Source organism: Wyeomyia smithii, chromosome 3 (genome assembly GCF_029784165.1).
Source record: "Wyeomyia smithii strain HCP4-BCI-WySm-NY-G18 chromosome 3, ASM2978416v1, whole genome shotgun sequence".
In the NCBI taxonomy this organism is placed as follows: domain Eukaryota; kingdom Metazoa; phylum Arthropoda; class Insecta; order Diptera; family Culicidae; genus Wyeomyia; species Wyeomyia smithii.
In genome coordinates, this window is record NC_073696.1 from 38,045,325 (window position 1) to 38,189,503 (window position 144,179).

The 144,179-nt window shown below is 39.1% G+C and overlaps 2 protein-coding genes across 25 annotated transcripts; one reads left to right on the forward strand and one right to left on the reverse strand.

The window, feature by feature from the left end:
- The first annotated feature begins 4,011 nt into the window (after nucleotides 1–4,011).
- Nucleotides 4,012–88,365, forward strand: LOC129732845 (phosphatidylinositol 4-phosphate 5-kinase type-1 beta). Of its 19 annotated transcripts, XM_055694187.1 has the most exons (20): nucleotides 4,022–4,181; nucleotides 5,694–6,209; nucleotides 13,615–13,661; nucleotides 64,010–64,369; nucleotides 64,435–64,577; nucleotides 64,642–64,816; nucleotides 64,958–65,289; nucleotides 68,484–68,513; nucleotides 71,690–71,782; nucleotides 71,863–71,995; nucleotides 72,059–72,146; nucleotides 72,621–72,683; nucleotides 74,459–74,545; nucleotides 74,953–75,084; nucleotides 78,109–78,453; nucleotides 80,227–80,482; nucleotides 80,930–81,105; nucleotides 82,689–82,789; nucleotides 83,917–84,045; nucleotides 87,425–88,365. In XM_055694187.1, the coding sequence occupies exons 2-19, from the start codon at nucleotides 6,077–6,079 to the stop codon at nucleotides 84,043–84,045; spliced, it is 2,823 nt and encodes a 940-aa protein (XP_055550162.1). In that variant the 5' UTR covers nucleotides 4,022–4,181; nucleotides 5,694–6,076; the 3' UTR covers nucleotides 87,425–88,365. The 19 variants fall into 19 exon arrangements, with proteins under 19 accessions (XP_055550155.1, XP_055550148.1, XP_055550149.1 ...); XM_055694190.1 differs by lacking the exon at nucleotides 83,917–84,045 and having other exon boundaries at nucleotides 84,682–88,365; XM_055694191.1 differs by lacking the exon at nucleotides 83,917–84,045.
- Nucleotides 88,366–97,978: 9,613 nt separating this feature from the next.
- LOC129732847 (anoctamin-10) lies at nucleotides 97,979–108,690 on the reverse strand. 6 transcript variants are annotated; one of them, XR_008729363.1, is made up of 7 exons: nucleotides 107,574–108,690; nucleotides 100,710–101,136; nucleotides 99,594–100,653; nucleotides 99,014–99,531; nucleotides 98,776–98,950; nucleotides 98,326–98,673; nucleotides 97,979–98,242 (listed from the first exon to the last, which is right to left on the reverse strand). XR_008729363.1 is itself a non-coding variant. In XM_055694192.1 (7 exons), the coding sequence occupies exons 2-7, from the start codon at nucleotides 107,587–107,589 to the stop codon at nucleotides 98,168–98,170; spliced, it is 2,271 nt and encodes a 756-aa protein (XP_055550167.1). In that variant the 5' UTR covers nucleotides 107,590–107,969; nucleotides 108,551–108,688; the 3' UTR covers nucleotides 97,979–98,167. The 6 variants fall into 6 exon arrangements, 4 of the variants coding, with proteins under 4 accessions (XP_055550167.1, XP_055550169.1, XP_055550168.1 ...); XR_008729364.1 differs by having other exon boundaries at nucleotides 98,322–98,673; XM_055694192.1 differs by lacking the exon at nucleotides 98,326–98,673 and having other exon boundaries at nucleotides 107,574–107,969; nucleotides 108,551–108,688.
- Nucleotides 108,691–144,179: the final 35,489 nt, after the last annotated feature.

Sequence of the window (144,179 nt, forward strand, 5' to 3'; positions counted from 1 at the left end):
TCTTTCTCTTACGTTACCTTGATGGCTATAGCGTGTCCTCCCGCCAATACCGGGCGTATCGTAGTTCCATCTTGGCGGTCTTGGGCGATACTCCACCAGTTCCCCCGAACGTTCAGGGTTCCCAGGTCCTCTTCCACTGCATACAGCCAGGGTGTTCGTGGCCTTTCACGAAGCCGCCGACCTCTACCTGGTTCCCTAGTGAACACTATTTTAGTTATTCTTTCTTTAGACATTCGCACCAAGTGACCAGCCCACTGAAGTCTGCCGTGTTCAATATGGTCTATAATGTTCACTTCACTACACACTTGGTAAAACTCGTGATTCATACGTCTGCGCCACATACCATTCTCCAGATTACCATCGAGAATTGTACGCAGCACTTTTCACTCGAAAACTCCGAAAGCTTTCCGGTCTACCTCCTTCAACGTCCACGCTTCGTGTGCGTTTTATACAAAGCAAGTTATATTGACGTTTGCAAGTTGCGGGACCTGAGCTGATAACGCAATCCGCAAAAGGTCATATTTGCTGCTGCAATCCGCCTTTTCACTTTACGGGAAACATCGTTGTCACATACCACAAGTGTTCCAAGATAAACACAATCTTCAACAGCTTCAAACACTTTCCCATCACCTCAGCACCAATACCACTAGACCTGCCTCTGTCTCTACCTGCAACCATGTACTTCGTCTTGGTAGAGTTAATGGTCAAGTCTATCCTCGCCGTCTCCCTCTTCAGAGGCACAGAAGCCTCCTCCAATGCCCCGCGATTGTTTTCTATTATATCTACATCGTCCGCAGAGCCAAGGAGCATATGCGACCGTGTGATGATAGTGCCGTTCCTCTGTACGCCAGAACTCCTAATCGCACCTTCGAGTGCAATGTTGATCAGTAAATTCGACAGTGCATCACCTTGCTTCAATCCATCTAAGGTCACAAACGAAGTTGACACTTCGTCTGCAATCTGAACACTTGATTTCAAGCCATCAAGCGTTGCACGCATCAGCGTAATCAGTTCCGCCTCATTTCTTTTTACCGAATCGTACACTGCTTTGAAATCAATGAATAGGTGGTTAGTCTGCAAGTTCTACTCCAGGCATTTATCCAGGATCGTCCACAGGGTAAACATCTGATCCGTCGTTGATCGGCCCCCACGAAAACCAGTCTGTTATACGCCGATGAAGGATTCCTCATACGGTCTCAGTCTGTTGAACAGGACACGCGACAGTATTTTGCACGCCGAGTTCGAAAGGGTGATCCCTCTGTAGTTGGCGCACTCTAGTCTGTGCCCTTTTTTGTAGACTGGACATATGAGGCCATCCAACCAACAGGTAGGCAATTCTTCCTCCTGCCATATCCTTAGAACAACATGATGTATCAATTGATGTAGCTGCTCACTTCCGTGTTTGGAAAATTCGACCGGGATCTCGTCCTTCCTAGTAGCTTTACTATTCTTCAGCTCTCGCAGAGCCTTCCTGACATCATCCAGTGTTGGTGGTTCTACAGCTTTACCGTCGTCATCTACGTTCATCCTGCTTCTCGATACGCTTTCATTATCACAGGCTCTCATAGAATTCGTTCTTAGTGTCTTCAGGTTTATTATTCGTTGGCGCATAGAAGCTGATCAAGCTTTGCCCTAAATTCTCAACACACAAAGTCATAGCGAATTTCTTTATTCCACCGTGTGCGGGCAAAACTACCGAGGAATAATGAAACGTCATCGCCATTTAAGACGTAAGTAAGAAAGAGATGCCAGATAATTGTTTACGAACTTAGCACGTGCGGTGGTGGGTTGAAGCTGACAAATTTTACAGTGCGCTTCGGGCAGCACGGCAGATCAAAACTTGGTCAAAATCGAGCGAATAAAGAAGGGTTTTGACAGCAGTTAGTGCGCTTCCAGGTCAAAACGAGGTGCGCTGGTAGAATAAAGAAATTCGCTATCAGTCAGCTTCTCGATCACTATAAAACAAACTCCGCGTTCTGTAGGTGGTATTCAACAATTGGGTTGTTTAGCTTTTCATGGATTTCCGGTTTTTATATATCATCTGAAAGAGTGTAATTTTCTGAGCAAAACGTGATTTTTTAAAACGTCATATCATTATCCTTCGATTTTTAAATGAAGAATAAGAATTCACTCTAAATCGCTACAATGACAGTTGGTATATGGGCGAGCTGTCATTGTAGCGATTTCGAGCAGATCTCGTGCAGTTTTAAACCGTGATTTGAAAAGTGAAGGACAACGATAGAAAAATTTTTTTAATCACGTTTTACTTAGAAAATGCAGATCTTTTAGATGAAATAAAAAACTGATATAGCTAAACAACCCAATTCAGACCAAGTGAAGTCATCTGTTCCAATTTATCTTCCGGTCAAAAAGTTTGTTTTTAGGGTGAAATTCGTTATCAAGTCCTTGTCGGTCCGTTACTGTTACATATTTGAAAAATTGTCGCATCGAATAGTTTGAATTTTTCCAATTTCACGAACGTATTAGGATTAATTAAAGCTGCCGGTTTTACAACAGGATCGGTAAAGTCGAACCGCTTTGCAATTTTTTCCCGAATTAACGTCAGTTTTTGCGCTTCGTCCAAACCATATTCCGCTTCTTCTGCATCAATACCAACATAAACAGCATCAGTTTTTCTCACAAAAGTTTTAAAATCGTTTGATCGAATTCAACATTTGGAATTGATTTCGGTTCGACGGAATAGCAGAAAATTTGTACTTTTGGCAATATTCTGTAATTCTGAAATACAGTTTCAGTATTGTTTTTTTAGTTGAAAAATTTGTTAAATTCAGAAATATCTGTATAGTGGCGTTGATATGCACGCTCACCTCATCAATTTAAGCTTGTGTTTTTTCAGGTGTCGCGACAAATATGATTTTGAAATAGGCTTTAGCATGTTGTGGCAGAATTGAATAAAGAACCTAATTAAAACTAGTTGGTTGGGCAGTTAGCCTTTAATACGAAGGGTTGAATTAAAACCCTGTAAAATCGAAACTTCACCAAAATAATTATAAAATTTGAAATTACACTTTTATATCACACTTTTACACTTATATAAAGTTAGAGTAATAGTTTAAATTAGGAAATCGTGTGTAAGTTTTTTGCAGCCAATTAGCTTGATGTTCTCAGTAAAAGTGAGCACACAATACAATCAATAAATTGGTATTTAATTCCTAATAGATTTTTAGTTAAAAGTAAAACTTGGACATTATTTGAACAATTTCATTTCAGTATGAACGAGTCAATTTATTTTTCATGTGTATTTAATCATTTGAACTCCCGTGTTGTTTACATACGTTGCTTGATGACGGTCCCTCGTATGCAATTTCTTTCAATGAAGAGCAATAAGCACACTCCTTTTTAAAATGCGATTATATTAGGAGGTGAGGACATTTTATGTTTTGCTTGTTACAAATTTTCAGAGGAATGATTCATAAAATACAATAGCATTTCACGATTGACACAGATACGTTTTTAAATTCTAATTTACTACATTGACGTTTTTAATTCTCGTTTGACAATTCCATCAAAATAAAATCATAACAGAAACACTCTGCTACCGAATATGTGTTCACCTCTCGCTATACGACGGCTGTCAGCCGCATGAATGACGTTTTCGCTCGACGAAAAGAACAGCACACATACACTCGTACTCCAATTACCGTTTTTCTCCGTGTTTTCCCATCGGTATTCCATGACTCAATGCATGAATGAAGCGATTTTTCCCCGTTACGGTGTTCGTGCCCAGGGAGTGATAGCTTGTCAGTGCAACACACCAACACCAAGACAGGCAGGTTGTTGCCACTATTATTTGAGTTTGGAATTTTTCAATCCATCGATGATAATGACATTTTCAAAAGCTAAAGCGATGTGTAATTTTAAAAATGTTTTTAAAGTCGTTTTATTGGCCAAACTTCAAATTGGATAATCTATGATTGTGAGTTTGAGAATTTTGTGGTGATCCGCAAATCTAATATAACGCTATCTGGCAGCGCGGTCTGTGTGCAAAGAAATGTGACTCGATCCGACTTATGCAGTAGTGTAGTGGCTAGCAGAATAAGTTATTGATTTGCCTGTGCTGGCCGGAGGAGCTGTGGTACGGATATTGGCAAAACGGGAGAAAATATTTTTCGCTCGAAACTGTAGCTACAATGATTAAGCATTCGGTGCATAAGTTAAAGGTAACCCTCGTGAAAAGAAAAGTACGGTAAGCCAGGTGCGTAACAGAACGGGTACGGACAGAAACTTTCTCGCTAATCGACTCAGCAGGAATTTTCCGATTCCACGGGCGGATACGTGTTCCGACGATTCATGCTCATCGCCTGACAGTCGCAGCGGTTGCCAAATGTAACTATCGAGTCGGAATCGACTGTCGGAGAAAAATTGCGAATGAAAATCGACCTTTCTGTGCTTCGTAATTCGACGGATTCCACTCGAACCATTATGTCTGCAAGGGCAAGTGCTGGAAGCAAACGGTAGCAGCGGTGCTCACCTATGGCGAAAATCGCCTTTCGCTTAGCAGTTTTCGATCCGATAAGAGATTGAAATTAAGCCTGATAATTTTCGCTATCGCTTGGAATGTGCAGCCAGCGGTTCGAGGGGGTTCGTGCAAGTAGCAGAACAGCGGAGGAATAGTGGTGCGTTGTGTATATGATAAATACAATTCTCTGTCGTGAGGCTATCCTCCACTGGCAGGCTGCATCTAATGTGAAAAGTGTAAGCTACGTTCGCGATTCAAGTGATTCAAGAATGTAAACCTGTGTCTCGATAAAATGAATGCTGTATTATAGTAGCTGCAATATATGCGATCACTGGGTCCAGCGAAGAGAACGAAAAAACTGTCCTGTTCATAAGGCTGATTCACCTAGATGAAGTGTATAAGCGGTCATCAAAGCCATTGTGTGGATTGCGAATTTTAAAGTTTCAAAATGATTATTTCCTATTTAGGCCAAGAAGATTTATTAGTTTGTTTTGGGCTTGTTTGTGATACTGTCTTAATTATTATTATTACCGCGTTACATCACCAGGGTAACTCAAGTTGAAAGGCAGCAGAGAAGTATTGAGAGTTCTGATAACATATTGAAAATATATTCAATTAAACATTTTCTGTAATCTAAATAAAAATTCTGAAATGAAATTTCACTTTGTAGCAACCCTTACTTTTCCTTCGCATTTTCTTAAATTTTCACAGTGCAAAGCTCAAATTCTGTCAATCAATTCCGCTAATATTTAATCTAAACTAGTTATGTTGTTCTATTTCTCAGACGAATGTGGAAGAATGGCCTTCTGAATAACGTCATATTAAAACGCAAATTAGTCCGTTAATTAGGTAGTTGAGGAAAGTTTCTAATTTTTTAAAGAATACAAATTCCTCAATTATAAAATTATATAATCATCAATACTTTGAGTTTACCGCACATAGTAGGCACCGCTGCTATCACTTAAACTTGGTTCTCCAGTGATTGAGCGCAGCTGGACCGTAATTTGATTACTGTAAGTTCTGTTGACATATCCTATCTTCGGACATGTTTGGGGAACATCGAGCTAAACAAACTAACGACGAAAAAAACTAATTAGCAACGTTTCAGAGAACGCCGTGTGTCATGTAAATCTCATCGATATATTGGCATATTTTTTTGGAAGGCGAAATCGGATCTGTGGATAGTTATATTTTTCGGTGATATTTCTTGCAGCCAAAGCAGCTCAGCAGCAAACAGGCTAACCACGGTGTTGATGCATAGGGTAATCGAATGAACGAAAAGCTCAATCTGTAGTTTAACGTGGTGAGAAGAAAGTGTGAAAGAAGAAAGCAACATAATCGCAAAAAAGGTGTTTTTAGTTTTGATCCGCTTCGCCGGAGAGGCAAGCTGAGGGAGAGGAAGAATAGTTACAACAGTGCAAGTTGGTGTTAGCGTTCGGGCCATACCCGGAGAGCGACGAAAATTGTGGGGAACTGGGTTCCCCGCCAGAACAAGGTTATCATATCCTTTCTCATCTCCGGAAGCGCATTTAAAGGAAGTGCAGATAAGGCCAACCGAGCGGAGGTGGTTCCGCCGCATCGCTGTTGCACAGGAAGATGGCCTCCGGTGACACGGCGGCGATCGACACGATTGACGTGGAATCGGCCCTGTCCACAAAGAATTCCGAGTACACCACCAGCAGCAGCATCTACAACCGGGGGGAGCAGATCCTAGAGCCGGACGAATATGGTAAGTGGAACACTTTTTCGAATGGTTGTGGATGTTTGCTTTGTGTCCGTCCTTCTATGGCGCAAATATTTATCCGATAGAATGCTTAGGTTAAAACCTTTCCGCTGGTAATTTGAGATTGGGAGGATCAACTGTTTGATTGTTAGATTGGTTTGCAAAAAGGATGGGCGTTTTATGGTGATTCGTAAATGTTTAGCCATAGTTTCTAAATGGAACTGGAATAATGTAAAAATATTCAGCAATAAATTAGTAAGCGCAAAAGGCGCTCTACAACACTCAATATATGGTTTTAAATAAAATACTCTGTTTGATTAAAAATAAAAATTAGGTTAGATAGAACACATTTTTGAAGCAAGGCTGATTCCGTTGTTGGTTCCAAATTAAACCTAAAAATAATCGGCACCGGGCGAATGGGGCAAAAGACAGCTTCACGTTATCGCGTGGAAGTCGACAAAAATCTACAAACGTTTCTTGACGTCAAATAAAGGAAAAAGAAGAGCGAAGATAACAAAGATAAATCTTTGACAAACTGATTTCTATAGTAATATCAAATCAAATGAAAAAAATCCGAAGATAAAGACACGTTTACGAAGGTCAATAGAACTAAAAACAAGAAAATGAATGCCAAGAGAACTTAAAATCGCTTTTACAGCCCAAAAGAAGAGAAGAAAATGATTGATCTTAAATTTGAATCACTTTTAACTATTAGTGTTGAGCAGTTAAATTTAAATTTCATTTTAACTCAGAAGGATGATAAGAATATGATATTAATTAGCAGAAAACTTCCCGGTAAGAATGCTTCCAAAAAAAAAAAAAAACAAAAATAATTTAAAATATAAAAATAAAAGAAATAAAATTTTATAAAAACTGATGATTAAGCTTCTGAAAAAACTTCTTGTTCTTGTGGGATTTAGCTTAAAAATTTTTCTTCAAAACTACAATGAAAAGACTTTGTGGCTAAATGATCTTAAAAAGTCGAAAAAGAAAATAGCCTATTTAACTTGAAATCGCTGCTACAAAATACACACAAGAAAGAATAAGAATTTTTTTTCTATTAAACTCAAAGTCGTTAAAAACAATTTCAATGCCAAGATAGAGAAGGAGTCAAACAACTAAATAAAATGCTAAATCTGCTCGTTAGATTTAAAAAAAGACCAAAGAAAGGTTAAATTGAAGCAATCTAAAATTGAACTCAACGTCGCTGTTTCACGAGCTTAGATGCTAAAAAATAAAGGGCCGTCCACATTCCGTGATTCGTTTCCACGTGGACGCACCAAAAGGTTTGAAAAGGGCAAAGCAGAAGTTGATTCCAAATTTTGCTGTAATTCGTTTCGAAGTTGGAAGAGATTGAAAACAAAGAAGATTGTGAACGTTGAAGGAATTTTTTTTTGTTAATTGAGCGTCAGGAAGCTGCTATTAAAAATAAATACCAAATTACCCTAAAAATAACTAACTAACATTTCTTAAAGGTAGAAAGAAAGCATACAAAGTTTAAACTGAAAATATCCCTAAGATCCAGAAGAAGCCGAAGATTATTTTTTGTCTTGAATAAAACTTCAAGTGAGTAAAACCATGTTAAGGGAAAAAGCTAAAAATCTAAAAATGAAGATGAGAAAAGGTTGAAAAAAAGGAGGATTCTGAACAAAAAGAAAGATCTAATTACAGTTGAGAGTCCAGCCTCCTGAAAAGTACTGTCTTTCCGTTACAGCAAATTTTAAACTAATTCGGTTCTCATCGTATGGCACAGCTCTCCCTGCTTCCGAAACGTTTGGTACACAGCCTGACAGCTACTGACAGCGCACAAATGCAATGCTAAACGGGCTGTTATTTTTCATCTCATTATGCCTGTTGGTATTTCCAAGCTGTCGCTAATGGCCTTTACGGCACGACATCCTTTGGAACAAACCCTAGCGGGCTGTCAAGTGATTATGATTCACGAGAGTAGGACCAATGCTGAAAGCGAGGTGGTGCAAAACACGTTTTTTCTCACGTGGGAAATAATATCGAAAGTGGGAAAATATATGAAACGGTTTGCTAAATATTCATTATCGCATCAACCAATATCATCGATGACAGCCGCAGCCGATCAGCAGGCACTGTAAACAGCGCAGGCCAAACAAAATACATGCGCAAGAATGAGCTGTCATGTTCAACATAAGACAGTTTCGTTGCCTGTGTAAGCTTCAGCTGTATGTGAGCTCTCATAAATAGCTTATCCACGAGACTGTTATAGTAAAAAGAGAGCCCAGTCGTTAGTATAGTGCAGTACTTTTCCGAGGCTTGGTTGAGACCAAAAATGAAAATAATAACAGAGCAATAAAATTTACATATCTTTCACAAATGGAAGCCGATTGTCATTTCCAAAATTTTTTTACAAACGCATTTCAAGCTTAAACTCAAGAAACTAAAATAACTCCGAATTCAGCTGAAACCATTCTGAAGCATTAACGAAAAATATTAGTGGCTGTTTTCAAGTTTTGCTGATAATAATCAAAAACGTTCAAAAGAACAGAACAATTTTAATTTATATTAACGCTTCTATAAGCTATAAAATCCAGGAATCAAATTAATCAAAAATGTTACCTGAAATGACTAGAAGAAACAGCGAAAAGGGCACAACTGAAATTAGTTTCGAATTAAAGAAAAATGGAAGTAGCAGGGAAACTCTTAAACCAAACCAAAAAGGCTTCAAGGAATGAAAGGAATGAATCCCGAATTTAGTTTAAAATAACTGCAAAATGTCCCTGTAGGCTAGAAAACGCCAACAATAGAAATGAAAGTTTGAAACGTTTCAATTGAACAGAAGAATATAAAAATTCTTCCTTAAATATATAAGTAAAAAATAATCTGAAAAAAAACAATATGAAGCAAACTAGGTATTCCGAATAAACTAAGAATGCTTGAGAACGCTACTGGAATCCACAAAAAAATAAATAAATAGGGGAACTGCTCCATTATTCATCTCAGCCCGTATATTCATCTCATTCAACATGTAAACACAATTGAAAACAGGAAAAAATGCATATTTTCTTTTTAAACTAATCTGCTAATCAATGAAATGGATTCTTCTTAGGTCACTTTAGATTCCTCATTAGGTATAATGCTCAAAAACTCACTTAAATGCACTAAATTTGATATTATAGTCGGGCATCAGCACTCGAAAACTCATTTAATTCAATCACCTACCTCAGAAAACAAAATCCGCGCATCGATCTATACGGCTACAACGGAACTCGTTCAGCGGCCAACCAAAGATTGTTTCATCACTGGCGGACCACTTTTTATTTCAATCACTAAACAAAATCACTCACTACACTAAGAATACTTTAATCTTTGAAATGTTCACCTCAAATTTCCTAAAACAAGCTTGAAATAGCAGAAATATATGAGATGAATTTCTGCAATTTCTAAATTTCAACTGTATGTATTTTCATCTGTTTTCACTGCGTTGAAGAAAATCAAGAGTTGCCAAATCAGTTTCTGTTAATACGAAAAAATCATACTGAAAATGTTGAATAATTCCGACATAATTGATATAAATCGAGAGCACTGCAGTAGTTACCTAGGTTACCATTTGTGCACGTAAACAACTACAGCGGATATCTAGGTAACCTACTACGACGGGCTGCGGCTACGTTCATTCATGATAATGTGATTCATTCATGATTAACAGTGAGATGAGTATGGGGGCATCGTGAGATGAATAATTGAACAGTGATTCAAGTTTTGAGATGGATATGGAAGCGTTGTGAAAAATGGTTTGTTTTACAAAACTCAAGATAAATCTAGCTAATTTTACTAAATATACAATGCAAAACGATTCCATAAGAGTACGTAAGCATATTTAGCTTATTTGTTCAATGATTTCGTGAAAATTTTGTGTTTAATCCGTGCATTCTTCGTGAATATCGGCTTAATGAGATGAATAATGGAGCAGTTCCCCTAAATACTGCCACAAATTGGATGTAAATGATCCTCCTATATAAAATCTTCTTGTGTTTAATAAACGTATGTGCACACCTTCTTTGTTGTTTTCTGGACCCAAACTCACTTCGGAGTCAAAATATTCACAGTATTCCTTAGTCTCATGTTTTGATTCCAGTTCACAAACGTCCAAATCATACCCATACGCAACGCATACTTATTTAATCTAATAAACATAACAAATTCGTCTAGATATTCAGATTCGACATATTTTCAATTATTTTGTTTGCAACGATATAGTGGGGGGTCTCCTACGAAAGGCAGGAAATCAAAAAGCAGAATCACGAAAGGCAGAATCACGAAAAGCAGAATCACGAAAGGCAGAATATTTCATAAGGCAGAATAACGAATGACAGAATCACAAAGAGCACGAATGGCAGAATCAAAAAATTGTCTATTTTCTTTTTAACAACACACACTAGCGGCCTTTGGCCGACTCTATTGTTCAAGTGTATGCTGTCCTTACTCGCTACCGCTCGTTCGGACTTAACTAAGGGAAAGAAAACCTGTTTGAATCATCCTAGAAAACCAGTAGATCAGTCGTTTGTATACGGGAGGCCGCCGCTTCCGACGGTGAGTCGGCGGCCGGTTCGGACCGCGGTAACCACGGCGACTTTGTGCCGCCTCGGTTCCTTGCCCTCGATTATGCGTCTTAGCCGCATGAATTGTTTTATGTTAATTATAACCAACAATCCGTTGAGACTACTGTAAGTTATACCTAAAATCGAAAAATTACTCTCCGCGATGCTGTGAGAATCTTGAGGACCTGTGCCAAACCAGTCTGCGCGGTCCAAAATAGAAAATAGTCAGTTATAATTCATACTGCACAATGAATTCCGGCGAGGGCCAAAGATAAAACAATTATTTAACATAGATATTAAAAAATATAAGAACTAGATTCAGCTCACATTATTCCTGAAACCACTGAACACAAGTATCAAAAAATTATTCTTGTAGGACTAAGATAATTAATTAAAAAAACTTATGAGTTAAATCAGTGGTATATAAAATTCATCAAATACAATGAAATGCTTTTTGGTTTGCAACAGCTGGTTGTGAATAAGCTCTTGAAAATATTCAATTTTGATTTAAAATATCAAATATCCAATATCAAAGGTTGTGAAGGGAGTATGATAACACAATTGCTGAAAAATCTTATTAAATACATAAATCTGATACTTTAAAGGCTAGGGTTTCAAAAAGCTTTTACCGAATCTCTCTAGTTAACAGCCCGTTCTGCTAGAATTATCTGTTGTATTTAAGAAAAGGTTCCTGCTGTTGTGTACCTTTTGATATGTTTCACGTGAATCATCTTCAAATCACATCATGTGATGTGAAAGTGTAGTTAATGAAACCCCGAAAAAGTTTCGAAACAAACATTTTGTTTTGAGACAAATTAAACAACGACAACGACTTGTTGAAAAGGTTTATTAATCCAACTCCCTGAAGTGAAAAAGAATTAAATATTTTGTTCCGTAGTTAGTTGAATCATTGTTATATATTTAGTATTGCGATGGGCCCCTTTTTTTGAAGTTCACTCGTACGTAAATGTTTTTGAAAGCGTGTGATTGGAGAAATCAAAAATTTAACTGAGAATGCTACTTGTTTGGAACTACTGATGATGATCCAAAAAAGTTTATCACTCGTAATATACATCCTTGTTACTGAATACAAAAACCCTAAATGAGATCCGGAAACTGCAAAATCACGCTTTAATATTGTCAAAACATGTTCCAGCAAAAGTAATTCCTAATTAATTTCCATTAAGCTAAACTGCCTATGATCGCATAACTGTAACAATCGACATTTTATGGATTTCGTTTTTTTTTTTGGGAAATGCTTGAAATCCCAACTGGTCTCGAGGTACGATGCTGCCCTAACAAACCAGTTGTCGTAGGATCGAGTTCCGGCTTGGGAGAGACTGTTAGTTTTAGTAGGATCGCAGCGCTAGCCTCGCAATTGTCATGTACATTTAACAGTTAGAGCGGGGGCCTAGTGTGGTTGATAACGTCTCTGCCAACCACGCTCTACGCCTGGGTTCGAATCCCACCGCCGACATAGGTGTCGATGGTTGTGAGGTGGCGTGATCCACTCACAACCAACCCAACTGGTCTAGATTCAATCCTAGCCGACACCGGGAGATTTTCTTAGGCGAAAAATCTCTGGGATCACGCCTTCCATCGCATGAGGAAGTAAAGCCGTTGGCGCCGGTCCGTTAATAAACGGGTCGTGAGTTAGGGTCCTGGGTGTGGAGTCGCTTCCCTGGGCGTCGGTGATTGGCCACAACAGTGGCGGAACTAAACCGACGGAAAATAAGCGAGAATAAAAAAAAAATACATTTAACAGTTGACTGCGAAGTTTGTGTATAAATAACAGAAGGTTTAGAAGGAGTTCCGAATCGGAATGTCGCACCAAGGTTTTACTTTGCTTTTTGCTTGAAATAGTATGTACTTTTCTGCAAAAATATGCTTATGTTTGTTTGAAAAAAATTATAAAAATACCAAGTTGTTTTGTCACACAGCGTAAATAATCGGATAATTGTCACACTACTCGCTCGTTCCAACTTTTTTGTCAGAAAATCTGTGATCTAAATCTACATCAGCATCAACTGGTATTCGGTCGGGTTATTCTGGTCTCGTAATCTAGCACCGGTGATCCTTTTCTGGTGTTCAACTCGTACTCATTGAATCTAAGAAAAACTGTATTTCCAATGTGGTAGATTCCAAAATCAGCTTGAGAGTGACGGCATAAAAGTATCGTTGTAAAAATTTCATCAAATTTACCTTCAAAGGTGATGTTCAACGCATACATATTAGAAAGCGGTGCATTCTTCATAACACTAAGTTTAGTTGAACTGTTGAACTTTAAGGTCAACATATAAAAGTGTCATTTGCTCGAACAACCAATTCTACAAATGTAACAATTATGCGATCATAGGCAGTAAAGAAAATTAGAGAATTAGAAAATAGTTTCCAATCTTAGAAATAAAATACTATTTGAACTTTTCTTAGGTTGACCCTGATTACTTATTAAAATGATCACTGCAGCTTCAATTTTCAACACAGAAAGTTTATAATTTCTCGTTTTCGCAAGAGTTTTTGCTAATATTGAATTTCATTTCGTTTTTGGTAGAAAAAGTATACTATTGCCAGTAGAGAAAAGAGGTATTGGAGTAATACTTCGAATATCGCTCTTTATTTAATTCAGCGTTTTTGCATTCAATTAACGTTCAATAAGTACTATCGTAAACCGATTGACTGACTAATTAAATCAAACTGCACTAGAACGACCGCCTCTATAATAACATTTCGTGATATATTGTTGACAGTAAATTTCAATTGTTTTATTCTTGGAATGTAATTTATAATTATTATATTGTTTGCTTGTCAAACTAATATCGTGTTTTTATTTCTATTTTTAGGAAAGTTCATTAGGGATACACCGGGCAAGACCATCCTTGCAGATGGGGTAAGTTACACAAGCTCATTAGTTTGACGAAAGTGCTTGGCTTCTTTCTACTCGAAAATCAGTTTCCCAGTGAGGGTCAATTTCTGGGTTTGTTTACAGATTTTTACGGCTAGTATCGATTCGGGATTATTCTATTAAGGTTTTGCTGGAACTTCTATGCTCTGTTCCGTGATAAGTTTTCCATTAGTTATTGAACAAACGCGGTTGAATCGTTTTTTGTTCATTTTGTTTAAGACTTGGTTCGTAAACCTTTTATTTTTAATTTTTGTAAAGTAAATTCTTTTTTTAATAAGAATTGTGTAACAAGAACATACATAATTGACTCATATTTATTTTTTTAATTTGTCTACTTCCTTGTGAGTAAATCGTGTAGTTTATTAATTATTCATTATGTATTATTTTCTTTGAGCTCAGCTTGATGTCTTATCCTTGCTATCAACCACCATCGTAAACACACGAGAAGGGGGACATGTTACAGGTGTCACCAAATAAAAACACCATGTTTCCTGTTTTTTGTGTCAAACCATTTCCTTCTGGCGGCCTTGTGACGAACGGCCATGATAAGGGCATATTCTGCGACGGTCACCGAAACCTTGTCCGCTTTTAAGCTACTTGTGCTTTCTAACAGCATTAGTGTATTGCATTACTGATGTACTTAGTACTCCGTGTCTTTTTGTCACCTCGGTACCTCAAGGGTGCGATTAGATGTAGCTGAATGATTTTATATTGCTTTCCCAGTTTTGGTTTCATGTTGGCCCATAAAACCCAAGGCAGGATGCATGAATTCGAGAAAACAATCACAGCTGACTCTAAAGCCTTGAGCCGAGCGCTAATCGTTCCTGTATTGTATTTTCGTGTTGGCTTCATTCTACTGGGTTTAGTGACTTTCTTTTTCGCACACCGACTGACCGGATACAAATTTTCGGCTCAGTTCGAAGTGGTGGTAAAGTAGTATAATAAGCAATGCGAACAGGCCATTCGGATGGGCTTTAACGGCAGAACGTCACGCGCCGTGGCAGCGCGCGGTTCTCAGCATGTTTTTCTGTCCGATTATTATTGCTCTGTGTGTGAGCGCACGCCGTGAGTCATTAGAAGCTTATTCACGTGGCATAATAGTGGAACAGGAATTCTCTTTTGGATATGCATTGCCGTAGCTCTGCTATGTCCGGTGCGCAGGGTGGTTCTATTATCTATTGTGATGGGCATAAAAAGTTTGGTGAAATTGCGACCCATTTTTAATATTTTATTTTTATTGTCATTTTTAATTTTGCTGCAACATTTGTATAGATGTTTCTATGAGCAAAAGATGCCATTTTGTGCTATTGGTTATTTTGAGCCATGACTCATTTTTGAAAAGCTATGTAAAAATCTTCTTATATATAAAACAAAGTAGACTGTTGGCTACCGTCACGGTTATCGGTTGAACTATCTAAACATATAAAAATGCAGCTCTGTCTGTTTGTCTGTCTAATCCATATAGGCTTGGGAACTACTGAACCGATCGGCGTGAAATTTTGTATAAAGGGGTTTTAGAGGCTGAGAAAGGTGACTAAGATAGTTCGAGACCCCTCCCTTTTCTGGAACACAAATTTTTGCACATCTCGAAAACTGACCAAGCAAATGGAACCAAATTTGGCATATGGATGTCATTAGGGGTAACAAATATGCCTATAATGGTTTAACAGCCCTCCCTCTTCTATAAGGGAGGGCTCCCATACCAATGAAACACGAATTTCGCACAGCTCGAGAACCAATCAAGCAAATATAACCAAATTTTGTATGTTAATGTTTTTAGATGTAAAAAATAAGAAGGGTCAAATTTTTTTCACAACTCCAGAACTAATCGAGTAAATGGAACCAAATTCAGCATATGGAGGTTTTTTGAGGGCAAAAAATATTTTATTGGTGGTTCAACACCCCTCCCACTTCTGCATGGGAGGGCTCTTAAACAAATCCAACATCCAATATGAGTACCTCCGGAACCAGAATGATGCACAAAAGCTAGAAATCGATCACAGACCCCATTTTGAATTCTAAGAAGGCGACTTCCGGTGTCTGGAATACAGCCGAAACTGACCAAATACCACCCAATATGGGCGTTTCTTTAACCAGAATGGCGCTCAGAGGTCAGAAATTTTCTTCAAATGCCATTTTGAAATCCAAGATGGCGACTTTTGGTGTCTGGAAAACAGCCGAAAACGACCAAAGAACGCCCAATCTGGGTGTTTCTTAAACCAGAATGTCGCTCAGGGTAAGAAATTGTCTCCAAATGCCATTTTGATACCCAATATGGCGACTTCCGGTTTTGGAAAAACAGCCGAAAAAGACCGAATATTGCTTAATATGGATATTTTTGTAATCGAGATGATGTATTGAAGTCAAGCATTGACCCTGGACACTATTAAGAATTCAAAGATGACCACTTTCAGTTTCTAAAAAACATTAAAATACTGAACAACACCCAACATGGGTATTTCTGGAATCAGATTGATGCCGGAAAAACAGCTGAAAATGATCGAATACCACTCACTATGAATATTTTTAGAATTGAGGTGATGTACAGAAGCCAAAAGTCGAGGATGTTGTCATTCCGATAAAACCAATCATTTCAAACGATTTTTCTTTTGACTTTGATCATATCCTATGGCCGATTAGTCGTGCATTTGCAGACTATAAACGAATCGCAAGGAATCAATGAATTTGAAACGTTTAAAATTATTAAATTGAACACAAAAGTTTGCCGGGTCAGCTAGTTCTATATAAATATATTCATGATTACAAATATTTTCAGGCCCAAAACGGTGTGACGTCTTCGGCAAAGTTCGGCAAAGTTATTCCGAAAAAATATGCACTCTCAAATTATTTTTAAGAAAAAAATTGAAAAAAAAATCAAAAAATTGATTATTTTCTCTTGAAAACAATCATGAATCGACAAAAAAAAAACCAAGTTATCCGTAATTGAAGATGTTGAAATTTTTAACTCCTCGTTTCAAAATTTTCGGTCCTTCTACTGTGCTCGTGTGAAATATTTGTAGAATTTTGTGACTCATCAGTTTGTTCGGCAATGGAAAATATCATAAACCATTTGAATGGTAAGTGCATTACTTCATCACAGGAACGGTTTCACAACGTCCAATTAAAAAAACTAATTTTTTCAAACGCTCTAATTTTTTTCAATTGTTGAAATTCTTTACCTAAATTAGGCTAACTTTTCCTCGAAATGAAGTAGAAATTTTCAATAGTTTCTCCATGTTGAAATTTTCGTATAATACTTTTAAACAAGCATAATATTTTCAAAATGAATGAATGAAAAAGCTACGAGTTTTGGGTATAAACTGGAGCGTATTACTTCCAGTGATTGACGTATTACTTCCAGTGATTTTTCGGTTTGACCGTCACAGAAGGCGCTCTTTCGCTTCTTTACTATACAAAACCTCAACTTATCGCTGAATCTTTTCTCTAAAATTCGGAAGACTTACTCATTCACTTTCGTGGCGACAGGTCGTTAACGACCCAAATACCAAAATACATCTCCACATCATTAGCTCTTGGACTAGTCCTCTCCAATCACCCTTAACACCCTCCGGTGTCAGGCGTTCTCATCCACACCACATATCCAACGAGTACAGGCTCTACACGATATGTAATAGTGTTGATATGTCACCGAGAACACACATTATAAATTCTGAATAAATTTTAGTAAATAATTAATTCATCACAAAACCTATTAAAAAAAGAGAGTAGAGTATCTCCGGAAGAATCAGCGTCCTGCAGAGCGCAAACTTCGTGTGGATATGCATGCTGCGGGATTTCAGCTGGCTATGTAAACCGTAAAAGATCTTGTTTCGTCGACCACTTCATAGATACCCCCATCTATCACGATCTCAGTACCAAAAATCAACGAACTTCCATACTCTCCACCAGCCATCATGTACTTTGTTTTGGTAGACTTGATGATAAGTCCAATTCTTCCTTCTTCTTGAAAGGCACGAATGTCTCTTCCGCTACTCTGCGGTTAATACCGACGATATCAATATTATTCGCAAAGCCCAGGAGCATATGAGACTTCGAGATAATAGTATCGCTGCCTTCGCACGCCAGCTCTTCGTACTGCACCCTCTAAGGGAATATTGAATTACAAATTCTAGAGCCCGTCATGCTGCTTCAGATCGCCTAACGTCACGAACGGGTCCGAAATTGCGCCCGCCATCCAGACGAATAATTAAAAGCCGTCAATGGTGGCACGAATCAGCTTTATCAGCTTTGTTGAAAACTGTGTTTAAGCATAATCTGCCATAATTCGTTGCGCTTAACTGAATCGTATGCCGCCTTGAAGTCTATAAACAGATGATGAGTCTGCAAGTTTACTTCCCTGAACTTGTCAAGAAGTAGCTGCAAGATGAACATTTGACCCGTTTTAGATCGCCTTTCCCGCAAACCGCACTGGTATTCTTCGACAAAGGCTTCCTGCAACGGCCTCAGTCGATTAATTTATTCCCCGCGGGTGATGCCATATGGCATCAACTGACGTATAAACTTTGACAGCAGTTTAACAACTATACTTGAAATTTCGTGTCTCATCGGTTATCAGGTTCCCTCACCGTTACGTTGCACATGGCAGGTATTGGTAGGGAAGCGGTTCCTGGTTCCGTTTACTACTGCATAGAAACTTCTCGTGTCGTGCCTGGAGAAGCTTGCCTACGCCTCCGCGAAACATCTTTCGCAGTGCTCGCATTTCTTGCGTTGATGGAGTCTCTTTTCGACCGCTCTAGCCTCTGGATAATTCTCCCTCATCTGGCACGTCCGTCACCTCTTGACACTTCGCATCCCACCACGTGTTGCGTGTGGTTCCTGCGGTCGTGCCCAACACCTCTCGCGCTGTATTGCTGACCGTATCGCGGATGTGCTTCCACTGTTCGTCCAGGTCTCCAACTGCTTCACCAATCCGCTCATCAGTTTTCCGAGTGTACCTCAGCAGCTACTGCGTCAGCTGAAAATTTCTGGATGTCTATTGGACATTGGCCAACCGTATCCTCTTCAAAGTGCTCGTTTTGTATACGAAAGCCAGGCGCGAATCGTTTTTACTACGATATGGAGATCGTTTGACGTCTGAAAAATGCCAACCCTCAACCATAATATGGTCAATCTGAGAGCAGGTTTCGCCATTAGGGTGTTGGCATTTGTGTTTCTGAATATCTTTTCGTGCAAATAATGTGCTACAGATTGCCATTTCTCTGGCTGCGACGAAGTTCAACAACCTCAGGCTATTCTCAATTCGAATGATATCTAACAAAATTGGCACGAAATATAATGTTTGTACCAACTAGACAGGCTCTGTGCAAATATCGATTAGGACATTTCAGATATGTGTTCCCAAGAGCTCTCCAGTCAGCACCCCTGGTTGATTTGTTATTAGCATCAATAGTACGACATAAAATGTTATAACAGTTATTATTAAAAAAAACAATTGGCCCAAATTTAATTCAAAATCAATATCATGCATCCAACCATGTGAAAGTTTCTCCTTCACATCTAAATTGTGACCTTTACCGTATCCAACGTATGAACGAGTTTCTTCTGTCAAAATCATGGCCACTTCCTCTGATCCGCAGCTTATCTGGTTGGTTTAAATAAGGCCGCAAACAGAGCAGACAGTACAATTGCCTTCAAACTATCTTCTCAGATCATTCGTTTCTAACTTTCATTATAATGCATCTTTCATCAGCAGTTGGTGAGAGAATTTCGTCTCAATACCAAACTTATCAAAACTACGTTGAGGAATATGTTAACTGTTCCAATGCGTAAAATCTAATGTGAATATATGTGTAGATGTGTAGAACGACTCATTAACAAACAATCAAACTATATTCAGTATTGTGATCAATCTCCTTTTGTTTTTAAACAAATATTCATATTCTAGATATGATCAAGGATTTTTTCTTTGATTAGAGATTTTTATTGTCAAAACTCAGTTCGAAACGGCAACTCTGGGCTCGCGTTCATTTTCAATTTGGCTTCTGAAACAGAAGGATCAGCAGAAGTTCTTGAATATCTTTCGAGAGATGATGCATTTGAAGCACATTCAACTATACAACCTTTTTAAGTTCCGTCATTCTCGCTTCTGAGTTTACGATGCTGCATATGAAGCACATACAACTGTACAAGTTTTTTATGTTTCGTCATTCTCGCTTCTGCGTTTACGAAGCTGGTCGTTTTGCTGAGGTAATGAAACAGCGGTAACTCACCCCTTACTTCAAGCAAAAAGCTGATAGCTGATTTTGTTGATCAGACACCGAGAGCGAGAGCCATGTGGAGGCTTTACATCTCAAGCGCAAATCGGACCGCGAAACTGCAACAGAACTCCCAGCAACCAGCTACCACAGCTCACACACAGGCACACAGGCTGGCTAACACCGAGTACGCACACAAATGGATGTCAGAAGTGGAACGAAAAGAGCGACAGAACTGGTTCACTGATCTTAAACCATATAGATGCAGGCAATCCGTTCGCGAGCTAATTAGAAGAGACAGTTCTTTGAAAGAACGGAATCTTTTGATCGCGAGCGAATTGCCGAGTGAGTTGATCAAAAGAACCAGTTTATAGGGAAAACCAGTTCTACTGAAAACGATCAAAAGATTTCGTTCTTTCAAAAAAACTGACTCTTCTGATCAGTTCGCTAGCGGATTGCCTGCAGCTATACAGTCATACCCAGTGATGGCATGAACTCGTGCAAAGTTGAACTGAGTAACACTTTTCCAGATTTGAATCCAACTTGAATCTGCTTCCTCTCGATAGTTTGAGTTTTTTTGCACCGCACACTCTGATCGATTGAGTTTAAATGCGTGCAATGCATGCAGTGCACGATGTATCCAACGATGCAGGCGATGATGTGACGCGATTAGTTTTGGTTTTAGATCGAATTTATGCTTTCAAAGGACAATGCATCAAATAATTGCAGCAGACGCGGCGCGAATTTCATAGCAATTCGATTTTTATGCAATTGTTGTTATGCAGGATTCAAACTCAAATCTAACTCAAGTGTAATGCACTGTTAGTAGGGTTTACGTGCAAACCGAAAATAAATGTGCAAGCAAGTTTTTAAACTCACTTGGATACGAGTGCAAAGTCACACTGCCTACTCTACTCTGGTCATACCTCGATATAAGGCAATTTAATTTTTATTTTCGTTACGTTATATCAAGATACGTTACATCAAAGCAAAAATTTTTTTTTTATTTATGCAAGAATGTTTACGCGGTTACTCAAAAATGCGCGAAAATCTATTTTCTATACCCTATCAGTATTTTTGAACTTTTCTTATGCCCATTTAGAAATATTTTCAGAAGCAAAAAAAAAAAGTTTTTTCAATTGATACAAAAGGTTACTCAAAGATGCGTGAAAACCTATTTCCCATCACCATCCGTATTTTTAAACCATTCTTATGCCCATTAAGCACAATTTTTAACAAGCAAAAAATTATTTTTTTAATTGATGCAAGACTGTTGTTGATGGTTACTCAAAAATGCGCGAAAACCTATTCCCCATCACCGATCAGTATATTCAAACCTTTCCCATTTAGAGAAAATTTCAATAAGCAAAAAAATTTTTTCAATAGATGCAAGACTGTCAATCGTAACTCAAGACTCCCGGAACTCTCGCTTTTGTGGTCAGGACCACTTTGCAGACCACTTTTTGGCACACCTGATGATTTGAAGAATTTGAGCTGTTGACCTGTGATTACTTTCCAACCGTTCCCGTACATTAACTAGGACAGTTTTGTCCAATACGAGTCGATTGGCCACACCTTGAGTATATTTGGAGGATTTTCTTCCTTACGTATTTTCTTGCTTTTTATCATTCCTTCGTACGGCGCACATCATTCCTTCGTTTTTTCAAGTCCCATGTTATCCATATCTTCTAGAAAGTTGCTTCGTTTACTGCTGTCCTTCATATACTTTAATGGATTTAGTTACAAATTTTGCCGTATAGAGAGCGCCATACCAAACTTTTAAACGTGACTTGCTAGACGAATAGTTTCTTCTGCAAAGTTGTGTACTATTTGATTACAAAACTGTTTGCCGAATACCTCAAACCTCTAGAAATTAGATTTCAGAGCTGCAAGACGTTTTCTAAAAAGGCTTTTTAAAAGCAGTTTTTCATTCATATGTTCAACTCTAAGGCCTAAAACATGACTGTATAAAATTGAGAGTGAGTTTTGTAATAGAAGTCTGCACAACTTTGCAGAAGAAACTATTCGTCTAGCAAGTCACGTGCAAATGTTAGGTGTGGCGCCCTCTATACGGTGAAAATTTAAGCGGGTTGCATTGAAGCATATAAAGGACAATAGTAAACGAAACAACTTTCTAGAAGATACTGATAACATTAGACTTCATTAGACGCCGGCCTTTGTGCTATAAAGAGCGCTCAAATGCATGTAAAAATCGGTAACTTCAATTGGCCATATATTCAAAACTACGAATAACCCACTTTAGTTTTGTGTTTTTCTGTTAGTCAGAAAGGTACTCTAGCGGATGGCTTCATAGAAGCTTGGATTCGTTTGCGCCTTTTCGAGTTTCAACTCAAATAAAAAAGCCTTTAAAAACACTTTTTTTCCTGTTTTACACAAACACTTGTTTTTGTTCCAAATTTTACACAACTTTGCAGAAGGAACTATTCGTCTAGCACGTCACGTTTAAAAGTTGGATATGACGCCCTCTATACGGCGAAGTTTGTAACTAATTCCATTAAAGCATATGAAGGACAGCAGTGAACGAAGCAACTTTCTAGAAGATATGGATAACATAGAACTTGAAAAAATAGTTTTGCCGTCCGTTTCACGATTTGGACACACTGTGCGGTGCCTTCACCTTCAGTATTCTAACCACCATGCTCAGCGACGTGTCGAATTTCTTGGCCGAATTCCTGGTGTTGGCGCCAACCTTGTTCTTGGTGGCAAATCATGGATTACTTGTGTCAAAAATTCCTCAATAACTCCGATTTCGGATGCTGTCCAAGCATCCGAAAGTTGCGCTCCAGAAAAAAGCCCTGTTCCGCGATCTTCATCGTGAACAAATGAAAACACACTAAGCACGAAAAACACCCATAAAGAGGAGAACAAAAACACACAGAGGTGTTTGCCTTTTCAAGCGTATATGACGAAAAATGTGACATGAATTTAGTCCCGCCACTTGTACGTCACACGTTATTACAAAAAAAAAATCTTGGAGTGGCCAAAGAGTCAAAATTTCTTTGTCATTTCGCACCAGATGCCTGTTCTGATTGTTGCGTGACCCTTTAATTAATAAGGGCCTCCTTTTTTAAACGAACCAATAATATTTTATCTGTGAGGGTGGTCCACTCTAATTCCCTAAATTAAAACGCAATCTCAAAATACAACTTCTATCTACAATCGCTACAATTTCGTTACCTAATTTTGGACCACCCTGACCGCGTGCGAAATGTTAATTCCATTCCGTTTTCGGCGAATTTCGCAGGAAAGAAAGCAACCGCTGAAATGTGTCACTGACACTAATTAGTAACCGTCAGCAACGAACGGCAAAAATTCGCCGAGGTCAGGTGCGCGTGTATGTGTGTGTGTGAGCGTTCGTTGAAAATGTGGCTTCAGGTGGCAACAACATTATACCCCTCTGTCATCTGTCAAAAGTTCCGTGGTACAGCATAATCAATCAGAGCTTTGCGGTTGAACGGAACGTAACACGTGCTGCCAGGGTGCTTCCAGTCGACGCGGGTTTTATCAGCTGAAAGAGAGTCTCTGGTCGTTGAACGCAGCATCGCAGAAGTGATTTCGTCATGGTTTGCGGGGAATATACAGAATATAGCATAATCGGACGGGGCTGGTAGAATTTTGTTAAAGTAGTCGCCGTACACTACTTGTCAGCTCAGTTGTCGGCGAGCGAACGTAATTTATGATCCGGTCATAATTCAGGCAAATGGGTAGTACACTGTTCATTAAGCAGCTGATTGCATGCCGACACAGATGCACAGATCCGAATTCTTTCCGAGTGCTTAGCAGTGCCTAGTTAGGAATTATCGTGAGATGGCCGCGTTTGTTCGAGAGCAGGCTAATAATTCACAGTCTGTTTAAAATCTCGTCCTCTGCCGTGTTTACGCGGCGGCCAGTGTTCTTGCCTCGATGAGTAATTTACTTTTTGTAGTCGCCCGTTTAAGCCGCCGTCTCCTGCATTGGATGGTCGAGCACAGAATGGATAATTTTAGCAAAATTTATGCTAAAATATTCTGTTGTTGATGTACGTTGCCGGTCATAAAAGCTCAGGCGAAAAAACGTACGAATTTTGCTACTTTGTTCAAGCATTTCAATTATTGTACTTCATTTTGCGTGACGGAGGTCGCTGGTAATATACGCAACAGTTCGTTAAACCTTAATTTTGACACTGGTACAGGTTGCTGACTGCTGCTGTATTTATTTAGTTGCGACAAATTGGTTCTATTTTTGTTTTGTTCAATCCGGAGCGAAGGGCCGGCTTTAACAAACATCCTTCAATTTGCGTTTTTCTGCTAGTGTGGCAGCTTCCAGTTGGGAAGAAGTTAACAGCAGACTACATACAGATAAGAGTTGCTTTTATTTTGAATTTCATCGGAGCACAGCATCCAGCATCTACGCTAGTGTTGTTATCAGGAAAGATACGATTCAAAAGCATTTTGCAAACAATAAATCGGAAAGAAAAAGCACACAAGCAAATAGAAACGTTGAAGAGGGCAGCCAATTTTAATGTTCCTCTTGTTTCGTTTGTGCTGTTGTAGAGTCTTACGTTGGATGGTACATGATTTTGATATTTATTTGTTATCCTGTATCTGAGTGCTTGTATCCGTGTAGTGGTTTTGAACATGAACCAAGTCAATTGGCTGCCTTTGCCTACATACTAAAATTAGGTAGGTACGAAAGACAAAATTATTGGAGCGTTTGGAGTTCTGGCTCCAAGGAACTGTCTAGCAGGTCATATACGTATTCGTGGGAAAATTATATGCAATTTTATGATTCTTGTTCAATATGGGTCCTAAGTTTTTGTGCTCGAGAACAAAATTTCATGACATAACTTTCTATTACAATATTTGGTAAAAGCTCGGAGGAATCATCTTATTCCCCAGAAAACAGGTACTACCGGGTTTGTAATATTTTTTCCACTAGATTATTTAAGTTGCAATCGTTTCGAGTTCTACAGTGATGTAAGATTCTACTCGTCGGAGACCTGAAGACTAATTTTCGTGCTTTACTTGTGAACCGTTACGCCATCTCACCTGCCCAGAGTAAACGTTGATAATTGGATTTCCACATTCGTTCGTGTTTTATTGCCATTTCAAACTTTTGTTTTTTTTTTTCTCTCCAATTCGTTGTACTCGAAAGTGGAAAAAATCTAAGCATGAAGAACGGAACAACGCAATTAAATTATACCATTAGACTGTGTTCGCTTTTCCTTAGAAAAAAAAATACTATTTTGTCTTTTTCGGAACCATTTCTTGATCAAAATCAGTGTGAAGGGGTTTCGCCGGAAGTATAATGGTAGCGAGTCGCTGACCAATCAGAAGTTCGGGTTAACAACCATGAACAAATCAGATCAAATAAGGTCGTGCTCAAATGCTTGTAGGTTCGAGACTGATAAATTCTTATGTCATTTCTCCATCAGGTCCTACTAGTTGGTTGCGAGCCAAGATCGCTTTCCGTTAAAGGATTGGGAACACTTCAAGATTCAAGATTGGAGGTAAAACAAAATTAATGGCTATGCTCCGAATCGACGACATTCCTTGTTATCGTGACCTTTCTTTTTTGCCAGACCTTGAAGATAGAAGAACAAGAAGTCTTTATTGAACCAATTTCAGTTTATTGCTGTACATGCATGGACGTGAGAGTAAGTTCGGAGAGATTTTTATTTTGATTTTTACCACCGTCATTAAAATGAACTTAAAATTATCAAAATTGTTGTGAGTCTCTGCTGCTAGTTACTAAGCTTTGGCTACTACTGATAAGGTGAAGGCTAACGAAACGTATTTGACCTAGTTTCACCAATACATGATAAGTCCGAAGCAAAAAAAAAACATAAACTGGTACAGTTTAACCCGCATGCAAAATGCTCACGAACAGGTAAATAGGGGGTGGTCGACGACCGACCGACAGGAAGCGGAAGAAGACACCGACGCCGGGAGTAGACTGTTGCCGCACACGCAAACTTGAAATCCGTCTGGCTAGGTCACATCGTTCGCGGTGGTTTCACATGTTCATGCTGGGACCGGCGCGATGGTGCGCTGGTTAGTAAAACCGGTTCAGAAACAGGTAGACCATAGGGAAGATTGGTTTATCCAAATCCGGTTGATATTGTTTTGTTTACCAATACAATTCGAGGAGTCTCATTTTTTCGCATTTGAGAGGACACTGGATTGATTTAGTGGTGCGTAAAATGGTTATTCTTATTTATTGTAAATTATCCACTGGATGTAAATTTTTTTTTTCGGGCTTTAGGGTCTATTTTTTAGTCCTTTGATGATAAAATATAAAAGACTTGCTTCATGAAGATTTATTTCTGTCATAAGATACGCCATACGACTTAAGATTTATTGTCACCAGGTGGTCGGTTACCCAAACCAGAAACTGTGCACCGAGGATTCCTCCGTTTCTAGTCCTTTCAATCTCTGTCTTCTACATGCTCAGCATATAAACGACACCACCTCTAACTGGCTAAATCTCTGTTTAGACAGTTGGGCATTAGTGGCATTCAGACGAAACTTTAACACAACCAAAACAGCCGGGTAAAAACTCATCTTACACAATGAGGGAGACTAATGCAATATTCATTCTATTCGTTACATACGCTGAAAATTATTTAATTATAGGGCTTTTTTCAGCAACGTTATGATATTCGGCATCTTACTAACCATTTTTCCACAAAATCCGACCGCCACAGAGATGGCATGAAACGGCGCTCACGAACTTTGCAAATTGCCGAAGTGGTACATAAGAAGAAGCGAAGAAAACACACAGAGAAGTTATGCCCCGAGAGAGCGCGCTACTGCTACACAATCATTATTATTGGCCAATTTCCATACTTACTGCTTCTCTCGTGGTCCTTCTACAGTAAATAAAACGGTTTCCATTATCTGCTGGGTTTTTAAACGATTCGTGTTATAGACATTTAATTACTCTAGCGATGGACGAAAGTGACTTTATGAACGCGAACTCATGCGAGCGTTTTTGCTCATCAGTTTGCGTTTGACCTGCCGCTACCTCGTGGCTCATAAAAACACGAAAGGCAATGGCCACGCACGGCACTTCGGATGATTAGCCGGGACCTTGGCGTGAGTGAGTGGAGCCAGAGTAACCAGACTGTTCCGAGTGTTTTTGTTTGCGATTTCGGCATCCAACACAAAGTGTTATTTCTATCCTAATGACTGCCAGCTATAATTCCTGCATTTTTCTTTTAGTGCCTTAATCTGTCGCTTATCGTTTTAATATCTCATCTCCAGTATCTTTGAGCGTTCACTAGGCAGTTTTCTAGCAGCTTGTTGAACACTAGTAAAACAATGATACTGTCATTCCTTGCGAATATATGTGTGTGATAGCATTCGTTAGCCGCAATCTATCCCTAGAGTGATGGATGATGTTGGCGTGTTTGCGCTCGAATAGTCTCCATATCTTCATGTCACCTACACAACTACTCTTCATTTCTCACTTTGCAACCCACCCGTGGAAGGTAGACAAGTTGCATAATCAATCCTACATTCTATATTTATTCTGATCAATTCTATTTAGGAATACAGCAGCTACGGAGCAGTGTAATACTACTAATCGTAAATCGTTTTACATTACTGCTATATTCAACCCGCTAACGAATAGAACAATCACTGCGACGGCAGCCGTCATCGTGAATGACGGGAAATGTTATAAAAACATGATAAACAGTGCACAGTGTTCGGTATACTTCGCACTTAAAAGTCAGAACTCACGACCCGTAAGAACAACCCAGAGCGCATTTGTTTCTGTTGTTGTTGAAAACGCGTTCCGCAATGCTATCCCGGCTCTGTCGAGCCTACTCGCTAATTCATTCAAGCGATAATAAACCAAGTGACATTTTCATTCCCTATTTAGCATGCCTCTGCTAGTCGTGTGCGTACTCAGCGTCACGCAGAGCGTTAAGATATCAATGTGAGCAATGTTTTCGAGAACGTTTCACAGTCATCTTTCGGTCCGGTGGCGGCGGTGGCGGAGGCGTTAATACGAGAAACTGGGTCGCATTAGCCGCGGGTCTACTAATTTCCTAATTAAAAACAAACGATGTTCGCTCTCGCCAATGTCCCGTTCCGGCCACCCGATCACGGTGGAGAGGGTGGTGAGATTGATTGAACACGTCTAATCCCGGTCACGTTTGTAATATCAAATTCCGTGAGCTTGAATTTCGTTCGCTTATCCGTACAAACCGGCGCGGCTTGGTTCCATTGGTGATTGGAAGCACCGAGAAAAAAAAATTATAACTGATGTGGTGTGAGGTGGGTGTTGGGGATTTAACTAAGGGATTTGGATTAGGATTGGGTTCGTTTATTGAGAAACAAAAATTTACTTTGATCCGAATTTATTTTTACTGGGCTATTACGTTGATGGTTCAAACGGATTATTTCAGTTACTTATAATGCTAAGACTATAAATCCTTATTGCTTTCAGTTTGTCGGTGAACACGCAAATTTAATGTGTGCTTTTACAACTGGTTCATTGTTACATTGGGTGGCTTAGTTGATCATGTGTCGGAGTAACGTTGAACTAATTCATGTTTGTTGTTGGCATTGATGATTTTGTTTTGAATTTTTCCAGTAGTTTACACTCAAATAACGCTGGCTAACAAGAGTTTCCGCAATGATTTTGTAATAAGAGAAGGATGGAAGGCTATATTAAAAAAAATAATATTTTAGTGGAGCAATAAAATTGTATTGGTTTTTCCAATCAACATTTTCCATCCAGAATGATCTGAAAACACGCAAAAAATCAATCAATCAATTTTTCGCGGGTTAAAATTTATCAGAAGAGTTATTTTATAAAAGGGCGTATGTGTTTCACCATACGCTTTATTTTAAGCATTGTAGCTCCGAAATTTTTGATTGTATAGCAAAAATTGTTGGGAATGAGTTTTTGGGAACTAAAATTATTCATCCAATCTTTGCTGCCAAATAGTTAATTGTGTAATATTGATCGTAAATTTCTATGAATCTATTGTTAGTGCTGGACAATTACGAATAACTTACGGAAGGGCTCTAAAACTTCAAAATTTAACCTTTTTAAGAATAATTTTAAGTTTTTCCCTAAAAACCACATTTCCACTGCTTCCACTTCTGTAAAAAGTGAACACGTCATTTTTTGTTAGTTTGGCATACCAGATTTTAAAATTCATGCAATTGAAAATTAAATACAAGGAGCATCAATTTGAAACATAGCTGTTCGAATGTCCTCGAAGTCGTGTTTTAGTGCGAAGTTCAATGGTTATTTCCACTCATGGTAAATTCAAAACATTCTGAATTTAATTATTGATATTCCATATTTTGATTTTCTAGTTGTATTTCTTCTGTCCTAGTTTTCATATGCTACAAGAATAACTGTTTTAAAAAATGTAATCGAAAATTGGTTTATTTATTGCTTGAGCTTGAACGACCGTTCATTTCGTAGTTGCTTCTCCGTGATGGATCTGAGCTAGTAACTTGCCGTAAAAAGGCTAATTTGGGATTAATTTACCATCGTCAATGTACAACAGTTCAGTAGCTTTTTCTTTCTATAAATCGATAGCGGCGCCGGCTACGTTCCTGTGGTCGGTTAGGGAAGGAAGAAAGGAATTGTTACAATCATTGTTGCCAGAGACCGTGTTTACCTGTGCATCTCTAACGACTATAACGAAAAGGAAAGTTGCTTTGTCACCGTGGTCAGTTTCGGATTTTTATACTTTTACCCTTCCCTCTACACGCTTATATATAGGCTCTACTTCTCGTGTTTAACGAGCCTCGTTAGTTTTTTCTGGAATTTAGCGTCAGGAAATGGTCAACCAGGGGCCTGAGAACAAACCCATGCATAAAAGTCCCTCTGACATCGAACGGTCTGATTTGTTACGATTGGAATACTTTGCCCTAGTAACCTTGCTAAGAGCGTGCAGAGCCGAAGAAGAGAGATTACCGCATACTAGTAATCTTGATGAATCGTTGTGAGATCCTTGTCATAATCAGGGAAAGCTGAATTATTTGAACAATTCCCCTCGAGTAAATGATTTACTACAATGAAAATAAAATAAAACATATGGATAATAAGATAGAAGAAAAAAGATAAGTTCAGGAGAACAGATTAATATAGGATAAAAAGGATGATCGACGGCTAGCAGTCAAACTAAACATTGTACCAACATGAAACTGAGATTCAGGGTTCACACGAAACACTTACACTTAATAGATCTGCCGGAAAGAGGGAATAAAGAAATACGGGATGACAAAATGTAAAGAGGAATAAGGGAAGTTGGCTTGAGAGGAGCGCTGAACTATTAAAAGGAGAGAAGGCTCGATCAATTCATTCTAATCAAGCAAGCGGACAAGTACCGAAATAGTTGAAGTTGTTAAAACCTGTGGCAGTGTTCATAGTGCTAAAGGATAGCGTATATTGTTGAAGGACAGCGATATTTAAATACACGCCAATCAGAGAAATCATTATTCCGATTAGAAAATTGCCAGATCGAGCCTAGCGAAAGTATTCTAAGCCCAGCCATTTCCCTTCCCTCACGTTGACCCTTTAGATATTGACTCGACAAAAACCGGATAGCATGCGGTGACAGGAGAAGAACGGCAGTATTACCATTTATTGAGTTTTGATTCGAATGGCCAGGAATCTAGCATACCGAACTTCTTTGAGCGCAAATATGTTAGCCGCTGAGTAGCTAGCTTTGCTCACAGGAGAAATGAACTTTCTTACGCAGGGGAGTTTGTCCCGGATGAGCCGCTTATCGAGCGAAATTGCCGAGATGAAATTTCATTAACGCGCGTACAGATTTCCAGAAAGCGTGAACTGCTTGCAATAAAAGTCACCATTTGCGATCGAAAACTTATTTATTTTACCGAGGGAATACACAATTAACACATACTCTTTACTTGACCATCTAGACGCTACTAGTTTATTGAACAATTTCAGATTTCGATCAGCGAGATCGCGCCTACAGATTATCCGTTGCGGCCTAATATCTGTGTGCGTGAATCAGTAGAGATGATCAGTTTAACCGATATCGTTTGCCTATCATTCACGTTTAGGGTTCTAATCCTTTATAGCATGATATAATTTGTTATACAAATTCCAATCTTAACATTACCGGCCCCCTTGAACTGGCTTCAATCTAAGCATACATAAACTAAAAAATACATTAAACATTTACAAACTTAATTTATGTCAGTCATTCCTTCTGCGGGCTCGAGAGATTTATCTGCGTTGCAATTTTGTCATCTGGCAAAGGACAAACTCGGCATACAGGTCGCTTGTAAATACCATTAGCAGTTTTCACGGTTACTACTCGAATTACTCCATCGCTGCCAGGATCAGAGCTGCGATTAATCCAAGCAACATGCTGACTATGACGAGAGAGAAAATATCATCGCACTCGTTTCTTTCTCTAATGAATAGCCAGCAACCATCACAGTAAGCGTGGAGATCCGACAAGTGATTCAATATCTTGTCTCTTTTGTTGCCATTTTCGGGTTCTCATTGTCAATCGTCGTGAATATACAGAGTTCACTCGGAAATGTCACTGCAATGCAAATCAAGGTGATTTTTGGAATATCAAAAATCGTTTCAGTAGCGTGATTATGTCAGTGCCAGCTTGAAGTTTGTTGCTATCAGGATTTTTTAAATTTGATCTGCTTTGCGGTCCGTGACGATCCCAACTCAAGATATGGCCACCAATGAACTAGGTTTATAATTTCAAACAGGTCCGCATTTTTACATTTTTCAATGAGAGGCATGGTAGGATTTTAAGCACTTCTAAGCACTGCTTTGATCATCGTTACCATGTTACTGAAACATATTCCGGCCATATATCCGAAACCAGTCGATTAACTCTGGCCATCCTCTTCGTTGAAAGAAAATATGAATGAAAACTAGGAGAAAAGCAAAACCGTTCCGAACCGAAATTGAACAGTTTCAAAGTTGAACCGTGCCAATATTTAACAGGATCTGTATATAAATATACATACCCATACATATTTTAAAGTTTTCTGTTTTGCCACCCGCGATTCATTTTTTGCCGCGAACTAACACTGTCTTTAGTTTAACCTACAACAAGCACAATATTCAAGAATCAAATTAATAAACTCATGCTGTCAAAAAACAAATAAAAATGCAATATTATTTTTCAGATATGAGATCATTTGAAAAATATTAATAGATTTCTTTCTATAACAATTGGTGTTATGAAAAAGCACCAAACTAAAATACGCTCAGTTACAAAACGAAGTAATAGTTGTTTATTGGCAATGCTTTTAGTCGGCGTGCAGTCAAACCGAACCAAGCGTCTAAAAACATTTACCGTCGCAATTGCTGTGTACAAGCTGTTACAGAGAATTTTTGTTATAATATCGTTATCAAATGCTCAAACTATTTCGTTACTTCATAATAGATAGATCATTACTTCTCATATCCTGTGGGTGTCAATAACTCAATCTGAGAAAACGGCGCTTAATTCGGTTTGATCGCACGCCGACTATATATCAATATCATACATATCAATTGAAGAAAAATCATTGATTTTATGTTTGCTATCCTCATAACATCATGCTGTCAAAATGAACTTGATATTTCTGCTGGTTCAATCTCAGTACAGCCATACCCGAATGATCGAGAAAGATAGCAAGAAAAAAATGAGAGTGAGAGTTGACGCTAAGAGAATCATTGTAACATCGCAAACTCTTTTGTAATGAACCATGCATCGTAGTTGGCTGATTCTGGTGTTGCATCATTTTGGCGTAATATCAGTAGTATGATATTGACTTTTCGCAGCTCTGGCCAGGATGCACATCGGTGATACGAGCCAAAGGCCAGCATAATGGTGGCATGTTGTCTTCTCGCAATACAACTATGTTGCCGATTCGAATTGTAGTTGGCTGGATACCTTTGCTGGTTGCTTGAAGTTCAGATAAATATTCGTTGCTCCACCGCTGCCAATTTTGTTGAAACATTTGTTCTTGCTGCTGGTAGTGGATCAGGCGGTTTTTGGGCGTACTCAGCAGGTTTCGGTCAGGCAGTGCCTTCATAGGGGCTCCGATTAAGAAGTGTCCAGGAGTGCGAACATTGAGGTCTGAAGGGTCATCAGATAACGGAACTATTGGGCGAGAATTCAGTGCGGCGGCTATTTGAACGAGAAGTGTGGAGAGGTTTTCGTGAGTGAGCTGATGGGTGCTCTTGGGGGATAAAATGCCAATTGATGGCTTGCTCGGAAAATTCGTTTCCAATTTGCCTTTTGCTTATTTCGTCGTTGAATATCTGGTATAGCTCGTTAAGCTCGTGCTTGGCTCCAGCAAAGTTTTTGGCATTGTCAGTATGAACATCAGATGGAACTCCGTGGTGACCAGAAAAACGCCGAAACGCCGAAAGAAACCCAGCTGTCGATAGATCACCTACCAGTTCGAGATGCATTGCTTTCGTGGCAAAACAGACAAAGACTGCAATATACACTTTGGGAGCAGCGGCGCGACGATGCGGGGGCTTCGTGTAAAACGGGCCACAGTAATCAATACCAGTAACAGAAAAGGGCCGACTTGGGCTTACACGGGCCGAGGGAAGCTGCCCCGTAGGTTGGTCAATGGGAGACGGATTGCATCGGAAGCAACGAATACAGCTTCGCAGTACAGAGTTTACCGCACGTTTACCATGAATAGGCCAATATTCCTGTCTCATAGTCGATAGCGTAAGTTGCCGTCCGCCATGAAATGTTTTGCGATGAAAATAATCTACAATCATTTTGGTAAATGGGTGTGCGCTTGGAAGTATAGCTGGATGCTTATGGTGGTATTGCTCGTTTGAAAGGCGTAAACGGCCTCCGACTCTTATGACATCATCTTCATCAAGAAATGGGTTAAGGAGCCTAAGTGGTGATTTTCGTTCTACACATCCATGCTTTCGTAAATACTTGATGTCCTCCTCAAAACACTCAGCATGTAACAACTTTATTAGGCTGAGCTTGGCTGCATCGTACTCAACAACAGTTAAAAACGGGGTGCGATTTGCCTGCATCGGAGAGCGACAATTGCGAGCAAAGCGTATGCAATAAGCTACAATCCGTAAAAGCGGTTCCAATGTTGATCGGAACGTGAAGAGTGCATTAGGCGTAGGAGTAGCAGCTGTAATATGAACTACTTTTTTAAGTTCCAAATCTTCTTCCTCAAAGCCAGAATTTTCCATTTTAATAGGCCAAGTATTTTGGGGTTTGCGTAACCAAAGTGGTCCCAACCTCCATAGTTGACTCTGAGCAAAATCATTTGCACCCATGCCTCGGGAAACTAAATCGGCTGGATTCTCCTTGCCAGCAACATGACGCCATGTATGCTCGCGAGAGAGAGTTTGAATTGTAGAAACACGGTTCGCGATGTAGGTTTGCCAGGTATTGGGAGGTGCTTCCAGCCAATGAAGCACTATTGTTGAATCGGACCAAAAAAACGACCGGGTCTCGGTCAGCTCTAAGGACTTTATCATATTGGAGTGTAAACAAGCAGCTTCCTTGGCAGCGCATAATTCCAGACGCGGTAGGGTCACTCTTTTCAGGGGAGCGACACGAGATTTCGACGATAACAACTCTATGCGAATATTACCCGCTGCATCGATCGATCTGGCGTACAATCACGCACCATAGGCCAACTCAGATGCGTCCGCAAAACAATGCAACTGAACTTCTATCCAATCAGCAATGAATGCAAAGCGGCTAATTCGTACTTCGGCTAATTCAGTGAGAGGTTCATAGAAAGCCTTCCATCTTTTTTCTAACTCTTCCGGGACTGGGGAGTCCCATCCAGTTTGCAACAGGGCTAGCCTTTGCATAATCAATTTGGCCGTGACCACAACCGGAGCCATCAACCCGAGTGGATCAGAAAGCCTAGCGATGGAGGAAAGAATTCTTGTCCAAATTTTCGTGTTATTTGTGAAATCAAATGAAAAGCGAAATTCATCTGAGTTTGGCTCCCAAGTAATTCCTAATGTCCTAATCCTTTCATCGGAATTTATTTCGAACGCGACCGAAATATTTGTGGCCAATTGGTCCTCAGGAATTTCAGCAAGTACTTCTGGGCGATTTGAGCACCATTTTCGCAGAGTGAGACCAGCTTTAGACATTAGTTCTGTTAATTCGCGCCGTAACCGAATAGCTTTGTTTATATCAGAAGATCCTCCTATAAAATCATCAACATAGAAGTCGTGCATTAGGGCTGCCTGAGCACTAGGATAAGCAGATCCCTCATCTTTAGCCAATTGCTGCAGAGTTCTAATAGCCAAGAAGGAAGAAGGCGTCAATCCATAGGTAACAGTTAATAGCTCATAAACGCCAACTTCTTCCTCAGGTGAAAACCTCCAAAATATTCTCTGTAGGGAAGTGTCGTCAGAATGCAAACGAATTTGCCTATACATTTTCGCGATGTCTCCAACTATGGCAACTTCGTGTTTGCGAAATCTTAAAAGAATTCCGAGAAGCGAATCTTGAATGGTGGGTCCCTTTAAAAGTGCGTCGTTAAGAGCATATTCAGAGTTAGTGCGAGCTGACCCGTCAAATACCACACGCACTTTTGTGGTCGTACTAGATTCCTTCACTACCGCGTGATGTGGCAAATAGTGAATTCTCCGAGGTTGCATATCCACTGCAGCATCCTCAGACACCTTACACATATGACCCAGATCCAAAAACTCCTGAATAAAAGCGTGATACTGTTGCTTCATTTCAGCATCTCTTTCCAACCGTTTTTCCAGGTTTAAAAAACGATTCATCGCTACGTCCTTTGATTCACCTACCATTCTAGTAAAGTTGACATGCTTGGGCATACGCACTTCGTATCGGCCATCTTCTAACCGCTTATGAGTTCCAATGTAGTGAGTTTCACAGTCCTGCTCTTCTTTGGACCAAATTTGTTGCTCATCAAGACTTTCGGCCTGCCAAAACCTTCCCAGTGCTTCCATCAAATTCTCCGAAGTAGCTAAGCAGCAATTCACGGGTTCATCATTTACATCCGAACATTTACCTGAGACGACCCATCCAAACACTGTGTCGACTAGTATGGGAAGTCCATGTCCAAGCGATATGCGACCCATTTCTCGTTCATATAAAAATTGGTAAAAATACTCCGCTCCGATTATCATATCCTGTTGCACACGTTAAATTGTGGATCGGCTAATTGAAGTTTTTCAGGAATCTTCCAATGAGACGTAGGAATAGTCACCGAAGGAAGTTGTGAGGTTATCCGTGGAAGCACAAGAAAATCGATCGAAACCGAGAATTTGGTGACTCTTGAGCTTATTATCGTGTTGACTGCATATCTGGACCTACTCTCTGATTGCCCAACTCCGCATATTGGTATATTGACCGATCGCCTATTCAATTTTAGCATCTGACACAATCTTTCACTGATGATATTTGCTTGTGACCCGCTACTTGTCAAGTAGCGCTCTAGCCAGCAACTTATTTCCGTTCTGATTTGTTATCTGCAGCACAACAGTAGATAAGAAAACATTACATATTCCGAGCTTTCTTCCAGTTTCAACACTATATGACCCTACAGCCTCTTGCTCCGGTGCCTCGAATTGTTCATCTTCAGTTCCACTCGCCGCAACATTCGTAGCAGCTCTTGGATTGGATTCCATCGAAGGTGTCGGTATCGCAGTGTTTTCTGTGTTAGTTGGGAAGCCCGGATGAATGAGCGAGTGATGCTTCCGTCCACATGTTCTGCACGTAAAATTTGAGTTGCAATCCCGCACCCAGTGTCCAGTTCGAAAACAATTGCTGCACAAACGCTTAACATTTATTAGCTCTAGCCTCTCTTTATTATTTAAGTTCAAAAACGCAGCACAACGAGCCATATAGTGGTCACCACTGCAGCATGGGCAAATCGTAGGTCGCTCACCATTTAGTCACTCACCAGTAGCATTTATTGCTATCCTTGGACGCTTGCTCATTGACTTATGAGAACTTTCCTCTATTGAATTAGTTGATACAGCATCCAGCACCCTTGTGCGCTTTTCCAAAAAGGCTACCAAAACTTCGAAGGTTGGCTCACTTACTGAAGCTGCATGATCCTCCCACATCTGCAGAGAACGCGAGTCTAACTTTGAGCACATCCAGTGTAGCAACAATGCACCCCAACATTCGGTTTTTTCACCCAATTGCTTTAAAACCTTTAATCGTTGCTCAAACTCGTCCACTAATCCGTGGATACTAGCAGCTGTCTCCCGCTCAATTTTAGGGTATTCCATCAAGGCCTGTAAGTGCCTCTTTTTTAACAAGTATTCATTCGAGTATCGCTTAGTAATAGTTTCCCATGCAATCGCGTTTTTTCCACTGGTGATCGTCAACGATTCTATAAGTTTAGCTGCTTCACCCTTCAAAGCGGACTTCAAATAGTGAAATCTTTGCACATCATTGAGATCAGTTGACTCATGAATAAGTGATTCGTATGTTGACTTAAAAGAAAGCCACCCTGTGTAATCGCCGTCAAAATCAGGCAATGAAATTTGTGGTAAACGAACCCCACTGTGAGTATTGTGGCTTCTACCAATTGTTGTATCTAAATTTGCTATGGGTTGGATGCTAGGTGCTATCTTAGCCAACAACGCCGCTCGTATCTCATAGTATTCATGCTCAAACTTGCCGGAGACCCTGTTAGTTTCTTCTTCATATTCCCCATGTTCATCTAACTCTGCTATTTCCTCTTGGATTGCCTCAAACTCTTCCAACTTTTTCTCTAATTTGTCCAACCTGCTCTGAACCGTAATGCCCGTAATGCGCTTCTACATCGTATGCGTCTAGAAATTGCACATACCGCTTAAGCGCCTGAAACATTCTTTCTCGCCTTTTGACCTTCTCTTTCATAATTTTGTCCGCCATGCCAACTACCAATATCAGCTAAGTAAAAACGTAGACTCAGCAAAGCAGTAGACCGTAAATGAAAGCACAAAGGACCAGGAAGCACCTCTGACGAACGCGTAAATTTATTGGACAGGAACTCACCTGAAGCCTGTCTAATATAGGCCTTGTATTAGTTATTAAAAAAAGTCAAGCCAAAGCAAAGTAAGATGCCAATCCTGTTCAATGCCGATGTTGTGTATTGTCGTGTTCTCCAAACAAAGCAGGAAGGACCAGTCCAGGAACGCGTACCGAAAACGAAATAACCACACGGACCAGGAAGTACCGCCAGAACCAGCTTATAATGATTGGACAGGTACTCACCTGAGGCCTGTCCAAATTAGGCCTTGTATGATATATTAGTAATTTCCAACCACAGCAGCAAAACTTAAAAATCCTCGTTTGAATAAACGTCTCCTATGCGTTTCATAATTATCTCCAATCAATGTAGAAAGTAGTCAAACGCCGTGCACAAGTGAACCGAAAAAGAAAAACACCACACGCAACCAGGAAGTACCGCCGATGATGATTTAGAAAAGTTGGCCAGGTACTCACCTGAGACCTGTGCAATTTAGGCCTTGTATATGATCAAATGAATCTTCTCCCACTCGCGGTCCAGCATTTGTGACAGCAACCGTATTTAATCGTTCCAATTCCTCTATGCCAAAGATGCGAGTCCAAATGTAACCAACCGATAAATTTTTTATGCACTCATTCCCCAGACGTTCAATTGTTTTCCTAGTGTACTGGTTGCCCCGCAGACGTGATTGATTTCGTTGCGCCTCTTTCGCTTCCAATACAGCGATACAGAATAATGATCGGCAACAGTGTTAAAATATCATTCTAATTACGTGAGTGCCCAACTGAGTGCATTTGATCGATGAAATATTTCACAAAGATGTTGGTTTTCGCTTGTAGATGTATCAGCACTAATTCAGCAGAATAATTGTACCAGTATTATAATAAGTACAAGATGGCTAATTTCCCAGCCATACATCCTGGTCACGGCACCAAAATGTTGAGTTTTGATTCGAATGGCCAGGAATCTAGCATACCGAACTTCTTTGAGCGCAAATATGTTAGCCGCTGAGTAGCTAGCTTTGCTCACAGGAGAAATGAACTTTCTTACGCAGGGGAGTTTGTCCCGGATGAGCCGCTTATCGAGCGAAATTGCCGAGATGAAATTTCATTAACGCGCGTACAGATTTCCAGAAAGCGTGAACTGCTTGCAATAAAAGTCACCATTTGCGATTGAAAACTTATTTATTTTACCAAGGGAGTATACAATTAACACATGCTCTTTACTTGACCATCTAGACGCTACTATTTTATTGAACAATTTCAGATTTCGATCAGCGAGATCGCGCCTACAGATTATCCGTTGCGGCCTAATATCTGTGTGCGTGAATCAGTAGAGATGATCAGTTTAACCGATATCGTTTGCCTATCATTCACGTTTAGGGTTCTAATCCTTTATAGCATGATATAATTTGTTATACAAATTCTAATCTTAACACCATTCATTGGACGTTTTGTCCGGAATTTCGACGGGGATGCCCAACCACCCACACGTGGGCAGCATCACCGGATAACGGGACGAAGGACTCACATGGTAGTGCAAGGTTAGAAGAAACATCCAACGTTGCCTTCCAGAAAGCAGCAGCCACCGTAGCAAACCCCAAAAGCAGCAGCCGCTGCACTCCCGCGAGCGGCATCAAGTCAAACACTCACAAGTAACAATCGGCACAGACCCACACAGCGAAAACAGACCAACAATTGGAAACTCGGGATGTGGAACTGCCAATCCCTCAATTTTCAAGGGAGCACACGAGTGTCTCGGCGTCGTAGCACTGCAGGAGGTGTTCTGGAAGGGCGTACGTTCTGGGATGGTTATGCTATCTACAAGAGCTGCGCCAACATGAGCTGGGACAGCTTTTATAGTAACGGGCGAGATGCGGAAACGGGTGATTGAGTGGTGGCCAATTAGCCCTCGACTGTGCAGGTTGAGAGAATCGAGGGCCGGTTCTTCAACATCAGCATCATAAATGTGCACAGACATCACGATAAGGATGAAACCTACGCGCAGTTGAAGCGTGAGTACGACCACTGCCCAAAACATGATGTCAAGATCGTCATCAGGGATTTTAACGCTCAGTTTGGCCAGGAGGAGGAATACAAACCGGTGATAGGAAGGTTCAGCGCGCACCAGCTGACCAACCAAGAACATGGCCGTGCGAAGTACCTGCTTCCAACACAACCTCCTGCACAAGTACACCTGGAGGTCATTAAATCATACAGAAACGCAGATCGACCACGTTCTGATTGATTGTCGACACTTCTCAGACATCATCGATGTCAGAATCTATAGAAGCACTAACGTCGACTCGGACCATTACCTGGTGATGGTTAAGATGCGCCCAAAACGTTGTTAGCAACATTCGGTACCAACGCCCGGCCCGGTTAGATCTCGTGCGACTGAAGCAGCCTAACGTCGTCGAAAACTACGCGTATTCACTCGAAGCTGCGCTGCCTAAAGTGGACCAGCTGGAAGAAGCTCCTCTCGAGGACTGTTGGAACACCATCAAAATAGCCATCAACAGCGTAACGAAGAACGTCATCGGGTATGTGGGACGAACCCAACGAAACGAGTGATGGATGAGGAGGACGCTGCGCGGGCGGCTAAGTTGCGCAGTGCCACTCGTCTGAATGTAGAAAGACACAAACAGAAGAAGATGCAGCGATCAAAAATCTTCCGGCAGAAAAAGGGCCGCCTGGAGGAGGAGGAGTATGCAAAGTTGGAAGAGCTGCATCATTCTCAGGAAACGCAAAAGTTCTATCAGGAACTCAACGCATCCCACGGAGGCTTTGTGCCCCGAGCCGCAATGTGCCGGAATAAGGGTGGTAGTATTCTGACGGACGATCGTTGGGTGACCGAAAGGTGGAAGCAGCACTTCGACGAACACCTGAATAGCAACCAACCAGAGACGGAGAAAGCGATCCCGTCGGTGCGACAAACGTAGAGGACGTACCAGCTCCAACGATAGGCAAAGTTGAGGATGTCATCAAGCAGCTGAAAAATAATAAATCAGTTGAGAAGGATGGCCTCGGAGCGGAGCTTATAAAGATGGGCCCGGAGAAGCTGGCCACCCGTTTGCACCGGATGATTGCAAGAATTTGGGATACAGAACAGCTACAGGAGGAGTGGAAGGATGGGGTTATCTGTCCTATCTATAAGAAAGGTGACAAACTGGACTGTGGGAACTATCGAGCGATCACCGCCCTGAAAGCCGCCTGCCAAGTGGTCTCCCAAATCATTTCCCGGCGACTTTCACCACTAGCCAACAAATTTATGGGGCGCTATCAGGCCGGCTTCGTGAAGGCACGGTCTACGATGGACCAAATCTTTACCATACGGCAGATCCTTCAGAATTCAGATCCCCCACGCACCACCTATTCATCGACTCCAAAAACGCGTATGACACTATCTACCGTGAAGAGCTATGGAAAGTCATGGACGAAAACGGCTTTCCGGGCAAGCTGATCAGACTGATAACGGCTGTAGTGGATGGAACGCAGTGCTGTGTACGATAAATGGTCTCTCCTGCCTGCTGTTCATCGTTGCACTACAGGGTGTAATGAATCGAGCAGACATCAACAGACGGGGTACTATTTTCAACAAATTTAGTCAATTGGTTTGCTTCGATGATGGACATTGTCGGCAGAACAACTGCGGTGGTGGCAGAACAGGACACCAAACTAAAATAGGAAGCAGCGAGGTTGGGTTGCAGATAAATACGTCTAAAACGAAGTACATGCTAGCCGGCTGAACCGAAGCCTGCCGACAACGTCTATTAGGCTCACTAGTAACTGAGGACAATGATACCAGCCGTGAGATCTGGAGGCGTATTATCGGCGAAAGTCGTGCCTACTATGAGCTCCACAAGCAATTGCGGTAGAACAGACCCCGTACGAAGTGTAATTTGTACAAAACGCTCATAAGACCGGTTGTGCTCTACGGACATGAAACGTAATGCTCGAGTTTTGAACGATGGGTTCTAAGGACGATCTCTGGCGGCGTGCAGGAGAACGGAATATGGAGGCGGAAGATGAACTATGAGCTTGCGCAACTCCACGGCGAACCCAGTATTAAAAAAGTGTCTGAAGCTCAGGGCCGGATTTAGACGCTGGGAGGCCCGGGGCAAATTTGTCTGTGAGGCCCTCTTTTCTTAAAATATTTAGAGGTAACGCTCTGGAAGGTGACGAGCAAAAAAAAAAAGGTCGCCCCAGGATTAGGGGGGCCCCTTGAATCGAGAGGCCCGGGGCATTTGCCCCCTTTGCCCCCCCTCAAATCCGGGCCTGCTAAAGCTCGACGGATACCCTGGGCAGGGCGTGTTACAAGAAGGCCGGACAACTAATCTGCGAAGATGGTATCTGCCTCGAATCCGGTAGGAAGAAGACGACCAGGAGCGCAGCGGGCATGATAGGTAGACCAAGTGGAGCGAGATCTGGCGAGGAATACAGGGTGTCCCAGCGATTGGAGAGTAGCAGCCAATAACCGAGTAAATTGGAGAAACTTCATTAATCAGGCCATGCCATTATGACGGGATGCCTAATTAATAATAGCTCTCATAATTTCGTACAACTTTTTTATGGCATCTCTGCTAACGTTATGACCAGGTCGGTATTCCATAATTTGGAAATGGTATCGTCTGCAATTAAGCAGAGTACTGCGCGATTGTGGACACAATACGAGCAGAAGCACAAGAAAGTGATTCGACTGCATGGCAACGCTCATCCTCATACTGCTAAATTCGTTAAAACTTATATCAAAACGCTCAAATGAGAAGTCTTACCTCACCCGTCATATTCCCCTACTTCTTGGTTGCTTGGTTTTTATTTTTCTATGAATTTTAGGTTAAAGTAAACGCAAGTGAGTTACGAAATTTTGATGTTATTAAAGGATGATTTTTACGGTAAATAAAATATCTACAAATACATTATGTAATGTAAAGATACATTATTGTTTATTGGAATCGATAATTTGGTTCTAGCTTTTTACTTTTCAAAGATTACTTCATGCAAATGTTGATCACGGCTACGTTTAAAAGAGTACATAGGAAAGGTCCAATTTTGCTTCACTGTTTCCAGCGTTTCGGGCTGAATTGTACAAATTACACGTGTTATGTTGTTCCGTAAGGTCTCAATAGTGTTTGGCTTGTCGATATACAAAAACTATATCACGTTGCCCTAGAAAAAGTAGTCCGGTGGCGTCACTTTCAAATTTTGATTATTCGTTGAAATACTCAATATTACACGTACTGTGTGGCATGTCGTGTCGTCTTGTTCACATTTCCCAATTTAGTTAAAAAAAATCACGGAACATGGAGCGATATCATTTGCCGTTGACGGTAACGTTTCGTCCAATGTCGTTTTTTAAAGAAAAACGGCCCAATGTTTCCAACAACCCATAAACCAATCCAAACTGTTGTTTTTCCGGGATGCATACGCGTGGTTGCTCATCACAAGAAATTCAACAATACCACCTCTAATTGTGGTTTCACTATTTTGATAATAAATTTGTACGATTTGCAATTTTTCGTTTGTAAGTCTTCTCATCATAGAATGGTATAGTATACTGAACAATTTTGATTTTGACAGATAACGGTTGGATGGCATTACGTCGTAAAAAGTCACTCTACGTGAATCATGCCGCTTGATTGTGGCGTGATTAAAAAATAGTCACGATCCAAAATGGTGAACTGACGGTTTGCATGGTAATCATAAGTAGATTTTCCAAAAAATTTTTGCTCTCATGTGAAACATTCCTGTTCAACTGGAAGTCTTTACTTAAAACCATAAAAATCTGTGACATAACTTATCAACTATTTTATGTTTCATTCATTTAACCTACCAAACTTTTCGAAAAGTTACCTCTCCGAGAAAAAGAAAAAAGAAAAACAATCACTTGACCCTATACAATTTAATACTCCCGCATAAATACCGTGGCCGATAAAGGTGAACACTTTCGTTATCTTTATTGACGACAATACCGAGATAAGAGGTTCTTTGCTTCGCATTTTCTTCCGCCCCCTCTTTCTGCTCTTCATCGTCTGCAGGTTGTTATTACTACTACAATATTGTTTGTGATCCACCCTCTCTAATACTGGGCTTTCGGATCAAAATCAGCACACTCTTATCGGTAACGGCAGGTATAAGTATGTAAATCAATAAATCACACGTCACTGAAAGCGCACAATTTGTACAGCAGCCACTACAGAACGCATCGGCATCGGAGTCGAACGAGCTGCGATTGGCGTTAAGTTGAGTTGAGCTTAGTTTAGTACGCGGTTGACAGGTGGTATATAGAAGATTTGTTCGTGTGCTGTTTATAGCCAGTGATTATTGACGGCACGTGTGAAAAGACATACTAGTGGAGGCAGTGGTGCATTTGTTGTGGTCTGATGAATGATACTTAATTTGGTATTTTGACGTCATATCCACGGTTCCTTCGGAAGAGCACGATGTTCAAGACTGTGCTACCGGAACTGGTGATGCAGTACTTCGAAGTAAGCAACGTAATCTTGATGGAACGTTTGTTTTACCTCTTGTGCTTGTGCTTTTGTATGAACTAAATCTGTACTAGTATCGTAAAATTAAATACCGTGAAACGGGGCGAATAGAAACAGTGGGGCGAAAAGAAACAAAACTTCCGAACTTGAAAAATACGATTTTAAGTCTTTGATTACATTTAAAAACCATGCAAAGAATATTTTCTTGGATAGTTCAATAGTAAACAAGTCCTGCAAATCCATTTTTTAGTTAGCAGCACTACTGTCGGTTTGCTTAAAAAAATGCAAAATGAGGGCTCAAATTCTGAACGTTTCCGAGTACCAAAAAACTTTGTCTGTGGAAGCCATTCTGCTCCACTTAGAACTTGTTCGTGTGATATACTGGGTCGGTAGTAAAGCATTTCAAGTTTCTACGGTGAATTAAAGGATTGCCGTAAGGTATTCATCACCACGTTACCTATGTTTCATGGAAAACGCGCGGTTCTCAGATTAGAGGGGCGGATAGAAACAACGCCGTAGCGGCTATTTTTTGTACCAAAACATGTGGATTTGAGAAATGCCATAATGTTTTATATGTAAAATAATGTCTGGAACATGTTTTGTGCGTTTTCAGCCCATCATGGTTAGGACTTACCAACAAAAAAGTCTAAAAACGTATTCGCTCCGCCTGTTGCTGTTGAGATTTGACGCAAAAAAACTGTTTCCTTGTCAAGCGGTTACGAAATATAGAATCAACTACTCTGTGATAAATAAGGTGTTGCCTTTAGACTTCAATCCAGTAGACAACCACGCTAGTTTCCTAAAACGTGATGAAAGTCGGATTCATCTGCTGCATAATGCTCGACATGGACTGACCTGAGAGATATGGATCAAGGTTTCTGTTCCACCAAGACAAAATGTTCCCGGATGTCGTGTCCTAGATGAAACACCGGAAGATGCCAGACCGGTGGAAATGCTTGACCCAACCCCGAGTCCTTCTGTTCTTAATAAGGACTCTAATAGAACATATTCATTCATAAGATAACAAACACGAAGTAATAAACCGAACATTTCCACTATTTTGATATTTTATATCGTTTTCTTGCCTCTTATATCAATATATATGATGCAATTGTGTCGTTTCCTTCAAATTGAAATTAAAATTTTCTATCAGAACAAGAAAACGTATTTTATTGGCGAGTGTTTCTATTCGCCTCATTGCGGGGTGAATAGAAACATGCACCTTTTTTTTCAATAAAACAATGAATTACTTATTTTATCAAAATGGACGTTACACCCTTGATAAAGGGAGGCAAGACCCATGTTTTAAAACTTTTATATTCATTCTATACATTATAGTATTTTTTGTACACTGCCAGATATATCGCAGACTGTTTCTATTCGCCCCGTTTCACGGTAATTTAGCGCGAAATCCCCAACTTTGGTGGCATTGCAAGGGCGTATTTTTTTCGGCTTACAGTATAAACCCTCTATGTTGCGTTACACGGCAGCGCACGAGCGCGGTGTACTTCGGTGAAGTGGTACTGTTCCCAAGTGAATTTGGCACATATGTCTACACTTGCATGTTATAATGTACACCGACGAAAGACAGCCACAATGTATTGAGCGCACCTTGGCTTGGATTTAGCCGGCCGGAGTAACTTCAAGGTCTTGCTCTCTCGTTGCATGCACCGACCGTCTGCTGTAGTAGTTGGTGGTTGTGGTGATTGCGTTTACTCTGTTGTATTATTTGGTAATGTTACTCTTTGATGATGGCTGGCTGAGGTGTGTAAAAGCCGACAGGCTGTCATTGGTGGATATAAGAAACATATGACACCGAGTGCTGTTGTTACCGTTTGTGAGGAGGCCACAAGAAGGGGCGATTGTGGTTCGGGTTTGGTAAAGTTTTTTTTTTCGCGTGCGAACAGCTGAGCGGTGTAAAGGAATAATGACATTCAGCTGTAGAGAATGGTTTTAGCCGCTTAACCTTACTAACCTTACTGTGTGCAATACCTGTACATTAAGGTGTTAATGTGTTGTTGGGCAATAAAAAATGGGGGTTGAATTGCTCATAAATAAGGTAAATTGTCACAAAGTAATAGTTTTGAGAAAACAAATAATCCAAGTCATCAATTGATTTTGAAACAGCCTAAACAGTGTTTGGCTGGAGATTGTAATATAATTTCATCGCATAATTTGCTTTTCGTTTTTTGAAATAATATTTTCAATAGGGATTTTCGTTTAGAAAAAAATCGCTTTTAATTCATTGTACTTGATTTTGAGGGACTATCTGGGCCTTGGGCAAGGTTTAAAACTGATAGTGATATCAAGAAAATATTATTCACCAAGGTTCGAACAAAGCTATGCATGGCATGTTAAACCTAATTGCATTTCATGTTACATTATCGAAAATAGCTGAAAATGCCACGTTTCAAATAAAGGAGAGTAGTGAATTCCATTAATATAAATTATGTACTTGGTCATTGTTGCGCGGAAACTGTCTTGTCATTATTTTTTAGTGATTATTTATTAGATAACATCGGTTCACTTATGTAGACAGTATACACTTTTTCAGTAAGAACCGTAATTATTTTTACACTGAGTTTTTTGGTTCCTTAGCTTGAAATGATACGGGTTCTATAAATAGAATTGTAATAGAATTTAAGACATTTGCGACACTTCTCGTTCGCGTGGGATATGAAGCGAAGATGAACGACAGAAATTCCGATTACACGTGAAATAAAGGCCTAAGATTATAGAATCAACGCACGTTCCAGCACCGAGGCCGGGTCTGAGGCCAGGTGAACCGACAGATTCCAGCTCGTCATCTGTGGAATCCTGCAGAGATTCGAACGATTGGCAAAATTTTATTCTATCACCGCAGCTGAAATGGCTGAAATTGGACTGATAAACGTTGGTCTCGATGCTGCTGTGCTGCCCTGCGCGGTGGTGAGAGGGATAAGAGTTTTGTGCTTGGAATGTGGGTGGAATATTCTTGATAAGACCGGCAAGATAGCGGTAACGTGCATATTTTGCTTCGGCTCCAATTCGGATGCCGTCGAAACGTGTACGGGACTGTTGGTAAATGACTGCGTCAGGAAAAACTGAAGGGCGTTGAATTATGAGTAAAATTTCGTTGTTTGTGTACAGTGAACTATTGGTCGTCGAGACAAAGGCTGAGTCATTTTGGTGTGACGTTTTTGATTTTATTTTGATTGCACGCTCGAGGAATGCGCGGTCAGGTTAGTCAGAGGACTTTACGGTGTTGCGTAAGACTGCTGTTGAGATGTGTCAATATAAGATAATGAAGAGTTGGATGGTGCATAAACAGCACTACTAGTTTGTGTTATCTTACTCATCATGTTCATTATCATATTACTCAAAGGTTGAACTGATGATATAATCGATGATTAATACATGAACCAAATTTAACAACTTATCACTATTTTAAAATAAATAGAATGTATTCTATTTTCCACGGTGATATTGAAAATACTACATCAAGACCTTGTCCAACGAAGTTGACTATAAACAAAGCAGTTGAAGTGGACGCGTTTCAAACAAATCGTTGATTGAATGAAATTTGTTCTAACAATCGCACAAATTGGTTTTCATCAGCATCATCTTCAATTGGTTCTCTACACATACTTGACCCATATCGAAGTACCGACTGTTTCGATAGGGGTCTATAATTCGGAGCGATTCGCAGAATCAGCTTCTGGTTCCTAGATGATTTTGCTGGTAAACTCTTTGGTTGAGACAACGAAAACAGACATTAAAAGGATGAAATGAGAAACAAATCATGAGTATACTGTCCTATTATTTGTTTCGCTAATGCTCTGCTTTTGTGGAGCCATTTGTAGTATTTGTACTAGCGGACATTAAAACATGTTCTCACGAGAGTCGAGAACATCTAGCTATCATCGCCGCGAAATGCTGCAGCGCTAAAAATTGTCAGGCTGGGGTGGGAAAGTAGAGACGGGTAGAAGGCGCACTTGCAAATGACTTCAATGGTTACCTAGACCTCGCCGCTGCAAATCAACATTGGTGAACGCGGTTGCTTCGCCAGAGCGCTGCGGGATGTTACACGCCGTTCGTCTTGTGTTTTATATTTCGCGGAACTCCACCGACTTCATTGCCACCGACTGCAAAGAGATTCGGGCGGGGTGTGTTGCTACGGGCAACTCTTCTACGTGGTTCGTTTCTATTCTCGGCAATAAATCCAGCAAACCACTTCTATAGCCGGCAAGCAGAAACAGCTGAGAGAACCCGATTACGAAAGGTTGTTGATTTTTCAATTTAATTTAAATTCCTCGCACACGTTGCTCGCGCCACTGCCATGCCGTAGAGCACTTTTTCAATTAAGGCTCCAAAATAGATCGTCTCCCGGCGAAGGCGATGCGGCAGGCCGTTTGCCCGTTCAGCTGGCTAGCTGAATGACGGGTGTTAAATCCGAGATTGCCACTTCTCTCGGGGTTGGAACGCTAATAAACCGGCCAACCGGAGCGGTACCAGTGCAAGCCTGATGGAAACATATGTGGCAAAGTGTTTCTTTTGGTAGAGCTTTTCTCGGTGCGGGCGGTTGCTTAAGGTCACACGCAAATTTTTATTTCACACGAGCACGTGCCTCAGGCTCACGTATCGTAACTTGTTGGTTTAGGACGGCTTTAAATGTATAAAATATTTTGACGAATGAATAGATTGTACGTCGATGGGGATTCGTTGCGTATTAAAAAGGTATGTTACTTCTACGCCGGAAGTTTTGCTGTTAATTTCTTAACAAAATTACAGGGTGCGTGACGAACTTTACAGTAAATTTCAAATACCAACATAACTTGCATAACAAGTTTCAGATAAATCTGGCAGTATTGGATAGCTTATGCTGTTAGGTATCAGATAGGAACAAACTGTGTTAAATAAAGACCTGCTCATAATGCCAGGAAACGAAGGAATGGCATGTTGAAAATGTTTCGGAGTTTTGGGAGAAGGAAATTTGGCCCCCTAGCAGTCCCGATGTCAATCCTTTAGATTATTTTGTGTGTGGTGTCGTCGAGCGGGATATCAAAAGAACGCCTCACACCACACTTAGGTAGCTTGACGAGTGGATGACATCTATGAACCGCACGTGGCAGTTTTCGGAAGCATCTATCAACTGTCATCGGAAAAGGAGACGATTGTTTTTAGATAATTCACAATTTTCATTTGTTACGAAAGACCAATCCAAACCAAACCACCAGAATACCAAAACGATCGTTCTTATTATCTATACATATAAAAATGGAGTTCTATCTGTCTGTCTGTTTGTCTGATCCGCATAGACTTGGAAATGACAGACCCAATCGGCATGAAAATTTTCATGTAGTGATTTCTGGGGCCATGGATGATTCTTATGATAGTTTGAGACCCTTCTCTCCTCTGAAAGGGAGAGCTCCCATGCAAATGAAACGTAAACTTCTGCATAACTCGAGAACTAATCGAGCAAATGAAACTAAATTTGACATCTGGATGCTTTGATAAGCAAGCAATATTTCAATAGTGGTTAGAGATCTCTTCCTGCTCAAGAAGCAAGGGCTCCTATGCAGAAAAAAAACATAAATATCAGTATAACTCGAGAACTAATCAAGCAGATGGGATCAAATTTGGTGTGTGATGGTTAACGGGAGCGAGAAATATTTTTGTGGTAGACCGATAGCCCTCCGCTAGAAGCGAGGGCTCCAATACAAATGAAACATAGCTTTCTGCATAATTTTAATTTGAAGTTAATTAGTTAGGTAATGACACAAGATTTGATGTAAAGCATCCAAGAACCAATGTATGACAAGCAATGATACTTTAAAATAAATCCTATGACGAGAATGTTCTCATTTCGATAAAATCTAACATTTTAAACTATTTTTTGTTTTTTCAGTTCGAACGCATCCAATATCCGATTCGTCATGCATTTGCAGACCATTAATAAATCGCAAAGCCAATCTTTGGAAGCATGTGAAATGTTTAAAATTAATTGAATAAAAAAAATGGGCGGGACGAAGTTAACCGGGTCAGCTAGTCAAATGATAAAAAATTTGTACGTTGCACACAGGAGTATTTCAGTCAAAAATCTGACCAGAATACGAAAATAAAAATTCCAGTATGCCTCGTGCTGTTGATTCTTTTGCATTCTCGGACTCTTACTACATTGTATGCCGGTCATCTTGAATTTATCTGAGTTTTTACAAACGACTATAGCTATCAAAACCATGGTATTGCTTAAATAGAGCGCATGAATAAGTCACAAATTGTTCTACTTAGAATATAAAATTCCACTGGTGTTATTGAAACTTTAAAGTGATTCTTGTGTGTAAATTTAATATGGGTGGTAACAGTGAAGGTATGTTGTAAATTTATGCCAGTACTATGCTGTATAGGTTGAAAAGACTGCATCAGAGCGAGTCCTTGCCATACACGTGTTTTCCAGTATTTTTTGATTAACAAAACTTTCACATAAGAGGATTTTTGTTTGGGTTCCCAGTAAGTACTAGCAAAAAATCGCCTACCATTCGAAAGGTTATGTGTTGCTGAATAAGTACTAGGAAGCAAATCTGCCCCATCCTCACCCATTCACAATTGAGATCAATGTGAATTTGGGACATTCAGATTTGTTGAATTTTTTTTTATTAAATGAGTGCATTTAACATGCTTTTGTCGTACATCTATTGTCAAAAATTGATTCATTCTTCCAGATTGTGCCATGCCAGACTTTCTCCAGAAATATCCTATTCGGGTGGTTTGAGCAATGCTCCGAACCTTCGGTTCATGAAAAGTTTCCGTTTCTGGAAAAACTTGAAGAAACCCTCGAAAGTTCTCCAAGAAACACTCGATCTCTGAGATGTCAACTGAGTTGCTTTAAAATTTAGTTTGAACAGAAATAAACAACTTCGAAAAACGACAAAGTTGGTTGAGCTTAACCATAAAATTATAAAGTTAGTCGGAGGTCAAGGATTTGCTGATTGCAGTTATCGAAGCAAGAGACACAAAACGCAATGCTAAGAGAAAATGTACCATACCAATGAATTGAGTTACGCAGTACACATGATGATCCTTCTAGAGAGAATGATTCAAAGACGCTTTGAAAGCAGCATAATCTATCATTGGCAAAAAAGTTTTCAGCAGAACTAGTTCTTGCTGTATTTGTTGAAGCTTTTCTTTCAATTTCAGGACAACAGGAAAGTTGTTATATCACTGCAAGGTGATCTAAATTGCTGCAGTGGGATCTCATGAGCATATATCAAACGAGAAGAGCATTTGCGCAGGAAAAGAGATCACGTTTGCTTTGCATCTAGAAACTGTAAAAAAAACAGGTGCCACTCCGCATCACATTTTTCTACGAGAAAACTCAGGCTGTCTCTGTTGTATTATCTCAGCAGTGCGCACTGCGGTGTACTTCTGTGTATTCTCACTACACTGATTCACCACTCTTGCTTTGCTCGGTTGTGGTGCATGCAGCAAGTTGATTTTTGCTGCGAGCGGCAGAGGCACAGCACAAAGCAGAAGAAAGAAGTGTGGTGCAAAAAATTACAACATGCAGCGAGAAGGAGTGCGCGGTGAATTTTAACTCGGTTCATTTCACATATTGAGGATAATAACAACTCTGCTGACGTTGGGCCGAATATAATCTAATATGAGTATTTCTGGAGCCAGCATGATGCCCGGAGACCTGAAGTCGACCATAGAGTATGGAAGCATATGAAAGAATAGCTTTTCAACTCTTTTTTTATGAATTTTGGTGCTCTTGTCATGCTTAAAATGCGTCGAAAAGCCGCAGAGTATTTGCTTGGCGGGTTCGTCGCTTCTACGTTTGTTTACGGAAAAACTTCATTTAAGTATCTGAAAAAAAGGACCCATCTGAAGACTTCACGCGCTTCCTAATAGGCATCAAAGGGTCAAACCTGTTTTATAACTGATCGACAAAAGTAAAAAAAATGCCCTAGAGTTCGAACCAGAAAAAAAATCGAGATCGAAAAAATGTCCAAAAAGTGGGGATCGAAATTTTTCAACGGTCAAAAAAGTGGAACCGATCTGAGACACGACTTCCCGAAGTACTACGATTAAGCTGAAATTTTGCATGAGGACTTTTCTCGAGAAGACGAAATTTTTGAGTCCTGCCGCGTATCGATATTCGAAATTCCGATTTTAATGGTATTATGGACGCTGTTTGGTTTTCATTTTTTTTAATGCCAGATGGGTAAAACATGCATGAAGCGTTGAGATCTGGTTTCATTTGATTTTTTTAATCGACTCTGGAACTTTGATTTTTGGTCGTTTTTTTCAATTGCGGGAGACGGAATTCGGAAAATTAGAAATTGTCTTTTAAAATTAATCGCTAGTGTCTCCAAATAAATTGTATAATAGTAAACACCATTAATTTCATCAGAGGGGTTTATTTATTCGACATAGGGTGGTTCATAAATTGTGGAAAAAAATTGAAATAAAATGAACGATCACTTTTTTACTCAATACCACTAGAAAAATTGCTGAATATATGATATTTGTTTATCATATGAACAATTCAGATACGCTAGGGCTTCTTCAGTTTGAATGTTGAATGGAAAAAAAATATCAAGTAAAATGTCAAGATATTCTCTACAAAATGTTTCAAAAAACTACTTTGTCCGCGTCCCGTCTGGACGAGGGAAATTTTTTCTAAGTCTAGTCACACCTTCTATTCCCGTTCATCTTCGCATTCCAAAGAAACTACATACATTGCCCGCTTTACTAAACTTAAAATGTAAGTGAATTATGACAAAAAATGAAATTAGTTCGTAAAGTACTTTGTGCTAAAAAAAAAGAAATTCCTCAACCGGAAATAGGATTAAGTCGCGGGAAGTGTCGATGACACCAGATCTCAACGCTTCAAAACGACTGACGTTTGCCTTTTTTGAAATCCGAAAAATCACCGATTTCAAAAAGGGCAAACGTCAGTCGTTTGCGCCACCTCGTTTTAAGTACGAACAGGCATGCCAATGGTACAGTTTTTTTTACTGTCTGCTGAGGGTTTTCTTCCCTGTTGCTGTTTGTTCGTGATACCTATCGTGCTGGCAGTCCGATATAACGTATTGGCAACAGAGCATCACAAAAGGAAACGAAAAGTGTACTCCGTGTTTCGATTCGGCATTACTTAAAGGATGTAAAATGAAAACCTAAAAAGAGAAAAGTACAAGTAATGTAACAGACAACTTTATGTAGTTCTACGTCACACAGCCCCTGCGATTTTTCAATTTTCTGGTCAATTTTTTCCCTATAGTATATCACTCAAACCAGGATTTGGAGAGTGAATAAAAGAAGTTAAAAGCTTAAATGAACCGGAATGGTGCAGTTATACAAATGCAGTGAGTAAAGTCTGACTAACACAGGCATTGCGGCTCTTCCCCTGCAAAAACGCATACGAGCCCGTAGCTGTCATTTGTTTTGTTACTTTTAGTTTACTATATTTCTGACAAAGTGCGGTCAAAAACACAAAAAGCAAAAAAAAAAAAATAGAAATAGCTATTAAACAACTTAATTTTCTCCATTTGTTTTGGGTGCATGTAACTATACTTAGCACAGTGATAGTAGCACGCGATATCGTTGTTTGAACTGGTCACTACACGGTATTCAGTTGGTTTGTTTTCGTCTCATCGGAGTTTAGTTCTAAAATGTCTCCAACCCACCCGATGTCATTAGACAATTTTCCATTTAGGGTTTCTACGCGTGAACTCAATCAAACGCGTGTGTAATTTCCGTTAGTCAATCGTCTGTCCTCCAACAGACGGCGTTGTAAGCATTTAGTTCGTAGATGCTGTGAGCACCTAAAATTTATCTGTCATTCTTGTTTATATGTGGTGCGTGCGACTTTAAAATAAACAAGAGACTGCGAAAAAAATATTTTCATCGCTCTGAACTGCCTGCTGAATTCTTTCTCGATTAGCAGCAAAACTTAATCTCAGAACTTTTACTAATTACACTAATATTGTTATAAGGAAAATAACTTTTGTTGTAAAAACTTAGAATTTAAAGACGCACATCGCATAGTTGGTTTTGTTGTCAGTTTTCACCCCTGGCAGGTCGTGAGCATAATAAATTCCGGGTTACACTCGAAAAAATACGAAAAGAGACCTCAAGCGAAGAAGTTTCTTTCATGTTCTCGATAGCACGTTCCGCTTTTTTCATATCAGCCATTCCCCTTGAAGATATTTTTGGTGTTTTCCTTGGACGTCTAGAGAAAGTTTTTTCTCTGTTGTTTTTCAGGCTTGAAAAAGAGACATCTCAAGTGGATTATAGAAAACCCACTCATTGCAAGTCAATATCTAATACGATGAAAAGCTATGATATCATGAGTGACACATTCTTATACTTATGGTGTGCTCAAAATTTTACACCGCGTACATTGGAAAAAAGGTAAAAATATCACCCAACTTTTCACGCACCTGTATGATACCAGCTATTCCAAAGTCTTTTGGTAATATGCAATGAAAATGCCTGATTGAAACCAGTTTCAATTAAACATGTTGGGAGCATCACAACAAAAGTTCATTCATAATTCAAGATGCTACTATAAAAAAAAGTGGTTCCTGTGCTAAAAATAAACTACTAATGGAAAAGTTAACCAATTGAAGTACCACATTGGAACGTGAGTGTCCTCCCTCTTCCGGGTACTTCTCGTCGTCGGAAATCCATTATAAATTCTGTCATGATTTTCATTATGTCACAAGTACGTTTGTCACTACACTACTGCGGACCGAAATGAAATACCTGTTGAAACGGGTATACTACTGCTAGCTTGTTTCCAGGGAATAACGGCAGTGGCTCATCGCTCTTCACTTTACCCATCCTGACCTGCAGTCGTCATTTTCGTCGTCAGTAAATCAGTGCCTGTCCTGAAACGTCGCCAGTTTCTGGCTGCTGCCGGCCGTACACTAGAAAAGGAAGGTATGCAATTGGGCACTCTACTCGCGGTGGATAACTTTGTCAACTGGATGATTTGTCTGTATGTTCAATGACTTTGCTAGCATTTTTTGTGAAATTTGTAATTTGGTATTTGGTATAGATTCTACAATCTAGTATAAGATCCGAATACGGCACATTGTTTGAAATTCATATCTATTTTTTTACGGTGATCATAAGCAAATGCTTAAAATAAATAACAAATTTTTAATAAATGATAATTTTCACCACAATTATTTAACCACTATTTGTTCCATGTTGCATACCAAAATTCAACAAACCCAGAATGGTTAAGTGAAATGTATGGTCGGGGCAAAAGATAAGCATCTAGTCATATGCTATTTGAAATTATTTGCATTTCGATAAACAAAATTTAAACTAAACTCATGAAGCATAACATTCCGTGTATGCTAAAAGTATCGTTTGTCTGTAGGTTGTACATGCTAAACAGATGCAGTATATACATTAATTGTTTGAAACGAGAACACATGCCTGAATTTCCTAGCCAGCAGACAATGTCTTTAGCTGGTGCAATTGTTCTACGCAAAGAACGTTTCGTTCATTAGAGACAAGATGCGACAGCGTGGCAACACCAATCATGACGACATGCTATCTGCCAGAATGACTTGATAGTTAGTGGCGTTTGAATGCTTTTCAAAGTGTATCGATTTTTTAGTAGTGCTCACTTCCTTTCAACTTGTCGTCGTGAGTATCAAACTTGTAGCTTCAAATAATCAATAAAAATGTCTAAAAAAACGGAAGCTCCTCGTCGAATGCTGTTTCACTTTAAACGTGATTAGGAATGAGTTTACCTACTCGTGTTATTAATTAATCGAATGGACTGAATGAAAATCAAACTCAACATCGTCTACAATCATAAACGTCATAAAAGTTGTCGTACTGGACGCTTGCCGGTAGCCTTGGTATCGTCAGCCACTGTCGAGCGCGAATGCGAAGTAATGAGCTTTAAAAATAGACGACGCGATAAGTACCTTGAACTACATTAGACTCAAAAATATACTATCCCTGTAGCAGCCCAGTAAGCACCAGTTTGGACTACTGCAGCATAAAGTCAATTTTTCATCTCAACGGGGTTGTAAACAGACACCATATTTTTTTTCTAAAAAAACTGATAACATAAAGTTTGAAAAAGATGTCTTTGTCTATCTTAGATAAAATTTTGGCATATATTACATAAACTTAATCTTGATAGAGTCGGTTGCCATGTAGTGTGGGATCGATTACCATCAAGTGTGGAAAAATAAGCTGCATTGTATCCGAAAACAATCACGTTCATGCTATAAAAATTCCTTCCTATGCCACACACACACCGAACTGCTGTTGTTGATGCATATGATTATATAAACTAGAGTTGAGTTGCGATTCCATAATGCAGACAAACCTCTGTAGAAGGTTGGTCAAGCTGGAGCCGAAGGCTCACACCATCCAGCAGAGGCCTTCTAAATTATGGGACCGAAATAGAGGAAAAAAAACGACAACGGAAAGCACTTTTTAAAACAGAGAGAACAAAACCAGAATAAGGATATACTATGAACAGTACAGCAGTCCCGGATGTCGTAGCCAGCGGCACGTGTTTCCTTCACACATTCATTCTAAACAAAAAAAAAACGTTGACGTTATATTTTTAGAAACACCTCTCAAGTCAGCATTTTCTGGATAGTTTTTTTTATAAGATTTGCATCGCGTTCGCAATGTGGTCGCCTGAGCGTTTTGTCTGGATATGAATAATTGCAGAATGCATGGATGTGGACAACGTTAATGTCAATTGGTTTGCTTTTAAACAACGAAAAACCTGGGATCTGATGCCACGATCATCTAAATGTGGACAATAAATCAAATGATTATGATTTAATCTGTATTAGAATTTAAACCACGCTTGAGATCACTCATTATAATGTTTCAGTTTTACATTTACATTCCACAATGTCAGTATAAACGACAAAATTGTAGGTCTGCATCAATAAATGTGTTTAAATTTTTGCTTATTACATCATTACAGTTTGTTAGGTGACGTAACTATAAATAAATCAACCGATACAAACATAAACTACGTTCAAAATCTAACATCCTTTCTATGTGAAGCATCACAATAATTTATATGTCTCTAGAGGATTACACGCATTTATTTGCCGAATTATGGGAGAAAAACAAATGAATACTGACATGCGAGCATGTTACCAATCCACAGTGGTACAGAACGATAATTTAGGCGGAAATGAAGTTTTCTATTTTTTTCTGTAGTTTTAGAGCCATACTCTCTACGAAGAAGTTGCTTCTTATGAGTAGGTCTAGGTGTGGCTCTGAAAACCGAGAGTATGGCTTTATAGACATGGAAAAAATGAAAACTCCATTTCCGCTTAAGAAGTCGTTCTGTACTGTGCAATCGTATCCAGATTTCTAAGTTCTAATAATAAAATTGAATGAAACAATAACATTGATTGACAAAAGAGGAAAAAAATGGTCTCATAGCTACAACTGGAAAAAATGAAAGATTTTAACTTTTTAATCATTGAATGTACACGCAAAAGTTGAATGTTGCGAAACCACATCAATATTGTGTGGAATTAGCACAACTGTTGATTAAGATTGAATCTTATTCAACGAATCAAGGTTGCCATATTCGTTTCTGTATTTTTTTTCGAAAATATCTGTATTCCTGTATCACGGGTCAATCAATCTGTATTAAGAATCTATTCTTTGTTAAATTTATCTTGTAAAATTTTCGTTGACTTCATATTAGTAGCTCCTTCTTGTTCTGCAACGTAACTTTTTTTTTAAATTGAACTCATTAGCTAGAGGCCATGCGATTCGTGACGTTAGATTTGCTACAATTATTTATTGAAAATATGTGTTTTACACAAACCGTAGAATGTGGAATTATTCAAAAGTTTCTCATAAATGATCTTCGTATCGGAAACTTGCTTGGTGATTTCCAAAAATCAAACCATGTTAAGTTATCTGTTTCAATGAATCTTATGGTCAACGAAAATCGTTATCTAACCCTTGTTATTGTGACGAATTAGGGGAATTCAACATTTGAAATTGATTTTAGTTCCACGGAATAGCAAAAATTCTGTATTTTAGGCTTTTTAGTTCAAAAATCTGTAAAATACAGAAAAATATGCATACTTGGTATCCCTGGACATGACGAATTTGATGCTTTAGCATATTTTAAATGTATTAAACTGATCCAAACCACTACACTCATAAAGTATCAGGTATTGTTATAGTAGTGCAAGTAGTGTAATACTGATAAGTTGGGTACTGAACAAATGATTGAAAATATTAACTGATCAAAGCACTTTCGTGAATCCGGCCATTCGTTGAATCATTAATCATTAAAAAAAACTTGAGATTTGTTCAAAACATTTAGCATTCAACGATGACTCTAGTCTTATTCTTTCGTTTTCGGTTCCACGTACGCACCGGCGTCAGTTTATTTTGTGACTTTTATTTTGACTAAACTTTAATTTACTCCATAGTTTGTGTTTTGACTTAGCAACAGTTCAACATTACATGTGGTTTACTAGTAGAGCATTTTAACTTCGGTTTACATTTGTTAATTTTTGCATTTAGTACTTATTTTCATTATTTTTATTAGAGGAGAAGATGTTCAAGACATTTTGTTTTTCGATTTCTAAAAATAATCAATTACACAGTGCAACAAAATTTTACTTTTTTCTGCCTTGGCTTCCATATATAATTTTTTTAATGTATTTTGATGCAGAAACAAATTTCCCCGAGTTTAAACCTATTTCATCTTAAGGGGCAACAATAACGCCATTTTAAATTTTCAAGATATCGAAAGTTTTCGATATTTTTTCGACGCCATTTTTTTATAAAGTCGTATATCAAAATTCTAAGACATTGTCCACATAGCAGCATTCTCTTACCCATCTTTTAAAATAACAGATCTTAAATCTGACTTCAAAACGGTGATTCTACGAGGTCACCGCCATTTCACTCGACCACCTTTTTTTCTCGCTTATTTTCCGTCGGTCTAGTTCCGCTACTGTTGTTGTGCCAATCACCGACGCCCGGGAGGTCACTCCACCCAGGACCCTAACTTACGACCCGTTGATTAACGGACCGGCGCCAACGGCTTATTACTTCCTCATGCGATGGTAGGCATGATCCCAGAGATTTTTCGCCTCAGAAAATCTCCCGGTGTCGGCTAGGATTGAATCTAGACCCGTTGGGTTGGTTGTGAGATGATCACGCCCAAAGGCGACGCGTGACCAAGTGGGCTACCTGTTCAATCAACATTTGCAATACTGAAACAACAGTATCGTGATAACAGTTTCGAAAACTTTTATCTCTCTACATTTATCTATATGGCAAAGAAGTTCTACGATCTATTATGACCGCGATTTTTTCGATAGTTTTCTCGTAGAATACATAATGATATCTGCATCATTTCATAGAGGAAATCTTTATCCACATTTATCACATTATGATTCTCAATGATCGGTTTTAGTCGTAAATAACTCTGGATCCGTCGAAGAACTAGAAAAGTTCGCTCGACGGATGGCGTTGTGATATGCAATGTCAGTATCATTCAGGTTTTGTCCAACGATAATTAAAATAATGTTTATGATCTTTTTGCCTCTAAACTTTTCGCATGAGTGAAAAACCTATCTTTGTTCAATGCTAAAGCGTTTCCTTTGACGATGTTAAAATTTCAAATCAAAAAGAAAGCAGCGCGTAAGAAGACAAACGTATACTATGCGGACTATGCGAGGTTCAAGTTTTCGAATGAACAAAAGAGTAGAGGTTTGAATGAAACTTTACATCGACGGAAGAATTCCACCACATTGACAGAAATAATGAATGAATTTGCTCGTTTTTCATTTGCACAACGAAAGCTCTGAAGATGGATCAGCGAACTCTCGCGGCCACGTGGTCTCTCTCAAATTTCAATGACGTCGAGAGAAGAAACAGAAAGGCATAACGGAACAGATTACCAGACACTAAAGAGAGGTGGTGTGTAATGAATGTTTTCTCTCGCTGACATCGGTTTTGTTCAGCAGAAAGTTTGAACCAAAAATGTCATTTTTTACGCGAGGCGTCGCATTAGTAGTAGTGAGCATAAATGACTGCTTCTACCCTGCCGCACTTGAAGGTGCAGAGAAGTGTTGAACGACGGTTAGTTCAGGTGAAAGGTCTGAACAAACGGTAGTCATTATTGCGTGTGGGTTGCGTTGCGTGTGAGTTGTATTGTATGGCGTAGTCTGAAGTGTAGCCCATCAGGTTACATTCTTCACGGTGCATAAATTTCCACTATGTAGAAAATAAAATAAGGATGTTCGGGATAACATTGAAATTACAAATAAATTACTCCGATGATTTTTTATCCACTCTACAAATGTGAAAAAATCAATTTTTTCCTGAGATTGTCTACCTGTCCTATGAACAGGTTGAACAGGTGGACAAGACGCCTCTGATCACGCCACCCCACAACCATCGACACCTATGTCGGCGTTGGGATTCGAACCCAGGCTTCGAGCGTGGTTGGCGCAGACGTTACCAACCACGCAGGGACCCCGCCCTTTGCTCAACCAACTTGATCACGTCCTAGCAACATTCAACAACTAAAGGGTGATTTTTTAAGAATTTGGTTTTTCTTTAAAAAAAAACGCATAAAAATTACAAAACTGTATGAAATCTTTATTTGAGCCGATAAATTGGTTTATGCCATTTACTTTTTAAAGATAATTTCATTCAAATGTTGGCCACGGCTACGTTTGAAATGCTCCATACGAAAAGTCCAATTTTGGGTCACTTTTTCGAGCATTTCGGCTGGTATCTCGCGAATAACACGTGTAATGTTGTCTTCCAAGGTTGGAATTGTTGTTGGCTTATCCGCATAGACGAGAGTTTTAACGTAGCCCCACAAAAAATAATCTAGCGGTGTTAAATCGCATGATCTAGGCGGCCAATTCACCGGTCCATTTCGTGAGATGAATTGCTCACCGAACTCATTCCGCAATATGTCCATTGATTCGCGCGATGTGTGGCACGTTGCTCCGTCTTGCTGAAACCACATGTCAACAAGACCCAGCTCTTCCATTTCCGGCAAAAAAAAATTAAAAATCATCGCGCGATAGCGAGCGCCATCGACCGTAACGTTGCGATTTTGATCATCTTTGAAGAAGTACGGACAAATGATGCCTCCAGCGTGAAAACCGCACCAAACCGTGCATTTTTCTGGGTGCATTGGCGATTCTCGTATTGCCTCTGGTTGCTTTTCGATCCAAATGCGGCAATTTTGCTCATTAACATACCCATTTAACCAGAAATGAGCTTCGTCACTGAAATGGTCGTAATGCGCGAAAAACATTTTTCACAGAGGACGAATTTTGGTAATAAAATTCGATTATTTGTAAGCGTTGTTCAGGCGTAAGTCTGTTCATGGTGAAATGGCAAACCAAACTGAGTACATTAGACTTTGACAGCTGTCAAAAATCCCGCGTGAACTGTCAAATCTGAATACACGAAAAACCAAATAGCAAAAAATCACCCTTTATAATCCCAACATTCAGTTTACTTGCGAGTTAGAAGAAAACAAACGGTTACCGTTCCTCGGTATGCTGAAATAGCAGCAGCACGCAGCAGAATGTAGCTGATCAACCGGACCTGCAATATACCTACCGTCAATGGCCTACATCCCACACCTCACCGAAAAAAATCAGTAAGTTCCTGAAAAAAGACTACACAACAGTAAAAATAGCTATACAAAACACAAACACAGCCAAGAAATACTATTCCCGAACGAAAGATAAAATAGCCAAAGAAGACCTCAGCAACATTATCTACAGCATTCCATGCAAAGACTGCCACTCACAGTACATATGTATGACAACGAACAAATTTAAAACTATTATAACATGAAGATTCCTATGCGAACGGATAGAACAGTTTTTCAGTGCCACTAAGAACAATATCTGCAACAACACTGACTTTTTTCAATTTAAACATAGACAATAACATAACAACAAAACGTAGAGCTAATGTAAGTAACGCAATAAGTATAACTTGAAGACAAACCCCTACCTTTGTACGTACACTATATTACAGACTCCTTGATAAAGACAAAATAAATTGTCGACACGTTGGAGAAGAAGTAGCAACACGTTCGTTTTTCCAATGCTTGCTGACTGATGAGCTGAAAATCCCTAATACATTATACATTAGTCACAGCCGAGAGCACTATCCGATTTTACAGAACAAAATAATATGAAGTATGTAGAGCAATAATGGATCCGATAGTATCTGAATGTCAAATTATGTCAAATTATATCTTATATGTGTTGGGAATCGACCGTGTATCGATATCGGGGGTTTTTTCTTCGGCTCAGCGGTCTTGCAATTTGAAAACAGCTATTTAATTTTGTCCTATGCTTCGACACTGATTGGTATCTTCCTCGGGGAAACTATATTTAAATAAGTCGACTATTTTAACAATTTTCATTTGTATATACATTGCCTGCTTATATAACTTATATATCTTATATTGAGAAAAAAACAGGAGGATCATGCGCTGCTGCCTAAGTTTGTGGGTCCGAGCACAGCCTTTCCACACTGCAACTGCGTTCTCAATGTGGGGAAGATAATCTATTTGTAGACAGCCAACTTATTCTTCAGGTACACTACATTTGTTTATAGTTTTATTCATATGAGACCTGAAGATTAGATGACTGTCCAGGATAAATCCAAGGTAGACCACTACGTTAGACAACTTCACCAGGAACAAGCCTGGGCGATCTTGAGTGTGGGATCATTATGTCCTGGATCTTTGCCATATTGATCACAATTTTCCAGTTAATGTAATACTCATTCAGAGCATCCAGGCCCTCCTGTAGCCTGCGTATCAGACACGACCTTTGTACATGGTCGCGGTATCATTCGCAAATCAGGACAATACACCACCCACAAGAAAAGGTGGGATGTCCGAGGCATAGATGTTGTACAGAAGTGGACCCAAGATGCTACCTTGGGGCACTCCTGCGTCGATGGTGGATTGCTCTAAGTACGCATTGTGCAAGGAAACCCGGAACGCTCTGCCTGAGAGATAGTTTTTGATAATCATAATCACATCGTTCTGGTCGGCGTGCGTTTTCTCCAGTAGTTTTATAAACATTTTCTCAAAAAGTTTAAATAATCAATAGGATGCTAAGAAAGTAGAAAGTGGAACTTATCTATTCCTTGCTAAGCTCTGAGAAGCCATCATTTATTTTCAAACATTTACCTACCCTTAAAACACGGCCCACCGAGCGTTTTTCTACCCGATCGTATCGAGCCTACCCACACGTGCATTCTTTGTGGTTTTTGACAAAAGTTTCCTATTTCAGATTCCAATTTCAAAGAGTCGAACCGTTCGATTTTTTTCTCCTCTTGTTGTTGAATCTCACGCATTACAACATCGAAGAATGGTGGATAATATGTCACCTGTCCCGGGTTGTTCATTCATTGTACGTTAGCGAGACGCTTCAGGGTATCGCTTTTGTCGTGCTGTCTGTCTCTAAAGAGCCATAAAATGTTGATTTTACGCGCGGATTAAAGCCAACATTGGAACTCCGGAGGGAAATGAGAGTAGAAAGAAGAAGCCCTAGCGCCTTACGTTTCGTTGGCTCATTAGAATCAATCGGTAACTAATGTTATTGTTTTTTCTATTATTTGTATTTTCAGATGTCGGCGGACCAAGCGCTGGCCTCGCGGCCGCACCGGCCAAAGTCTGACAAGGAGCGCAAGATTGGTCACCGGCGGGTGGGTGAAGGGGGCGAGATTACCTACAAGAAAATCCAAACCACCCAGATTATGGGCTCGATTCAGCTGGGAATTCAGCATACGGTGGGCAGCCTGGCGTCCAAACCCCGGCGGGATCTGTTGATGATGGACTTCTGGGAGCTGGAGACGATATCGTTCCCGCCGGAAGGTTCCAGCATGACGCCGGCGCACCACTTTAGCGAGTTCAAGTTCAAAATTTATGCTCCAATAGCGTTTAGGTACTTTCGGGATCTGTTCGGCATTCAGCCGGATGATTTCATGGTAAGTGGCTATTCTTGGAGCATGGTTATGGAGTAATTTCCATTAATGTAAGTTTTTTCTTGCAGATGTCAATGTGTTCAGCTCCGCTACGGGAGCTCTCGAATCCGGGAGCGTCCGGTTCGATTTTTTATCTGACCGATGACGACGAGTTTATCATCAAGACTGTAATGCATAAGGAGGGCGAGTTTCTGCAGAAACTGTTACCAGGGTAGGTGTGCGCTCTTCTCGCTCCCTTCTGATTCAATCCAATTTTGCTTTGGTTTATTACACAGATATTACATGAATCTAAATCAAAATCCCCGCACCCTGCTGCCCAAGTTCTTCGGGCTCTACTGTTACCAGTGCAATAGTAAAAACGTTCGATTAGTGGCGATGAATAATCTGCTGCCGTCGTACGTCAAGATGCATTTAAAGTATGATTTGAAGGGATCGACGTACAAGCGAAAGGTAAATATTTGCTAGTAAACGATATTAATTTTAGTAAAAAAAAATCAATTTCTATTAAAAGTCTGTAATTATATCAATTTAAGTACGAATTGCGGGAAACAGCAATGCAATAACTGTTCTTGTTTGTTCATTTCCTAACAGGCCAACAAAGCCGAGCGAGCGAAATCTTCCCCCACATACAAGGATCTGGATTTTATAGAGCACCATCCAAACGGCATCTTTCTCGAGGCGGACACCTGCAATGCTCTAATCAAAACCATCCAACGGGACTGTCGGGTGCTAGAGTCGTTCAAAATCATGGACTACTCGTTGCTGGTCGGTATCCACAATCTCGATCTGGCACTGAAAGAGAAGCAAGAAGCGGCAGCCAAGGCCCGATCCGAGGGGGAATCGGACTACGAGGATGCACCGGAGGCGGACCAGTACATGGTGCAGGAGCGCGAGGAGCGAACGACGGCCCTCAATCGGAGCAGGTAGGAAAGGTCGTTTCCGTAGCTGTGTTAGCGTGTATCCGTTTGTATAAATACCCGTATTTGTGTAGGTTAATAGAGTTTACCTCTCAGCTATCAGCTGCTATCGACCGCATGGGTCGCACTTGGCTTCGGTTTTGGTTTTGTTTCTAGCTGCATTGGCTGAGAGGCTAGTTGTTCGATTACACATATGTGAGGATGCAGCATGCTAGAGACTGGCTTTTCAGGATTGTGGTTTTTCGATACCATGCACTGCTTCACACTGAATCTATTCTTACAACACACCGAATCGTTGCACTCTGAAAATGGGAGTCCTTTAAACGGCAAGCTTTATCGCGTTGCATGTCGTTTAATTGGCGATTTGTTCGTTTATATATTCGTTAGATTTACTTAGAATAACGCATGCGGTCAGCTTTTTGTGCTGCGGAACCTGCAAAAAGTTCGGAACTATTTTAACACAGTCGGTGATTGAGAAAGAACAACATTATGCGTTATAATTTGAAGATATTTAACATAAGCTAATAGACATATAACGTTTCTAATTACATTATGTTCAGTAGGAATTTTTTAGCGCTTTTTGTTCACATTTTTTTCTTATTTTTCAAAGTAGTTATTGTTAGCAAAGGGGTATATTATTGTTGCAGAGTACAACATTGTTGCCATAAAATGCAATCAATTTTTTGATACATGACAGCAGCTGTGCGCCCGGACAGTAATTCCAATCTTAATCGAGAAACCTTCTCGAACTTGTACTGGTGTAATGAATCATCAACTTTCTTTCTAACGTGTGAAAAGTACCGTCAACACCTTCGTTTATGTTCTATGTATTTTCTTGTTTGCTGGAGTTGCTGATGTTTGCACTATTTTTAACACTCACATTATACATTTGCGATTGATACTTGTCTGTGTCAGAAACAGTTCAGAAAGATCCTTGGGGGCCCTCGAAGCTTCACAGTCATACTTAATGCACTGAGAAACCTCGTTCTAAAAAGGTGAGTCGATAGTGAAATTTTGGTTATTAGTTTCACTATCGGTCACTGTCACTCAAGGAATCCTTACGGGACGACATAACCTTGCTGTACAGAACCCGATCAATACACTCACAAATCACTGCACCTGCCTTTGTTTGTTGATGTCTGATGGTTCCCGAATGTTTTGTTTTGTAAATTTACTGATTGCCAACCCGAACAGCGGAATCGCTTCTACGGATCGGTTTTCGTTCCATCCTTCGATTGTGCTGCCATTAACGAGCCCCTCCGAATGTGTAGACCTTTCACTTTCACATATCCTACCTCATATAAATACATACCCGTCGTTTGATAAGCTGTGGCTGTGCCGGTTTTGTACTAATATTTTTGATTTAGTAATTGTTCCTCGTGTTTCAACGTTAGTGCAATCATGTTAACTCTACAGTAACCCTTTTCCATTCCTCTTTATCTCGGTCCCGGCGGTTCAGGAACAGTACCTATGGAAAAATGCTATTTAGGTATGGCCTTCGTTCGCATTCGTGAAGCAAAAGCAGCGAATGCCCACAGACCACTCACTTGCTTGCCATATTTTCATCAGAAATTTATAATTTGCATAGGTACAACTGATAGATATCGCGGATAAGGGCGCTGTGATGGTGGTTGAATTTGCATATTGAAGTAACTTTCTTTGTATGAGCGGGTAAAATACTCGTGTAGCGGACACCTATTCCGCCTTCGATCGAATTACTTTGAGGATTTAATTACACTGGTCAACAAAAGGGTGGCCCTTAAGCTCAAACTGGACAAAATGAAAGATTATAGCTTTTTGACCAGTCCCGTGAATTTTGGTGCCCCTAGCCACTAACATTTTTTCAGATACTCAAATGAGCTTTCTAGTAACGTTGAAGCGATGAAGCCGACGAGCAGTTACTATACGGCACTTTGCTGTGAATTGACACACTTCTACACTGGCGTGAGACACCAAATTTCAGAGGAATGGAGAAAAAAGCTATAATCTTTTTAAGGCTGCATCTTTTCGCTTTTTTCGACCTGAGTCATCGTTAGATTTTTACGCACGTACAGAGATGAATATTAGAGTAGGACGTCGTTATATGAAAAAAAAAACTTCATAGCACAAGAGAAAAATAATTTTTTTTTGTTCTATTTGGAGCCCCTTACAATCGGGAGTCGATTGGTTTTGTCTCCGCTTGGTGCATTGAATGTTAAATTTGTATGAAGATTTGTATGAAAAAAAAATCCTCTTTTTTGCATTTTCCATTTAGAGAGCTCAAAATGTCTTAAACCATACGTTTTATGACTTCAAATAGAAGGTTTTTTAATGCTAAACAACTTTGCCGAAGACACTGAAGAGTTAGAATGTCCCTAAAACGCTATAGGTTTTCGAAGATGAGTATGTCGAATTAAATGCTGAAAATATTTTTTTCTGCCAATACTACCAGTGTGCCGGCGTCAGTCAGATTTACATCAGAAGTAACCTGTCGTCCTAGCTATTTAGTGTCTTCGTGAAAGTTGTTAGGCATCTAGAAATGTTTTAGCGTAATGAAGAGTACTCTAAAAAGGAAATGCAAAAAAGTTGCTTTTCCCATACAAAATCAAGAAAAAACACGTTTATTTATTGGCGCTACTAGGCTTGGGGGATGGTTTCTCAGTATTTTTTTTTGTTTGTTTTGTGTACGTTGATCCTTGGGGGCCCTCGAAGCTTCACAGTCATACTTAATGCACTGAGAAACCTCGTTCTAAAAAGGTGAGTCGATAGTGAAATTTTGGTTATTAGTTTCACTATCGGTCACTGTCACTCAAGGAATCCTTACGGGACGACATAACCTTGCTGTACAGAACCCGATCAATACACTCACAAATCACTGCACCTGCCTTTGTTTGTTGATGTCTGATGGTTCCCGAATGTTTTGTTTTGTAAATTTACTGATTGCCAACCCGAACAGCGGAATCGCTTCTACGGATCGGTTTTCGTTCCATCCTTCGATTGTGCTGCCATTAACGAGCCCCTCCGAATGTGTAGACCTTTCACTTTCACATATCCTACCTCATATAAATACATACCCGTCGTTTGATAAGCTGTGGCTGTGCCGGTTTTGTACTAATATTTTTGATTTAGTAATTGTTCCTCGTGTTTCAACGTTAGTGCAATCATGTTAACTCTACAGTAACCCTTTTCCATTCCTCTTTATCTCGGTCCCGGCGGTTCAGGAACAGTACCTATGGAAAAATGCTATTTAGGTATGGCCTTCGTTCGCATTCGTGAAGCAAAAGCAGCGAATGCCCACAGACCACTCACTTGCTTGCCATATTTTCATCAGAAATTTATAATTTGCATAGGTACAACTGATAGATATCGCGGATAAGGGCGCTGTGATGGTGGTTGAATTTGCATATTGAAGTAACTTTCTTTGTATGAGCGGGTAAAATACTCGTGTAGCGGACACCTATTCCGCCTTCGATCGAATTACTTTGAGGATTTAATTACACTGGTCAACAAAAGGGTGGCCCTTAAGCTCAAACTGGACAAAATGAAAGATTATAGCTTTTTGACCAGTCCCGTGAATTTTGGTGCCCCTAGCCACTAACATTTTTTCAGATACTCAAATGAGCTTTCTAGTAACGTTGAAGCGATGAAGCCGACGAGCAGTTACTATACGGCACTTTGCTGTGAATTGACACACTTCTACACTGGCGTGAGACACCAAATTTCAGAGGAATGGAGAAAAAAGCTATAATCTTTTTAAGGCTGCATCTTTTCGCTTTTTTCGACCTGAGTCATCGTTAGATTTTTACGCACGTACAGAGATGAATATTAGAGTAGGACGTCGTTATATGAAAAAAAAAACTTCATAGCACAAGAGAAAAATAATTTTTTTTTGTTCTATTTGGAGCCCCTTACAATCGGGAGTCGATTGGTTTTGTCTCCGCTTGGTGCATTGAATGTTAAATTTGTATGAAGATTTGTATGAAAAAAAAAATCCTCTTTTTTGCATTTTCCATTTAGAGAGCTCAAAATGTCTTAAACCATACGTTTTATGACTTCAAATAAAAGGTTTTTTGATGCTAAACAACTTTGCCGAAGACACTGAAGAGTTAGAATGTCCCTAAAACGCTATAGGTTTTCGAAGATGAGTATGTCGAATTAAATGCTGAAAATATTTTTTTCTGCCAATACTACCAGTGTGCCGGCGTCAGTCAGATTTACATCAGAAGTAACCTGTCGTCCTAGCTATTTAGTGTCTTCGTGAAAGTTGTTAGGCATCTAGAAATGTTTTAGCGTAATGAAGAGTACTCTAAAAAGGAAATGCAAAAAAGTTGCTTTTCCCATACAAAATCAAGAAAAAACACGTTTATTTATTGGCGCTACTAGGCTTGGGGGATGGTTTCTCAGTATTTTTTTTTGTTTGTTTTGTGTACGTTGCTTCCTCTGGTGAACTGGAAACCGTTTTCATAGATATAGAATCGAAACCAGGATTTTAACATAGTGACCTCATATGAATAATTTCCTAAACTTTGAGTCAAATCTTAGAAGGTCATTGACATGAGGTCTGCACACTCGAGATGGAATGACCCAGCTGAAACTCAGTTCGCATAAGAGTTGCTGATTGGGTGTCAACTGTGTTATTCCACGTTATCAATTCACCATTTTGAAATTTGTTTCTCTCAAAAAAAAAAAAACATGGCTTTTAGATGAGAAAAATCATCATTTCGAAACTCTATTGAGTATGACTTCTCCTAGTATCTTTTTATCTTCATTCGGGTGGCAGTAAAAAGGGTCATATCAATTTTCAAGAACCGACCATGTACACTTTGTTCATTGACCCGAAAAAATGATCTGTCCAAAATTTCACCTCAATCGGACATGATTTGGGGGTGCCTCAAAGCGCTCAAAGTTGTGATTTTCGTCCCTCGAAAATCTACCAAGAGGAGGAGTACACGAAATTGAGAAAATCGATTTTTTTTCGATGTCAAATGTCTTAAAAATGCATAAAACATCAAGATCTGGTGTTATCTCGAAAAAAAAAAAGTTGACCGAAAATCGACCTTCTGGGATTTTTATTGTTTCTGGAACCACCCTAGTAAAATATAATTGAACCACCCTGATGAAATTTAAGTTTGAGTTACCTAACGAACATTAAAATAATTAACATCTGGTTTGGAACGAGTTGTGAGTCATTTTAGAAGTCAGTAAAATATTCCATATTAAGCCTTTGGTTGGCTAGAAAACGGCTATGTCCCAGAAAGTTGATTGTTGGTCAAAAATTTATTTTTGAGATAACACCAGATCTCGATGTTCCATGCATTTTTAGGACATTTGGCATCGAAAAAAAAATTCGATTTTCCTAATTTCATTTATCAACCCCCCTCCCCTTGCTAGATTTTCGAGGGGCGCAAAATTCACAACTTTGAGCGCTTTGAGGCACCCCTAAAACATGTCCGATTGAGGTGAAATTTTACACAGATCATTTTTTTTGGCCAATGAACAAAATGTACATGTTTGGTTTTTGAAATTCGGTGATGAAATTTTTTCCATACAGTCATTGCCACCCTATTCTACATGCATACTAATATCACTAATGCAAAATAATCATGGTAGTATTTGGTATTATTTTTTTTAATTTTCTCTATCCTATGAATTTTTGTATAATTGTTAAACTCGAGTTGCTCTGACATGTCTACCATTTCAAAATTGTTGCGACTGAAAATTATTCTTCATTCTAAATGTAGGTAATCAAATTGGCGAACTGAAAACCTAATTTGCAACGAAACGATTTTTAGTGACCAAAGTTCGCATAAATCGAGTTTTTAAATAAACCCACATATATTGCGCGCAAATGACCGCGCGTCTCCATTTTATCATGTTCGATGAAGACGCTTTGTTATTCGAAATGACTCCAGGGCAGTTAGCGTAATGCCAAATAATGGAAAACTATTTATGAATATTTGGTGAATATGTCGCATATGCGAAAATGTCATGTGGCCATTATTTATCATTTTATAACTATAATCATGTTAGAAGCTCACAATGAGACCATCATAGGATTATCAGTTAGGTCGATTTGAAATCCCGTTCATGATAAAGTTTTATTGTGCAGTATTTTGCCAGTAAAAGCTCAAATCAGCTTTATTTTATCTTTTTTCGGTTGAGCCTTTTAACGTCACTTCCATTGATGCTTGGCAATCAACTCAATTAATGCTAAACAATGAAAAGTATAACAAAAACAATGAAAACAAAAACACTGTCTCAACTCAATAAAATCATATTGTATTGTTTTACAAATAAATCTTGCCATTTAATATTTTGTTCCATAATTTAACGTAATCATCTCTCATCATAACAGATTCTCTGGAAGCATTGGCTTCCGATCTTCCGCGCACAGTACACACTTGACTAAATGATTCACTATTAACAGGTCCATTAACCGGCAGCGGCTTGTTGCGCATTCGACTGCAATGGAAAGTATTCAGGCCGAAAGTGAACCAATCGATGAAGAGGACGATGTACCGTGAGTATACATTTGTTTGCGATAGCTTCTGGTCAACTGGGTTTGGGTTACAATTTGATTGTTTTTCTTTTTTTTCACAGACCGGGTGGTATTCCTGCACGCAGCGAGAAGGGTGAGCGGCTCCTGCTGTTCATCGGTATTATCGATATTTTGCAATCCTATAGGTTAAGGAAAAAGCTGGAACATACATGGAAGAGTATTATACACGATGGTGTAAGTATTTACGTTCAGATAAGGGTCAATACCGTGTTTGACACTTTTTTTTTTTAATCGTAGGATACCGTATCGGTACACCGGCCCTCGTTCTATGCACAACGTTTCCAGGACTTCATGGCGAAGACTGTCTTCAAGAAAATTCCATCCCGTAAGTACAACCGGTTGGTGCTAGTGGTGCACAACCAATGACAATCATTGGCGAATCAGTGAAAAGTTTTCTGTCTTGGCTGATATGGAATAAGAGTACTGTCTATATTTCTACGGAACCAAACGCAAGTTGGCTGTTTTGGGGAACTTGTTTTTGTCTTTGCTAGGGGCCATGACCGCTCATATAGTGCAAACCTTCGTGTCAACTTTGTTCTGCTCGAAAGTGATATGTCCACAGTAAAATTAAAGTTAAACTTCTTACTATAACACATGTTAAAAAAATAGTTTATCTTCCCGACAGGAACTGGTTTAGCAAACCACTGTATTCTCTCTATTTCTTTTCCCTTTCTCTCTTTCTTTTTGCATACATGCTGCATTAAATGATCGAAATTGTAAAATCAATCTACTTTTTATGGGTCCAAAATACGAAACAATTAAAAATAAAATAACAATTGCATTCGTTTAAAAAATCCAGTGGATCTTCCCGAGATCAAAGGCAATCATAGAAAATTTCGCACGTTGGTCACCAGCTATATAGGTAATCTAACAACTTTCTAACCCTACTGTACTTATCAGACTTCACTGCTTGCAAGACTGGCGCACTAGAGTGTCAGCGTCTATTGAGAATGGAGTTGAAGCCTGGAATGCACAAGCGCAAACCAGCATTAAACTGACTACGTTTTCCTGTTTGCTGTTGATTTTTTTTCCAGAAGCTTTCCTCTATTTGACTCTATATATATATATATATATATATATATATATATATATATATATATATATATATATATATATATATATATATATATATATATATATATATATATATATATATATATATATATATATATATATATATATATATATATATATATATATATATATATATATATATATATATATATATATTCATGTTAATACTTAAACCTAAAAGTTAAGGAATGCATTTTCGCTTTGTATGACCATCGCTTGTATGATTTGTTTTTTTTTTTGTTATAAGGTTTGAGCCGTTGAAATCTGGTGTGATCTTTCTGCTTGCCGCTATCAAACTATACTATCACTTTGCCGCCTAAAGCTATACTGTTTGAATTTTCAGTTTAAAGCTATCTTATGTAAGCATTCAATGATATAATCTTTTGAGTTCAATCTTGTTCTCACCACGTTCTCCCATTGCGAAATGATTGCTGTATATAAGTTTGATTTGTTAGAGTACTTTGATTTTGTTTAATGATTAGTTTGATTAAAAAAGGTAAAGGTTTTTCTTGAGAAACAAATTCGCTGACGTTTAGTGATGACGTGATCGTCTAGATATTGGCAATCCTTAGGATTGCTGGCAGTAATATAATCAGGATACGAGCAAGGCACGCTGCTGGATGCTTCAGTTTTTGGTTGTACATTAGGAATGTTCCGTTCGAGCATTTAGTTGAACACTATAATGAACTAGCGGGTATCGTGTATATATTGTGCAAATAGAATGATAAGTATGACGATTTATGAAACTGCACGTGCGTTTTTCGAAGGTGCTCGAGAGCAAGGAGTGCGCTTTTACACCACCATATGTTATCATATTTAATTGACAGTGTTCGGTTGAAATTCATTTTGTTGATCCCATGATTAGTGCCTTATGTACTGTTACCTAATTTTGATACCATCGGTTACTCCCAGAAGTTCGAAGGCTTCAGTGAAATACGAATTTTCATAACGATATTGGCTAATATGATTGGTTGAAAATCCAATCTCTTTTTTACTAAAATTCTTTATTAAAATTAATCAATAGACACCGTTTCAAGAATGCTCTTGTCTTCGGGTAACTGGTGATAAACCTAAAATTTAAGCTGATAGAGCAGTATTTTATAGAACTTTGAAGTGTCCACACTAACTTTGCTAAATCAGTTACTCACGAGTGCTAGTTGATCTTCCAATACCTTGTAGCATTCGACCGAACGATAAACCTGCTGTACGTGTACAGTTTCTTTATTTCCTCTGTATCCGCCACACACGTTTTGGTTGAAAGTTTTGCTTGATAATACCTTGTTTTTCTAACACCCGCTGGTTTTGTTTTTTTTTCTGTTTTTGAACCAATACACCAACAGAGCAACCCTGTTCTGTTTCCATTTTATGCCAAGCGGCGGGCGCACAGCCTGAACCATTTGTCCCGATTTTCCAAAGTGATTTTTTCCGTTTTTCTTCTCTTTTTTCTTTATTTTCAATCCCGCCTGATAACAAAAAATCCCGAAAATCGGTCACAACCGCGCTGCATACCCGCAATGCGAATTCGAATTTTGAATGACCCCAATGTGTGCGCTCGAATATCAGCGCTAAAACACTCACCGTCTAAGAGAAAAAGTCTCTCGAAAGCAGCACAGAGAGCCAAAAACGATGAAACTGACAGTCAACGTAAGTGTAAAGTATCATTTTGATTTTTTAATTTCTTATTAGTTTATGAGTTTGATTTTTGTACTTTCAACATTTTTGTTTTGTTTTGTTTTTCACTGGTGTGTTTTTTTTAAGTCTAAATTTTGCTCTTTTAACTAGATTTTATCTCCGATTTGAACACCCATCTTCTCTCTCTCTTGCACGGATGTTTGTGTCCATCGAGAAAAAAAATCAATGAAATATTTTTCTTTTCTTATCAACACTTTCCGTATTTTTCAGTTTACCCTTCTCTAAGATCTTTGTCTCTTTCTCTCTCTCTCTCTCTTTAAGCCTTAAGCTTAAATTCTTCGACACATCAAATAATTTTGTCTAAAATCTCTCTAATGGACCGCCTTTTTTATTTTTTTTTTGTTGCCCTGCAATAACCCGAGCAGCCGTTGCAGGCAGTTCCCACCAACATCACCACAATCATCAACAACAGCAGCAACAGCAACAGTCTCAGCAGTCTCAGTTCCATCCGACACAGACGCATTTCAACCAGCATACAACCGGAACACCTAAATCGGGTAAGTTTGTTAGGCGCCTTAAGGGTTTAATGGATTTTTGTTTAGTCCGTTTCACCGTGAATTTATTCGCACAATAAAGGCTTTGATTATAGTGCACGCGAATGCCGGCGCGAGGTGATTCGCCTCGGTTAATGTACAGTCGGAAGTAGAGTTGTACATTGAAGCACGGCAAGGCCTCGCGCCGCCAATCGCGTCCACCATAACCAGAGCCTAAAATTGCTTAAAATTCTCCTAGAGTGGAAAAGTTCTAATTAGGAGCAGTTTTTTCAGAACAATATAGCAAAATAATTGATTGATTATTTGTGGATTAAGATTCAGTTTGTATGTCTTATGTGGCGTCAATCTCTAAAAGTAGTTTCAATAAGTTTCTGATTACTACGACAAAGCCTTACGCTTAAGTAGTCGACTTCGGAATGGAAAGTTAAATCCGAGTTTAGCAGCCTTTAAAGTCCTTTTGAATCCAGTCCGATCTGTTTTCGTTGCAGCAATGGAAAAAACTTCACATAAGTAATGCTTATCAACCGAATAAATTTTTTTATATATTTTGGAGACACCTTCACCTCTTCTGTTGAGAAAATTTGGCAAAATTCAGAATTCCTTCAGCTAAAGCCTGAACAGTTATATGAATGCCCTATATATTGGAGAGCACTCTCGATAATAGAACTTGTATAATTTTCTACCTGTGATTTCCATATGATTGATTTCACTGTCGAAATTCAGCCGGCCATTCCTTCTTTCCGGGAATGGTTTCCGATTTGTAACTCTTTTCGTAATGCTCTGTTTCGCTTCTGTTCTGACATGAATCGGACTCATAAGATTTCGTTACAATCGAATTTAGGACCGGATTTCCCGGACTTATCTTACTCTGATGTCGATTAAACGTAAATTAATTCCAAACTCGATTATGAAATGGTGCTGGTTTTCCTTTGTAAGAATTTGAGAATCTAAAACAAAGAATAGAACTGCTTTGGATTAACTCAATTTATGCGAAAACTTTAAAAAAAAACATCCATCGAGAAACATCTTATCCAGCTAATCTCTATCAGAATTACGAGAAGCATTTATAAATTCAGATTTATATCAAGAGGAATTGATTTAATTTTACGAATTGTCCACTAAAGAAAGTGGTCCAAGCAAGGCAGGTTTACCCTAGCTTTTCCATTGAAAATATGGGAATTATTGAAAATATGGGAATGGACCTCTTTATTATAGTGGACCTCTCTGCTGTAGACCACTCGTCAGATGAACTCAATTTATGCGAAAACTCGAGTAATTTTCAGTAAACTATCACCGGGAAACATCTTATCCAGCTAATCTGTATCAAAATCTCGAGAACCATTTATAAGTTTCGGTTTATGTTAAAATAAATTGAGTTATTGTAGCGAAAGGTCCACTATAATTTAAATTACCATATATAAACAGAAATTGGATTAATTTTGGTGAAAGCTTGTGGGATTTTAGTGAAACTTCTTTCGAAAAACATCTTATCCAGCTTATTTCCATCAGAATCACGAGAAACATTTTGGGTAAAATTGGCATTGATGGACCACATCCTTTAATGGACCACCGGTCAGTTTAGCTTCCATCGGAAAACATCTTATACAGTTAACCAGGAACAGAATTACGAGGAAGATTTAGGTATAAATTCAAGAGAAGTTGAGTTAATTTGACGGGTGGTCCACTAAAGGTAGTGGTCCATATAAGACAGTTTTACTATAGCTTTTCCATTGAAGAGAAGTTATAGGCTAAATTTACCTAAATCCGCTAGAATAACTTAGTTTTTGTGAAAATTCGAGAAATTTTCAGAAGCTAATCTCCATTAGAATCACGAAAAATATTTAGGGTAGAACAACATTGGATGGACCTTATCCTTTAGTGGACCACCGGTCAGTTTAGTCCAGTAAAGGTAGTGGTCCATCTAAGGCAGTTTTATCTTAGCTTTTCCATTGAAAAGGATATATAGGGTAAATTAACCTATAGTGGACTCCTTTCCTATAGTGGACCACTCGCCGGAATTACACAATTTATGCGAAAACTCGAGGGATTTTCGTAAAACTTCCGTCGGGAAACATCTTATCCAGTTAATCAGAATCATGAGAATCACTTATAGGGTAAATTAACCTACAGTGGACCCCTTTTTAATAGTGCACCATCCATCAGATTATCTTAAATTATACGTAAACTCGAGGGATTCCATCGGGAAACATCTTATCCAGCTAATCTGTATCACAAGAAATCAATAGAAATTGAGTTAATCCGACTGGTCGTCCAGTATAGGAAGGGGTCCCAATTCAAGTTTAATGAAAATTGCTCTAGTTTTCACATAAATTGAGTTAAATAAACTTCGATTCATGTTAAAGGAACTTTGAACTAATCTTGCAAGTGGACCACTTTAGAAAAGGAGTCCACTACTGGTTAGTTTACCTAGTTTAAGTTTAGCATTTTTATCGAATTTGTTGAAAAGAAGAGCATGAAGAGCTATTCCCTCTGATCCCGTGCCGAGTCCGAGCCTTGTCCGTTCCGTATATGCTTCTCTCCGGGAGTTTTTATGCATTCATACTGTTCCGTGTTTGAATGTTGCTTGCACCTTGTTCTTGTTGAGAAATGTTGATCTGCAGCGAAATTTAGTGTTAAAGCTTTCGTAAAAACGCACGGCACAGATACGGCTCGGATCTGGCACGGAAGCAAGGGAAAAAGTGCTTAAATCTTAGTGATTGGCGTGTCAGATTTTCGAAATTACCCCACACCGGACCAGTAGCAAAACTATAAAAAATGCTTATTTTACTTCAAAGGCTAGAATTTGCCTTTTGAGTTTGAGCTTGAGCTGAGCTTAGGCTTAAATTTACCTTTTAGTGTAAAAAGTTCAAATCCTTTCATTTTCCTTCAAATATCTCATGCCACAATGTTTTTATTTTTCACGCTGCCTCTTTCGGGAATGGTTGTGCTAACTGTAACCCTCACATTACCGATCGGTAATTTGTGTGTGGAATGCTTTCCGCTTATCAACTAACACTATCTAACTAGAGCTGGACGGTACATCCAGTGTGCAACCTACTATATCCCTGACGATGACCAGCTCCGGCAGTAACGGGGCTGGTAATGCTTCCACCGGCCAGGTCGCGGGTGGACCAGGAGTTAAGCCTGCGCGGGCAGGCGGCGTGGGTAGCAGTGCAGTGACTCCAACGATGCCACCGCTAAAGAAGAAAACTTCCATTGTGAAAGCTAGCGTGCCACCGCCGGTTCCGCCCCGTGGTTCACCCAAAATGAGCAAGGCTGGCATGAAAGGCGGCGGCGGCGGAGGAAACCCGGGAGCTACCGGGTCGCTACCAAGTCAGTCCGGCAGTAGCTACCGGGGCAGATCCAGTGCAGGTGTGTGTGTGCGTGTATTCGCGTTAAGCAATAGTAGATTCAACGTTAGCGTAGTGTTTTATAGTTTGTGCGTTTTTATTCATTTGCACCATGGTTGCCATACTTGCATGTACGTTTTTTGTTTGACAGTTTGCCTTCCAGACAATCAAATAAATATATACGTAGAGTTAAGCTCTCAGGTAGTTTTTGATCGTTTATGTATAGCATGGATAAGCGACCCCAAATTACTTCCAGATCCTGACGAATGTTGTTTTGTTAGAGAAGTTAATCACACTTATGATTTTTGCTGATATCCATCAGGCAAAACCAATCGGCATCTTAGACCTTTACTACCGGCCCCGAAACCGCCTCTGTTGGGAAATGTAGCCGATTATACGCGTTCTCCGAATAAAGTTATCAACTGGCTGAGCAGTCAAGACTTTCAGGTTCCGGGAGATGGCTCGGTAGGAGTGCCAGTTACTGGACGAAAGAAAGTTACGGAGGCTAAGAAAAGCAGTTCTTCAGCAAAAAAGATGACTACCATCCCTGAGACAAGCCACCCGATCGAAAGAACCGAATCAGTGCAAGACCGAATACGGCGGTTTTCCGGCCCTGATAACCCCGGAAGAACTCTACCTCTCAAAAGAAACAGTTATGTTATTACGAAACGAAAACTAGTTTCTCCGAAGCTGGAAGTTAACAATAATCTTTCTGTTCCCGAAAAATTCATCCCCATGGCAGAGCGTGTCCAGGAGTTTGAGGAGGAACTTACCGATACGTTGGTCCTGTCGAAGCTCCGAGATGTAGTACGCAGTCGAAGGGAAATATTTGACTCACCTTGCTCAACATTAGATCGACCAAAGCCGAAACAGCAGCTTGGAAATGGGTCTGCGTTGGGCAAACCCGTCTGTATCGTGACAGTAAAACCAATTACCAAGCTCAGCCATGCCGAGGAAATCCAACGCCGTATCGCTGAAATCGAGCGAGAGATACGCAATAACGAGGAACGCTTGAAAATCATACCATCAGAGCCGCAGCAAGTGTCCAAAGCAAAGATTACCAGAAATGATAGCTTTCTGTCTCGCCTGAAACCAACAAGGGCTAGCGTGGTAACGTCCGCGATGGAACCGGTACCAGTTAGTGAAAAGACTACCATACTGCGACAGCTCGGACTTCCGGTGGACGAAAATCATAACCTGGAAAGTTATCTCAGTCAGTTCAGCCTGGAGGGGGAGTTTGTCTAGTTCGCCCGGCCGGTTCCTCTATCGCTAAAACTGCTCGCTTCGAGCTAGACTTTCAGTTTGTCATAGATAACATTGTTTTTGATTTATAGGTTTTTGTTTTGCTTTGGTTCGAATCGTAAGCATTTCAGTCATTATAAGAAACGCATCCTCTTAGTTTTGTAGTTGGTAAAGTGAAATCAACGTCTTGGTTTCTCTAATATTACCCCTCGGATCAAATAGGATTAGCACGTGAACACATTTCTCAGTCGCACTAGTGCAACACACACACATCAACAGAAACACGAACAGCTAACTTAGTAGTAACTACACCATCTGTGATACAGTTTTGGTGAAATATCGGAGACTTTTTGGTTAAAATAGACCGCTATAGTGGTATTCAACATTTTTGCGTAGCCTTCTAGAATTATTATTTTTTCTCATGAAAATTCATACAATAATCACCGAATTTGGCTTCGGCCGTTTCTAGAATGTGACACTGAACAGCCAGTACAGCACACAAGTATGCATAACACAACCGTACTTAGCCGCTTTTCTCCTCGTATCGCGCTAGGCACATCTCCTTCCTGCTCTTCCACCCCTCCCCCTGCTTTCGACGACATCTCCGAGCATGGTAGCAGTAGTCATCGGCACTCCTCGGACGATAAAACGGGCAGCAGCAGCGGTATCGGTAGCGGAAGTGGCAGTGGAGGTGGTATTGGCAGCCGCGGTGGTGGCAGCAATGGGGGCGGCGCTGGAGGTGACGGAGGAACGGTGGATCGGCGTAGCACATCCTGCCGGAGTGATAACTACAAGGAAGACTCGATTAGGTGGGTATTGGCTAGGTACTGGGGACGGCGGAGTGGGTGGGTAATCTGGTGTTGTGCATGGTCGAATGTTGACTGAATTATGTTTTCGTTTCTCTTGGCACTGATTGTTTATCATTCTTTGGGTGATGTCGAATAACAACTCTCCAGTTACTTTGTTGAAAAAATAAAGAGTTTGAAACAGATCATTTTTAATTCAAAAATTAAATTCCATTGTTGCCAAGTGTGAGTTTTATATTCGAATACATGCATGAGCACCATTTCTGATTCGATTCCATTTGTTTGTGGTTAGTCGTTCTAGCAGCATTCTATCTGAGTTTGTCACAAACTGTAAAGCTTACACTGTATTTTTTTCTTCTCCTTTTCATTCTCATCATGTCATCGCATTTCGCTGTGCTTTGGTAAAAATTTCGATTTCGATTTTTATTTAAAAACTTAAAAACAAACCAGTATATCAGAAATAAGATTAGAAAGTCATTTAGCAGTCGAATCGTCATCCAATAGCAATTACGGATCTAGAGGTGCGCTAGCGTGGACACCGCCGGCATCAGTCGAAGGTTCAACACCCACCTGGACCGAAGGAACGCCCAGTTTCACGGAGTCCAGCTCTAGCGGCGATATAGGAAGTAAGTAGCTGTTTCTATTGAAATTGTGTTGTGTCTTCGGATAACGTTAACACCGTGAAATAGTTTTTTTTTTTGCAAAACAGTCGTTCAAGGTAAACGTTGTTCGACATAAAGTGTGTACACGCGAAAGTTCGAACCTAAGCAATTATTGCGTTTTGTTTGTCAACTAAGCCATGAAAAAAGCATATTTATGAGACGTATTACAGAAGAAAGCAAACATCACCAGCTGTATGGGCGCCGGGACAGCTATTGCAATGCAACATCGATAAGGTACGGCGCTTAGAAGTCCCGAGGGTGGACAAATTGTTAACGTCCCTTTGTAATGGTGTAGAGCAGCTGTGCGACCATCTAGAGGCAGTGAATATGAAGCATTATCTGATCAACCCTCTTCTTATCCAGGGTTGAGTCGATACTATTAAATGGACGCCCGACATCATACACGTAGAGATAGAATCACGGTGTATGAGCTTGCTGATATCTGGATGAGCAAGCTCGGAGAATCATCAACTTAGCTCACTCGGAACGGGCTTCCGAGGTAATCAGCCGTATAAAAAATGTTCGGGGACTTCCAATAGCTTCGCACAAAAATCAACGTCCATGTTTGTTAATCGGTCTAAATAACCTGCATCTCTTAGCGCCGTGTAAAATGAAGATTGTTGAGCTCGGGAAACCCATTGCGGTACATTCCACGCTGGGCTGGGCAATTTACGGTCCAAATCAGTTGCAACCATCGAAAAAAAAAACCTTTCACGATCTGCTGAGAAGTCATTATGCTCTGGAGAATTCCATAACCGAAAAGCTACCAGAATCGGACGAGATCCGTAGGGACCGCGAAATTTTGGAAAGGACCACCAGAAGGGTTGGGGTTTGGTTTTGAAACGGAGTTAATATGGGACGACGAAGATGCTGAGCTTCCGGACAGTTATGGCTCCCAAGAGGATGAAATGTTTAGAGTAACGTCTTCTGAAGGATCCCGCTCTGTTCGAGAATGTATGCATTCAAATTGATTCGTACCAGCAAAAAGGCTACGTGCACCTAGCGACTGCTGAAGAACTGGCCGTAACCAAACCAGGCAAAGCATGGTATCTTCCACTCAACGCCGTGGTCAATCCTTGAAATCATGGAGAATTACGTATTGAGCGTGATGCAGCAGATGGCGTAAAAGGTATATTTTTAAACAGTCTTAAACAATCGTTAAAAAACTGTCCACGTGGTATGTGGATGGCCCCTAAGCCATTCTGAGCTTTCTAGAAAGGGGAATGCAAAATTGAGATTTCCCATAAAAAATACGTAACACGCCAGGCGAATACAAAACCCATCGACTTCCAAAAAAGGATTTTTAGGGCCCAAAATGAATTTGTGCTATCAAGTTTCATTTATTTTTCATATAACGCCGTTCTACTCTAATGTACATGTTTATAGAAAAAACGCGTCATAGCTGGGACACATTCCTTATCCAGGTTTTAAACCCAATCAAAAGTAATTTTGCTCAATATTGATGTGCTTTCGAACTTTTGCGTGTACGCTTTCAACAACAGTGTTCTAGTACCTACTTTAATCGTGAATTTTTCTCTATTCACTAGCATTCTCAGGCCAGTCATCTCCCCTGCATACGACCCTCTCGGACCGGGACCGCCACAAGCCAACGGTCGAGAAGGCCCTCAACTCGCTCACGTCCGAAATGGTAAGCTTTTCCAAGTCACACTACTCCTCCTCAACCTCGTCGGTATCGTCTGCTTCGGTCAATATCAAGAAGCTACACAAACAGGTGATCTATATGAAAAACAGTAGCTGTTCCAGCATAGAGCAAAGCAGCAGTGGAACTGGAAAAATCACAGCCGGCAACGGTACCGGCGGTTCCACTCCTTCGATGTTGTTGTCCCCGAACGCTGCTATCGCCACCAGTATCGGTAGCCGGCTGGATACTCCAGACCACTGTCTGCTCGAGTCGACCGCATCGGTTACGACCTTCGGTAAGACCGACACGTCCGCCATACCGTCACCGTCTTTGACGATCTCGGTGCTCGGTGCGCTGACCGATGGTCGCTCCGATTCGCTGGCCGATCTCGAACGCAACGTGCTGAGAATCAATGAGTGAGAATCCCGACAGTGACAGGGTTCGTACAAAAGTGTTATAGGGAATCGCATTGTGATTTAGTGTATGTATTTATACCGTTTATTTATTATATATACTCTTGATTTACGCAAACTAATTTTAAAAAACCAATTTACAAGTATCAAATCATAGCGTTCAAATACAAATTTACATGGCAACTTCTAAAGCAGAAATTATTGTGAATTGCAAGCTTTATTTGGGAATCTCGAACATTCGAACAAGTTCAAAGTTTAGATCCTGTTTGTCAATACTGTTATATTATTATATCATACACATGAAATGTAAACTAATTACACTATTAAAACGAAATAACGTTATCCATCACATCTACACTGTAAATACTTACCGTCTATGCTAAATTGATCTAGTATTGACCGTTGCCGATTGATGTATACGTAGGGTTGTCTGTAAAACTGCTGCAGGAATTTGCGTGCGAAAACTTCGGCGAGATGATGTAGGTGTAATTTGTTTCATTCTCCACACTCAGATTATTAACTAGATTTATTATTTAAGCTTCTTATTTCCAATTATACAAAGATATACGGTAATAAATACGCACTCTCTTGTATTATTATAAGCAGAAAAGAAAGTCAGCATTGCTGTAAATAGATAGATTCGACCCTTACCATTAGTACCCAGTTGAACTCCTCTACGTGTGCCTACATCTGATTTGGGTTGTCCCTATACTTTTGTAGGCCCCATCAACCAACGCCTCGCATGAAACCGACGGAAGCAGAGAGCAAGGCCTAGCCAAACAGACCACCGTCGGGTGCGTTCCGTTTTCCACCGAGGTCTTCCGGTCTGCTTGGCGGAAGTTTTTCTAAGTTAGTATACTGCATCCGGGTGTGGCCAGAAAGGGTTTTGTGTTTGTGGCTTCAGTCACCGTCGCGTTTATCGCCCCACTTGCGTTCGCAGTGTGACTAACTGTGTTTTGTGGTTTATAATTCATCATTATAAGAAATCATAGTTTTCTAGTCGGTTGCGATACATTTTGCGTTAAACTTTGGACTTTTGCTGTTAACTTGTTAACTAGTTTGTTTGTGTCCTCGTTAGGGTAAATGTACTAACGAGGATGATTTTATTCATTTGGGAAATTTTATTTAATTTTTCATGGTAAATAATTCTCAGTGAATCCAATCGGACAGTTTCATGTCAAACTACTAGACCTGATACGGCTGAATCCATCATTTTGAAGTTTAGTGAAACTTCCTTACAACCACATTTCAAAGATATTTTGTGTGCTTGTTGTATTAAATATTTTATCCACATTCCATATTATTGACTATAACTTTATATTACTAACACATCTGCAGTAACATTAAAATGTACTCTACTAACCCTCTCCATCTCTCTATACTTTCACGCTTTCGATAACCTGTGCGTAAAATAAATCATACAAACCAACGAATCGATTCATCATTGGAATGACTAACGAATAATCAAAAAAAAAAAAAAACTAGGAAAATTTAAGATATCAAGTAGATTATGATTACAATTGAGAAGTGTGTGGCGGAACGAACTGATCATTGTAGTAGGGATCGCGTAGCTCATGACGAACAAAGACGAACTGGACACCGCATCGAAATAAGCAAACTCGATATTGTAGGATGAGTTTCTGTGAGATATATACATTTGTGCAAGCCGAAAATAATATATATATACACACACAAGCATTAGGTAACTTAGGCCATCGTTCGTCATCGGGAATATAAATACTTATTAGCTATGAATTGAAGATATATCCAACAAAGAAGTAAATTACCTACCTGTTCTGTAAAAAGTTGAAAATTTCTCGAAGTTGATGATACTCGTTACGAAATAATTCCCAATAAACCAACCAATGCAACATAGTTGATGTAATTTTCGAGGTATTCAGTCGAATGTACATATTAATATGATTACTATTGAAGGAATGAAACATATTTCATCTCGTGCAAATATCATTACTCAAGTTCGTAACCTGTAAGTATGTATACACACATATACTCCAATAAAAAAACCATTGTATTTAGAATATTTACTATTGAGCAATGTTTTGTTGACTAATCAAAATTTACCATTTGAAGTGAGCAAGCAGAAGTGATTGTTTATTTATCATCTGACACTATTTTACGATGCATTGTGAGAGTGTTGCGAGAATAACATCGTAAAAGCTAAGTAACTCAAAACCAACAAATGAAACTAAGAGGATAATAAGACTTATCATTCTAACATTGACATACTCATTAGCTTAAAGTGCAAGCGCGGAACAATTCTATCCTTTCCATTTTTTTGGCTTTAATTTCTCAAACAAATAAACGAAGCGTTGTTTAATAACACCTGCTAATTATGGACATGATTTAGCACACAGGTATAATAAACAAGGCCTTTTGAACTTATTTTTCTCTGTTCGGTTTAGTTGGAAGTCATAGAAGATTGCTTCGTTAGAAGTTATACCAGCCCAAGTTCGCTGGATGAGAGCGACAGTGACAATGGCGAAGAACAAATCCAGTCGGACAGCAGCCGGAAGACGACGGACGGTTCGTGTGAGTAAAGTGGGTTGCAGTCCAAACATTGCGTCAAAAAAAATAAACGTTTTTATGAGCTCAGTTGACAATCAGTTTATGTTACCTAACATTTGAAAAGACTAACGATCGCGATCATCATTAGAATCTGAAATTTAAAAAAAATATCTCGCGCTTAGGTTGTGTGAACAGTAGTTTGAGCCCAATTGGTCAGGTTAAAAAAGTGACTGTTTGATTGGCAACTATAATACGATTTTTTTAAAGATATTCCAAATAATGAAGATGTGAACCAGTGAATAAAGTTTGATAAGCGAAGGAATACTTTCACCTGCCGCAGGTTACAAGCTAGGAAGGGGATTTTGTGGTTGAGATTGTCATTAAATGGTGCAAGATAATTGCTGTTCAGTAATGAGTTGAACGAACTAAAATTTCTGCCTTTGTGATAACTGTGTTTTAAACTAAAAAAAAGGAAAGTTGTCAAAACTAAATTAGGAAACACAAAAGTTTCATTGCTGGACGACTTTGACAATCCCTACACCAAAGTGCCAGTGCCTAAGACTTTACAGAACCGATGACATAAGATCTGGGTAAAAAATGGCGGCGAAGCTGCCCGTGGCTGAAAACCACCTCAATTAAGAAATAAAAAAAACTAAGCCGTGGGTCTTCACGAATAACAGAAACTACACGGACGAAGAGTGAAGAGTTTGGTCAGTGGGCCAGCCAATGAAACAATAATAAAAACGGATGAAAAAAAAACAAAGAAAACGCTATGCATAGTTGGTAAGGAAAGTATTTACAAATAATAAACCAAAAAATACAACAATAATGTAGATATGAAATACGAAACGGGGTCGTGACCGATATGTTACAGAGATAGCCTACAGCTAGGGCTGAAAAATGTTGATGACTTTTGTCAAATTTTTGCTTTTCGTGTTCTGCTATCAAAACAAAAATCACGCTTGAAACAATTGCCATGATAGGTTGGAATAAAAAGGGGCAACAGCGCAGTACACAGCTGCAGGCATTACAGTTTGCGAATATCACGACGAATATCATCGCTGTATCACGAGAAAACCATTATTCAAATGCATACATTCGAATAGATAGTTAGGCATAATTTGAAAATTACTGAACCATCAAAAATGGCAAAGGAAGAAGAAAACAAAACTATACCCACACCTTCACAGTAGCGAACCGACATATAATCAGATGCAATAACTGTTAATACATACTGTTACATGTTGATCTTTCGCGTGTCTTTGTTTCCTCACACTTCAAGCAATAAACCCTTTCCGTTAGTTTTTACGGTTAGCCATTTTGTTTCTTGTTACCAATTTTCATTCTTTTCTACATTCGAAACAAACAAATAAAAAATCAAAACGAAAATACAAAAAAAAGACGAAATTGTTGATAACCTTCCGCGCGATACCCGTCAAAGTTATGCAAATAAATATCATTCATCTCAATGTATCACATGATAAGAAGACTACCACATTATGAATCATGAAAAATAAAGCCAAGTACACTTAACGAAAACAATTAAAACCACCTTACTTTATTTGTGTGAGTATGCTTACAGCGACAAGGCCACTATTCCTCTGTGTTCCATATTTTTTCTTTGATTCCAATTTAATTGTTTTTATGTTCTGTTTTCTACTACTCTGGTTTTTCTCACCGTTTCTTTTCTTTCTTCTTACAGACACACCTGTAGAGTAGATAGAAATTAGCACTAACAGATCGTAGCAGGCCTCGTTCCAAACTCATAGTAGTATGTTCATTATGCCACTAACACACTGATACTACTACCACAACGCAATCAACGATGTTACACCACAGAAACCACAGAATAGAGTAGTAGCGTAAATATGTATAGCAAGTTAGAAAATGTGCCAAAGCAAAGCCTCCTGCAAAACGTCACTGGTCTGTCGAAATAACCATTTCGCTTCTAGCGATAGAACCGGTAATGGAAACGGGCAGATGCAACTACCAAACAAGTTTAAAAAAAAAAGCAAGATAAGTGTAAATAGTATGACGGCTTACTAACCCTACTGAAGTTGTTGAACGGTTCCACATTTTACCAGGTTGTAAAGTGATTGGAGCGCTGCTCGAGCAAACCGTAAATTTTTAACTAGCTTATATCAAGATGCAGTGCGAGATTCTGTTCTGCTAGGGTTAAGGCGATAACCTGCGATAGTTGTTTCTTTTTTCTACTTTTTCTTTTGCTCCCGGCAGGATCTGAGTAGTTTCTGTAATTTATTTGTTATTTTGTCCTGTAGAGTGCTCTATTATTCTATGCTAAACGGAACACTAACTATCGTTTCGATCTTTCTAACGCGTGTGAAGCTTTTTTTTTGTTGCGGTATTTATTGCCTGAGCGTGTTAACTTACTATTGATTGATATTATTTGTAAATAGCGGAACAATACAATGCAAACGATACAGCATTTGTAAATATTCTTAGGTGTTCAACCTGTTTGCTGCTACTAGGTGCTAATACAGTAGATGCGATAGTTTATTCGTAATTAGGTTTCCTTAACAACTTTCTTGCGTAAGCTTGTGTACAGTAAAATACAAAACTTCCCGAACGAAATTAGTGAAATTTTACAAACTCAAATATCAATAAACTCAATCATAGTTGGAATAGTGAGGCTGATTGTGAAAGAAATCCGTTGTCGAATGATTGTTCCAGAATTTTCAGTATGGAGTCTAAGAAAGTTAAGTATTATAAACCACTCGAGAACTGCAGCGGCAGGGATTTGAAATCGCAGCGATTCAGGAGGTGGCCAAATCCCGGAGAAAGGGAATTCCGTGCAGTGAACCCTATTGCACACATTTCTTTCAAGTACCACATCTACTACAGTGGCGGCAAAGCATGGGAACGGGACGTCGGTTTCGTAGTGCTGGGAAATCAGAAAACAAGAGTTATCCGGTGGAGGCCCGTAGATGACCGTATATGCGTGTTGAGGATTAAGGGCAAATTCTTCAACTACAGTTCAATCAAAAGCACCGACAAACGACAAATCCGATGAAGTCAAAGATGAGTTCTATGGCAAGCTTGAGTGAATCTATGACGAGTGCCCAAAACACGACGTAAAAGTCGTCATCGGAGATGCAAACGCACAGGTTGGGAGGAAGGAATTCTTCCGTCCGGTCATTGGAAGGCATAGCCTACACTCGTCAACCAATGAAAACGGCCTGAGGTTGATAAACTCTACCGCGGCCAGAGGAATGGCCATATGTAGCTCCTATTTTCCACGTTTAAATATTCGGAAACACCCCTGGAGGCATCCGAATGGAGAAGCTCGCTCCCAGATGGATCACTTACTGATTGACGGTCGGCACTTTTCGGATGTTACTGATGTTAGGTCTTTTCGGGGACCATTGTTCCGCTCACGGTTGTCGAGCGTGCTGAAATCTCGCACTGAGAGGACGACGCGTTTCAACATTCAGCGGTTGCGGAATGCGTGGCAGCAGAATACCCCAGAGAGCTGGATCAACGGATCGCAGAACAGCAGGATGAACGAGCGGAAGACATAAATGGGCTGTGGAGCAGTATCCACAGTGCCATTGAAACGACTGCGAGAGAGGTGGTAGGTAGGGTTTGCAATATTCCCGGAAATCGATTTCCCGGGAAACGGGAATAAAAAATCGCATTTCGTGGGAATTCCCGGGAACCGGGAAAAGACAAATTTTTCAGCAAAATGAGATTTTTAATGAAGTTGATCAGTAAAAGGTAACAAAAAATTGTTTTAATTTCATTCTCAATTCGCATGAAAAACAAATGAAATACAAAACATATTCAAGTTAACATCAAAAATTCGTGATCGATTTTTGTAGCATATTTTTGCAGAAGAGGAAAATTAAAGGGCTTCATGTCGTCAAACAATCGCTTCAGATCCGCTGACAATTTTCCTTTAAGCTCAAAATTTTTATTTCCTTTTGTAAAACTTTGCTCAAGTCTGCTGAATCACCGCTGATGTTCGATTTCTAGAATACTTTCAAATCACCGATTAAAGCTTTTGCTACACTTGATTGAAAACTGGTGTCCAATTCTTTCAGTTTGTTGAAGAGAAAACTAAGTGTTAGGCAGGCTAAATATTTGCTATATTCGGTACGGACTTTTTTAGCAAAATGTTTTTTACACTACAGTAAATATTTACTGTTTACTTGAGCGGTGGCAAACCTATTCGCTATTTTTTTTTCATTTAAATAGATTTGCTATGCTATTGTGATTTTTTTAAATAAACTGCGTTTTAAATCTGGTTTTCATTGACAGAACAACATTTCAAATTCTTTTGGAGTTAATATCATTATTGATTAGAACGTAAGATTTCGAGGAAGAATTTTGAATAATTAACTACGTTATAACGTTATTTCGCCGTTCGGTGGTTTTCTGTGACCGAGACATACCGGAAGGAAACGATAGAATACTAAATAATCAGTTCAATACGAGTCAAAATAAGTCAGTCTTAGAGCATTTGAAGGCTTACTAATTAACATGCAAAGATGATTTTTACGTTGAAATACTATACTGACCTTAAGTTTTATAAAATGATTTATTTCAGGTCGCACCAGTTTGACGTATATAATATTATTGCAATATTGCATAAGAAACTATAGTGAATCATACAAAATTTTTCGCGGAACTCGGGAATCCCGGGATCCCGGGAATCAATATTTTTGTTCCCGGGATCCGGGAATCCCGGGAAAAGCTATTTCCCGGGAAATCGTTCCCGGGATTGCAAACCCTAGTAATAGGCACCGTGGAAGACAGCGCAACGGCTGGTTTGATGCCAAGTGCCAGAAAGCGATATATGAAAAGAACCGTACCAGGAGCCGCATGCTCACTGTGGCTACGCGTCAGAGCAGAGAGAAATAGAGGGAGGCAAGAGTCCACCGTCGGAAGAAGCGCGAGTACGAGGAGCAGGTGCTCGCCAGCGCAGAGGACAGCTGTGCTAGAAACGACGTACGGAGCTTCTATAGAACAGTTAACAGAGTCAGAAGCAGGAGTTTCCCTGTGCCGGTCATGTGACAAGGAAGGCAACCTGCTTACTGATAAACCGACGGTTGCAGCCTTTCACCTTACATTTTCAGGCACTATTGAACGGTGAGGAGCCGGATGAGCAGAGCAGGAACAGGATGACGATAATAAATGACGAACAAGCTGTGGAGCCACCACCACAGAAGGAGGTGAAAAAGGCGATTAGTAGGTAGCGCTTGAGAGGACGGTTTCCCGGCTGAACTTCTAAAAGCGGGAAGCGACCGGTTGTACTATGCGATCCATCAGATAATACTAAGGATTTGGGCGGACGAAAAAAGGCCGAACGACTGGTTGGAAGGTCTCATATACCCTATCTATACGAAGGGTCATCGAATAGATTGTTGCAACTATCGAGACATTACGTTGCTCAACTCCGCATATAAAGTGCTCTCTCGTATCCTATTCTTCAGACTGAGACCGTTAACGGAATCCTTTGTTGGTGAATACCAGGCTGGTTTTCGACAGGGGCGTTCCACAACGGATCAAATTTTCACCCAGCGACAGATCCTCGATCAATTCCGGGAGTATAACCTGCAGACGCACCATCTGTCCACCAAGCCGGCATACGACTCAGTGAAAAACAACGAGCTGTGGCAGATAATGTTGGAACACGGTTTCCCGACGAAACTTATTAGGCTGATTCGTATGACGCTGGAGGGATCGAAATCATGCGTGCGAATAGCTGGCGAGACATCAGCCGCGTTCGTAACGTTAGATGGACTATAGCAGGGGGAGGCGCTCTCTAACTTACTGTTCAACATCGCCCTTGAAGGTGCAGTACGAAGAGCAAACGTGCAAAGAAACGGTACGATCATCACGAAATCTCACATACTCCTTGGTTTTGCGGACGACATTGGTATCGACCGTAAGGCCGTACAGAAGGCCTTCGTGCCTTTTAAGAGGGATGCTGCGAGATTGGGACTTGTCATTAACCTTACCAAAACCAAGTACATGGTAGCTGGCGGGGAGCTTGGGAGTTCCCGTGGTGTTGGTGCTGGGATGGGGTGGAAGGTGGAGTTAGTGGAGTTGGGTAGTGGTAGTGGTTGATGAATTCGTTTATCTTGGTACGCTTGTGACATGCTATGATGGTATGAGCCGTGAAGTGAAACGACGAGTTACAGCTGCAAACAGGGCCTTTTACGGACTACGTAATCAACTAAGGTCCCGTAGTTTGCAAGCTCGCACAAAACTAGCGCTGTATAGGACGCTGATTCTCCCGGTTGTCCTTTACGGAGATTGTAACACGGGACAGTTGGGACCGGAGTCTAATTTGGGAATGTGCGGGTGGCGTGTGCGTTTTGGACCGACCAACAAAGTGAAGTAAGTACAGTACTAGACAAAAATAAGTACGCACCCACTATCCTAATGTTGAACTCCCTGTATCTTTTTTAATATAAGGTATATGAACACGATGAATTAGGATAAGTTGTAGTATTTCCAATATACTAACGATTGGTATAATAATTTTGTCAAAGAATTGCATATTAAATTCACACTTCAGCATCATTGTAATTAAGCTCTATTTTCGCTTGGTCAAAATAAAGTACGCATTTTTTAAATCATCATCAGTTTACTATTTCTCAGCTCAGATAATTTATTTTTTATTGTGACCTACTCCTCGTAAGTCCAATAAGTTTCCTATTGCTGCAGAGAAACAATGTGTTTGATTATTTGTTTATCATTATTAGTGCGCGGTACAATCGGATAAGTTGGGGAAGAAGCAAATTTCCGTAGATATTCGTAAACTTATAGTTAACAACTGTCAGGAAGGTCTTTCTTATAGAGAAATTGCTCGAAAATACGATTTAAGTGAAGTAGGAGCACGAAAAATTTGCAAAAAGCATGGAGAACTGGGAAGCGTAGCCGATCGGACCGGTAGAGGAAGGAAGCGGAAAACTACAACTAGCGATGATCTCCGAATTTCTCGAGAAGTGGCAAAAAATCCTTTCGCTACCAGCCGAGTGATTCGTGAAAATGCTGACTTAAATATCTCTGAACGAACTGTGCGCAGAAGACTACAGGAAATGGGTTATAGAAGTGGATTTGCCCAACGACGACCTTTGATTCGAAAGGTTGACAGGTTTGTTTACTTCGTATTCAGCATACATTTTTGGCTGAGGTTTATTTCTGCAGGATCAAACGCCTCAAATTCGCTCAAAAATACATCGACAAGCCGATAGAGTTCTGGAAACAGGTTATCTGGAGCGATGAAAGTAAATTTGAACTCTTTGGCCACAAACAACGAGCACGAGCTTGGACGAAACCTGTTGAGAAACTTGCCGATAAAAATATTCAGAAGACGGTCAAGCACGGAGGTGGCAGTATCATGGTGTGGGGGTGCTTTGCTTGGTCGGGTGTTGGTAATATTGGGAAAATTGATGGCATAATGACGGCAGACTATTACATCAGCATTTTAAAGGAAAATCTTACAGAGTCGGCGCGAAAGGTTGGCTTAGAGAAGAAGTTCACTTTTCAACAAGACAATGATCCTAAGCATACCGCCCACAAAACCACTGCGTATTTCCGTGCTTCACGTATCAAGCTATTGGAATGGCCATCACAAAGCCCGGACTTAAATCCGATAGAAAATTTGTGGTCGATTTTGGATCGAAATGTCGACAAGGGAGATGTCACCAACCGCGACAAACTGTTTGAAGTTTTGGAAAAAGCTTGGACAAATATCGACTCCCAACATATTAAAAACCTCGTTGAAAGTATGCCTCGACGCCTGCAATCCGTGATTGAAGCTAAAGGTGGCCAAACTAAATACTAAAATAAAGAAAAATCAGTTTGAACGTTGAATCATTATAATGCGTACTTTATTTTGTTCACAAGAAAAATGACAATTTCCAAATATAAGCTCTTTTTATGTTTATATGTCGTTCTCATGTCGCTTTATCTAACATTTTTCGAAAGTACACCTCCAGTACTATCTTTTGTTAGAACACTTCGATTATCCATCTGCCTTAGATTCTACCTAAATCAAGAAAGTTTGAACATATCACAGGTGCGTACTTTTTTTTTGTCCAGTACTGTAGGTAATTTATCATACGCAATTCAACCGTCAACCCAAGAAACCAGAGTAATTCTGAACCCAGCTAGAACCACTATGAAGCATTAACTTTTAACTGGAAATGAGTAAAAGCGTTCAATAGAATAGAACAAACCAAACGGTCAGAATTCAGCCTCAAATACTTGGAAAATATTGCTATAGAAAAAAATTGGTTTCAAAAACAGAAGTGGCCAAAAAAGTCTCGAAAAATATCATAATACCCATACAAACCAGAAAAGACATAAACATTTACCTAACTCAAATGAATAGAAGCAAAAATGCAACCTGAAATAACTGGAAGCACTTTGGAAAAACTACACGGATTGAAAAAGACATCCAAATATAATAATTTTAAACTATCCCGTGGACAAGCGTGGACATTTGCGTACCTTCTCTAAATTCAAAAAAATTTACCTTAGAATTTCGTTTAGCAGTGGGGTTTAAAAGCTTCGTTTTCAAGAGAAAGTCCTATGCAAATTTTTAGCTCAAAATCGGACTTTCGGATGTGGAGCCTCGAAGCGAAGTTTGTTTGTTGTGCATAGAAACAGCCGAAATGAAATAATTGAAGTTGATTTTTTTTTTGAAACCAAATGTCTTAGCAATCCACGAACCTTAGAGATCTGGTGTTGAACTGGAAAAAAAATGTCAAAGAAAAATGGACTTCCTGTTTTCAGCTCAAAACATCCTGACTCCCAGAAAGTCGATTGAAAATAAGGTTTCAATCTTCTAGATCTTTGCCAGGGACTGTAATACATGATTCTCCGTACGTGCGGCGAAATTAAAGACCGCCCGGATTCAAGTCTGTTGAGCCATTCCATAATAAACGGGCAACTAATTTAATCGACCATTTTTGATTTGGCTGAAACTTCGCCTAGACGTTTCTATAGGCAAAAGATGCTGTTTTGTTATTTTATTATTGATTGATGATTATTATTGTTATTTAGTTATTATTGATTGATGATTACAAATATTTTTAGGGCCAAAACGGTTTGCTTGATCGGTGTGACGTCTTCGGAAAAGTTGTAAATAATAGTTTCATCTTTCCAAAAAAAAAATATACACTAAAAAACAAAATTTAATTTATGAAAAAAAGTTAAAAGAAAAATTTAAAATTGATTATCTAACAAAGCTCATTTTTAAAAAATCCTTTTTTTTAAATATAAACTACAAAAGATTATCTAAAAAATGCAATCAGTCCGATCATGGAGAAATCAGGGAAAAATGTTATGATTTGCTCAACGGGGTACACAGGTACCTTTAGGTGTCATATGATTAAATTTCATAGTTCACTGCAATCAAAAGTAATAAATCTTAGTGACATCTCAAAGCTTATCTAATTCGTATTCAATAACATTAGTTGTCATATAGCAACAAGGGAGGTTCAAAGGGGGGTAGGTTATTTTTTTAACCCCTCATATTCATCCACTATTTAAAATTCTTGTTACTTTGACAATTTTCATCTGATTTCAATAGTTTTGGCACCAAAAGATTCAGTAGCTTTTCTCCTATGAAATTAGTGTTAGCGGTGTCCCGAAAGAATTTTCTTCATTGCCGAAAATCCGGAGTTTCGGAAAAATGTAACTGAGAAATTTTATGAATATTTTAACAGAATCATACGATTATAAGTTCAAAGTTTATAAAATTACTTCCACAAGCCGTTTTTACCATTTTGAGTCTTTTGGTGATATGCCCTCAACATGGACATTTCGGAACATATTCCACCGAGGTTTCTAGTGGCCGTAGAAACAATTAAATAATACAACGTCGCATACCATCTTATATGGGTATTTTCAAAACCGAGATCATATCTAGACACTGGAAAACGAGCCACGACGCCAGATTCCAAAACCAGAAATCAACTCCAGATGCAATTTTGATATTATTAAGATGGTGACTCCGGAAAATAGCTAAAACATTCAAAAACGACCTCATATGAGTAGTTTCGAAATAGGGACAATGTCCAGGGACCTGAAAACGACCACAGAGGCCATTTTCAATTCCAAAATGGCGACTTCCGGTTTTTTGACGAACATTATAGCTGGCCGAATATTATCGAATATGGATGTTTCTAGAATCGAGATGATGCCCAGAGATCGAAAACCACTCCAGACGCTTGCATGAAATTCAAGATGGTGACTTTCGGTTTCCGGGAAATCTCCAAAATTGACTAAAAACCACCTCATATGAAAATTTTCGGAATCGGGATGCTGCCCAGAGACCTCGAAACGCAATCAGACAAACCGGAAGTCACTACCGCAAATTTTAACATGGCGTGTGAAATTGTTTTCCGAACTTTAGGCATCATCCTGGTTCCGGAAATACCCATATTGGGTGGTATTCGGCCATTTTTCAATTTCTTTCAAAAACCGGAAGGCGCCATTTTGAAATTAACCCTCTAGTGCCCAATACCGCCATTTGGCGGGCTTCAGTCAAACCTCTAAGAAGCTTCAATAAATACTTAAAAAGTGTTTATAATGATCCATAGTGATTTTAGTGAAACCCGTCCAGAAATTAACTTGGGCACTAGAGGGTTACAAATGGCCGCCAGGATCGTTTTTCAGGTCTCTGGACATCAATTCGATTCCGAAAGTACTCATATGAGATGGTGATCACTTGTGGCTATTTTTCACAAAACCAGATGTCACCATCCTGAATTTCAAAATGGCGTCTAGAGTTAATTTCCGGTCTTTGGGTATCATCACGTTTCCAAGAATACCCATACTGGGTAGTATTCGGTCAATTTTGGTTCTTTTCCAGAAATCGGAAGTCGCCATTTTTTAACTCAAAATGGCCCCTGGGGTTGTTTTCGTGGCCTCTGGACATCATCTCGATTCCGAAACTGCTCTTATAAGGTAGCTGTTTTCCGGAAAACGGAAGTCACTATCTTGAGTTTCAAAATGGTGTCCGATTACAAAAATATCCATTTTTGATGGTATTCGGCTGATTTTGTTTTTTCTCTAAAAACTGGAAGTCGCCATTTTGATATTCAAAATGACCACTGAGGTAGTTTTCAGATCTCTGGTTATCATCCCGTTTCTGAAAGTACTCATATGAGGAATCAATCGTCATTGTACCAATAATATTGTAAAATATTCATAACATTTATCAGCTTTGGAACATAACCCCGAAGTGCTTTCTCGGAGGGATTGGTAATTAAAAAAATATTTAAATTCGAGGATGGTTTTCGCGCGCGTTGTTCGCATAGGATCGTGGGCCGAGAAAGATACTCATCGTTTGTTTTCGTAATGAGCGAGATTCAACGCGCAACATTGTCCGACTCTTCACTTTCCACGGTGACATAATAACACAAACCTTCTTTTCCACTGCAGTTGGGAAGATGCAGAGATAATTAGATATATAGTTATATACAAATTTTTAAATGCTTGGGTGCTTCGGATGGTAAATGGTTCAGGCTAGCATTATTCGTATGGATTCGCGGGGTTGATAGAAAAAATATTCATCTTTCGTCTTCGTGATGAGTTGACTTCATGCGCAACATTGTTAAATTCCGTCACTTATCACGGTGACACAACCCTTCCTTTCCATCGCAGTCGTGGAGATGCGAGGTAAACTCGGTCTCCGACAAAAACGACCGTTACACCTCTTGTTTTTCAATCTCTTTTCCAACCCTAACGACCGTAAAGACGTAACCGGCGCCTTTTTTTCCTCTGTGTGGACTCATCACTGCGACCAATGATATTTTTTTATCTATTGCGAGTCGGGGCCGTTATCGATCTCTATAAAGCGAAAATTACTGAATTGATGTACATTGGAGATGCTAAAATAATCCCAATTTACCATATACGTGGTTCTTTGTGCAACTTCACTAGCTCAAATCCATAACTAAAGGGAGCGAAAAAATCTGAAAAATTGAGCTTACCTCAGGGAAAGGCCGAAAGCAGCAATCAAAAATTCTTCCCAAATCAACGTTAAAAAAAGGTTTAAATTCAAAGAAAATGATTTCGTACTTAACTAAAATGATTCCTTAGATGGATGAGATTTAAAAAAAACCGATTCCAAATTCAGTTCATAACTTAGTTGAACGAAAACAACACCAAAACAAAGTTCATGAAAAATCGTATCTACGTGGACATAATCGCTATATAAGGGATAACTTTTCGGACAGTAAAAAACTCTTCACATCTTTTTCAATTCATTTTATTTGGTAATAATAGCATAACATAACTTCACAACATTTCATCACATCACCCTTTTTTATTTGTGAGCAAAACATAAACAAAAACCTCTGACTATTGTGCAGTTGATAAATCCATCAGTTCATCCGGAAAACTGCTGCGCTCGAACCTTGCGGACTATTTGAGTAGGAAATGGGATGGAATTTAGCATACCTTAGGTTAACATAGAATGCGAATCGAACACACTTCGGAAGCGTCTGAACAGCAGGTTGCGCGATCGTTGAGCGTTCTGTGAAACCGCGATTGAAGAGTTCATAATTTTGTTAATGTAAATTGAATTTGTATATTGACGCGAAAAGCTCACTCACTTACTTTGGGTTTAAGCTTGTTAAACTTCTCTATGTTTTAAGTAATTTCATCGCGTGCACTAGTTTTGCTTGGTTTTTAAGTACGATTTTCTACTAGAGCCACACATCTCACACAATTGGCAAAACCAGTATCGTTTGGGTTCTTGTTAATTTCGTGGCACTTCCTGATGCGTTACTCGTAAGCATAATTTATGTTTTAAACTAAATTAATAGCGGGCACACAATGAGGGTTGAACAACGTATTTTTTCACAATGCATGGCAATTATGTTAAAGGCACTCTGTGTTTAAGGTAATGATCATATCACAAAATATCTCGTTTTGGCGGTGTAACTTGTGGTTGTGGTTTTAGTCCTGAAAAAGAGTGTTCAACGTAGTATTTAGTGTAAATCACTAACACATTAGTAAGTAACAAGCAAAACGGTTTTCAATTCACAAATGGAAGATCTAACATACTTCTCGTTTCAGTGCCTGTCGAGATTCGTAGTCCGCTCTGGCTAGAGCTACTCGTACCCACAGGGGAGTGTCCGGAATGGCTTTGTAGATAAACCATGTCAACCCGAGCAGAACGTGTTCGATGACTAGGAAGGAAACGGCGTATGTTTCCGCACTTAAATTGGTTGCCATTTCCCTGCAAATTTATACCAAAATTAGATCATCTAACATCTGCAACAAGCTTGAGCGAATTCGGAACCTCATTTGGGGTGACAGATACAGAATACCGCAGTTGGTCATGATGGAAATAACCGCCAGTGTTTCGAACGCCAGCTGCCAGGCACCGATGTTTTTCGTTCGCCTGGCGAACGGCCGTTTGAAAAACGAACACAGCTTATATGCATCCAGTCGGATTTCGATTACGTTATTGAGGATGGCCCAGAAGGAAGTCATGGGTGCGACAGACGAAAACAAAACCATGTAACCGAATTGGATGTACAGCTCCAGGTAGTCGTCGTAGGTGTTGTACTCGTCGAGAATGCTTTCCTTCTTGTTTCGCAATATTCGATAATCGTCCGGTTCTAGTGATTGGATTCCCATTTGATCGTACTCTTCGAATTCTTTCTGCAGCTGGTCGTACCGTGACTGGACGAAGGTATTCACTGCGATTAGGCCTACCTTCTTTTTGAGGTACGGAAACAAGTTTTCCAGCACGTTTTGCACAAACTGCAGAACGATCAATTGCATCATCAGCTGTGTTTTAAGCATTTTCATATCCTGAAGGTAAAGGAAAAATAAATTATTATCCAACAATAACATGAATTGACTCAATTGCCTACCTGCAGCACAAAGGCGATATAAAACAGGCAGAGGAAATTATTGACAAACTCTAGCACAATCAGCTTGTTGACGCGATGTCGCTCGTACTGACTTTGGGTGCGATGATTTTCCTTGTCCGTTAGGTACGTTGCCAGCTTATCGTACGCAACCGTCGAGAGGGCGATGTAGATCGCATTCACGATCGACGGCACGTACATTATGTACGAATCCAGACCGAACGATTCGGCCAGGTAACTTTCCACGTAAAATTGGAAAATCGTTACGAATGCTGCTATGGATATGCACAGCAAAATAATGGGTGCCGTAACGAAGTACATCTGCACGTAGGTTTTCCACTTGGGATAGTGGAGTGTCAGTTTGCCGGTAATGAAATCACGGCCCAACTTCCCATAGTAACCAACTCGGGGTTCGTCCAGATTAGTCATTGTGATCGTTCCCCAGCGATAAGCATGCGACGAACTTTTCCGTTTCCACAGCTCTAGGAAAACCTTCATCCAGACGACGTAAAAGATACAGAAAAAGGGAACCGTTTCCGTTTCCTCCGACAGAGCCATCTGCAGGAGCCCTAGAGCGGTTGGCACAATCAGTGCGTAGGTGTAGAAACCCAAAAAGGAAAAGTACATTCCGACACTTTCCCCGAAGTAATTACGGATCTCGTCGATCGGCTGTGGTTGCGTCGGTTTAATCCATACATGACGTAGCTTGCGTAGCTTTGATTTGTCGTGCAACGAGTGAAGACTGGTTATGATTTCCGCATGCTGCGCCGCTTGAATAATCGACTGCCCATGGTGCAGCTGGACTCTGGTACCCGGGATGTGGTGTTCCTGTTCGGAGGCTCGAATATTTTCCAGTGCATACTTGATAATAATTTGCCGATCGGCGGATGTTAGAATGTCCTCCATGGCCATATTTTCATCGTAGAAAAAGTCATCCAGACAGGCGACATTGAAGTTTCTGATGATTCCATTTTTGGTTTGCTTCATGAAACCAATATCGTCAGCGAGTTCTAGAAATTTCATTTGAGTTGCCGATATGTGCAAGATTAGGTTACGCGTTTCTCTGGAAAACCATCAATAAAATTCAAGTGCTCTTCAATAACATCCAGGTACACTCACTTTGTCAATGGTTCCTTGCGGACGAGCAGTTCGGCACCGCCATCGATCCGTTTGCCACGTATCTTCTCCAAGATCCAACAAATCGTTTCGGAGTCGGTGTTTTCACTGAATTCCATCACCATGAAGGATTCCACGAACCTTTTCTCGTCCTCGCTGGTGCTGCTACTCATATCTGGGGCGCGTTTCTCGTGCGCCGCGAAGCCAGCCCGCTTCCGGGGGCCATCGTCGCTGAAAGCAACCGCTTTGCTAGTCCGCTTCAAACTCGAGTGTAGTTCGTGCAGTTTTTCTTTCTCCTCATTCTGGTCCATGTTCTCCAGTGCGTGGATTTGTGAGTTACGCTGCCTTATCGACGGAATCGTTTCCTTGTGGCTTTTGAGGCTGAACTCATCCTCTTCGTCATTGAAGATCGTGTTGGGAATCAGTTTAGCTAGCGAATAAAGTGAAATTGTTAATAATTTTGTTTTACATGACATCAAGAATCAATCTGAGTGTTCAAAGTGCATCAAATCAATACAACTCTTTGCTATTTCGGTTTGGGTGCGAAGGTAAGGGGACCATTCTTTCACAAGATACCTACTGAGTTCACGTGAACGTGTCAACAAGGGCCATGCCTGAAAAGTATCGGAACTAAGGAGACGCTTACGACGGATACGATCGGGGTGTTTGTGGAACTCGCCAGAAGATACAGGGTGCTCCGTGGTTGAAGCTCTCGTAGAAGCGATGGAGTTTCCTAGTAGATCTTTGAACAATTCTGAGAAGAATTGGATTGAGAAAAACGTTCAACGTTGGTACGGTTATGGTCAGCTCTGACTGCATAAATAGTTCCACAGTTTTTTATTGACCATCAAAAACAGTATGCTATGCATTTATATTTTTAATTGGATTCTGTTTTTGCTTCACTGATTTTCAATATTGAGAATAGGAAATGTTTTCATTTAATTCTGCTATTTCCGTTTTTTATGGGGATTTCATCACGTATCAAAAAGCAAATTCATTGCAGTTTAGTTTCCTCTAGGAGCGCCTAATTTTGAATTTAAATATGGTTTTCGCAAAAGATATACTCGAAAAACTCAGTAGAATTATTATTCTTGTCAACACAGATTCTGCCCTAGAGTTTAAACTGAAAAATATGAAAGATTATAGTTTTTAAACAATACCTGTAAATTTTGTTTCCCCTTGCCGCCTCGGAAGTGCGTCAAGAAGTCACAGAGTAATTGCTCACCGGGTTTGCCGCTTTACCGTTTACTTGCGGAAAAAGTCTCTGAAGACTTGACGCACTTCTAAGACAAATACGGGAACCAAAATGTATTGGAACGGTGAAAAAGCTAGAATCTTAAATTTCTTTCAAGTTTAAGCTCTAGGGCAAACCTGTGTTGAAATACAGTCGACCAAAGTCAATCGAAAATTTGTCTTCCTTTTTTACGCTTACTGAAATAAAAGAATTATACTCCAAAATCTAAAGCGGACATTACACGAAGCAAATATTTGCCCAAAATGACGGTCAATATTTGTTCGCCCGTGTAATATCAAAGTATTTGCCTAAATTATTTGCTGAAAACTATTTGCCATCGTATTTGCTAAACAAAAAATTCGGCATATATTTGGTTCGTCTAATGTCGTTTTTTGCTAGTGAGGTCACAACCGAGCGAATGTTTGCTTGTATTTTTTCTTTGTTCATACTCAAATTTGGGATGAGCAAACTGCAGTAAATGGATTTCAATGTGTCACTTCAAATTGACAAAATGACCACGTGGTCTTTTTTCCTGACTTATGATTTATTGTTGCCACCAAGTCAAGAATGGAGCTTTTGCATTTTAGAAATATAGAATGTACTGAAAGTTTAATAATAAAAATGTGAAAATCTAGTGAATTTTCGGCACCTGAAAGATGAAAAGACCACTTGGGTAAAGTCGCAGGGGGGGGGGGGGTGTGTTGACCACGAAAGACCACCTGGGGGTACGGGGGTTATACAAAGTGATGAAAACATGACCACGTGGTTTAGGAACGGCCCCCTGCTGATTCTCGCCATTTCCCATGGCAAACTAAAAACACTTCCTGTTATTTGCGATGGGCACTTGTCACTCGGAACAAAATATATGATATTGCAACGGTGGCCTTTATGAACCAAAACAAAGAAATTATAATTTCTAGTGGCAAGTGAAATTTTGTTGGGCAATGGAAACTAGATTTGTTATATTTTCTACAAGGTTTATTTTCTGGAAATAATTTGCATCGTACAGGAAATATATTTGCAAAAAAAATGAGCGAAGAGACTTTGATGCCATTCGAGCAAACAGAGTATTGAACGAATATTTTTTATAGTGTAATAGCATAACAAATATATTTATCCGAAGAAAAATTTTGCGCAAATAAATTACATTACATTACATTATTACATTACATTAATCTTTTTTGGCGTTTTCTGGCCTTTAGAAGGCGTTTTTGGCGATTCTGAGCTCGATTTGGGATCATTTTCTTTTTTGGCGTTTTCTGGCCTTTAGAAGGTGTTATAGGCGATTCTGAGCATAATTCGGGATCATTTTCCTTTTTTTGCGTTTTCTGGCCTTTAGAAGGCGTTTTTTTGCGATTCTGAGCTCAATTTGGAATCGTTTTCTTTTTAGGCCTTTTCTGGTCTTTAGAAGGCCTATTTTCTGCGATTCTGAGCTCAATTTGGGATCATTTTCTTTTATGAACTTTTCCGGTCTTTAGAAAATATTTTTGGCGATTCTGAGCTCAATTTGGGATCATTTTCTTTTTAGGCCTTTTCTGGCCTTTAGAAGGCGTTTTTTGCGATTTTGAGCTCAATTTGGGATCATTTTCTTTTTTGACCTTTTCTGGCCTTTAGAAGGTGTTTTTTGCGATTCTGAGCTCAATTTGGGCTTATTTTATCTTTTGACCTTTAGAAGGCGTTTTTGGCGATTCTGAGCTCAATTTGGAATCGTTTTCTTTTTAGGCCTTTTCTGGTCTTTAGAAGGCCTATTTTCTGCGATTCTGAGCTCAATTCGGGATCATTTTCTTTTATGAACTTTTCCGGCTTTAGAAAATATTTTTGGCGATTCTGAGCTCAATTTGGGATCATTTTCTTTTTAGGCCTTTTCTGGCCTTTAGAAGGCGTTTTTTGCGATTTTGAGCTCAATTTGGGATCATTTTCTTTTTTGACCTTTTCTGGCCTTTAGAAGGTGTTTTTTGCGATTCTGAGCTCAATTTGGGATCATTTTCTTTTTTGACCTTTTCTGGCCTTTAGAAGGCGTTTTTGGGGATTCTGAGCTCAATTTGGGATCATTTTCTTTTTAGGCCTTTTCTGGCCTTTAGAAGGCCTATTTTTCTGCGATTCTGAGCTCAATTTGGGATCATTTTCTTTTTTGACCTTTTCTGGCCTTTAGAAGGCGTTTTTGGCGATTATGAGCTCAATTTGGAATCATTTTCTTTTTAGGCCTTTTCTGGTCATTGGAAGGTTTTTTTTCTGCGACTCTGAGCTCAATTTGGGATCATTTTCTTTTTAGGCCTTTAGAAAGCGTTTTCTGCGATTCTGAGCTCAATTTGGGATCATTTTCTTTTTTGACCTTTTCTGGCCTTTAGAAGGCGTTTTTGGCGATTCTGAGCTCAATTTGGAATCATTTTCTTTTTAGGCCTTTTCTGGTCTTTAGAAGGCCTATTTTCTGCGATTCTGAGCTCAATTTGGGATCATTTTCTTTTATGAACTTTTCCGGTCTTTAGAAAATATTTTTGGCGATTCTGAGCTCAATTTGGCATCATTTTCTTTTTGGCGTTTTCTGGCCTTCAGAAGGCGTTTCTGGCGATTCTGAGCTCAATTTGGGATCATTTTCTTTTTAGGCCTTCAGAAAGCGTTCTCTGCGATTCTGAGCTCAATTTGGGATCATTTTCTTTTTTGGCGTTTTCTGGACTTTAGAAGGCGTTTTTGGCGATTCTGAGCTCAATTTGGAATCAATTCCTTATTTGGCCTTGAGAAGGCGTTTTCGGCGATTCTGAGCTCAATTTGGGATCATTTTATTTTTTGACCTTTCCTGGCCTTTAGCAGGTGTTTTTTGCGATTCTGAGCTCAATTTGGGATCATTTTCTTTTTTGACCTTTTCTGGCCTTTAGCAGGTGTTTTTTGCGATTCTGAGCTCAATTTGGGATCATTTTCTTTTTTGACCTTTTCTGGCCTTTAGAAGGCGTTTTTGGGGATTCTGAGCTCAATTTGGGATCATTTTCTTTTAAGGCCTTTTCTGGCCTTTAGAAGGCGTTTTTTGCGATTCTGAGCTCAATTTGGGATCATTTTCTTTTTTGACCTTTTCTGGCCTTTAGGAGGCGTTTTTGGCGATTCTGAGCTCAATTTGGAATCATTTTCTTTTTAGGCCTTTTCTGGTCTTTAAAAGGCCTTTTTTCTGCGATTCTGAGCTCAATTTGGGATCATGTTCTTGTATGAACTTTTCCGGCCTTTAGAAAATATTTTTGGCGATTCTGAGCTCAATTTGGGATCATTTTCTTTTTAGGCCTTTAGAAAGCGTTTTCTGCGATTCTGAGCTCAATTTGGGATCATTTTCTTTTTTGACCTTTTCTGGCCTTTAGGAGGCGTTTTTGGCGATTATGAGCTCAATTTGGAATCATTTTCTTTTTAGGCCTTTTCTGGTCTTTAGAAGGCCTATTTTCTGCGATTCTGAGCTCAATTTTGGATCATTTTCTTTTATGAACTTTTCCGGTCTTTAGAAAATATTTTTGGCGATTCTGAGCTCAATTTGGGATCATATTCTTTTTTGGCGTTTTCTGGCCTTCAGAAGGCGTTTTTGGCGATTCTGAGCTCAATTTGGGATCATTTTCTTTTTGGGCCTTTAGAAAGCGTTTTCTGCGATTCTGAGCTCAATTTGGGATCATTTTCTTTTTTGGCCTTTTTCTGGCCTTTAGAAGGCGTTTTCGGCGATTCTGAGCTCAATTCGGGATAGCAATATTCTAGCGAAAAACTTTCTTCTACAAAGTTGTTGTATATAAAGAAGTGTTTATTTAAAAAATTAGGGTGACCCAAATTTTCAATAAACACAGATATCTAACCTTTTTATCTTTATAGATAGAAAAAGGTTGTTCTACAATGTTGTAGCCCCGTTAATTGGAATCAACTTTTTGAAAATAATATGTATAGAATAAAGTCGTTTTTTATGGTCACCCTATTTCGAAACTGGTCACTCGAAGTGCTTCAATTGTGCCCAAATTGCAGGGATTGATCTCCGTCGAAAATAATCCAACCCATATTTTTTGTTGGGTCGTTAGTGTGACCAGGTCCGAAATAGGGTGACCATAAAACACGGCTTTATTCGATACAGTTGATCGATATCAGATTTTTTGTAACAAATTAAACGGAATTACATATTCAGTTCATATACTTTTAGTTGTGTAAGAATGTATAATTTTGTGCGTGCTCGTCATTTGCGGGAAGTGTTACTTTTATTATTTTATTCAAAGACAACGGCGGTTGAAGCGCATTGAGAGTTAAAAAAAAGCATACGGAAATGCTTCTGCAATTGAAACAACGAACCGAGATTGGATTCGTGTGAAAGAAGGTCAACAGCTATCAAAGACGCTGAATTGGAGGAGTTGCTCGTAAGAAACCATGCCAGACGCAGGAACAGCTTACTCCGGTATTAGAAGTTACTCGTTAAACCATTTCCAAGCGAATGTAAGCTTTGAGGAAAAGGAGGAACTTGGGTTCCTTATGATTCGAAGTCACATGCCGTTGAGTGTTGTTTTATCGCCAGTGAATATCTGCTCCAGCGGTAGAATAGGAAGGGTTTTGTTTATCGCAAAAATTAAATCTGTAGAAAAAGTTCCAAACAAATAAACGAATATTACATTGTCGATGAAGTTGGGTTTTTCTCCACCAATCCGATTGTGACGGTTTATTTCACACAGTTTCTAGATTAAGAGTATAGTCACTGGAAGATAGCTTCAAACCGGGACGGGAGGTATTGGTACTTATTACGTGAGTCACTCACGGTGATATCGGAGTGAAGTAAATAAAAGCCCTATTACGAGACTCACCCAAGTGAGAAAAACGTCGCAGAGTGACATTTGCCGCGAAATCCGGGCTATTATGAGTGTCATATCACTGAAATGAAAACGGAATAAGCGGCGTTTCACGTGGAATTATTTTACGACCATTTTGAACGGTGAAATGATTCCAGGAATATGGGATAAGTCTAGAAAATTGACTGATTTGTGATCTTATGATAAATATTGCATTTATTTTCAGTAACTAAACGAATCAGAATTCGATCCGTGCTTCAGAGCGGTCAAATTTTCAACTTTTTGATCGATGAAAAAATGCAAATGAAATTGTCGACACCGAAAAAAATTTTTTTTGTATGCCAAATGTGTTAGAAAAGCAGAAAACGTCAAGGGGCCGTTCCTTAACCACGTGGTCATCAAGAGGGGGACGGGGGGGGGGGTTGTCAAAAGACCACGCACGGTCAATTAGCATTCGACCGAGATTCTCACCGGTTTGGGACCCAATCTTCACTAAGGTTTCTCGTATACCAGTTAACACCTCTTCGAGGTTAAAATCGGGACGTTCCTGCTAGAGGTGATAGGTCACGGCCGAGTCTTGATTTACACTACATATTTTGAATGAATTATTGGTAGCTATTTTCTAAGCAGAATTTCATTCGAATATAAAATATTCAGGACATTGAGAGGATTTTTACAGCGTTTTGAAGCTAGCACAGCTATAGAAAGAATCTGTTTTTAGACAAATACTCGTAAGAAAAAAAACTGAACGAATAGTTACATAGCACTATTATTGTAAGAACAACTTCAATCTGTGGTAATGATATTTCAACGAAACACCAATTTCTCTGTGTTATTATATCCTACCTTTGATATCGTCCATTGAGAGTGTCTTTTGTTCAGTCTTGTCCTCTGGCTAGCGCGAAAAGTATCCTCGTTGTTTGCCGATTTGCATTCAGATTCATACGCGTCTAACAGCAGTTACACCGCAAGCATGCCGGACCGTCGTTGTGGCCTTCACCTTTAAATCGCTGTTTTGAATTCTTAGCTGATATTAAGGCAGGGATACGGGCACCGTTTTCGAGTCCCTTATTGATTCCTTATTAACGACCGTTTTACCTTAAGCCGAGACAGCCGTTATACAAAGGTGAGAAGGCGGAGCAATAAGTATCAATAGTCTATTAGTGAACGTTCTTTCTTTATTTACTCAGACCGTGAAATAATTGCCATCCGTTACACATTAATCATGAGGATAAAATATATCTTGAAAGACAAATTACACAAATCAGAAAAATATTTTTAATAAATAATTACAGACCAAACAATTGTTCATATTTTTTTCTGATTAGACACAATCATCCGAATGCTTGTGACGTCGAGCTCATTGCACTGTTAATCGCACTGGGAACCGCAGTTTCTACGCCACCATCAGTAAAACGATTAGCTTAATTCCAACTCTATATTCTTGAGTGTATGCAGCGAGTATCAAATTTCATTAACACCTTGCAAAACGCAGATCGTCACTCTTCCTACTGCTAATGATTTGTACACGCGTTGATTCACTGCCAAAACGCGAACGTTCATTTCCTCTTCCAGTAGGCGGCGGCGGTGTACAGTCTCTGCACAGCTGACTGCGTACAATCACAAATTATCATTCGAACGTTCTATTATTCTACCAAAGCTCACGTTGGTGGTTGGATTCTTGCAAGAATATTCACCAAAATGCTGAGACAAGAAAGAATTTTCCACTTTTTTCACGTTTTCTAGACTGGTTCACTCAAGTAAAACCTTCGATTCGAATGCGAGGAAAGATCTCAAAATATACCTATTCAGGGAAAACCTACTTCTTTCTTCGCCTTCGCTGCCGTTTCTCAGAATGCGTCAGAAAGGGACGGTTAGACTAGCTACTCAGTCGTCTACTGAGACGCTTAAGTGTTACGTACTACTATCCGGGCACGATCGACACGAAGCGATGACTGACGCGTCTTGTTGTTGGTTCATTGGCTCTGGCCGGCAGTCGCGTTCACGTGAAGAATTCAGATGAGCTGACGTTTTGGATGGAGAGAAGCTTCTCAGTGTGTTCGGCAGCGTGCTGCATTACGTACACAGACGCGAGCGATCCGGTTTGTTTTGAGTTTACCATGCGTATCGCATACCGGCTTGAACATGACTCGAGGTTGGTGTGAGTTGTGCTACTTTGCATCACGTCACGATTTGTCCATGCGGAAAGGAGGAGGTACAATTATTACTAAACTATCATCTGATTCTTTTACAAAAAAATATTTTGTCTCTTTCAATAGGAATTTTGTGTTTTGCTTTGATAGTGACTTTTTTCTCTTTGATTGAAGCTTACTCAGTTTATTAAAGCATGATTGCAGTACTTATTGTCCAGTACTGATTATCCTCTGTTTTAACGCAATTAGCAATCACTCACGAGATAAAGAGTAACGCGTTGAGAGACAATTCAAAATAGGGGAAAAAGTCCTGCAGTGTTCTGTTCACCCTAGAATAATCACTTTATAGTTATTTTCTGAGAAAATGTAAAATATGGTTAGAAGAATTGCGAAGCATGACAAATATTCAACAGTTCCCTGATTTCAAATGTTCAATAATAATCTAAAAACAGATTGCAGTTCTGGAAAACATAAATATTTTTCCTCGATGTGTTGCATGGGAGAAGGAATTTAAACCTTCGCAATGAAGAGCATAAAGAAATTACAAAATTTTAAAATAGACAGGAAGTTTGGGTGATAGTAAGCGCAATAAACTGCATCTTTTAGAATCCCTCCCGGCTAGAATGACACGAAAAATATATTTTTGTTTAAACGAAACTTTGCACACTCGTTCTTAAGCAAGTTTTCTATGAAGCCAGAGATTAAATTCACACTTTTTAGGAATAGTTAAAATGAAAATATTCAAAATAAATTAACTTTTCTTTTCTCAAAAATTAAATTAAATTTTTATTTAGAACTCGCTTCTAAAGGCCAAAAAGCCAAAATAGCAAACGATCTCAACATGAGCTTAGTTGAGCTTGAGCTTGAACGACCGCATATTTCGTAGTTGCTCCTCCGTGATCGATCTGAGCTAAATGGCTACTTGGGATTAGTTTGCCATCTTCAGTGTACAACACTTCAGTAGCTACCGCTCTGTGCAGATCGATAACGGCGCCAGCCACGTCCATACGATCATTAGGGTTAGAAAGGATATTGTAAGGAAGGAAGTGTAACAGCCGTTGTTGTCGGAGACCGAGTTTACCTCTGCATCTCCACAACTGTGACGGAAAGGAAAGGTTGTATCACCGCGGTAAGTGACGAAATCGAACTATGTTGCGCGCGAAGTTAGCTCATTACGAAGACGAACGAAGTATCTTTAATGTCAGTCAGCGCGAAAAGCTCGTAGCTTCGCGCGTCAACCATCCACCAGCCGATGAATCCAAATGTTTGAATATTTGTTTATGTCCAATCCCGAATACTCTCGAGAAAGCAAACGCACTCCGCAAGACGCGATTTTTTGAAAGGTATTTTCGCTTGGCCATCGCCGTTCGAATTGAACGAAATATCAGATGTGTGCGTTGACGTACGAGTCGCGTATAATCCTGATATTATTGCGAATAATTACGATGTTTTGTCGCGATTAATTAATTACGATATTCATCGAACGGAAGGAACCTACTCTGAATCATTACGTGCTGGAATAGAACCAACGGTTAGGCAGTTTTCGAATAAATGATTTGGTACACTTCTTGGGCACTAGAGGGTTAGGGAACATTCATAAATGACGTAGCATTCGAAGGGGGAGGAGGGGGTTTGCAATTTTGTGATGAATTGAGACGAGGGGGTGGGGAGGGGGTCAAGCCAAGCTACGTAGCAAATATGAAACTAAAAGAAGTGTTTTTTTCTAATTGTTCTATTTTATCACTGTTTTGTCTGTTTAGGGTTGCTTTTTATTATTTTCTTGTTCATTCATGTGTTTTTGATAATAAAAACAGGAAAAAAATATCATAAAAGAGAGGGGGGGGGGGGGGGTTGCTATAAAGCTACGTAATTATCTAGAGGAGGTCTTGATGTTGTGACGAAATGCTACGATGGGGGAGGGGGGAGTCAAAAAAAACCTAAAAAAAGCTACGTTATATATGAATGTTCCCTTAAAGTTGCTGGAAAATCATTCTCAAGGCCAGATAAGGCCGAAATAGAAAATGATCCCAAAATGAGTTGAGGACCATCGAAACACCCTTCTCAAGGTCAGAAAATGCCCAAATAGAAAATGATTCCAAATCAGACACAAAATCACCGAAAAGTGCTTTCACAGGTCAGAAAAGACCAAATAAGAAAGTAATCTCAAAGTGAGCTCAGGACCATCGAAAAATTCTTCTGAAGGCCAGAGAAGGTCAAATTTGGACCAGAAGTTCAAAAGCATCGTAGAGTGCTTCTGCAAGCCAGAAAAGGCCTAACAAGAAAATGAATCACCGAAAAACTCTTCTCAAGACCAGAAAAGACCAAAAGAGAAAATCATCCCAAATTAGGCTCAGAATCGCCAAAAAATGCTTCTAAAGGCCAGAAATTACCAAAAAGAAAATGATCCCAAATTAAGCTCAGAATCATCAAGAAGTGAGTGCCTCAAAAGGCCAGAAAAGGTTTAACAAGAAAATGATCCCAAAATGGGCTTAGAATCACTGGAAAGTGCTTCTCAAGGTCAAAAAAAGGTCTAAAAAGAAAATGATCCCAAATTCAGTTCATAAACACCAAAAAGTGCTTTGAAAGGCCAGAAAAGGCCCAAAAAGAAAATGATCCCAAATTAAGCTTAGAATCATTGAAAAGTGCCTCTAAGACCAGAAAAGGCCTAAAAGAAAGAAGATCCCAAATTAAGCTCAAAATCACCGAAAAAAAGGCCAATAAAGACCAAAATAGAAAATGATCTCAAATTATGCTCAGAATAACTAAAAAGTTCTAAAGGCTAGAAAAGGCCTAAAACAAAAATAATACAAAATTAAGCTCAGAATCCCCGAAAAGTGCTTCTAAAGACTAGAAAAGGCTCAAAATGAAAATGATCCCAAATTAAGCTCAGAATCACCGAAAAGTGTCTCTAAAGGCCAGAAAAGGCCTAAAAAGAAAATGATCCTAAATAAGGCTGCGAATCGCCGAAGAATACTTCTAAAGGCCGGGAAAGGCCTTAAAAATTGTCCTAGATTGAGCTCAGAACCACTGAAAGGGCTTCCAAAGGTCAGAAAAGGCCAAAATAGAAAATGATCCAAAATAAAGCTCACGATAACTGAAAAGTGCTTCTAATGGCCAGAAAAGGCCTTACAAGAAAATGATCCCAAATTAAGCTTAGAATCACTGAAAAGTGCATCTAAAGGCCAGAAAGGCCTTAAACGAAAATGATCCCAAATTCTGCTCAGAATGACCGAAAAGTGCTTCTAAAGGCCAGAGAAGGCCTAACAAGAAAAAAATGATCCCAAAATTAAGCTCAGAATCACTGATAAGTGCTTCTAAAGGCTAGAAAAGGCCCAAAAAGAGAATGATCCCAAATTGAGCTCACAATCTCCGAAAAGGGCTTCTAAAGGTCAAAATAGAAAATAATCCCAAATTAAGCTTACAATCACTAAAAAGTGCTGCTAAAGGCAAGAAAAGGCCTAAAAAGAAAATGATCCCAAATTGAGCTCAGAATCACCGAAAAATGCTTTTATAGGCCTAAACAGAAAACTATCCCAAATTAAATTAAGAGGTGCTTATTACGGGAGTCACTTCACGGTGAAATCAGAGTGAAGTGAACAAAACCCTATTACGGGACTCACGTAAGTGAGAAAAACGTCGCAAAGTGACATCTGCCGTGGAATCTTGGTTATTATGAGAGTCATATCAGTGAAGTGAGAACGGAAAAGCGACGTTTCGCGTGGAATTATTTCACGACCATTTTGAACGGTGAAATGATTCCACGAAGCTGCCATAAGTCTTAAAGTTGATTGATTTGTGATCTAATGGTAAATATTGGATTTATTCTACAGTAACAAAGCGAATCAGAGTTTGATCCGTGCCTTAAAGCGGTCAATTTTCCATTTTTTTGTCCGATGACAAAAATGCAAACTAGTTCAGGAAATTTTCGATACCAAAAAAAACATTTTTTTTAAGCCGAATGTTTTAGAAATGCAGAACACGTCAAGATCTGGTGTTATCTAAGAAAACGGAAAAACGACATTCTGGGACTTAGAGATTTTTGAGCTGGGAAACAATATCATTTCACTTGTCCTATTCTCAATTTCACTTCACTGTCAATCTCACTCCACGGAGGTGATTTTTGTCACCTCATTTGAGGTGGAATCGGGAATAGGTCTAAAAAAGTGAAGTGAGCGTGAGAGTGAAATATATTTCACCGTGAAGTAACTCCCGTAATAAGCACCAAAATCTAATTTTCGTTTTGATTTCTTTCTTGTACTTTTATTATCGACGTGTTTTTGTTACGAAATTGCTCGCTGGTGTGATTCCCCTATTTAAGCCTGAAGCTAACGCTAACGCTGTCGAACTGTAGCTTTCGTTTAACGCCAACAGTGCCATCTATATAAAGCGCGCGAAAAGGAATTTGAAACTTGAAATCGAAAGCTTTGACTTTTTGATTGATTCATTCAAGTGCTGTGATATCAAATGAACTAATTATTGTTTCACTTTAAATCTGATGTTTTGATATTATTTCTCTTTTTGTTTTTTCATTATAAGGAAAAGGTTTCCATAGTGATTTGAATGTTCTCAGGTTGCTTTTGAATTTTGACTAACCAGAATATATTAGAACTAGACTGACCAGACGTACCGTTTTGAACGGGACAGTACCGTATTTTCAACTATTTTTAACCGTCCCGTCTTTTTGCTATTTTGTGCCGTTTTCGGATACTCGCTGAAAAATTATTAAATGAAGCTTTGCGTTGAAATTTTCCGTAATGGAAAATAAGTTTCCAATCAGCCAGGATTTTTTTTTATATTACTGAGTACATTTTGTGCCTTCCTGACAGTACCGCACCACTGGAAAGGACATCCCCTATCGTGAACTAACGAAAAAGTCGCGATTGAAGACGGGACCATGATAATTAGTCAAAATCTCGATGATGCAAGTGACAAATTTTAGGAACCTGTTGCAAAAAAATCACACTTTTCTATGCAAAATTCATCAAACTCAAAGTATCGTACAGGATCCGGGCCTGCCACAAAAAATAATTATTATGATGGTCGCAGTGGCTCTTTTAGTCCCAATGCCCTTCAGGCATACAAAAAATAGAGGTTCATCAGAGCAACGTATAATTTGTTTGCATTTGTTAATAAAAGTTTCCAAAAATCAATCTTATTATGTGTCCCATTTTTTTGAACCTATTTGTCCTGTTTTATTCCAAGAAAATCTGGTCAGCCTAATTAGAATAGAATTTGTATCACACTAAGACTGTTAAAATAAACACTGGAATAAGACTTGGGACCAAAATTGAAATTAAATTGGAACAGATGGAAACGCGAAACAAAACTAGATCCATTTTTTTGCTATTTTTATGTTACTGCACGAAAGAGACGAAGAATTAATCACGGACAAAGGACTCTTTTAGTTCACAACGAAATAAAAGAAATAGTACTGAGAATCGAATTTACTGCTGTAATGTCATTAAAAACTCATCCGTGAAACGCTCGTCACTTGATCCGAGTCCGCGCACAAGTGGCGTTGTCTGGGATAATCGGAACTTTTTTTTTTTTCATGGAACCTAATAACCCACCTTCGAAAAAAGGAGGTAAGCAAACCTGAAGCAGCACGTTTCATAAAATCTCTTGTACTTGGCTGTGCCAGCCAATGACCATCACAAGTTAATTACAACGGAATTTAATTTTCTTACACCGACATGTTTCTGATATTATTTTCTGTTTGCTCAATAAAAATAAATGCCAGTAACTGCACTGCGTTTCGCACTACGAAACCGCTCAATTTTATTACTAAGCTCATCACAATACTGGCCGGAAATAAAACACAAATTTCAACACTTATGAAAAATGGCTTTAATAAAGCTAGACGAGTGACAATAAAATTGTTGCTGGTTGGGAAATATTGCTTTTTTATGACTCAACGCTCCTGCGCTTCGGTTTTCACCCCCTCTCCTCTCGCTTCAAGAGGGCATCATTTTAATAAAGGCAAAATGAATTTGCACCTGCACAACACGCTATTTAACGTCACGAAAATTACGTTTCGTTGATGGCCGATCCTGTGAGGAAACTGTTCATGAAGCTACGGTAATGGTTGTAGGAAAAGTGAAAATTTTAAAAGTACCTACGTAACAGTCGTTTGACACTCAGTCGCCGGCAGCCAACTGCTTTTTGAATCAAAGGGCGTAATAAAATTAAACGATTCATCATTGAATAAATTAAAACAAATATCAGTGGCCAGCAAAATGGAAATAAATTATAAACGCTTGCGTGGCCGATGCGGATGCTCGCGTGATAGCGCGATGGTTTTTGCTTTCCTTAATCGCAGAGGTTTTATCTGGCACCAGCGTATTACCGGGTAATTAATTTGACAGCTCGAATGCGGTCGGCCAGTCAAAACATGATGGGAACATGTGAAAATTCTACCGTTTAAATATTTGCGATACGAAATGTGGGAAATTTAAGCATGAAGCTACTAATTGATTTAAAAGTTTGTTCTGCGAGGACTTGACTACGTTTTGTTTTCCTTCGCGGTTCATCGATGATCGATTTTTAACCAATAACGTTTATTATCAATTCGACGAAAGTTATGGCAAAACCGTAAAAAGTTTTTACCGCAATAGCGGCCACGCTCCGCTAAACATGCGATTGTGCGCGGTTTCTTTATGATCGACCACAAAGTAAAGAAGCTCGCTACTGAAACTGTAAACACATTTAATTTTCAGAAAAGAGATAAACAATTATTGTGAGATGAGAAATTGCTGTTCAGCACAATAATGAACCTCGCTTTATCAAGTTAGTTTCAAATAGAAAACACAATACTGTGGAGGAGCAAATGGTCTACAAGAAAAAAGTTTTACTTCTTGTTATGGTGGAGAGTAACATTAGATGTTTTGGATTTGGTTTTGTGACAGCAAAAAGTAAACAGCAAAACATGAAAAAATATTTTAAAACCTTAAAGAGAAGAGTAAAAAGTGAAAAGTGAAAAGTAAAAAGTAAAAAGTAAAAAATAAAAAATAAAAAGTAAAAAGTAAAAATCATATATGAAGAAAAAAAAAGTAAAAAGTAAAGCATAGCATAGCATAGCATAGCATATTTGATCGCCCGTGTGTTGCCCGCGATTGACCAGAATCAGCTGAAATTGCACAAAGAACCGTCAAAATGGTGCCTATGAGTAGCAAGCCATTCTCAGTGTACAAATTCTGGTGATCTTTCTTTTCACTGGTCAATAACGAAGCTGGCCACGCCCAATGCAGATCAATAGAGGAAGGGATATCGGGAGTGTTAGTTTAATACTTGTTGCTACTAGAGACCGAGGAATCCTCTGCATCATCCACAAGTATCAAAGGAAGGAATTAGTGTTAGTGGAAAGGAATTGATCTGGATCCATCGAGGTTGATGGTGCGATCTTCTCTACACAAATTCGCGCACGATATGGTTACTTCTCGGTCTCTGGGTAGCCGGCCACCAGGAGACGATATAAATAGAACCGCGCCACGATCTAGTTATCTTCGGCAACCTATTAATCGTTAACAGCCTGTATCACACCAAACTTTGCGTTTAATGCCGTGAACTTAATTCAAATTTACCTAAAAACGAATGGATTTCGTAAAACGCAACAACCGCACGCCGAACGCAAACTACGGTCCCAGCTCAAATAACCGATAGAGCGCTGTATTGAGATAGTCACACTGAGCGCAGTCGAAATACCGCACACGAAACTGAACTGCCTTCTCCGAAAACAAATAAGAGCGTGCCGACCACTGGTATGACGAAAAAGCCAAAACACCCGCTTTATTAAAAAAAAAAAAAAAGGGAACCGGCAAAACAGGAATAGATTTGGCATCCATGCAGGGTTTGTCTTTGTCGTGAATAATTACAATATTTATCGAACGAACGAAACCTATTCTGAATCGTAACGTGCTAAAAAAGAACCGACAGGCGTACAGTCTCCGAAATAATGATTCGGTACATCCCGGAAATCACAATACACCGATAATCCTTAGATGAGCAAAGCTCACCAAGGCCGAAGACACGTTTACACCGGAGCATTATGTAGGACCGCTTTATTCTCTCTCACCGACGCATACGCAAGAGGACACGGTGCTTCGCCCTGATAATCTTTTGTTTTGTATTTAAGTTAAGATACCTACTGAGTATAAAAACTGGCAAAGTTTCATGCACTCATAGCTCAAAAATTTTAAAAAATGCAATATGCATATCGAACAAGACTGAATTCTAAGTTGATTGATAAAATGCCAAAGCAATCGCAATCAAAATTTAGTTGCTAAAACAACAAAATTCACATAATTAATAAAAATTGTCTATGTGTTTCAATATTTGTCAAAAGCTAGAAAAATCATCAAACAAGGTTATAAAACTGGGCCAAATGTTTGTAACCGTTCGGTCAGGCCGCGATAAGTTTATGAATTATATTCTAATGCTACCAGTTCCGTGTTGTGGGAGCCAGCGTGTACAAAGGTTTAAAGCTCTCACCTATTGGGGCAATTCTGATTATTCAAGCAGAGCTTTAGCAAATGAAACGACTCCACAAAACCACGCTAAAATAAATCTCGACATATTGTAAGCAATGCACCCAGATTGACATCTACCAAGAAAATAAACAAATAAATAGATCAATTATTTTCAAAACGGCTAATTGACAACGCAGGCAGGGTGTTTAAAGTATCCCTGCCGACGTCAGTGCACTGCTCCACGAGACGCATGAAACGCAAAAACCAAACATAACACTTACTGCTTGTAGATTTATTTAACTTTTAAAATTAAAATATTTTTTTTTCTGTGTATATATAGAAGATATATCGATTAACAAGTAACAACTTGCACATCCCTACAGACAGACAATGCGTTACAGCAAAATTTTCCAATTAGAAAAAAAAAAAAAAAAAAAAAGTAAAAAGTAAAAAGTAAAAAGTAAAAAGTAAAAAGTAAAAAGTGAAAAGTAAAAAGTAAAAAGTAAAAAGTAACAAGTAAAAAGTAAAAAGTAAAAAGTAAAAAGTAAAAAGTAAAAAGTAAAAAGTAAAAAGTAAAAAGTAAAAAGTAAAAAGTAAAAAGTAAAAAGTAAAAAGTAAAAAGTAAAAAGTAAAAAGTAAAAAGTAAAAAGTAAAAAGTAAAAAGTAAAAAGTAAAAAGTAAAAAGTAAAAAGTAAAAAGTAAAAAGTAAAAAGTAAAAAGTAAAAAGTAAAAAGTAAAAAGTAAAAAGTAAAAAGTAAAAAGTAAAAAGTAAAAAGTAAAAAGTAAAAAGTAAAAAGTAAAAAGTAAAAAGTAAAAAGTAAAAAGTAAAAAGTAAAAAGTAAAAAGTAAAAAGTAAAAAGTAAAAAGTAAAAAGTAAAAAGTAAAAAGTAAAAAGTAAAAAGTAAAAAGTAAAAAGTAAAAAGTAAAAAGTAAAAAGTAACAAGTAAAAAGTAAAAAGTAAAAAGTAACAAGTAAAAAGTAAAAAGTAAAAAGTAAAAAGTAAAAAGTAAAAAGTAAAAAGTAAAAAGTAAAAAGTAAAAAGTAAAAAGTAAAAAGTAAAAAGTAAAAAGTAAAAAGTAAAAAGTAAAAAGTAAAAAGTAAAAAGTAAAAAGTAAAAGTAAAAAGTAAAAAGTAAAAAGTAAAAAGTAAAAAGTAAAAAGTAAAAAGTAAAAAGTAAAAAGTAAAAAGTAAAAAGTAAAAAGTAAAAAGTAAAAAGTAAAAAGTAAAAAGTAAAAAGTAAAAAGTAAAAAGTGAAAATTAAAAATTAAAAAGTGAAAAAAAAAAGTAAGAAGTAAAAAGTGAAAGTAAAAAGTAAAAAGTAAAAGGTAAAAAGTCGTAAGTCGTAAGTCGAATGTCTAAAGTATAAAGTCTAAAGTCGAATGTCTAAAGTATAAAGTCTAAAGTCGAAAGTCTAAAGTATAAAGTCTAAAGTCTAAAGTCTAAAGTCTATAGTCTAAAGTCTGAAGTCTAAAGTCAAAAGTCAAAAGCCAAAAGGCAAAAATCAAAAATCAAAAGTCAAAAATCTAAAGTCAAAAGTCAAAAGATAAAATTAAAAGTCAAAAGTCAAAAATCAAAAATCAAAAGTAAAAATTAGAAACTGAAAAGTGAATAATAAAGAGTGAAAAATCAAAGGTGAGAAAAAAAATCGGAATCGGCAGCTTAAATCCGTAGTTGGAAGTCGTAACCCTCATAATTCAAAATCCATAGTCCATAGTAGCCGAAAGTTTGAAATTCATTTCTCATAGTCCATCGTCTCAAACCTCAATCCACAATTGACCATGAGAGTTTATGAAGCTTAATGGATCTTTCAAGCGTATCAAATAAACATGAGCGTTCATGAATTCCATACCATATTTTTTGGTCCTAAATACCACTAAAAAGGGTTTATTTAACTTTCCCTTCGCATGTGTCGATATTTTCATCCCATCAAAAGAACAAGCGGTTTTCTTGTTTCAACTTTAAAGGCTGACGAGTGAAAGTACGCTGGTTAAAAGAACGGTTGGAAAAAAAGTGGGGTGCTCGTGGCACGAGCAAAAAGTTGCACTTCGCTTGGAAGAAGTCGGCTATTTACACCGCAAAATGTACGAAAAGCTAAAAGACATGTCAGCGGGAGCGTTTTTGCGGTTTGTCTGCATTTAATGAAAAGATGTTGATGTTTTTCATCAATTAGCGCGACAGTAGCTAATAAAGATGACTCGGAAGGTGGTTTGGCTTGGGATGTTAAAAACAGAGAGACCGGTTCGGAAGTATTTGTAATTAGAGGTTGGTAAAGTAAGACAACAAGGATTCGCAATTGTGTTGTTTCCTGGATCAGGTGAATGGCCTGTGAGTGGTATATAAATATTGGGGATGTAAAGAGCTGAATACTAGGATTTAATACTAAGAGCTCTTGTTCAGAAAATGTGACTTTCTTCCTTAGTACCGGTTAAGTTTTTAGTGCTGCAGACTGACCGAGGTCAAGTGGTAGTCTGTGTGTAGAGCTATAAAAGCATTTGTACCGTCTCTGCGACGGCTTCAGTGTCTCGAGGAAAATGAAAATCTAATCTGCTGTCTCAAGTAGGTACATAAATTCTATACCTACTACTAGGACGACCAGGTTATCAGAATGTTCGCAACGCCTTCTATTGAATCAACAAAGTTAAAACACGATCGGAGTCTGCTCACTTATGTCGAATTCACGATAATGGTAGTTTTATCATATTATTATTATCATACTGTGCCTTCGCAGTTATTTGAGTCATTCTAACGAAATAAACATTCATGATACAGATTCTTATGTGACAGATCCAGTCTCAGTGCATGCTCTTGGCTACTATTCACATTGGAAGTGTTCACATATTATCGTACTGCTTCCCATTCCAATAAATCCTTGGCATGTCATGCAATGCAATGTACATTACTCGTCTTGAGTACACACTTTCAAAACACAATGCAAATTATTTAACTGAGTGCCTACGGTCAGAATATATCGTCTCTTCATCCTTAGTCTAGATGGTTGTCTTTATCATGAACCTCTTCAACATTAGTGATCGCATCAATTAAATGCCACCTTGTTCGTTTAAAAACTATTAAAAAAAGTTAGTAGTAGTGGAATAATAATTTCAGCGAGGAGAGCGAGTAATAAAGAATAAAGCCTTTCCATAGTGGAGATAAAACAGGAAAAGATATGCATATTTTACGAGTGTAACTAGCGGATCCTTCCGGAGATTAATTGTCGCCGTTTACAGAGTTTATTATACATTGCTTTCCGCCTCGCGACAGCTGCACTATGACCGATGCTCGGGTGCGGTTCGTGTTGTGAAAAGTTATGTTCACTTCGGCACTTTTTTTCGCATTTCTCCCACAAGTTGTTGTGACTGACTTACAACCGCATAAATTGGACCAATTTGCCGGGGGTAAGATTCATGGCACCATTTCTGGTGATAATAAACGACGAAATATATTATTTCGTGATGTTACAAGTAATTTGCGGAACGGCAGTGGTATTGCTAGCTACTTTCACAAGGGTGAATACTCAGTTTGAATGTTAAATTATGAAATACTTACCCCGTCCAAATGGTCACTGAATTTTCAAAGTTAAATATAAAGACGCGTATTGGCGCGTCAGAGAGATTCTTGTGAGATGTGCGTTGTGTGTTTGCGTTCTAAGAGCAAGGAAGTATAGAGAATTAGTGCCTGTATTCATCTAGAATTTTAAGTTTAAATACCAAATTTCCACGAAATCATAGCGAAATAAGCGAAATACGCTTACCTACTTTTATGAAATTACCCTCCAATGAAACACTAGCAGGTCTGGCGAAATTTATCATTTATACATTTTATTTAAAAAAATGTGAACGACAATTGGTCAATTTTAAATGCTCAGTAAGTTTTCTTTTTTATTTCAGAAATTAATTGTAAAATCAACTACTCGTTCACCTTACTGCGGAACATTTAGCTGTTATGATGCCAACTGTTGTCGATTCCGCACGTACTACTCTTTATCTTTCGATAGATGTTTCTGCAAATTTTTGCAGCTTTGCGAGAAATTTTAGTTTGAAAAAAGGGCATTTTTTAATCAAAAATGTCATAAACCCTAGAAAAAAAGTTGAAAATTCGCCCAAGGTATGCTTGGCAGAATGATGTATTGTTTAAATATAAAACATGTCTAGAACACACAGGATGAAACTATCACCAATCGATTTGTTGACCTATTTTACATAAAAGATGCTATTATCCAGGTTGCCAGCCCAGCGGCGTATAATTAGTGGGAAATTGATTCCGTTTTCCCAGTGTGCAGCGGATGTCACAAATTTTGAACAATGTTTTATGCAATAATGTTGTATATACAGATAACAGATCTTTTCAAAAATAAAAAAAAATGCGAAGTTTCCAACAAAAATATAAGTGAGAGTGGTTCACTTCTACACAAAGTACACATTGCTGAAAGTATTTTTAATCCATAGAATCACTTTTCTGAGAAAAAAAATTAAACTTGAATCGACTTTCTAAACTATTTTCCCCTTCTCCTCATCACAGAATTGGTGTCCTACGTTGGAGTTCTAACTATCTGTTAACTTTATCAAATAATAATCGTTAATCGTTCGTATCGCATAAAACAGCGCGTTTCAATCCATACGCATTTTTATTACAAAACATTCTTGGTGAAGTGGAAATAAATGTTTCTCGTGATTCTGATGTAGAGAAAATTAAACTATAGGAAACTCCTTTCTTACAGTGGACCACTTGTCAGATAGTTCAAGTTCTTTTAGGATAAATCGGAATTTATAAATGTTTCTTGTGATTCTAATGCATATAGACTGGATAAGATGCTTACCCGATCAGAAAGAAAAAATCACAGGAGGGTTGTGTGCAAAGCCACGACCGCGAGGTTGAAGTAGAATACTTTTACACAGCTCTACTTACGGCTGCACATTAACCTACGGCCGGGCGAAACGGTTCACGCCGCTTTTCGCATTTAGCCTGGCAGAGGCCTAATGTGCACGGCCAACACAATAGAAAGGTGTTTTCACATTGAAAATTAGACACGGCTCTACTGGAGTAAGTGTTGGAAAATGCATCTACCGCAAAACCCGCCGCTATCGTACGAAAGCTCTCGCCCGATCGCTCGCGTTGGCGTTCGTTCTCAGGCAGAGGCCTGAGACGTGATGACCAACCACAGGGCAAGTGATTTGTTTAATTTGAAGGCAGCCATAGGCGCAACCCGCTGATATGTTCTGTTACCGCTGAGTGCTGATATCTGCTGCTGCTGCTGTCAACGTTGCGGACGGTCCATCCAGCTCACCTTCCGACTAATGAATGTAGCTAGTTTTCCCAGAAACACTCTTTTATAGCCGAAGGGTGCTACGTAATAGGCCACGCCCTATCAGTTCAGTTGTTCCATTCCCTAATGTTCTTCAGATAAATTATTCCACAATTCGCATTTGATTTTTGTATCCAGCAAATAAACACCGATGGTGCTCTCACACACGCAACGGTTTTAACCCGTATCTTATTGCGGTTTGTAACATCAAGCGATTTCGTTTGCTCGCTGTTGCGTGTTGCATCATGTTGCAACTTGGCAGCTGGGAGACGACGAAATTCTGTTTATGCTGATTGATTGAATCGTCTTCATATTATCTCTGCATAGTCGAACTAACTGCTTTTGTGAATGCGTTCTAACAGGGCAGTTTGTTATTCAATGTCGGTTATGCTGATCGCAGCCTTTGCGCTGCCCCTACAGTGGGGGGTTTACTAAATAAAGTGAAAATTAGATAACTACAACAGAATTTGATTGCACAGAATGTCTGCTTGTGTTGATGCCAGAAAATTATTAACCTTCAATTATTTTTTTATTTGCCTTGAAAAAAGCATTTTGCGGTTCAAAATCGGTTGCTAATTACAACCTTTGAGCTGCCCTAACATTGGGGAAATTAAGATACACGGACAACATGCACTGGGGAAGCTATTTCACATTCAGTAAATTAGACGGGTGAGACAAATTTAAATTGCTAGGATGCAACACAGAATGCTTGTTTGCGCTGACAAAAATTATTAACTTTCAATGACTTGTTTATTTGCCTTGAAAAAGCATTTTGATGTTCAAAATTGGATTTCCTGATGGCAGTCTTCATGCTGCCCCAATACGGGGGGAATAATGGCTGTCTGGCGACACACGCTGCTCCTGAGACGTGGTGACCAACCACAGGGCTAGTGCTGCTGTTAAGGAAGGACGACTGCTGTTGTCGCTGTCTAGAACTATTATGAGCGGCTCCGGCTGAAACAGGCTCTTATATAGGGCAAATAGCATGTTTTCAATTACAAGGTATATGATCCCGTCGACCGTGCTTGGAAAGCAAGCATATAACGACCAATCAGAGGTCGAATTTTTCGTTTTGACAAGGCTTGACTATTTTCAATAGTACAATAGTGTGAATAATAAAATTACAATTATCTTATTCTGGGAAGAATCTTAGAAGATTTTCCAATCTATTGCTGCAAGAACGAAGGAAATCCAACGAATACTAACCGATTTATTAGCATTTAAAATTGGACATATTTTTCACTTTTTTCGGGTTTAGATTTTCATTTCACATCCCTATGTAGCTGAACTTCCTGAGAGAAGTATTCTACTTCAAAAACAAAAATGTAACAGAAGCTGTTAGTTTGTTATGGGAAAAATCTTACAGACTGTGTTTTCAATTTGATCCCGTTAGGTGTTAAAATAACAGAAATTATAACAGAAATGATTCTACTAGTATCAAACACATATCAAAATTTGTTACTAATGTATCAGCTTTCTAACAAAATAAAATAGAATATAGAACAATATAATAACAAACATTGTTAGAAACAACAGGTTTTGATTCAAATGAAAAATTATTTAGACTTGTTTCAGAACTACTTCTTTTCAGGTTTTGTTATTATAGAACATTCAGATTCAATTTTGTTTTCAATATTATATAGAAAAATACCAAATTGTATCAAAATGTTATTTGTATCTCGCGTTGATAGAATTTTGTAATTTTTTATTTATGCTCTTCTAATAGGGTACCGATGGAAGTTTTCTGAAAATTCTTTTAGTTTTCGCAAAAAAAGAGTTAATCTGACGAGTGGTTTACTATAGGAAGGGGTCCACTACAGGTTAGATTACCCCAGAACATGCTTGAACTGAAAATTGGGGAGCGCTTAAATTCGCATTAAGGTAGAACAATCTTGGATGGACCATTTCCTTCAGTGGACCACACTGACAAGAATCTATTTATTCTCTTGATACAGTGGACCCTTTTCCTATAGTGGACCACTCGTAAGATTAACTCAATTTATGCAAGAATTCGAGAGATTTCCAGAACACTTCCATTGAGAAACGACTTATTCAGCCAGTCTGCATTACAAACATTCATAATTTCCAATTTTTGTTAAGAGAAACTGAGTTAATGTGACGGGTTGTCCACTAAAGGTTAATTAAGCAAAGGGGTTCACTATAAGTTAATTTACCTACATTGCGTGGTCAATGAACGTGAAAGTTATTGTATTGAAACAGTCATATTGAGCGAGATGAGAGTTAACATGGGTAAATTAACCTACAGTGCACCCCTTTTCCTGTAGTGGACCATCGTCAGTGTAACTCGATTTTTCGTAACATAAGTTGTTTCCCGATGAAAATTTTATGAAAATCTTGATTTTGCAAAAATTTAGTAATTCTGACCGGTGGTCCACTAAAGGATGTGACCCTTGCGAAGTAGTTCTATCCTATATACAGAATAGCGAAACTGGGCAAATGACATAACTTGAAAAAAGGTGGAGTCAATTATAACATGGATATAAGCCAAGCATCCCGAAACGAGATAATAAGGTAAAACTACCCTGGATGGATTTACGGTCAGACTAACTCCATTTGCAAATGTTGTTCTTGATGGGCATGAGTTTTTTTTGTCTTCAAACAGGTCTAAATGAGTTTTGTGAAGCGATGAGTGTGTGTGTTGTCAATTTTGTTGCATCTTCTTCCCAGTAAGCTAATGTTTGTGTTTTTCGCTAACGCAGTTCGCAGATCATGATGTGGTTTCAAGATGCATATGAAGTCTTTGAAATCATCAACGTTTGCATACTGTATGACGGGAAAAAATGATGCTTGGCAGCTCTTGACATATTTTTTCTCCACTTCGTATGCGTACAACGAACAAACTAATACACGCACACCGGTTAAATGTGAGATAGAAGAAACTAGTACCTAACATGTGCAATATATGCGCTAGTATGTGTTGTTTTTTGACAAATGAAAATTTTGCATTTAGTTGAAACGACCATTATTAGATAGTCGTACTTCCGTAACATGCGCGAAATACATGACAGTATGTGTTGTTACTTGACTGGAGAAGAACTTTATTGCTTTTCAAGTAACAGATTTGTTACCTAAAGGGTCACTTTGTGTAATCGCTTTTAAATTAACAAGGAAAAATTTTGCGTGTATTTAACAGTCTCTCCCGAGCCGAGACCCGAACCTATGACGACTGGTTTGTGAGGCCCGCATCGTACATCGCAACCGGTATAATACGTACGATTCTACTCAATACCTGTTCTCAGCAGTAAGAGCAAGCTGGTGATTAGTTGAATACTGCGAAACTAACCCAAAAATGATTGACTTTCGATCCAAGTTTTTACTAATTTACTATTGAAAAGATGTGTCAACTATTATATCATAAGTTTGCGCAACCTTTACCTGTCGATCAAGATATTGGCGTTTGAAGTCTGTTCAGTTGCAGTTGCAGAATATGCATTTTAAGAGGTCACATTTTCGTTAATTTTCCACAGCATGGCACCCTAATTAAGTAAACCGTAGTATTACATAAAAAAAAATCAAAACACGAATCGTGTCGCATCGAGCCCATTGATGTGTTAACTTATCCGAATAATCACAGTTTTTTTTACTCGCCGACGCAAAAACAACCTGTTCAACGTGGAAACTGGCAAAGTTCACTGCATCCAAAACCTTAGAAGTTGAAACATGTAAACCAAAACATAGTCTTAAAATTGTGTTAAACTTGTCATACTATAGTTACCGTTAATTCCTGTCACGCTGGCAGAAATATTGATCATAGCAAGGTTACGCATTGTCATTTGTCATATTTTAAACTTATAAAATTTAACAGATTTTTCAAAAACCTCACCGAAAAAATCTTGATATTTTTAGTTTTTTCGCTGGAATTTCTTTTCGTCTTTGTTATTTTAAATTTTGTAATGACTAACTAAAACTTTTCTATAATAAGAATTGTTAAAAATAATGAATCGAATTTTACTCTAATCTTGTTCAAAAATGTTATACTATAATTTTATTAAAAAATGTTATATTTTTTTTTTTAAATCCTGTATTTTCAAATCTAAGTAAAAAAAGAGGAGCTGAACATAAATAATCGTCATTTTAACTTCATTTCACAAAAATTAACAAAAAAAAAACATCGCACAGACGTTATTGTTTCAACTCGTAATTGTAATTCATATATCCAGTTTACAATCAATAGTGGCTATTATTTTCTTTGTCAGTTAAGAATTGACATTATTGTTCAATGTATCTCTGATCAAAGATAGTGAGAATAGTAAGCGTACTATACAAACACGGTATATAACACAAAAATTTTTAATAAGAAAATCAATGTTCAAAGCTCAATTTTTATCATATACTAGCTGACCCGGCAAACTTCGTCCCGCTTATTTTAGTGTTTAATTTAATAATTTTAAACATTTTAAATTCATTGATTCCTTGCGATTGGATTATATCGATTAAAAATGATTGGTTTTATTGGAATGACAACATCCTCGACTTTTGGCTTTTGTACATGACCTCTATTCCGGATATATATTGGGTGCATTTAAGTTATTTTCGTTGCTTTCCAGAAACTGAAAGTGGTCATTTTCGAATTCAAAATGGTGTCTAGGGTCAATGCTTCTCTACATCATTTCGATTACGGACATATCCATTTGTAGTAGTATTCGGTTATTTTCGGCTGTGTCCTAGAAGTTGCCATTTTTCAATTCAAACTGTTGTCTAAGGTCAATTTATAGCTCCTTGCATCATTTCGGATCCGGTGATTCTCATATTGGGTGGTATTTGGTCTTTTGGGCTATTTTAGAAACCGGAAGTTGCCATCTTACAATTCATAATGGTGTCTGAGGTCAATTTTCAGCTTCATTGTCGTTCCAGAGATACTCGTGTTGGATGGTATTTGGTCACTTTAGGCTGTTTTCCGGACACCGAAAGTCGCCATCTTACAAATAAAAATGTTATCTGAGGTCGATTTGTGGGTTCAGTGCGTCATAAAAATCCTGGAAATACCCATATTGGGTGGTATTTGGTCATTTGCCACTGTTTTCCAGAAACCGTAAGTCGCCATCTTGGATTTCAAAATGGCATTAGGAGACAATTTTTGGCCTCTGAGCGTCAATCTGGTTAAAGGAACACTCATATTGGGTGGTATTTGGTCATTTTCGGCTGTTTTCCAGACACCGGAAGTCGCCTTCTTACAATTCAAAATATTGTCTGAGGTTGATAGGTCGATTTGTGGTTTCAGTGCATCATAACATTTTCGGAAATACGCATATTGAGGGGTATTTGGTCATTTGCCGCTGTTTTTCGGAAACCGGAAGTCGCCATCTTGAATTTCTAAATGGCATTTTGGTACAATTTCTGGCCTCCGTGCGTCAATCTGATTAAAGAAACGCTCATATCGAGTGGTATTTGATCATTTTCGGCTGTTTTCCAGACACCGGAAGTCGCTATCTTACAATTCAAAATGTTGTCTGAGGTCGATTTGTGGCTTCAGTGCATCATAACAATCCCGGAAATACCCATATTGGGTGGTATTTGGTCATTTGCCGCTATTTTTCAGAAACGGGAAGTCGCCATCTTGGGTTTCGAAATGGTATTTAGAGACATGCCAGAATAAGGAAGGGTGTCGAAACATTATGGACATGTTTGTTACACCTAAAAACATTCACCTGCCAAATTTGGTTATATTCGCTTGATTGGTTCTCGAGCTGTGCGTAATTTGAGTTTCATTTGTATGGGAACCCACCCTTATAGAAGAGAGAGGGGTGTCAAACCATTATGGATATATTTGTTATCCCTAAAAACAATCACCTGCCAAATTTGGTTCCATTTAGTTCGTTAGTTCTCGAGATAAGCAGAAATTTGTGTTTCATTTGTTATGAACCCCTCCCTCACAGAAGAGGGAGGGGAGTCGAACCACTATGGACATACTTGTTACCTCTAAAAACATTCACATACCAAATTTGGTTGTATTTGGTTGATTGGCTCTCGAGCTGTGCGAAATTCGTATTTCATTTGTATGGGACCCCTCCCTTGTAGAAGAGGGAGGGGTGTCAAACCATTATGAATATATTTGTTACACCTAAAAACATCCACATGCCAAATTTGGTTCTATTTACTTGGTTAGTTCTCGAGATGTGCAGAAATTTGTGTTTCATTTGTATGGGACCCCTCCCTTCCGGAAGAGGGAAGGGTGTCGAATCAACATGGACATATTTGCTACTCCTAAAACCATCCACATGCCAAATTTGGTTCCATTTGCTTGGTTAGTTTTCGAGATGTGCAGAAATTTGTGTTTCATTTGTATGGGACCCCTCCCTTCCAGAAGAGGGAAGGGTGTCGAATCAACATGGACATATTTGTTACTCCTAAAAACATCCACATGCCAAATTTGGTTCCATTTGCTTGGTTAGCTTTCGAGATGTGCAGAAATTTGTGTTTCATTTGTATGGGACCCCTCCTTTGCAGAAGAGGGAGGGGTCTCGAACTATCTTAGTCACCTTTCCTGACCCCTAAAACCCCTATATACAAAATTTCACGCCGATCGGTTGGATAGTTTCCAAGCCTATATGAATCAGACAGACAGACAGACAGACAGAGCTGCATATGTTTAGAAGAAGATAGATACTATTTTCTTTTTGTAAACTGATTGCGGTACACCACTATCAAGATCTAGCATCAACTCACTAAAAGTCAATAGCGTGAAAACATCTATATCTTTCTCGGACTCTGCAAAAAAAAAAAACAAAATTTAGCCTAGCCAAGTGAAAAATAGGGGTGTTTTTTCCGTTAAGCCCTATTTAGAGTTCCAAGCGAAGTGAAAATCTCATACAAAATGTTAATTTTTTCACGCCCGTGAAAAATGCAACCTGCAAAAATTTCACTTCGCTTGGAACTGTAAACAAATTCGATCCAGCGAAATCTAAGGATGTGGATCTCATCTTTTTCACTTGGGTTAACTTTTTTCACGCATGCAAACGCTAGTGAAAAAAGCAACAGAAAGCGTAAACTTGCGTGCGTTTATATTCTGTCAGTTGCAGCCGATTTTCACTTCGCTCGGAGTGTAAATCCGTGAATTTCACTTAACTTAAACTGTAAACTGCAGACTGGTGAAATACCTGCGTGTTCCACAAACGGGTTTTCACGACAGATTTCGCTAGCGAAAATTTACGCTTTTTCACTTGTCAAATTTTTCACTTTGCTTGGAACTGTAAACTATGCTTTACAGATAAACATAGATGTATAGATACTTGTAATATTTGGATAATTAAAATGGATAATTGATTTGAATTAAAAATTCTTTTATTTTTCCCTGTTAGTGTAGTTTGATTCTAGAATCAAAATATACGATAGGTCTTTACTTTATGTTAAAAGGTACTCTGACCTGTTTCACGGTTGTACATTCGCGTGTATGTAGTAGTCATTTGTTTCTTATTCAATAGTTTATATACAGATTTGATGATTGAATAGGAAATCAAATAACAGTAGAAGCGCCACGCTTCTGACGATTTTTCTAAATAAATATTCCAGAGGATGGCTCATTCACTAGTATCTTTTCGTTGCTCCATGCTGTGACATCAAAATAATCGTAACTGTTAAACAAAGGTATCATGCGGCATCACGTTCCGCTGCAGGAAGCTGCTCGTACGACAAGGAACAGAAATATTTATCACTTCAGAAACCGCAAATCACTCATCAACACATACTAACCCTTTCTATCACGAGCAACAACCAGATTTACACAGAAATAAATTCTAGCTTCACTTTATGTCGTCTTCTCGACATGACCGCTGAGGCATTTCCCACTCACATCCGGAACAGTCCTCCCAGAATCTGCCTGCAGGGTGATAGACTGGTCGGTTTACTGAGAAACTCTCCCAGCAGAAAAAAAACTACGCCATTAATGCCTTCATCTATGTGAAAAAAAAAAACGACGGATGAGCTTTCGTACAATGAGGAAGCAGCGCTTGGTTGTACGCCACCCAGTCTAAAAGCTTCTCCGGCAATCACAGAAAGCAGTGCGGCACTCTATTTCTCCTCCGATAGGAATTAGACGACCGTCGAGAGGCTAACCCGTTCGGTATAAGGTTCCACTCGTCACAAGGAGCACGCTACCGTTCGTTCGCTACCTCTCCGTGTCAAACCGGGCCCGACAGCACCTTATTTATGCTAGACCGAACAACACAAAACAGACCGAAAATTGTCGTAAATAACCTCCCACTACATAATGCGGTTGTGTGGATAGGAAAGGACGGAACTGTTGCTGTTTCGGGCCGGTTTCCGGCTTCGTTTACCTTTCCAACAGTTTCTCGGTTCCTACGCCGCCTTTCACCGGCTCAGAAGTGTCCTTTCGGACAGCAGCAGTCGGAAGAACGGGAAAGTATCATAGCTTGACATGACCAAAGTGGTAAATCAGAACTGCATTCTGTCAACTTGAATTTACCTTTCTACTTTGTCAAGTTGAAGAATTGGGACCTTGCAGATTTCCAGCGGCTGGCTTAGGGTTTCCGGTGTAAACATACGTCGGGGAGCTTTTTTGTCGTAATCAATGTAGTTTATTGATACCCCGTCGTGTAGCTAAGCTAATTGCCATTCGTTGGATTAATAATGAATAATATAGTATGATCAGGAGAGCCCATAATTTTCCATATTAAAATATCTGCCAAGACCTTTTTATTAACGCAAACTTACAATTCCTGCTGAAAACGGCTCAATTACAGTCAACTTTTGCTAGCAACCGTCGACAAGCTAGCATCAATTAGGTTGAATATTGGTTAGAATATGTGAGCAAGCACAAGGAACTTACAGCTCAGTAAGCAAACCGATGTAAACTATGTGAACTATCCACGTTGGTTCCGTTTATATGTAATCTATATGAATAGATTGCCGGTAAAAGCTTTACAATACCCAGTTTATTACAACAAGCCTTAGACGGCCTGTGAAATCAATTGTTCGAGTGCTCATTAGATATCGGTCTGCAGGCGACGCAACCACAGCGGCAGCGGGAACCGCCCGGCGCGGGTAAGTAAACATTAATTGAATTGTTTAGTATTTGCGCTAATTCCTTTCAGCAGCTTACGTTCGCTTCCGCTCGGAGCCTTGCAGGATATTCTCTGTTGCTAGAGTTAACCTTATGGCAATATTATGATTGCGAAGCGGTTTAGGGTGCCTCGCTAGGTTAGGTTCATTTAGATAGAGGAAAATTTTGCACGACAGATTGTGTTACAGGAAAATATCGATTCTAAATGAAACATATGAGGGAAGACATCGAAGCGATTAATAATAAGCATTTAGAGTTTATGCCATATGTTTATATTTTGTTTAAAATTGGTAATTATTCACGGTGCTCCCACAGACCGTTATTATTAAAAAATGCACCAAAGAATCTGAGTACACCATTCGGTTCGTTATGAAGTCCAGAATCTATGGTCAAAATTTCCAAATTACGTATGGTACATTTTTGAGTAATGCCCTTTTGAAGGTCGTAAAGTACAAAAAAGTGATATTAAAACGACGAAATACTCAATGTAAAGCACGTTTTTCAGCCACAATGTTATGAAACAACTTCCAACACATTCTACACATTCCAAGTATTATATTTCAAGACATTTACAATTGGTGGAAAGATTTATTTGAAAATCCCACAGTGCACAGTGGTCTAAATTCGAAAAATGGTGATCGTTCTAGATTTGACTACGAAAAATTGATTTTATGTACTCAATGTCTTCAGCAAAGTTGTTTCTTAGATCAAGGCCTTACTTTGGTTTTCCGATCAATCCACCTAACAGTTAGATAAAAAAAATATTTTTTCTAATTTTCAATATACCGGATCAATTCCTTCAGTAAAGTTGTGGAAAATTAAAAAAAAAAATAATTGCTGAATACTGCGATGTCTTATCTGTACGTTGAACACGACAAAATAAGGTTTTTTTGTGGAACACCCCTCCTTAAAATCAGTTTTTTGTCTATAATTTCGTCTGTAATGGTCAAAACAATGCAAAATGTTCTAAGAATTTATGCATTCAACTAAGTTTTCCTCAAGACTTTGTAGAATTTTATGTTTTGATAAGCACATACAAAATTATAGAGAAAAAACTGATTTTAAGAAGGGGTGTTCCACAAAAAACTCTATTTTGTCGTGTTCAACGCACAGATAGGACATCGCAGTATTCAGCAATTATTTTTCTTTTAAAATTTTCCACAACTATACTGAAGGAATCAATCCGGTATATTGAAAATTAGAAAAAATATTTTTTTACCTAACTTTTACCTACCCAATCCACCTAACAGATTGATCGAAAAACCATAAACGCCAAAAGTAAGGCCTTGTTCTATGAAACAATTTTGCTGAATACATTGAGTATATAAAATCAATTTTTCATTGTCAAATCTAGAACGATCACCATTTTTCGAATTTAGACCACTGTGCACTGTGGGATTCTTAAATAAATCTTTCCACTAATTGTAAATGTCTTGAAATATAACACTTGGAATGTTGGAAACTATTTTGGAAGTTGTTTCATAACATTGTGGCTGAAAAACGTGCTTTACATTGAGTATTTCGTTGTTTTAAAATCACTTTTTTGTACTTTACGACCTTCAAAAGGGCATTACTCAAAAATGTACCATACGATGATTTTGAAATTTTGACCAGAGATTCTGGACGTCATAACAAATCGAATGGTGTACTCAGATTCTTTGGTGCATTTTTTTTATAATAACGGTCTGTGGGAGCACCGTGTATCAGTTTGAAGTAGGAGAGAATTAAAAACGGCATTTCAAATTTGTCGTGATTTTAAAAACTTGAATTGAACTTTTAACGTGTCGAAAACGTTCAAATTGTCAAAGTTGATTGGTGACTTTTATGACTTTCAGTGCGGGAAAAATCGAGACAATGAATTTTGTAAATAAAATTAATTTACGAAAGATTTAAGACTTGAAATGGTGAGTTGACAACCTGAAAAGATCAACACCAAAGTTTACATAGTGATTTTATATGAACAGTTTCCCAAGCTATAAGTCAAATATGAGGAGGTCATTTACACATTTGTTAGCTTCTTACACGAATGACCCATATTTTGTTTTGAATTTTTCGCAGAAAAACCTTTGAAATATTTTTCAAATGTTACTCAGGAAAAAGTGTAGAAGTGGGTAGTAACAAGCATGATTTAAATTTTCAATAAAACCACGTGTAGATTTCCACCTCCGTTTCATTCTTGTACAAAGAACCACTACAGAGTTTCCTGGCTTTTGACCTGGCGAGCAGCCAATTAATGTAACTTCATAAACATATAAACAGCCCCGAACGGACGGACAATGGTGACAGGGTAACTACATTGACCTGCTTTATTGAGTTTGATTCAATTCAATTTCTCCAGCATGCTTTTATTCAGTGGGATAAACCGGGAGTGCTGTTAAATTGAAGAGGAATTTTGCCGCTACCGAGCTCAGTGGCGATTTCAATTAAAAGTTAAAATCTGTGCAAGGTGGATAATTGCTTTGCATATGACAACAGAATAAATAAAACTCATGACAAATAAACTCTGCGAGTCAGCAGGCCACTTAGCATTTCGTGCCTGCGGGAACTACTGTCGTAATATTTTACCTTTGAGTTTAAGCTTTACTCGTAATCAGTCAGGGGGGAAGAAGTGTACTTGTTTCCCGCGCCTAGTGAAGGCACCTCCTGCTATGGTTGTTGAAGCTTGATGATGTAATCTGCTTTATTAGATTCACAGCGACTTTTGGTTTTTCCTGTCTGTTGCTGCCAGGAGTTTTTTTCACCAACTAGACGATTACAATTGGTCGTGGGTTAGGTGGATTGTTTCAAAGAAAAGTGATTGTGATGAATTAGAGAAAAGATTAGATCTATTTTGTGTTTACGCCTGGATGATTTAGATAATGTTCATTGTGACCGTAAAAGCTCAACTGTTTTTGAATCAGCTTTATGTCCAACTTGAAAACAACTAAACAGGGATTCCAATCTAATTCACAGAATATAGCAAAATGCTTTAGATGAAAAATCGCAGTGAAATGGTTTCTTATTCCGTGCCCGGTTTACAATGTTTTATGTGCTTGCAGCGCTTCTCGATCCGCTTGAGATGTAATCCGCGATGACGTGGTAAAACAAGCGTTTTTTTCATCCGGCTATAAAGTTTCATACCACTTCGCAACATGACTGAAATTGTTAATAGGCGAATTCGCGAGCAATAGCTTATCCTTTCGTTGCGCTTCACTGACAGTGGAAAACTTCACCAGGCAACGACTCGAATCACACAAGGATCAACGCCGGCAAGCAACAACCACCATTTCGTCGCCGGTTCGTTGCGCAAACAGGACCTGGCACATCCGGACGAACTCCTGGTACTAGAAACTAGCGAGCCGTGTGCTTCTTAGGGGCACCCACCTGCTGTCCGACCAACCAGCGTTATTCAACCAACCGTCAAAACCAACAAACCTCTCCAAAGCATTGCATGCACAGATGCGCGCCCTGTAGCCCCCAGCTTCACACTAGCAAGCGTCGAGCCTCGTAAGCAAGTTTACAGCTCAGGTTCTGGAGATTTTTCCGCAGTTCACAGGTGGTAAAAACGCCACTGCTTAGCTTAGCTGCGGTTAGAACAGCCTTTGTGATAGAGTCTGCCAAATTAGTTCTGAAAATAGATACTTTTGTCAACAATGCTGACTAACGAAAAAATCTTCTTTCCAATGTCTGATTAATAAGCATATTTTCTGTTAAAATAAAAATATTTTTTTTCAGTTTGTATTCCGCCACACGATATGACACATCTGATCAAAACATTCTCTCAATCAGCCACATCATCAGAGAAAAGGCAGCTTCCGTGTAGAATGTGTTCCAAAACCACACCAACAGTGGATTTATAGCACCTTCAGCCAAACGGAATGCAATGCACGTACCGGAAATATTTGAGTTTTGGTTTTGCAGTGCCTCGCGGTGCGATGCAAGGATGCTTTCACAATGAGAAAACTATCTATTTTTGCTGCCCTTTCACACACACATACTCGAGGTTGAGCGCACATAATCGTACGAAAAAAACAGTTGCTTCTCAGATGTATGTTACATTTAATGTTGGTTAGATTAGAGCCAGTCAGTTGCCAACAAAGCTGTACAGCTTGAAGCCGTTTACGTTTTTTACGACCCCAAGCCAACAAACATTTCGCACTCTGTTTCTCTGGTTTTGTCGAAACAAAGGCCACCCACGAAGTCATCACACTAGTAACATCTTGGAATGGTGTGATGGAATGATAGTTGAAATTGTACTTCTGTCCATAGAAAGTCAAAAGTATTAGGCTCATATTTGTTATTTTTTTCTCCACTCACTTCCAGGTTTGCCCATTCTAATAGTAGCTCACTGATGAAGGCTTAAACAATTTAGTTGTTAGTGCAAACTTTTTCCATGGTACACTCCATTCGTACAAGAGTAGCGTGAATAAGAAAATAAAAGCGTAATAAATAAATTCGAAACTGTCACCACAAAACAGGTGACAAGATGGGTCGAGTGACTTTAGATTAAAGTTTTCAGCTTTAATTGGGTGAAGCGGGACAAGAATCAACACACCGAAGCATTTGATGGGAAAGTTTTCCGTTTGTTCTTCTGTGCGAAAGTTTTGAAGTAGTTTCCGGAAACTTCGCAACCTCGCATGCCACGTTGGAAACTGAAAAGGAGGAAACTGATGCTTCTATTAAGCTGCAGCTTAAATTGGTTGTTTCGGAAGTTATACTGTCATTTGAGAAGATATGATTTCTCACGCTACGTTGGTGCATGGGTTGTGTAACAACACATATTATAGGTGCATCCATTTAGTCTTCACAGTTGCTGCGAGTTGTAATACTTTCCAGTACACATTTCTACTAGCATTATTTGTGAAAGCCAATTCTCGAAAACCCATTAATCAAATCGCTGCCGCACTCTGACATGTGTAGCTGCCAGAAACGATAAATTACAAGCACAAATCATCATTAGGCATGTACTACAAAGTGTTTATACCCTGTGTGGCTGGAGCCTATGCTGAACAAGAGAAGCTTAGGGGAGAAGCAACGATGAAATGGTATAATCTTTCGCGCATGGATCCTGTTATTGGCTCTAGTACCAAACTAGTGTATCCTTCTGATTGCAAACAAAGGTATTCTCGTCTGCTACGATTTATGGGCTTCCATTGACAAAACAAACCTTTCAGATTGAGTGTTACTGATAGAACATAGTATTAGGTCAAAGTTCTTGAAGGATGATTAGAGTAACCTGCATCCCGGCCAATCAAAAAGCTCTTCTTTTCTAAATGCCAAATTGACCAAAATTTTATTCTTAACTTTAAAACAATGTTGCGCAATACCTAATTGTAATTCCTAAAAACATTCGCAAAAAAAATCAACCGCTGTTTAATCTCGATTATGCCATGAAACTGTATTCAAAAAGTTCCCTGTGTTTCGTACACTTCTGAAGTTTGAAATGTGTTTTCCTAAGCTTGAAATTATGAGTGTTATTATTACTAACAACTATGTTTACAACTGAAATAGTATGTTTTATTGACGTTATTGTCATTTTGTCATCTTTGGCATTTTTGTTATTTTAAACATTTTCTACATTTATAACATTTTGAACATATTTAACATCTTTATCGGACTGCCAGTGGATGTAAAAAAATTTCCTCTGGAAAGTTTTTGCTTTAATCTAAAAAGTTTGCAAATACTGTTCATTTTATCGCCTCAAGTGCAAATCTGAACGGATTGTTTTTAGAGATCGTAGTATAAATGACTATTGTTTGAGTTTGTTAATCAAGAGAAAATTGACGAGAATTCAACACTTAAGTGTACCGACACGAAATATTTTTGGTTTGGAATCTTACCCTTGAACTGTTACTTACTTCACTCTATTTGTTGGGCAGCCGTTCTCCAGTCACCTCGTACACCAGTCAATCGTGCATCTTCTTCCACCGCGCACATCCTCCGAGTGCGAGGCCTACCACAGAGTCTACGGTAGTTCAGGTATTCTGGCTACATGTCCAGATCAGTAAAACCCGCCACACTCCATCTTTCAAATTACCGTCAAGCATCGATCGCAGAACTTTACGCTTTAAAACTCCGAGCACTCGTCGATATTTCATGTCCGTAGAGGGCCCGGGAAGATCAGCGTTCTATACAGCGCACATAAGACGGTCCCTATATAAAAGAGTGGCCAAAATTACCAAAATGCGAATTTCATATTCAGGATGTTTTGAGCACATGATTTTGTAGTATTTTATCTATATTTTCATAATTTTTGAATGAAATCTTGATACAAAAAACGGTTCATGTTGAAAAATACCTTCAAAGTTACCTATTTCAGAAATGGAGAAAAATAGTTTTTCTGAATATTTTGGAATATATAAAAACCTACTAAAGCTATCATGATATGTTCACATATGATTGAAAGCTTATTAAATAAGTTTCCTAAAACAGGATGGGTAATGGATTTCAACCCTACAGAGTCAATCGCAGGCCATATTGAAAATATGCGTAATTTTCCTAATTTTGACCATCAAAAACATTTAATGTAAGCACGTGTAAGCACAGCACCTGATAGTGTGTCTGAGAGCCCTACTTGTGCCCTTCAAGAATATGTATTAAAAGTTTGCGGAAAATTTGCGTTTTGGTAGAAAAAGATGATTAAAAATTTTCCATTTTTTTTCATTTTTTGCATTTTTTGAATTTTTGGGTGATTTATCAACAAAGTTTTTTGTATATTAAGCAATTTGGTTCAAAACACACTAAAAAACCGTGAAATTATTAGAATAATTGGTTTATTAGAATATACGTTGTTGAAAACATATGTTAAAAGTTTGAGTAAAATTTGCGTTTTTGTAGAAAAAAATAATTTAAAAATTTTAATTTTTCACGTAATTTTTTGGAGTTTTACGGGACTTATCAACGTATGTCATAGCAAGGATCATACGAGGTCATAAGAGGAAGTTAATAATATCGATTTAGTGAGTTTGTTCATACAACCTAGAACAGAAAATGTTATAAATGATTGCATTGAATTGATCAAGCACCGTTTTAAAACAGTTTTTTACAAACAAGACCATAGGAAACTGTATCAACATTTGGTGGCTCTACAATCGAGATTTGCTAAATCGTTTCGTCTTCAGTAGTTTTGTTTGAATTGATGATATCCACAACTTTGCTGAAGAAACCATATCTCTTGGATGATTCTATCAAAAGTTAGATTGCGCCATCTCTGCGGACAAATCGTGAACTAACTCTCAAAGCCATAGAAAGCGTTTTACTATTATGTGCATCTTTGCTGCAAACAGTAATCGTTTGTCTCGTTCCACTAACGAGTTATTTACGTTTATTCGAAAACACAAGACATTTGCCTCAGTTTACGTGGTTTATAGACAGACCCTTGTCAGTACAAAACTTTTTTTATATGTCGTAATCATCTGCAGTGGAAAACCAACAATTTGGCACAAAAAAATGAATTTTGGCCGGAAATTTCAATTTTCCGACCATTGTGCAGCGCTGGTTTTGCGCGAGTTTACAAACTACGGGACCCTAGCTAGTTACGTAGTCCGTAGAAGTGTGACGGTTCACCCCTCCCGAATATATCCCGGATGGCTCCGTCACGGATCACAGGGCTGAGATACATTCCGGTCATTCCGGAAGAAACCCAGCCTTCTGCTGAGGCCCAACGAAAACATATTTGATATAAACTAGAACACAGCCTTCTGCTGTGTAATGTTTTAGTCAGGCAAAACATTTGGACTCCTGGACGCAGAACCACAACGGTTGCGTCAACAGGTCATTCGGGAAACTCCTTGATAAAGAACCTGCAACGATTCTATCAACAAGCTATGTACCTAATCATTAACTCAGCACACCGCAAAGCGTCAAGCCACCGAGTCATTGCATAACTCGGTGGTAAACAAACGAAACTTGACAAACGATAGCGTCGCCCAGCATCGCTCATGCTCTCGCGTGGTTTTGAGCGCTCGGGTTAGCGCGCGTGTTACAGAGCGCAAGTTTGCCACGCTCAATGAGAATAACTAACGCTCTAGAATTTAAGTTCGAAAAATGAAATGGGCCGAGAGGAAGCTCAGGCCAGAAAAGTATAGCTAGATAAACGGTAGCTCAGAGACCGGAAGGGAAAACCTCTCACTCTGAGTTATCTGCAGGATATATTTAAGTAGTGTTGTACAGAAATAAAATTAATTAGTCCACGCTAATCCCGTGTTTTAATTCCGCGCCGACTGCGCGTACAGGATTTGTCAGAAAGTCCTGGTGGAGGTAAGATACAGCCTCTACAGAAGATCCATGTTCGCAGCTGTAACCAGGCTTCGTTTTGCTCATCTTCATCTTAAAGAGAAAGAGTTTCCTTTCCTCTTAACAACTGCGAGCTTACATTCAATGTGCATCACACCATCTGCTGTAGAGAGAACGCAGAGTAATAGTTTCTCTGACGAAAAAACGCTCCTAATTTGAAAGAGCATCCGCGCACGCAAGAAAAATGAAATAAATTGCTCGGCGACCAACTGAGCATTGCGTTACCGTTCTCATCGCTCTGGGGTGCGGCAAAAACAGTATAAAATCGAACTTTCTGCAGAATACGCACCCATGGTGAGTTGTGAATCTTCCTATAATATTAAATTCGAAAACGGTTAGGATGTGGCTTCAATATGAACCTAAATGTTTTGATATTTGGCCAACTTCTCTTCTAGTAAAGGAGAAGCTAACGAAAACTACTCCCTCTTAAACTGAGAGAGCAAATAAAGGTTTATCCCTAACACGTGATGATAAAGAGTGAAAAGGAACTCTGCGACCGAAATACTCTACGCCTAAATGTGGATAATTACTCACTCTGTGTGAGATAAAGTCTAGTTCTACAAGGGGTTTGGAAGGTAGAAAAGGAAATTTGGGCAAAAATCAAGAGAACGGAAGAAGCCTGGCTGTAACTCGTCGTTTCACTTTGCGGCTTATATCGTTGTCACATGTTACAAGCGTATCGAGATAAAAGAATTCATCAACCACTTCAAATCGCAACCCATTGAACTTCCCTTCAACACCAACACCTCCAGAACTTTCACGCTTCCTGACAACTGTCATGTACCTTGTTTTAGAAGAGTTAATGATAAGTCCCAGCCTCGCCGCTTCCCTCTCAAAAGCCTGAAGGTCGATATCGATGATATCAATGTTGTCCGCAAAACCAAGGAGCATGTGATGATTTCGTGATGATCGTACCCTTTTTTTGCACGTTTGCTTTTCGTACTGTGCCTTCAAGGGCGATGTTGAACAGTAAGTGTGAGAGCGCATCCGCTGCTTCAGTCCGTTTAGCGTTACGAACACGACTGTTGTCACAGGTCGTGTCTTCTTCCTGAGCCGTATGCCGCCTTCAAATCTACAAACAGATGGTGAATCTGTCAATTATACTCCCGGAACTTATCAAGGATCTGTTGCAGGCTGGAATTTTGATCCATCGTGGAACGCCCTTGTTTAAAGCCAGCCTGGTATTCGCCGACGAAGGATTCCGTTAACGGTCTCAATCTGAAGAACAGAGCGCTTTGTATGCGAAGTTCAGCAACGTAATGCCTCGACGACTACAACATCGATGGTCCTTCTTGTAGATTGGGCATATGAGGCCTTCCACATTCGACATTTGTTCATCCACATGCAGTATAATCTGGTGGATCGCATGATACAGCCGTTTGCTTCCCGCTTTTAGAAGTTCGGCCACGATGTTTAGGGTGGGGCTTATTTTCAAAAATGTTTGCGGGACCTGCTTTCCCTTGCCAAAAGACCTCCTTCGGGTTCAATAAGCAAAATATAAAAAATTGGTTGAATTTTATCATGGTCTAGAGGCGGCGCAGGGGGCTTAAATGTCAAATTTGAAACGACAGCAATTTTCAAGCAAAACATATACCTATATAGGTACATTTGATTTTGTGACCCTTTTGGACGTAAATTTTGTCCGTTTTGCGTTACATTTAACAGTTTTTGAGATTCGCAATATCAGTGTACACTCTTGTAAGCTCGGGGTATGTAATTATGAAGAAATGCAAAAGGAGCCTGTATAAGTGAACACGTCATGTTCTCGAATATATTATTACAATAGACATGATTATTCCTCCGAAAAGAGAGCAAAGACAAAGAAAGAGAATGGGAAAAGGGAAAATATTAAACGTCAAATGTTTGAGATTTACTAGCTTCTTTAAATTAAATACAAGCAATACAAGCATCTGACGTTTCTTAGTTTCCCTTTTCCCATTTTCTTTCCTTCTCTTCAGCCTTTTTTTGGGAGGAGCAATGATGTCTATTGTAAGAATATATTCAAGAATCTGATGTGTTCACTAATACAGGCAACTTTTGCATTTCCTCATAACTACATACCCCGAGATTGCAAGAGTGTACAATAAAATTGTGAATATCTCAAAAACGGTTAAATGTAACGCAAAACGGACAAAATTTACGCCCAAAAGGGTCACAAAATCAAGTGTTTATCTATATAGGTACATGTTTTGCTTAAAAAATGGCTTTCTTTTCAAATTTGACCTTTAGGCCCTCTGCGCCACCTCTAGACCTTAATGAAATTCAACCTATTTTTTATATGTTGCTTATTGAACCCCAAGGAGGTCTTTTTGCCTGGGAAAACAGGTTTTGCAAACATTTTTGAAAATAGGCCCCACCCTAACGATGTATTCTTCCCAGTGGCCTTGCCATTTTTTAGCTCAACAAACCGCTTTTTCAATCTTCTCCCGTGTTGGTGGCCCCTTAGGTAAATCAGTTGCTTTTGACGTAAGTCTCGATTTGATTTGAAAATTATGTGCAATGCGATTTAAATTTGCGTGGAATATTATATTATTTTTTTTCATAAGCGATGGAGGCAATTTACATGCGATTCGACATAAATTCTGGCACATTTTCAACTATGTGGATGTTGGTTAAATTGTAGTTGAAAAATTTGCCCGGAGGACGACTTCTGTTTTATGATTTCCCAACAATAAAAATCCGTCGCCCCGTTTCGCTGTTTTGCATTGCCACTGTAGTGATGTGGTACTTGGAAGTGTGTGCAATAGGATCTACTGCAAGGAATTCCCTTTCTCGGGAATTTAGTCACCAAACCTCCTAAATCACTGCGATTTCGACTTCCTATCGCTGTAGTCCTCGAGCAAGCAAGCCAGCTCACAAGGAAACAGAAAACGGTTAACTATTGGAAAAAGAGTACCTACTTTGAACGTTCGATCTCTCAATAATTATTGAGAGATCGAACGTTCAAAGTAGGTACTTTCTTTCCAATAGCTTACCGTTTTCTGTTTCCTTGTTCGTAGGCCCCGTAGGTCTTTGCCCATTGATCCGTTCCGTATTTCTTATCTCGTTGATGGTGGTGAAGAGAGGTTTCGGTATGCTAACTTATCAGGGTCGCGATACTAACAACCTGCTGATGGGGCTGCCATCTTAGGTGTAGCTGGCGGGATGCGGTATTTTATATTCAACCGCCCGTTCGGAACAGATGCGGTTTGGGCCGCTCTTGCTGGAAATCAGACGCACCGTGTTTTTTGGGCTGATACGCTTGTGGCGATGTCAACTCGCCGTTTAGAAGCCGTCAGGGGAGATTATGTCTCCCTGAAGTAATGCCTAACGGCGGTCCCGGGGAGACCAAGGGCTTTAGCTGTCCAGTCTAAGGTTGCTCAGCATGGATAAAAGCAGGGGAGATTATGTAGAGCCCACTATGAATCTTCCGGCCCTAAGAAAATAATGTACGTGACGTGTAATATTCAGAATTTTTCTCATCTACCGTCCATGTCTAGAGGACGTTTCGCTGTCCACAATCTCTGATTCCGTGCAGCTTGGCTGTTAACATAAAACTCACATTGAACAATTAGAATGTCAATGCGTCAATGCAGTGGTGAGCCTAAGACTAAAATTTATGCATAAGAAACTCCTTTTGAGTTTGTAACATTTTTTGCGTTTGGTCTCCTGGTGGATAATTCACTGGGCGGACTTTCAACCCACCAATGGTCACTGAGCGAAATTTTAGCGATAATTTTAAGCGGAAACAAGCAAAGAACTTAGAAAAAACAGTTAAATATCGTTACTAGACCAGACATGTTTTATTTTTAACTATTTGTTTTAAACAATATTGTTAGTAAGGGGGGTAAATTTTACTTGCGCTTATTGACGGAAATTCGTTGCTTCAGCACACCGCGCGCTGTTGGCTGCTGGACTGGTTGGTCGACTGAAGGGATGCAAGGGGCTCCGGAACGATGATCGGTGTTCGTCGTTGAAATTGCCTTCGTGATGTAACGGACGCAGCAACGTCCCGCTTCGGGTACAGGAAATCTCGAATTTTCAACCAGTCTGGGCCTGATGACGAACGGCCGATGATAACTGGATTCACTGGCGGATATTGGCCTTATGATGAGCAGCCAATTCAGCTGGAGGCACGACGAACTTCTTCCCAACGGTTGGTTGCACCGGCTTGATGTCCAAAATGGCGTAAAATTGCTGCCAGCGAACGAAAATCTGTTGTCCGCCCCTTTTTCCATA

Bases quoted from the DNA above. Each gene is read 5' to 3' on its own strand.
- LOC129732845 (XM_055694173.1), top strand. From the start codon at position 6,077: ATGGCCTCCGGTGACACGGCGGCGATCGACACGATTGACGTGGAATCG. The intron at 71,783-71,862 runs GTGAGTATACAT...TTTTTTTCACAG, and splicing joins GATGAAGAGGACGATGTACC to ACCGGGTGGTATTCCTGCAC. The intron at 74,546-74,952 runs GTAAAGTATCAT...TAACCCGAGCAG, and splicing joins AACTGACAGTCAACGTAAGT to CCGTTGCAGGCAGTTCCCAC.
- LOC129732847 (XM_055694192.1), bottom strand. The intron at 100,654-100,709 runs GTGAGTGTACCT...ATGGTTTTCCAG, and splicing joins CGCAAGGAACCATTGACAAA to AGAAACGCGTAACCTAATCT. The intron at 98,951-99,013 runs GTTCCGAATTCG...ATAAATTTGCAG, and splicing joins TATCTGTCACCCCAAATGAG to GGAAATGGCAACCAATTTAA.